Raw genomic sequence first — 144,179 nt, forward strand, 5'->3', positions numbered from 1 at the left:
TTGGTTGAGAGTGCACGCTTAATTTTCATGCATGAATTTGACGCTAGAATATAAGGGAGTTTCACCTAATCGTTATGAACTTATATTCACAAGTAGTGAAGGTTGCTAGTCACAATCACGTTAAGTAAATTCTTGGCATAAGTTTCATGCAAATCATAGTAACGAGTGCCTCGTCAATGCTTATGTTTTTCATAGAACTTAATGATTCTTGCTTGTATCTCTATTATGCAATTCATGTAGGGAACTTGTAGGGAATGTTTTGGGTTGTCGTATGCAATCATCCAATCTAATAACTTGTTGAAAAACTGAGAGTTAATTAGTGCAATTCACGGTAATTTGGGGCGTTGAGTATTCATAACTTATCGAAGAGCAATTGGAAATCATTTTGTATGCAAGCAAGACATGTGTGGAGAAGAACCCCTTAGCTAGCCTTCCATTATCCATTCAACCCAAATTTGTTTAAAATCTATTTAAGTTTTTAGTTTATTCGTTTTTACTTTCAACTTCACCAAACTCAAATCCCCCTTTTACTTTCTTGTTTTAAAATCTTTTGTTTATATTTTTAACTTTGTTTCTTTTTGTTTTTGAGTCAGTTTAGAGGTTTTAGCAAGCCCTCCTAATCCCCGGTTTAGAACGATCCCTACTTACATACTTTGCTACAATTGTCAAAAAGAGGGTTTAATTTGAGTGTGCTTATATTTCTCGCATCAGTGTCAACCTCCGTGCTCCGTGGCAAGGCAGACTGGCAAAAATGCCCAACCTTTACTCACATTCGAGAAAACACTCCCAACAAGATTGCTTGCTCAAAAATCAAAGAGGAACCACTCTCCGAATCTCGAGAGCCAGACTCCTAATAGGATTACTTTCTCAAAAATCGAAGAGACACTACTCTCCGAATCTCAAGAGTCAGACTCCCAACAGGATTGTTTTCTCAAAAATCGAAGAGGCACCGTTATCTGAATCTCGAGAGCTAGATCCCCGATGGGATTGCTTGTTTGAAAACCGAAGAGGCACTGCTCTCCGAACTTCGAGAGCCAGATTTCCTTGGATAAAGCTTGTTTGCAATCTTCACACGCAACATCAGCTTTCCAGATACCACATACCACTTTTTCAAAATGCTTTGACAAAGTTAAAACATTTAAAGCTTGCAGCTCCCACTACATTGCTATGACCAAGAAGGGTAAAGGAATAGCATTATTACTTGCTCAAAATCGAAGAGGCACCGCCCTCCGAATCTCGAGAGCCAGACTCCCAACAGGATTACTTTCTCAAAAATCGAAGAGGCACCACTCTCCGAATCTCAAGAGCCAGACTCCCAATAGGATTACTTTCTCAAAAATCGAAGAGGCATCGCTCTCCGAATCTCGAGAGCTAGATTCCCGACAGGATTGCTTGTTCGAAAACTGAAGAGGCATCGCTCTCCGAACTTCGAGAGCCAGATTTCTTTGGATAAAGCTTGTCTGCAATCTTCACACGCAACATTAGCTTTCCTGATACAACATACCACTTTTTCAAAGTGCTCTGACAAAGTTAAAACACGTGAAACTTGCAGCTCCCACTACATTGCTACGACCAAGAAGGGTAAAGGAATAACATTACTACTTGTTGTTAGGGAGACTCCTATATATGTCGACCTCCATCCTCCAAGGACAGGCAGACCTGCAAAAATGTTCAACCCTTCCTCATATCTGAGAGGGCACTCCCAACGAAGCCTCTCGAAATACTCAGCTTCCCCCCCCCAATAATACCTATGCAAACCAGCCACACCAGAGCAAGAGTATCTCATATCATCAGGGTCAAAAGCAAGAGTATCCCATATCATGCTTTTTCCCTGTCTTTTCCTTTGCCCTTGTTCTTACCTGCAAGACAAGAAGAAAGAGAGCAATCAGTCAGCACTTGGAATCAAGCTTCCAGTCAGGAACTGACTGCCTGGAACCTCTTGCCTGATTACTTACCTGGCATTGCTCTCGAGTACTCATCTTCAACATCTTATGCTTCCAAAAAAGATACCACATCTGCCTGAGGAACAGATAGGGCAAGTGAGAAGGATACAAGGAAGCATGTGAAGACAAGCCCAACAGAACACATGCCGATTCATCTATTACTTCGTCAACAGCAAAAGTATCCCATATCAAGGTCGAATGCACTCTTGATTTGATGGACTTGTTTTGACCCTCAAATTCTTAAGTTGGCCTTATACTTTGGAGGAAACCAGAAAACCCTCCAGCCTAGTTCAAGAATAAGCCTGTGGAAAGTTACTTCTTCAAAAGCAAAAGTATCTCATATCATCTCTTCTCCATTTACTTCTCCTTATCCTTGTTGCTGTTTACGACACAAGGTGAAGGAGAACAATCAACCGGAAGTCGAAGTCGAACCTCTGATCCATGTTGCTTGCTTGGAAGTCTGATTGCTTACCTTATCTGTTACCTCCTTTGGCAAATCTCATAGCTTGGCGACTTGGGAGACTCCTACTATAGGGTTTGACCAAGCTCGAAACTACAAGTAAGCTTCAAGTGAAATTGATACATTACCTTGTGTATCTTCATCGGTTAAAGATACCACCACTGGATGGAGGAAAAGTACTTCCAGAGAAGATGCCACATCTACATATGAGACAGATAAGGCAAGTGAAAATGATACCACACTTCAGTACTTAGAAGTTTCGTGATTACTCAATGGCTTGGATCTTGCAAGTTCCCAACCGAGGAGCTTCCCTCACTCGGGAACTTAGGGGAGCACTGTTTGTACCATACTTGACCAATCCCGAAACTACTGAGCACTGGTCAACGTTATGCCGTCAAGGACCCAGAAGAGTTTCCCTCCAACCAGGAGGCCAATCACAGCGTGACACGTGTCGACATTAGAAGCCAATCATAACGTGACACGTGTCAACATCAGAAGCCAATCACAACACAACACGTGTCAATGTCAGAATGAAACTAGAAACTCTCTTCTATAAATAGAGATCATTCTCTCACAATATTTCCTAATATCATTTGTACTAAATCATTCACTAGTACTCACTAAAGGAGAGCTTGAACCTATGTACTTGTGTAAACCCTTCACAATTATTGAAAACTCTTCTACTCCGTGGATGTAGCAAATCTGGGTGAACCACGTACATCTTGTGTTTGCTTCCCTGTCTCTATCCATTTACATACTTATCCACACTAGTGACCGGAGCAATCTAGCGAAGGTCACAAACTTAACACTTTCTGTTGTACCAAAGTCTTCATTGATTTTGTGCATCAACAAGATTTTTCAATAGTAAGTAGTGGTGTTGTGCCTTTACTTTTTTCAGCAACTGTGGTGTAATTAGAATAGTAAGATTTATGCGTTTTCAACTTCGTCAGAGATCTTTGACAAAGTTGCACGCAATATCCGAAAAAGCTAAGATTGCATCTAAAAAATGCCAACGAACTTTATTCCGGAAAATCTGGCTTTTAAAATTCGAGAGCCGTGCCGCTTCGATCCCTGAATAAGTGGCTTTGTTGCCTATTCTTTTATAGAGACATCAATTGTGTTTAAGAGTATGCTCATAAAGTTGATGTCTTGTAGAAATTTTCCCCTTCTTGCATTTCTGAAATTTTATTTGACCTCGTTTTTTCTTCATCATTTCTGAAAATGGTTTGCCTATCTAACATTTGCTTAGATTTGAGCCTTAGGAGTGATACAGACGAGCAGCGTTAGGATAACATATGACGCATGTCCTTCTTATCTTCTAATGATCATCTTACGGTTGGGGACTCTATGATGAAGAATAACATAACCGCTACTATGGTAGCTAGGAATCTTCTCACTCCAAAGGATAATAGAATCCTTTCAAAATGGTCTGACGAGTTGGCCGTTCAAGACTCATTGGCTCTCAATGTTCAATGTGCAGGCTATGCATCCAATATGAGCCAACGCCTACTTGCTCAAACTCGCCAAGTTGAATCATTGATGGCTGAGGTGGCAAGTCTTAAACAAGAGATCAGAAGGCTTAAGCATGAGAATAAAGTGTTACACGTGCTTGCAAATAATTACTCTACGAGTATGAAAAGAAAGCTCGACCAACTGCAGGAATCCGAAAGTCGAATTCAAAGTGATCACCAGAGATTCGTTGCTAGATTTCAAAAGCAACTGATACCTTCCCGTTCTAGTGTTTTTGCCAAGGACTAGGGTGCCATATGATCAATCTCCAGTACCTTCCCCTTCTGGGGTACTTTTGAGTACTGAGGCTTCACATGAGCAACTTTTATGAAGGCTCCATCCTGTTTATTGGTTTTAACTCATGTGTATTTCACTGTATTACAAATGCCCAATGTAACCTCCTTGGTTCAATATCTTTTTGGCTATTTGTATCATATTCAAATATATATAGGTCATTTTCTCCATGTTCTTACAAAATTGTAATGGAATTGCTTTTTTCCAATTTGGCCAATAATTTTTGTTGACGGAAAAGAACATGACTCAATATCAACACAGCTCATTGATGAATTTAGTAGTAGTAGCTACTTATAAAAACCAAAATTACCATTGGTTATCATCAATCCGTGATCCCATATTCTCATGTGCATGCGCATGCATATGAGCTTTTCATTTCTTTTGGGTATCCATTGCCTCTTTAAGGGCATTACACTATCTCTTCCAAGATAATCATAATTTAGAGCTTGGATTTTAATCTCCACTTCCAGGAGTTGAGTCATTTAGAACCTATACGTTTATCATGTTTCATGCATGAGACATCAACATTTCCATGTTCGCGGATTGTCGTTTTTGGGACATATATCCATGCGGCCACTGTCATGCTTCTGGCATGCAACAGTTATGCTTCGGGAATGCAATAATTTAGGAGTGCCATATTCTTCCTCTTTCGGAAGATTGAATCTTTGAGTCTGAGGGTCTACCACACTTCAGGCGTGCAACAGATAAATCATTTACTGCCTCATTATTTTGTCCAATAAGGACATCAATTCTTGTAGGCACATTTGCAGCAAATATATGTGATTTCATCACTTTCGTTGCAACATTAAATGCATTTGGCATTTGATTGATACATCGTTGCATCATTCAATTATTCTTACTTCATTTTCATATTGATTGCTTCGTGAATCAAAATAAGACAAATTCTCTTCGTTCTTCTGGAACGGTATTTTCTTATCATTATTCTGGAATGATATTTTCTCATCATTCTTTTGGAATGATGTTATTTTCTCCTCTAACAGCAGGAAAATTGTCTTATCAAAATGACAGTCCGCAAACCACGCGGTAAACATATCCCTAGTCAAGGGTTCTAAATATTGAATGATATATAGTGTTCAACATCAATGCCTGATATGCGATAATGCATCATTTTAGTACGTTGTGGCAGTGCAATAGGCACATAAATAACACAACCAAAAACTCGTATATGTATAATGTCTGGCTAGTTCCCAAACACGAGTTGTACTGAGAACTATTGATGGTTGGTAACATATCTCATCCGAATTAATAATGCATCATGCAAAATAGCATATACCCATGTAAAAACTGGCAATTTTGTTTTCATGAGCAGAGCGCGGGTAATCAATTTCATTCGCTTAATAAAGGCTTCTGCTAAACCATTTTGAGTATAGACATAAGGAACTTCTAGTCCTTATTTAATAGTTTGTAGATTGAGACTCTTATGGCCTTTATTACAATTAAGTTGAGGCACTGCGGCATTTCAAACTTATGGTGCTCATCAAGTAATTTAATGTCCTGATCTTCAGGATCAAGGACTTCATGCCTGATCTTTCTGTATGATGAAACTTCGGGTCCAGTCATTTTATATAATGAGGATCAAGAAACTGCAGGTTCTGATCCGTTCAAGGAACTTCAGGTCCTGTATATACTCATCGTAACAAAAGAGAAATACAATAAATAAATTAAAGCAATAGGCGGTAATTCCATCCATGGTAAATAAATTACTTTTAAGTAAATAAAGCTTGTGACAAGGGTTTTGATTCAGTACCATTCACATAAATATCAAAGCTTTAAAGCAAAGGGTAATAATTCTACCCACTGTAAATAAACAAAACTTGTGATAGGGCTTTAAACCAACACCATGCACATAAAAATGCCAAAACAGAAAATGCAATGATTAAGTCCTCATCTTTTGTTTTTTTTTTTTTTTGATCTGCCACTTCTTTTGTTTGATTCCTTTTATTTTTATTTTTATTTTACAGTTCTAATGTTATTTTGGTTACTCAGGAAATAATAGTAACAATAACTTTCAATTGGTGTTCCTTCTCCGTGAGTTTCAAAAGAGTTGAAACGGTTCCCATAAGTTTTGGAGTCAAGAGTGTCTGCAAGTTATGAGAAGATCCAACCGTTAGATTTAGCTCAAATTTTAGTATGATATGGATAAGAGGATACCGAACAACTTTCATGAAGAAACAATTTCGATCTAAGCTACCGAAATGGAGTTTTGGTACTCATAAGTTGCCTGTCCAATTTTCTACGGAAATTGGAAACTGGTTTGGTATTTCAGGCATCTGCGATGATCGCACTGTTGGAATTTCTGAAAATTTGATATGTTGTAGGTACTGGGCGGATGAACAACTTTGAAGAAGAAAATATTTCAATCCGAGTTCTGCAAGTTGGAGTTCCGAGGCTGTTTACATGGCTGTCAGATTCTCTACGAATTTTGAGTCTGTACTCTTTTGCTTCTGCAAATGATGATATACAATCATACAACAACATATATATATATATATATATATATATATATATATATATATATATATATATATATATATATATTTGCTTCAGGAAAATCAGAAGTACAAATATTTTAAGATGAAATGAAAATATTTTCTTATTTGTGAGATTCCAGGCGATGTGTGAACAAGATTTGTGGCGTTGTGCTTTCCACTGACACGAGAGATTCTTGTGCTGATAACGTGTTGTAAAATCAACGATATGTGCAATGGAATAAACAAGACACAAAATTTACGAGGTTCTTCTACAGTCAGTGTGACTAGAGTACATCCTCGGTGCAGCAGTGATGCTTTCATTAGAATCTGAAATAATAAGAGTACAAAGATAACTCTCTTTACTCTCCCCCTCTTCTTCCTCTCTTTTCTCTCTCTTTCTACCATGAGTCTCTCACTCATCTTTCTTCCTTCACATGCTTTCATTTTATAGGAAAAAGTTATTGTGTCAACACTATTCACTTTACAAAATTTTCATAAATGAATACTGAAAATACTGTGCATAAATAGTAACAGACTATTCATGTGGGCCATCCACATATTATTCACAACATTTAAAACATTTTAAGAGACGCATAGTGCTGATGATAAATTAGTAAAGTTTTTTTTTTTAATTAGTACCTTATAATAAGCTAGCAATAATATGATTCAATCAGATGTTGTGAATAGTGATTTTGGTGTCACTAAGTCATTCAAAACATCTTAAGAGGAGTGTAATGCCGGTTATAAAAAAAAATCTTTCACATGCTAATAATAATGTGATTAAATTACATTTAATTAGTTGCTAAATGATTTTTTTTAAACAAACGATATTATGTACACTAAGGGGGAATGGATGGGCTTAGCCTCACAATAGGCTATCAATAATGTGATTCAATTAGTCGTTCATTCAATATTATTTTCTCTATTTTTAAATGCGTTCAAAACATCTTAAGAGGCGTATAATGCCAGTTATAAAAAAAAAGTTTTTCGCAAGCGGATAATAATGTGATTAAATTAGTTGTCAAATGATTGTTTTTTTTTTTAACAAACGATGTTATCTACACTAAGGGGGAGGGGTGGGCTTAGCCTCACAATGTGCTAGCAATAATATGATTCAATCAATTGTTTATTAAATATTATTTTCTCTATTCTTAATGTAAATTATATAGAGGCCGATTTTATTATATGAATTCAGCTGCTTTAATTGGTTTATGAGGGGTATTAAATTAATTGTCAAATGATTTTTTTTTTTTTGTTTTGTTTTTAACAAATGATATATCTACACTAAGGGAGATGGGGTGGTCTTAGCCTCACAATTGACTAGCAATAATGTGATTCAATCAATTGTTTATTAAATATTATTTTCTCTATTATTAATGTAAATTCTATATAAACCAATTATATTATGTGAATTCAGATGTTTTAATTGGTTTATGAGGTGTTTCTTCTAGCATGATCTAAAATTATTCATTTACTTCAAATATTTAACTTTCCTTTTGTCAATTTACGCATATAAATACATTTAAAACGTGTAAGTCGCGCGTAACACGCCATGATTCAAAAAATGTCTTTTGCACACGCGTGAGGACATGCGTGAAGGCTAGTATCTAATAGAGAGAGAGATGACGCTTTTTCCCATAAAAAATGAGTGGAAAACGAAAAAAATGGAATTATCAATATGTATTGAGAAATGCTAAGTAGACTCTCTTAAAGTGACACTTTCCTTAGACTTTCTATCACCTCACAGTTTAACGTTAATTTTGTGTCAAATTATAAAACATTGTGCAAAAAACATGAGGAGGTAAAAAATCCATGAAGAGTCCTACTTTTAAGAATCACCTTAGCATTTCTCATATATGTTTCTTTATTTTCATTAAAACACTCCCAAAACTCGGCTATTACATTCAAAAATGAAAACGTTCATTTTTCTGTTAAGTGAGTTCTCTTTCCTACATAACCACCTTAATCATTCACCCAAAAATATGTGAGCAATTGAATATCAGAGTGCGCAACAAACAAGACTACAAAATAATAGGAATATTATTAAACAAATGAGAATGCTGGAATGGCTACAAAACCCTAAGAGACTACATTGTGAATGACTTGTTTTCATGCTAAACTACAAGCTATATTTATAGAGAGCAAAACCTAAGAAACCCTAACTCAGATGGGTTAGGCCCAATTCCTAAACTAACAAGCAAAACCCAAATACTAAAATAAACATAAATACTAATATTTTCCAACACCCCCGGCGGTAAACGACATGAGTTTGCAAACAATAAGATGTGGACTAGCAGACATGTAAACTTGACTTGACTGGAAAATTGGCAAATTTGACTTGATTCTTGACTTAATTCTTGACTTGACTTGACTGGCAAACTGGTTCTTGATTCTTAATTCTTGCTGGCAAACTGATTCTGGTTTCGACTGGCTAGTGTTCCCGTCTCTAAACAGATGAGATTTTCATATCTTAATTCTAGCAACGAATGAACAAACACAACTATCACTCGAGTGGTCACAGGTCCAAGTACTCGAATGTCACATAACAATCCCAAACAGGCCAACAACTAGTGGGCCTTAAACTTTAAACCAAAAATGACCAAACAACCCATTTTTTCTTATGCCCGTGTGGGCCTCAAAACCTCCAACCTTTTCTCTTTCCTTTTCTTGTTTCTTCCGTTTCTTCTCCTTTTTAATTCATTTTTTTTCCTCTTTTCTCCCTTTTCCTCTTTCTTCTTTCTTGCGTTTGTCTTTTTTTATTTTATTTTATCTCCTTCTTCCTCTTTCTTGGGATGGCAACGCAAAAACAAGTTTTGATGTAGACAGATGCAGGTACAAAGATGCAGATTCAAGGGGTGCAGGTGCAGGGTTTTCAAGGCTTATGCACATGACAACGAGGGACGACGGATTGCTGAAGCGCGTCAAGCTGCAGGTGCAGTGGCGCGGCTATGAGGCTATGGCAAAGCTTCAGCAATTTTTATTTCTATTGTTTTTAACTAATACTAAAAACTAAAATCAACCAAACAACTAATTGATACCAATCAAGACCTGAAGGATCAAACCTGCTCTGATACCCAGTTGAATATCAGAGTGCGCAACGAATGAGACTACAAAATAATAGGAATATTATTAAACAAACGAGAATGCCGGAACGACTACAAAACCCTAAGAGACTATATTGTGAATGACTTGAGAAACCACAAAAAAAATAAATAAATAAATAAAATTCAAGCACATTGAGAAAGACAGAAAACTCACCAGGAAACGCCAGGTTATGCGAGAAAAAAATGGATTCCGATCAAATTCAATAATGGCAGAAATTTGAAGGGCTAGGGGTTTTCAATAAGAATTTCGCAAGAGTGCAGGATATTTTGGGCAAGAAAAACTGGCATTGACAATCGGCGAGAGGGAAAAAAAGTGAGTGCAGGAAATGGCGAGAGAGAGAGAAGCAAAACGAAAGGTAGAGAACGAAAAAGCAGAGAAATGAAATAGGAAAAGCCAGCAATGAAGGACACGTGCCCAGCGAGGGTTAAACCGAGAATTAACTGTACAAAGAAGGCAATAGAAGGGCAAAGCAAGAGAAGTCGAGGGCATTTCCGACATTTTACTGTTCACGAACAAGGAAAAACACTGCCAAAAGAATCGAGTCGTCGAAAAAAAGGAGTACTAGTTATAGGTTGAAAATCACATCAAACTCAAGTTAGGTTGTAGGTTAGTGTTAGGGTTCTTGGGAATTGAAAGTTGGAAGTATTCAAGCCTATCTCTCCTTTGGCAGGTTTATTTCGTGCATTTGCATTTCAAACTTGCCTTGATTAGTGATTTCTGCCGAGTCAAGTCTATGTACGTGCATTCTTAACTATTACATTTACAACTTTAGTTGAAAATTCTAGTCTAATTTCTTTAATCTGTAAATGTTCTATTGAGGAATCTTAAATATGGAGTTGTTAATCACCTTCTAATAATTTGCCTTCTATATGGAGTTGTTAATTTTCTTTTGATCCTTATAATAATTTGCCTTATATAGAGAGAGGGCGATAAACATCTAAGTTTCTACGCGATGTTCAGAAGTATGAGTATCTTAAAAGTACCCCATACCACAACGGCTTTATTTTGAAACATTCATCATCACAGCCGTCGATGCATGGAGATCATGATCTCCACCGTTGATTGGTGGGCCCACAAGGGTGTTTGACATGGCTATGCAGTGTAGCTGAGATGTGTGCTAGAAATATCTCTGGTGTCGTGGATAATGCGCCGTTTGTTTAAAGTTTGAAGCTCGGAAGAGAGAGAGGGTTTCATGGGAAGTAGAGTGACTAAATCATGACACGTGTCCCACCACCTGTGAAGCTGTTAACCAATGATCCACATGCATGTCTGACTGCTTTACACGTATCGCATGCATGTCCAAACACCATTGACATCGGTTGCCGCTTCCATATAGAGCTAAGCCAACCTCCTTGTTCTTATCAGAAACTACAACTACTACTTCATTATCAAAGAGTGAGAGCTAGCTGCTTGCTGCTTGAGTTGTTGCTGCTTTTTCTTTGTGTTTGGGGAGTTTGAGGGAGAGATCGATGGCTCAGACTGTGGGAAGGAACGTGGCAGCTCCATTGCTGTTTCTGAACTTGATCATGTATTTGATCGTTGTCGGTTTTGCTAGTTGGTGTCTCAACAGGTTCATCAATGGCCAGACCAATCACCCTAGTAAGTTTTCTCATCAACTACCTCTCTTTTGATTTGTGGGTTTTCTTGTTTACTGGTGATTTTAACGCCTAGTTAATTGCGAACCCAACTTTGGCCAGTTGGCTATGACAGTCCGAGTCTTGGACTACCCCGTTCTCTATACACTAGAGTGGATTAGTTCTTTATTGCCAAGTTTTGAATATCGTCATTGTAAAAAGTTGAGAACTTGTAGCAATTTAATTTTTAATTTTCGTTTTTTGAAATTAAACTCGGTGTAAAAATTTTGCTCAGGTTTTGGAGGAAATGGTGCAACAATGTTCTTTTTGATATTCTCCATATTGGCTGGAGTGATGGGCATAGCATCAAAGCTGGCCGGAGCAAACCACATCAGAGCTTGGAGGAGTGATAGCCTAGCTGCAGCAGGATCATCAGCCATCGTGGCATGGGCTCTCACAGCACTGGCCCTTGGGTGAATCTCAGAATCTGACTTGATCACATGGCACTTAAGCACACTTAATGTCGTTTATATTGAGATCAATCGGATGATAATCGTGGTGTTTGTCAACAGGCTGGCATGCAAGCAGATAAGCATTGGAGGGTTTAGAGGATGGAGGCTGAGGGTCTTGGAGGCTTTCGTAATAGTCTTGACAGTCACTCAGCTATTGTACCTCTTGCTGCTTCATGCGGGTGTCTTCAGCAGCAAGTATGGCCCGGGCTACCGTGACACCGACTACCCGGCTGCCGGCGATCCGATACACAAGGGCACAACTGGAGGAGTTCCTGCGTCTAGGGTTGTTTAAGGACGTAGGGAGGATATCGTAGCAGTGCGACTCCCGCGTAATTTAATGTGGATTTCGTTTCCCCTTCCCTTTTGGGAAAGGGGGTTTGTGTTTCATAATTTAATGGGGAATTTTAAGTTTTTACTTTGTGGTTTTGTGGGTTGGATAGGTTAGGGGATGTGGTCAGTGACCCAAGTGGGGTGTTGTGTGCATGTTTGTACGACGTCGTGTACATCATGTGTATAATGTATGCATGGTTTTTAATTAATTAACGCATGGTTAACATCCTTTCAACTTAGTTTGTGTTCGTAAACCTCTCTGAGTAGAGAAATTCTGCATCGTCCCATCTGGATCATCATTTGATTGGGATCAAAAGAAGGGGAAAAAAGATAAAAGAGGAACAAAAAGAAAGAGAGAAGAAAGCGCAAAAACAAAAAAGGTAGCTGTCGTTGCGCCTGAAAAGTCACCCAAATATCCATTGCATTAAAAGAGGAAAAAGGATTTGGAAATCCTCAACCCAATCCTTCTCCAATCCGTCAATGAATGAACAGCGTCCTTGGCGGCTGAAAATTCAGCTATTTCTGCTTTCATCCAATTAGATTTGGATTTACAATTTCAATTATTTGGATACGTGTCCAAATCTAATTAGATAATTGGATAAAAGCAGGAGTGGTTGCTGAAAATATTGTTCCAACCGAAATACATTGGGCTCGCAAAATTCTGTTTTCTATTGATGAGAGTTTTCTCAAGGCTTAAAAGTAAGGAAGTAGACTTCCGCATTGTTGAATAGACATTGCATCATATATTTCACAATTTTATAACAATTTAGTCCACGTCAAGCTAATTCAGCTTAGTTACTAAAGCTAGTTCAGTCCCTAAGCCTATATAGTTTCATTATCAACTCCAAAGCTAGAGCATCATTTTGAGTTGTGTATTTTCCTTGAGAAAAGGGGAAAAGAAATTGGGAATTTATCCTTGAATATTCAGATCAATGGACTTGTGTAATAGATTATCGACGTCAATTGAAGCCCCCAAACATGTGGTAAAGTTTCTCTCTCTATACCCTAGTTTTTCTTCCCTCGAAGGATTATGAAGTCATAACGAAATTTATACTAAGCCCAGAAACAGGACAATTATGAGTTATAGCCCAATTTTCTATCATTTTTCACAAGTCCTTCCCCCAAACTATGATCACAGATGACGATGACGAGTTCAATATTAATTTATTCCCTTTCTCCTTAGTATAAATATATTGTTGTATAAGGAAAAATAAAAAACGTGTTTGCATAGAGCATCAGATGGCAAGACTAATTAGCTAAAAATTAGCAACACTGCCATTTTCCTTGGATCGCATTCATCTATGAAAAATCAGCTCTTAAGCAGTAACTAGTTCAAAGTAGAAATGACAAATAGAAGGAAATCAAAACTTGGAGAAGAAAAGGGCTGGCTCCGTTAAGAACAGAACGCCTCAACTTTTGCATGATGCTTAAACTAATTCTTTCCGAAATAGGCACACAACGACGCCATACTATGCTTAACCTTCGGTGATGAAACCTTCCTTGCGACCTTCAAACCCTGGCCGCATGAGCTTTTTCTCTCTTTTTGCGATTTTCCGGTTTATCTTCTCTTGCTTTTTCTGTGATATATTATCTGATCTCTTCTTCTGTTTATCTGCTTTCATCTTCTCTGTGGTTTCAACCCTTCCCTTCCACTTCTCGGCATTCTTCTGATGCCGCTTCTTCTCCTTCTGAATGCTTTGTTTCAACAACTTTGGATCATCGTGAACCTTGATCCCAGCAGCTCTACTTGTTGCAGCTTTCCAAGAATGCTTCTTCGAGATTATCTCACCTTTTTCTGGATCTTTCTTGGCTTCTTGCAACTGTTTTGCCCTCTCAAGCTCCTGCAACTTTGACAACTTTTTCTTCTTATTTGTCTTACCAACCTCATCTTCGTCCCCAAGTTTGACATAACCGAATGTCAGCTCCTTTGCAGCCTCTGCAACATCTTTCTCCACTTTAGCCACTGAATCATCACTAGCAGATTTCTTACCATCAGATACGGCCTCTCTCTTCCGTTTCTTCTGGTCAGTTCCTTTCTTCTCATATCTTTCCTTTCGCTCAATCCTCTTCCTTGCTCTCTCTGAACCTTCGGAATGCCGACCAGCCCGAAACTCATCAAGTTTGCGACGAAGCCGTTGCTGGAGTTCTTCATATGTCACTGAACGTTCATCATCTTCCACTGATCGTTCATCATCTTCCAGACCAGGCACCACAGGCTTAATCTCTATTTCATCACTATCACTCTCATCGTTTGACTTCTTTTCCAAACTTTGCTTTAGCACATCAAGGGTAGTCTTAGAAGACTTCTCTGGATCCAACCGTTCTCTTCGAGCTTTCTTAATGTTTTCCTTTGATTCCTTCTTTGCTGAAGCTTTTGCAGTCTTGCTGAGACCTTGAAACCATGGCTTATCATCATCGTCAACGGGTAGATAGAATCTAGCAGGGATGAGCTCAACTAACTTGTCGAAGAATTGAGAATGCTGATGGATAATAGACTTCAAATCGAGAATTGGATTGGAATCACTGGTATGACTTGCTCTTTTTTTCTTCATCTGCATAGTGATCAAAATTGAGGTAAATAGCGAGCAGCAGATAATGGTTGTGAACGGAAGTAACGCACACGCACTAACTATACAACCCAATCCTAGTTAAGGGCATTTCATTTGCAAATTGATCAGCAGAGCAAAATAAAAAACAGATTATAAAACATGATGAACACCCAGCAACAGTAAGATTTCAAACAAATCAAACAGAAAAAGCAAATATGCAATCTGATGAAAACCCTGCTAGGGTCAACTTTTAAAACAAATCAAACATTAAATTAAAAGAGAAAAATGGATAATAAATCGGATGACAACCCAATCAGAATAATCGGCAGAAGAAATAGATAACAAATTATGTAATCTAATGAAATCCCAGTTACAGTAATCAGCAGAAGAAATCAATTAATATGCGATCTGATGAAGAATACAAACAAAATTACTGAAAAATCAAAATAATTGCTTTCTATGACAAGTAACTAGCAAAGCCGTGAACCATCAACGAAACCAAATTAGACCCATAAATTTAAACCAAAAAACGAGATTAATAAAGTTTGTTTAGGCTAAATCAAAAATCAAGAGAAGTAAGTTGCACAATTATCTGTGAGTAAAAAAGAGAAGAAGATGAAGAGAGAGAGAGAGACCGTGGTGAATGCCGCGGCGTCGATACGGAAATCAGAAGCTGAAGCTTGTTTTTCTGCTTGTGGTCGTAGTGGTTAATTCATAGAAACAAACAAAGCCCTTAAAGGGCACAGATTGCAGCGGTTCCAAGAATACAAGAACCCTAGAGGAATGGGCTTTTGGTGGGCTACGATCATTTTTCATTTTTTATTTTGGAAATGGACTGGGCCGTTTTTAGCGTTTTATTAAAAGTTGGGTTTTGCTGACAGTTCGACTGCTTGATAAGCAGAGGCTTTTTCGGTGGGATGCGAGAAAAGCTATGCACTCTCGTGCGAGTTCGATCATCACCGATCATTTTCCCTCCTAATAATAACCATCTAACATTATAACATTATCCCTCTACAAGAAACCACATTAATATTAGACCATGTCTTATGGGAGGTTAATAGAGCACCCGTGTGGTCAACCTTTGGCGGGTATGATCACGGTATAAATGTGAGAATAAAAAGATTTAAGTAGTTCATTCCGAATATGTTAGCTACGTCCATAGATAATGTATGATGTATATCTTTGTTAATCTTTACAAAATCTCTTAATACAAAGTGGTAAAGCTCTCTCTCTTTCTAGGATCAAACTTCTTCTTGGGTTATTCCTCCTTTTTATATAGACCTTGCATGAGCCCATAAAGTCTTTGGTCCTTTGATTCTCGGACCGCACTTAAGTGAGCCGCATGCACGAATTAGGCTATCTCCACCGTGAGTGGGCGACATGTGGCGTGGAGTTGACGTCCAAGCATGTATACTCCTAGGGTTTCCACATAGAAAAGTCATTTAGGAGTGGCGCTTGTCTGAAGGCGATCAGAAAGTAATCTGGTCGGACGCTTGTCTAAAGACAGTCAGAAAGTAATCTGGTCGTATGCTCCCTGTAGTTGTTTTGTAGGTCCCATCGTGGGCTACCTTCCATGTTGATAATCAACACACGTGGCACAGAGTTGACGTTTTGAGCAGACTTGTTTTTAACATTTCGTGTTGAAAAACTGTTAGGGCCGACACTTGGTTGAAGCAATCTTAAGTACTTTGAGCCGAGTGCTCTCTTCTCTTGTTTAATGGTATTGTTTTGACGATTCAATGACCCAGGCGCTCTAGTTATGACCACTTATGGTGGGGGGGCTCGTTACTAGAAGTTGTTGGGCTGGCTTTGTGGGCATGATAGCTTGGCCTTCTGTTCTTTTGGGTGAAGCCCCATATATATTAAGCTAAAACAATATTAGTGAGGTGCTACCCAATTTATTGGAACATTGAGGCCGTATGCACGAGAATTACTTACATTATATGGGTACACCTTTATGTGGTATTTTGTGTTAGTGAAACAAAGATATGTAGACAAAAACTTACAAAAGTTTTTATTTTATTGGCAGGACGCCATCATGGTTGTATATCAGTGTCATGTAAGTCATTCTCAACATACACACCTTCAAATTTTTTTTTATTTGAAAGCTCAATTTATTCTTAACTTGTAGACACTTGTTTCATAAAGAGGATGAATTATTAGGCCAAAGTCCTACCACATCATCAGTTAATGGTCAAGTTAGTGAAGGTATGAAACTAATAGAATCTGTGTGACTATGAAAGTGAGACAAAAAATACTATGAGTACAAATTATTGGGCCAAAGTCCTACCACGTCATAAGTTAATGGTTATGTTAGTGAAAGTATGAAAGTGATAGAATCAATGTGTGATTACGAAAGTGAGACGAAAAATACTGTGATTACAAAAATCTAACATTTAGGAAACTTGAGAATAGTATAATGTAAATTACCATATATTCATAGTTCAAAAACTTAAAAGCATGCCGTCTCAATTCTATCTAATTATCTTTACACTATGTTTGGATGAAGAAAATAAACTTAGAATTTAGACAAAAGTCAGAATTTATAAATTGACATGCAATTTTTCTTGTTTGGTTTCAAAAACATAGAAATTTAGATTTTTTGTGTGAAAAAAAAAACTTGGAATTTGGGACGTCCAATTCTGAAGTTTAAATTTCATATAAATATTTTTCATTTTTACATTTTCATGAGTGTGAGTTGTTGGAACCAAATTTGTTCACTATCATGAATGGTGATTGTGCACAAACTCGAGCAACCTGTAAAACAATAAAAAACCGTGCAAGCCTATGGTCGGGCCGGTGGGGGGGGTTGTGTGCTGGCAAAAGACTCTCCAATGGTGAAGTTAGTAGATGATTTTAGACTCAAGCAGTGGGCTAGAGAATTGAAGTATTTATACCATATGAGAGAAACCTTTTTAGGATAGAATCCTCATTCTAAGCCGGGAGAATCCTAGAGGATATCTAGAAGTTGATATTGCACATTCTTAGGAGTTATGATTGCTTGTGGCGCATTGCTTGAGTCCTATATTTGCTTACTAACTTAATCGCCGGAGAGCCTTTGGCCAGTACATCTCTCTCTCCACCCCCCCGCCTCACCCCCCCTCCCCGCGCGGGCCCTGTCTCAGGCTTGCTTATGGTTGTTTGTTGTTTTATAGGTAACGTAGATTTGTGCATGTCTTCCACCTGCGGCAATGCGTGAATTTGGTTCCAACAATTGGTGCTTTCATTCAGAGTGAACTCATATTCCTCTCGACCAAATCACTCTACCCCTCTGGAAGCTCCTCTTAAGTGATCACACTGCACCCGACCATCTCCCTACATGACGTCGACCTCAAGAACGATGAAATTTCTACCATAAATCAAATATGGGAAAACCTAAATGCAAATGTGTGTATCTTTAAAAGATCTTCGAGAGAGCCTGCCAACCAAGGAACCAACATGACGTACGCAACCTTAAGATGAGAGTAAAAGACCTTGATGATGTTATCTCCCATTTTAAGGAGCCAACAGTCTAGGCAACGCTTACTCAGATCCTAACAAGAATCGTTAATATAAGCCTAGACACACAGCCCCAAAAGCTTGCTCCCAAAATACAACGCAAAAAGTCCATAAGTGTTCAGATTGCGTTACCATAGATGAATTCTAGATGGGTGTATTTATACCGTGGAAGAAAGACTTTTTAGGATAAAATCCTCGTTCTAAGCCTGGAGAATCCTCGAGGATATCTATAAATAGATATTGCACCTTCTTAGGAATTGTGATCACTTGCGGCACACGCCAACTCCTAGATTGTAGGAACTACAAAACATATAAGGATCTTATTGGGTCCATATCAGGATCAGATCGCATGTCTTGCAGAACAAGTATGGTCATGCAGCGAAGTCGCAATGACTCCGTCTATTACCCTCGGAATAGGGTGATGGTGGCATTGTTACTTCGTTTGATATAGCTCTGCTCAGATTTGGTAAGTCCATGACCAGACTTATAAGGTAACTGGATTCAGATCCACCTCCGACCCTGGAAAATCATGGTTCCATAATTGCCCCTAATTATAATTTGAAAGGCAACCTGTTCCCCTTTATGATGGATTGTTATCCAAAGATCATGCCTTTCAGAGTAAGTTGGAATACGTAATGTTTAGTCTTCATTTTCTTATGCGTTGGTCTGGCTCTTGACATTAAAGTTGGGTAGTTGAGTCGCTTCAATTTCCATCACGTATCCTCTAAAATTGTGCAAAAAATCAAACGTAATGATGGTAAACACCTCCGTTTTCGCGTGCATGCTCGCATTTTATTGATTGGTTTTGATCATCACACGTGTAGATCTCTAGGTGGATGACTCTTCATTTTCAATTGTGAGATCTTTCAGTGATTTATCTTTTAAAAGCTGCTTCTTCTTTGAGATCCTAATAACTGTTTTCATCTCTGCATAATGGAACTTTAGTGCTGTAACCAAAAATTTCTTTCTATACCCCATTTTCTCTCTGATCTTTCAATGTTCAAAATCTTCAAACCAAAAAACTCCTTAGTTTTTGCCAATTTCTGTCAAACGAAGCTAAGTAACACCCAATGTAGCCATAATTTGATCCTAAGACCTCTCACTTCTTGCGATTTGTTCCATAATATTCATCCCCTTGTAGCACTCTTGATGCAGTGTTTGCATATGAGTCCAATCTCATTGAGGTTTCTCTTAGGGGCTTTTCATCACCGTTTTCTTCCTCTTCCTCTACTTGTGGGCGATGACCATGGCGAATGTCTATCAAAATACTCGCCCTCAATGTAGTATGGTGTTTAGAACGTAGAAAGATGGGCATAGTACGCATTCGATCCAGCGACATAAACTCCTTTAGAATTGATGTTCTTGGCCAAGTATGTTGTACATCCTTCAAAATCTTTCTTTTGCCAAGGGTTAGGGCTTGTCTCATCCAAACCGTTGTACTTATTTAGTCTTTCTTACTAGGAATTTGATAATGAACATGTGCTTGTGTGACTACTTTACTTGTCTTCATATTCGTGAAAGATTCTTAATCCGATAATTTTTCGAAATAAATGAACTTCGAGAAATAAATAAGAAACGAAGCAAAATACGAATAAGTTTGTGGGCCCGAGATAGAGCTCAAAGACCCCCTTGGTAACGTTGATTCGGAAAAACATTACCTCCCAAACTTAGCATCCATAAGGAATTCTCATCGCAATAGTTGGAGCATCACCTTGCTCCGAAACCAGGAATTAAACATTAAACATTTGAAGAATCCTCTGCTCCATGCTTACACATTCCAGCTTATACTCGAAATAACCTACAAGGAGTGAATTAATAACAAATTTATACCCTGCCCTAGCTCTTAGGGCAAGGATTTTAAAACTTGCGATGTAGTCTAGAAAGGGGTTCTTCTACCCATACTGGATCGCGTGTCTATTTCCAGTGAAGTTTAAACGAAAGTTGGTTGGGAACTTGGTCGCCTGCATGTGGATTGGAAACACTTTATGAATCATTTTGTCTGATCATATGCATCGGACATAAGGATTTTTTATTGGACCACCTTGGCTGGCTTGGCCAAAGCTTTTTTGCATATTGGAGCTGCATTGAAATAAAATTCCTCTTGAGAAGTGCCTAGTCTGCATGCCCCATTTGGACCTACTAACATACGATGTTGTAGAACATACTTAACTTAGTATGTTGGTCTGAAATATAAGTAGTCGTACTCGGGGTCAGAGTTTAGAGCCACCTTTGGATGATTTTTAGATCGTCATTCCGACTATTCCTTTGAATGGTGTAGAGATCGGGTTTGAATGTTATAACCCACAACTTTACTAGTTGTATAAACTTTTTGGAGACCGGACGATGCATATGACTTCCGGGATAGCGCCATATGCCTTTGCTTGTACCCCTTCAATCGTAATCACGTTTATTATGGCTCGAATCTCCCAAGTTGCTAACCATTCAAGACAGACTGAGCTAAGAGAGACTCCTTTGATAGTGTTGCTTTGAATTTTTAGACTTCCATTCGTGCGAAGTTTTCTAAGTTTATGCGTTTGTGTGAGATGAATAAGGTATTCCTTGCATCACCAAAAAAAAAAAAAAAACAAAGAACAATCGTTGAAGCTAAGACAGATAAAGCATATTTATTCATTCATGACCAAAATAAGATTGATTGATAGGGGGTGTGATCCATGTTTGAAGCTATCCTGGCTAATGCATCAGTGTGGTTATTTTCTTCTCTTAGAATTTGCGTAATTTAGTAGTTTTCGAATCATTTGAGGAATGTTTTGACCTTGTTTAGGTAGAGCCCTATCATAGGATGATTCGTGGCGTTATCCCTCGTGACTTGATTATCTATGAGCATCGAGCCATAATGAATCAACAATTCTCTCACCTGGAGCAATCCGAGGACAGAGGGCTTGGATTTGGGTCTATTGATGGGTTATTCCGTGGTACTGATACTCTCATCAACTTCTTATGTGGATGCGCCGCCTTGTGCGCTTAGATCTAATAGAGAAAAACCTTGGGTGAGAGAATCTAGTGGTTGCACAACCATGGGTGAGTGAATATGGCAATTGCACCAACTTAGCCTATCAGATTTGGCGGTTGCGCCACCTGTGTTTTTCAAGGCAGCTCCGCTGCCTGCATTTCTAAATTAATTGGTAACTTTATGGCCTTCCTTGACTTGTGGATGTTGCAAATTCAACTTGAACATTGCTATTGCAAGTAGCCTTGGCAAGAGTGTCCTAGTTCTCACTGGAATGAATCGACACATGATTCCTTTCTTGGAGTAGTTTAGTTAGTTTCTTTGTCTCACCTAGCGAGTGTTGGGTTGCGCTACAACGTAAGTTGAATGTAGTTTTCTCCTTGAGCGATGAGTTATGTTGTCCTGTCTACCAGTAATGACTTTATGTGGTCTCGCTCCTCCCTAATGACGTTATGTGGCCTCGCTATTTGGCGATGACTTGTTGTAATCGCTGATACAAATCTATTGCGTCTATCATTTTACAACAAATTAGTATGGGTGAGGCCTCACCATTTGGCAATGACTTGTGTAGTCGCTGATACAAATCTATTGCGTCTATCATTTTATGACAGATTAGTAATGGCGGCACCTCGCCATTGGGCGATGACTTGTGTAGTTGCTTATACAAATATGTTGCGTTTATTGTTTTGTGACAGATTAGTGTTGGTGGCGACGCATGTAGTTTTGGTACATGTGGTAGTTGTTTAGGGGTTTATTATAGTTGTCTTGTCGAAGCACATCCACTCTCGATCATTTTCTTGGCCACTAAAACATTGTAGCCAATTGACACTTCTATATCTATTTAGAATTGTTTAATAAAATATTAACCTATCATTTCTTGTCACTAAAAAGAGTGTAGGGATGCCGTGTCATTTTTACTATGAGCTAGCATGAAAAATATAAGAAAATTATTATTTTCTATTGTAATGCATAATGCATGAATGGATTTATGATTAACGGATACATGTAAATATAATTTGAAAGAACTATCGTTAAGAGCACTTGATGCTTTCGTTGATTGTAAATTCAAAAAATGATTTCAACATGTCCAACCCTGATAAAATAATACAATATTGATGACAGCTTGAATACAATTACATATATATACAAGACTTATCCTCTTGGGGAAAACAATAAAAAGAAATACAGAAAAATTAAGAGATATAGATGACGCTTGATGTTGCATTAACAAGTAAATAATGGTGACGCATGATGGCAATGTGTGCCTACCCAAGCGTGCGTGGGGGAAGTGTACATGATTGAATACACTAAAGACAAACCAAAGGGATGATTGACTGACCAAAATTAGAGCATAATTGTTGTTTTGATTCATAGAAGGTCAAAAAGTTTTGGTTAGAAAGGTTGATGGGGTCAAAGTATAGTAGCTAGCTCGAACTTGAACCCAGCATGCAGCACTCAAATTGTTTTAGTGCTTAATAAAAGATTTGGATAAAGAGAATTAATTAATCTAATCTTTTAGGGTTTTGGTGTTACTACTTTTGTTGATATCATCTAGGGTTTGATTCACGGGCGGAGCCACCCACAAGGCTAAGGTGGGTTGTAGTCCAGGGAGGTTTTTTTTGTAAGTGTAGTGCTATCTACACATCTATTTTTATTTTTCACACATCCCTCTCAATTTTGCCTTTCGGATCGAATGAACTGCTAAAGCTCAATGGCAAAAAAATCAATAAGGGTGTATGACTAACACTATACTTTTTTAAACTCATGTTTTAATGGCTTATGTTAATGCATTATGCATGTAGCCTATATACCCCGCTCATCTCCAATATAGGTTATTATTTCATTTACATTTAGTAGAGGATATGTAATAAATAATACTTTTTATGTTGATAATAATAAATTAGTTCTATTTCCCCTCCTCCCCCTCCCCTCTATCATATTCGTTAAAGAAAAAAATCATTTATCCCATGCGGTTTAACCTATGTACTTCTTACTCAAGAAAGGAAAATAAAGAAAAAGAATTTTCCTTTAGTTCACAATTAAATTTGGATCTCCGCAATTCCTTACTTTTTGTTCCGATTTTCCAATAAATGAAAACTTTGGTACGTTCTTAATCTTTTTTATTTAGTAAGTTAATTATTTATATGGTCCTTGAAGTTGTCGGTTAGGGTTATGATTTTGAGAATTGTTTATATTCTATTGTTGTTCTTTTATATTGATTATTATATAATTTTATATAAGACAAAAATAAACATATGATTTTATGGTACTAATTTCAGCGAGCCCACCCAAGAAAAAAATCTTGACTCCGCTTGGGTTTGAAAATAAAGCCCGACAAGTGCTGGATTAGTCGGCAATGAAGTTGATGGTATTTTGATTGATCTACGACAAGAAGTTTGTTAATTAGCCTTTTTCTTCAAAAGCTTTTGATGTCGATGCATTAAAATAAGAGCTGGCTCCGAGACAGAGAGAGAGAGAGAGAGAGAGTGTGTGTGTGTGTATGTGTGTGTGTGTGGAAAACATATGTATTTCGTTTCAGAACTAGTAATTTACTTACCCAAGAAAACACTAAACTTATTTGGGATTTACTATAAGATAAAAGAACACAGTTTGGGATTCAAGTTTCAACAACAGTATAGTATATGAATTATTGTACAATGCCAAGCTTTATGTTATGTTTTCCAGGTAGACATTGTGTGCTTGCGTCGAATTTGAAGCTAAAATCATTAGGGTGAGCCTAGTGATAAGGGTGGGTAGAGTGATAAGTAGAAGTAACCAAGTAGGCTAGGCGAAGGATTCAAACTTGTTTCAAAGTTAAGGCTAGGATAAAGGTAAAATTGAAAAAACGAACCCGCTCAACAACACGGGAGATTCAATTTAAGACATCTTTTGCAGTTTTACTATTGCCACCATTACACCAAGAGCTACGTCAAGTGCGTAATTAGTTGGTATATGTATTGTTCGTTTATGTTCCTTGAATTGACTCCACTATAAGAGCACATCGCTTTCAAAGCTACACTTTAACAGTAAAGTAGAAGTCCCAAACTCTTGCATTGGCTATGATTGACCTATATGTTGTCCACTACGCTATTTATGGTGACCACTTTCCTAATATTAATGGTAAGTTGTTGATCCAAGTTAAATGTTGGATGTTTCATAAGTGGCCCTATGGGTTTGTTGCCTACCTTGTATAAATGTCAAAGGATTACCCTGTGAATTTGAAGAAGAGGAGAGCAAAAATGAAAAGTCACAATAGTGCGTATATATGAAACTCCGATTCTGACTCGATTGAGAATTTATGTTTTGAATCCAAAAGTTCTGAAATCTGATCATTTTCAACCAATAAAAATAAAAAATAAAAAATGGAATTTATCTAGAAGTATAAACTCTGTGTGTGTATTTGATGGTAACTGAATATTTTTGAACAAAACAATTCTATTTTCTCTCATATATTTGGAATGAAATTTTGATTCCAAATTTTTGGTTTTTTTTGGTCAATGAGGAATTTTATAACAAAGTCCAAACAGATATAGTACAAAGATGACAACCTCATAACTAAGGTAAGTACTAATGAGACGCCACTTATGCATTCATCGCATGAGTAAAAGTTCTCAATTATACCTAAAGCATAAAAAAATTACAAAATATGTGGCTCGGCCCAAAAGCCAGAGTCCACCCAAAGAGGCCCAAAAGTGACCCCTTTGAAAAATCTGATAACCCTAAAACGAGAATCAATCGCCGCAGAAAAGATGGAGACGACCGGCGAACAGAAAAACTGAGAGATACCACCACATAGTACAATACAAAAACCCATCAATGCTTCAAAGTTGGCGAAAAGAAGCCCAACCTGCAGATCAGGAAGAACCAAACCCATCCTGAACGCCACAAATCCAGTCCTCAGACAAACACAAACGCAAGCGAATGCCCAGAACCAAGCTGTAACAAAAAAGATCAGGTGGTGTAAACACCATTCTAAAGAGATACCAGACCTTTGTAGGGGTGACAACATATAGTTGTCTCTGACCAGAAGCAGCATACAAGAGATGAGATGAAATCCCCCAAAACTGAAGTAGAAGGCAATGGCGGGTATGTGGAATTGGAGAGTAGATTTGAAGTATTGGAGGTGTTTGAGCGCATAGCCTCGAAATCGTCCCCAAGAACCCCAAATCTGATCCCAAAAACCCCAAATCAAAGGATTAGGACCTTGAAACATGGGCACAAAACTCGCAAACAGAGTTCCGTCCATACCACATGTAGGTGGCAGGTTGCTCCACCGATCCATGAAGGGGATCGGGGAGATCGCAGTTGCGGGGAGGGACAAAACGCCGAGAGATAGATCTCCATCCACATCAGGAATCGAGACCATCGCAGTACGAGGAAGAAAGAGGGAGGAGGATAAAAACGAAAATTGAAAGGGTGGCTGCCACCGGCCCCAAGTAGGAGCTGGAGATCGGTGGCATAACGGTTTAAAGTTTGTTGTTTCTGCTAGGCTTCGTTTTCCGAGAGAGAAGAAAAAATGCTGTTCCTTTCTACAAGAAAGTGTTTGCTGTTTCCGAATTTTTAGTTGGAAATTGTGAACCTTGTTTCAAATCTGACCGTCCGGAATTTACCCCTACTTCAAATCATTTGCACAAGTGAGAAGGCAATTTTCCATGGCTAGTTCACGGGGCTCTCATAATGTGGCAGGGATAGAGATAGAATTCCCCACCCATGTACGGTTTAAGTTTAGAAAAAGAAAAAGAAAAAAAAGGAGCTGTATTGGCAGTCCAAAAAGATTATTTTGCACTCACATGTGTGTATTTTTATTCATTGTGTTTTTACAAAAGAAGAGAATATTTCGCACTCACATGTGTGTATTTTTATTCCTTGTGTTTTTACAAAAGAAGAGTTCGTGGTAACATGTTTGGAATGCCAATAAATCTACTGTAAAATAGTTGGCATCGGCCTCAATTTAAATGGAAAAATAAAACCTCAGAATTTCTGCTTTTCCAACCTTTTTTCCCAGCCTTCATTAACAATTACAAACTGTAAAGAAAAATTTAACAAAATAAATGGTGGTTTTTTTTTTTTTTTTTTTTTTGGGGAAAAGAATTGGTGATTGCTGAATGATTAAACTGCAGTGGGGAATTGACCTAAGCATTAACAGAAGTATCATGTTCGGGAGAACTTGCGAGACGGAGCTTGAACAGAAAATACACGTAGTCAATAGCTTATATATGAACTCAAATATATCTGGTATAGCATTATATATCTTGTAATTCAAAAGCTTTTTCTTTTTTCTTAGGAAGAAAAACAGCTAGGGTTATGTTAGGGTAAAGGTTGAACTCAGAGTAAATTAGGTCTACTGCTATAGTAACTGAATTATTGCATGAAACACTGAAAGCCATGGTTTCGGGTCGAAATGAACAAGCTGGATGGCAAATCGAGAATCAGTTTGATCCATGTTGCAGTTGGCGTATAATATCTAAAACTGATATTTTTTTTGTCAATAATATCTAAAACTCATTATTATTTCTTCAAGTGCAACTAATTATTTTATTCCGGTTTCTTTTTACCGGCCAAGATAGCTACGGTCAACCCCCGGCTCGTAGACTTGAAGTCAAATATGCAAATCCAGATAGGCTAATGTTTCTGTGGTACAACTAAAAACTAAATAAACTCAGGATTATATCATCAAGCACTAACCTTAATCAAGTTTACCTACCTTCATCAATCTATATCTCAAGTTTCAATGCTCAAGTGGCTACTGTCCAAAAATAAAAGAAGAAAAATGGCTCTCTAATGATCAACTGCGCCTGCCATGCATACAATATTTGGTATAATACTAAGAGAAATGTTACCAAGCTTCTCACTTTCCTCCTTATTTCAACTCTCATTTTTCCTCATGCCATGTGTACTTTACGAGCACTCACGACTAAAATTTTAACTATATTAAAATGGGTAATGTTAGGGAGACTAAATTTAGTTTTAAAATTTGGTATCCCTAGCATTATCCTATTAAAATCCCACTACTTTTATTCTTTTGTTAAAAAGGTAATGCTAAGGAGATCAACTTTTTAAACTAGACTTTGTAAATCATATGATGTGGCTGTTGATGATTAAATTATTACTTAAGTATTGATTAACATGCTTATTTCCTATTAGTGACATATCATATGATTAACAAATTTGACTCAAAAAGTTGGTCTCCCTAACATTACATGTGGCATGAGTAGAAGTGAGAATATTGAAATAAAGGGGTAAGTGAGAAGCTAATTGTATTATGAAATTGTTCACCCTAAAAATTACTACATGGCTCGCATGCCAAGTAACTTATAAGCTAACTACTTCATTTTTGTGATGCGGGAGTCCCAACTAGCAACCGAGCTCGGTCGAGCGTGTAGAATAGATGTGATGGTGGTGGTGTCGAATACGCTTCTGACTTCTGCATTTGAGCGATTCCGACTGAGGAAGGAACATTTCTCGACCTAGGGTTTTGCCAACCCGAAGACAAGGTTGCTTTTCACTGTGAAGTTCAATAAACATTCAACTTTCAATGTGCCTAACATAGAGTAAACTGAGTAACACTCCACTTCGTCTAGAAAACTAATGAAGTGACCTCTTTAGGCAAAAAAAATTAGAAACTCTTTGCCAGCTGACAGTTGGATAGATATAGATTGATGAAGGTAGGTAAACTTGATTAAGGTTAGTGCTTGATGATATAATCCTGAGTTTATTTAGTTTTTAGTTGTACCACAGAAACATTAGCCTATCTGGATTTGCATATTTGACTTCAAGTCTACGAGCCGGGGGTTAGGTAGCACCATCCCAAAAATATTATAAGCTGAGTGGCCGGGTATCATTCATTTGTTCTAAAGGTCATTAACCTTGCTTACTTTTAGTGTTTTTTCAACAGCTTATACCAATATTAGGAAAGTTACTTTTATTGATGAGTTCATCCAAATGAGCATCCTTCATGCATAATTACCCTTTGTCATGGTGCACTAATACAACACTTTTGACAGGCCATTAGTGATTTTGATTGTATTTTTGGTTAAAAATCGCAGGCTATTAGTGATTAGATTTTATGGTTTTCAGTGCTTATATATTGATAGGTGAAGAAGCTGTATCGATGCTAAATGTAAAGACTCAGAGATTCATACTTAGCAAGTAAAAAATCATCATTGCATTGCGAAAGGTTACAGTTGCAAATTAAGCCGCCTGAAACGTGATTGCTCTCCAAGAGCAAATGACTTCATACAACCAAACAATATTAAGGCTTCATATCCAGAAGAAGCATGTGTGGAGTTATTTGTTTATTTTTTATTTATGAATAACAGAATAGTTCGTTCGATTTAATAGATGGCATATGTAAAAAAAAAAAAAAAAACATATGTCCAATGTTATATTTTTTTACATATATGTGATCTTTTAAGGAAAACTAACTAAAAGTCCAAAAAAACTTTAGTTTTAATTAAAAAAAGGACAAATAAAGGTGTCGTAAATAATATCAAGAAAAGGTAAAAATGTGGTTTTTCGTTAAAAATGAACAATACCGAGAGTGTTTCGTTAAAACTTCCTATATTTTATTGATTGTTTTGCGACTTCAGCGTTTGTTATGTGGTAGGTGAAAGCATTATTTATTTATAGACATAACTGAGCAACTATCGAAATCAATAAAACCATTAAACCACGCTAGTAAAAACGTCTAATCAGAGTAAACCCTTATTAATAGGAGTTCGTACTTGTAGAAGAACTCATCATGAATAAGTTCGTGCTTCAATCTTCTCTTATTTTCTCAATTCCTTGTAGTTCTTGCTCTCAATAGGACGAGCGTATATTGAACAACATTAACTTGAGAAGAGAAACCGAAGACGTTTGCATATATAAGATGGTAACTGCTCCTCCCGTTATGGAGTCAGTTACTATCAGTTTCCTAGAGGTTTTAACCACCTCTTAATTCAAAACGAGTTCAATTAAGTTGTCTCCATAACGTTTAATTGTAGTTAAATATATAAACTCTAATCCTAATATCTTTCCAACTACTTACATATCAAAACACATATACACCAAATACAGTTTGATCTCACTCACATTAGGAATAAAACTCTTACAGTAAGAACAACTCAACACACGTTTTTCTTCATGTACACTCATCTAAAATGTTAATTTCATAGAATTCTATAAATGGTTGTCAATATATGCAACAATAATTTAAGATCAAAGTAGGTTGGCAATGTTTTCAACAAAACCAATCGTAGTTCAACTCCTTATTAGTTTTAATAAGATTCTTAATTTTCTAATATCTAAAATAAGTTTTTGCTTCTTCACATGCCGAGCTCTCCACATATGAGGAAAAATTTCAAGCACATGGATAATTTAACTTAGCAATATGAAGCATCTTTAAAAAGAAAACTAATAAAAAGGGTTTCAAAATTTTGAGTTTTAACCAAAAGTCATCCTCAAAAAAAAAAACCCCCAAGTAAAGCGCATGCAATACTTCATCATCGCCTCATTGTTCTTCATCTCCTTCTCCTCCAATTCTGGCGAAATTCTCTGTCAAAATCATTGATTATAAGTATCAGGAAGTCCATCTATACGACTCAGATAATTGCTTGCTGGTAAAAGTTTCAGAGATCCTCAACATTTCAATCTCTCCTTTCCACTTCTCAAAAGAGTTTCAGGAGAATCTTACCTTATTCAAATGTTCTTTAGATCTTGAAAGACGACAGTACGTTTACGTTTTAAATGGCCCTCCCTTACCAGCCCCGGCCATCATGTTTATGCCGTTTATCCCGACTACGAAATTGATAACCTGCAGTCTTGTACAAAGATACGTAATGTTTTATCAGTTCCATCTTTAGGTGTTCTGAAATGGTCTAAACCAAACTGCCCAAAATGTGAAGCAGGGGGAAATGGATGTATACTGAATAACAACGGGAACAAAAGCGACATTCAATGTGTTTAATTGCCAAAAGCAAGTAAGATTAACATTACTTAGTTTGCTTGACGTATATTCTGCTAAAAGCAAAAGCATTTTTAAAATAATAATTAATATTCTCTGCTGGGGAACAGGATGAACTGAACCACTTGTTGAACAACAAAAATATACAACATTAAAAAAAATAGTCCATACAAATTGGGTCAGACTACAAGGCAAAACAAAGATGTAAACCAGCCCAAAAATTTAAGAATGGGCCTTACATACAAAGCAAGATCCAGAAATAAACAAATAAAAAAATAATAATGAATTTCTTCCTACAAAAGGGGGAAGAAAAACGTGCAACACAGAAACCTCTTATCTCTCTGCAAAACGTGAAAAAAAAAAACTGCACAAGTCGTGGGAGAGGTTAAGTAAAAGTGGCAGGAGTTCATGGCCTCCAAATTCCCCCACGTAACAAATCCTAGAGCTTTCCTAGGATGCCTATAAATAGGCATCACCTGCAGCAAGTAGGGAGACACAGAAAAAAGAGGGGAAACTCTGCCGAAAATAAGAACTTTTAGAGAAAATACTAAGAGCAACGAGGTGCTGCCAGGAAAGAGAGCAAGCTATTCAACCATTTCGTGCTTTCAAGTCAAGATTTAAAGAAGAACATTCATCACCAGGTATGAAACAAGTTCTATTTAAATTATTGTTTTTTTCTCTTGTTATGTTGCAGAAAGAACAAAATGAGAGCAGAGACCACAGCAAATAAAAAGGCATTATAGCAGCAAACACAAAACTGAAAAGCAGTATAGAAACAAAAAAATGAGGAAAGGGAAACAAGCAAAGGCATATAAGACCTTTGCCTTTTTGTTTGGCGTTCTTCATCAATTAAATGGAGTTGGAGACTCTAAATATCCTCCCCAGCTGCAGCAGAGATAATCTCCAAGAATCCCATGAATTTCTTCGGGGTGGCCTAGACCACCCCGTGAAATTTTAAACCAAAATTTAAACAGTCTACTCCTTCGCCAGATTGTCAAGTGCAATTTCAAAGCTCTAAGTTTAAGTCCCGAGAAATAGGACAGCAAGGAAATAACATATACAAAGATGCAACACAAGAAAGAGAGAAGAAATTATTCTGTTTTATGTTCTTGCTACCTAAGGGTACAAAACATGGAGGATGCCTTTTGTTAAAAAAAAAAAAACTATTTGGATAAGAGTCCAAAGAAAATGAAGAATTCAAAATCCAAGGGGAGAGACATCTCAAAATCATTCACGTGAAGAAGATGAGGAAGAAAAGTTTGTTTCTTTAAAAAGCCATACACATAGCTATCATATTGGATAAAAGAGACAAGGGAACAAGGAAAAGGTGCATATGTTGACAAAAATGAGTGATTAAAGGAAGAAAAGTTCCTGTAAAAATTAAAAGAAGGTTCAAAGCCTTCTTTGCCACGTGAAGATGGAACAGATTTTCAGTGTCAAAAACTTTGACCAAAGGCATTAAAACAAGATTTACAGCTGTTACAAGACAAAAGAAGAGAAATAAGATTTGCCAACTTCTAAATATATAGCTAAAGGACCGAAGGACCTAAGGGTGACTATCAGTTTGATCAAACATTGGGTCAAAAAAATATTGACCAAGCATTGATATAAAACTTACAACTGCTACAAGACAAAAGAAGAGAAAGAAAATTTTGAATGCAGAATCTCACCTTTGGAGCCATGGGTCAACAATTGTTTTCAATGCAGAATCCAACAACCAAGTCTGCGATGCCTGCACGAAAGAATTAATAAAATTCTCATTGCAGCTACATTTTCATTTCACTCCAAATACATAAACGAACCCAGAACATAAAGAACAAAAATGGGTAACCTGCTCGATTTCTTCCCCCTCTTTGTTTTGAGTTTTCGATCTGCAGAGGAAGCACACAAGCAAAAGAATAGGGCAGCAGGAAGATGAGAACTCTTGTGTCCTGCGTAAAGTGGGACTTTGCTGTTTAAAGAGAAAATAATGGAAAAACGAAGTAATTGGAACAAAAAAATTTAAACTCCAACAAACCTTACCCATTCTCACTCTGAAATCCACGGATACTCAATCCAAATAGAAGTCTGAAATATAGCGAAATCCACGGGATCCCAAATATATCGGAATAGTTTCCTGCATCTGGAGGAAAACCACCAGGTTTTAGAGCTAAGAGAATGAGGAATCGCCAAAGACATCTTGCGAGGAGGCGTGAATACTAATGAAATTTGCACCTCACGTGGGAGTTTTCTCACATGGAGAGGAAGAGAGTTTGTTGAAACCGAGTCCTATTTGGACTTAGAAGTCTTAAGTTACATAAAGAAAATAATAATACAACTTGTTGTCAGATTGGAAGGACATTTGGGTTAAATGGTTCAAAGCCCCATGATAAATAGAAGAATAGGAACTGCAACAAGAGAACAAGGCGTCATCAAGTTCCAATAAAAGAAAATAAAAGGATGGATATGATGTGGTCTTCTTTCTTTGATAACAGGAAAGCCACTCACGTGGAGTACAAAGGAAAGTCATGGTTCCCATCTAAATTATGGGCTTTATGAAAAGCATGGAGACAAACTAATAGGATTCCCAAGACAAAGGAAAGACAAATCAAAACAAGTCTTTGTCACAATAAAAAAAGGATCCAGCTTTCATGCTTTCAAAATCCTATTTCAAATAGGATTGAATTCATAAGAAACCTATTAGAGAAAGAAAGGGCAAACGAAAAGGAAATATAGAGTAAGAAATGGTACCAAGCCAGAGAGAAAAAAAAACAAAATATTAGTGGGTTTATCAAAAATAAACCCGTTAATTTTTCTCTACGCTTAAGTGGCACAAAAACCACTTTAAATGGCACAAAGTCAAAGGAAAAATCAAATATCAAATGACATGAAACCGCAACAAAATCTCAAGTGGCATGAAGCTATGTTAACTGGCCCGAAGCCGTATCAAATCTCAAAGTGGTACAAAGCCTCGTCAAAACTCGAAGGCATAAAGTCGCTTCAAAAGTCAATCAAGATTACGAACTACGCTGGTTTGATTCCGTTAAAGGATACGTAGGCAGTTTGATATCAATTTTCAGACACAACCATGAAATCAAGATTATGAACTACGCTGGTTTGATTCCGTTAAGGATACGTAGGCAGTCTGATATCAATTTTCAGACACAACCATGATATCAAGTTTTAACGAACTACGCCGGTTTGATTCCGTTAAGGATACGTAGGCAGTCTAATATCAAATTTTAGACGCAACCGTGAAACCGAAACGAATCCCTGGTTTATATAAACTAAATTCACTCCTGCTATCGAATACCAAATGGCACGAAGCCGAAGAAAAGTTTTCAAAGGGGCACGAAGCCGTATCAAAGTCTCAAATGACACAAAGCCGAAGAAAAGTCTCAAATGGCATGAAGCCATATCAAATTTTCAAATGCTCCTTGCCCGCATGAGCTAAAACTGCATAAGGCACTATGCTCCTCGCCCGCATGAGCTAAAACTGCACAAGGCATCAAATCCAAATAAATACCAAATCCATGAACTACGAGTGACTTGATCCCTCAAGAGGGTACGTAGGCAATCTAGGGTTCAACCTATGTGCAGTCACAAAATCAAACAAACATCAAATTCCTCAAGTTACATTTTTTTATTCGAATTGGAATCAAAGGGTATTTCTTTCCCAAAAGAAAGATTGTAATTAATAGGCGTGTAGCCTAGAATGGGTCGAACTCGAATTAATAAAACCCTCTTCGGAAAACTGAATGAGGGTGAAATTGTGTCGAGTGAATTATTTGTTTACATATTATGTACAATTTTTGCTCAACACCACTACTATTAAATAGGATTTGAATCCCATCCGGATTCAAATTATGGGGATTCTAGTAATTCTCACATTTTAACCATTTATCATGCATCGTGCGATCAGAAATCATTTGATTTTTTTATTTAAAATTAAACATAAATAGTACTTGACGAAAACTGACAGTACGATGTACGATAAACTAAAAGTGAATCCGGAGAGAATTCTCTTCCTTAAAAATGTACCATTTTTTTTCACAACTTCATATGAGCGTGTGGAATGTCTAAGTCTCAGAAAATATTTTAAGGATGCTGTTCGGGCAATATGCCATGACTAACAATATAATTTTTCAAATTATCTTGACAACGCCTCTCCTCTTTCTGTCTAACAATTTTATATTTTCCAATATTTTCTTCGTATCTATATTAGACTACTGCGTGTGCACGAATTTAGTCAAATTCGTCCCTTGTAGATTATATACACAAAAGTAAGATTATGAATTTTTTATTGTTTTTATACATATATATTATTATATAACTACATTTATAATTAATCTTCATTTATCATTAAGTTTCATACATAGTTTAGTACCATTAAGTTTCATAAACAGTGTAGTACCGTTAAGTTTCATAAATAGTGTAGTACTGTTGAGTTTCATAAATAGTGTAGTACCGTTAAGTTTTATAAACAGTGTAGTACCGTTAAGTTTTATAAACAGTGTAGTACTATTAAGTTTCATAAACAATGTAGTATTATTAAGTTTCATAAACAGTGTAGCATCATTAAGTTTCATAAACAGTGTAGCATCATTAAGTTTCATAAATAGTGTAATAAGTTTCATAAACAGTGTAGTACCATTAATTTTTATAAACAGTGTAGTAAGTTTCATAAACAGTTTGTGTGAGAACGTGCAGACAGTTTTTTTTAGGAAACTTTCATAAAAAGGGTTTGGGCTAAGTTTATTTTAACCAAAAACCATACTATAATTTTATTTAATGAAAAGGAATTAAATTTAATGAAAAACCCTTAAATTTTAATAAAAATACAAAAAAAAAAAAACTGAAATTTTAATGAAAATGACACAATTAAAAAAAAAATTTAATGCGCGGGACCTGTACACTGTTTATGAAACAGAACACTATTTATGAAACTGAACAGTACTATACTATTAATTTGTCCAATTTTATAAATAGTATCTAGTTTTTTGTCCACTTGCATAAATAGTATCTAGTTCTTGGTCATGTTTCATAAATAGTGCCTAGTTATTGGGTCCAGTTTCAAAAATAATGTATAGCAATTGGTATAGTTTCATAAATAGTGTCTGTTTTTTGGTCCGGTTTCATAATTAGTGTCTAGTTATTGGTCCACTTTGATAAATAGTGCCTAGTTCTTGATCATGTTTCACAAATATTATCTAGTTCTTACTCTAGTATCATAAATAGTTCCAGTTTCATAAATAATTTTCACCTATTGGTTTAGTTTTTGAAATAATGCCTAATTCTTGTTTTCGTTTTATAAATAGTGTCTACTTATTGGTTTAGTTTCATAAATAGTGTCTATTTATTAGTCTAATTTCATGAATAGTGTGTACTTATTGGTGAAATTATATAAATAATGTTTAATTCTTGGTTCAGTTTCATAAGGTTTGAAACTTAGACCTTTTTTGGTCTTGTAAAAGCACCCATTGCGCCGAAAACGATGAACCCAGAAGTGACTCTTTATGTCACATCCCAGTCTCGACTCCGCCGTAGCATGATATTGTCCGCTTTGGGCTTACCATTCCCTCATGGATTTCTTTTTGGGTTTCGGCACGAGAACTTCTCAATAAGTCACCCATCCTAGGATTGCTCTCGCCCGAACTGGCTTAATTTCAAAGTTCTGATGGAATCTAAAGCCAGTGAGTTGCCAAAAGGCCTCATGCTATAGGAAGGAGAGCATATACATATAAGGCACATCACCCACTCTCTGTTGGTCGATGTGGGATCTTACAATCCACCCCACTTAAGGGGAACCCGGCGTCCTCACCGACACATCTGATAACACAATATTTATACATTTATATTGCCCATATTTCCTAAGTTTTACACTATGTTTTCTTGTGAAATTGGTTGTTTGATGTGTTTAGTGCATATTTTGTAGATAATGGGTCGTAGAGAAGACTTTGGAGTTGGAAGGTGCTGCGCAGAACTGTCATTTTTGTTGGGACGTCAAAATTTCATCAGGATGAATTGGGTGTTGTGTCACATATCCATGGAAAGCTCCGATGTCTAGTTTCGGTAGAATTTTACAGATCATGATTTGGATGCTTCTAGAAGAGTTATACCTATTTTAGTATGAGAAGGTCAGTTCAGGAATTCTACGCGGAAGTGGAGTCCAGTTTGGGTCAGGAAACCGAAGTATAATGATGTTGGGATTCCTGTTTGGGCTGGGATTCAACAATTTCGGCAAAGCAAGCCTAACAAAACCTATCTATATATTCCTTAGATGTTTATTTAAGAAGAGGAACGTGAAAAAGAGCAGAGAGGAAAAAGGGGAGTCGCACTTCATCATAGAGGATTGACCTAAGGAAGACACCAACGCCGAGGGGGTTCTCCATTGTTTTCTTTTACATCCTTTCTGACTTGGTGATCATGATTGTGATAATGATGTCTTATTATAATTTGATGGTCGTGATGAACGAATTCTTTGTTAGGGATCTGATGTAGCCTTCATGATAATTCTATGTCTTAGTTAACTTCATTCTTTTATCAATTCACGGTTTCTAGTTTCATTCATTGTGCTTATATCATTCTTTATGTTCATGTTATTGATTAGCTACCTTTAATATGAATTTTTAGATGTATGAGACAAGGTTATAGTAGACGTCATATGCTTAGCCTTGAGATAGCTCTCTTGGATGAATGAATTGTTGTTGATGCAAACGACATGCTAAGAAACTTTTTGGTTTTCTTTGTTCTTCTTACACTTAATGGATTTTTTATTATTGACTTATACTAGACGCCATGGTTAAGTTGATGATTAAGAATACTTGGTTACACCCGAACGCCTAACGAATAATCATAATAAAGAGAGAACAAACCCTAGAACCTGAATTGAATTGTTTTTACTAAGTTATCTAATGACATAGAATTTGATTGATATGATGAAGTCAGATACCTAGTGTTTCAACCATTGTTTTCAGAAATTATTTACATAAATTCTCTTTATTTTACTGCATTTAAGATTACTTGATCAACTTCTCTTTGGTTAATTATTTGAATTTTGTAGTTTAGTTGTTTTCGTTATTTTAATTCTAGTGGGTACTACAAAATTGGATTTAGTTAGGTGACTTTGCAAATCCATGTGGGTACGACATTCGTATTTGCTTGCTATACTATTGTAGACATCGAAATTTCGGTAAATAAATGTTGACCGATAAATCAAAGTGTCAACGCTCATGTATTACATAAATTTTACACGTAGCGTGTGACTCAACGAAAATTGAAATGAATTGGAAAAGTCATCAAATAGGACACGTGTCAACATCTGGCAGAAACGACTTATTTCATCTGGGATATTATATTCAAAATTAGGCCTTGGAAAATTCTATAAATACAAGCTCATTTCATTCATTTAAAAAAAACCAAAATCATTAGGCAAAAACTCTTGAAGCTCTGAAGCTCTGAAACTCCGAAGCTCTCAAGCATCCAGATTTCCCGAAGAATCAAGAAAGCCCTCTTCGTTCTTCGTTCATCGTTCTTCCAAGATCAAGCCCCGACGGCCCTTGGATCAACAATCATCCACCTTCAAGATCAAGCCCCGACGGCCCTTGAAGAAAGCGTTCATCGTTCATCAACTGTTCATCCTCAAGGATCAAGCCCCAACGGCCCCTTTGGATCAACAACATCAATCAATCCACACGTCCAACTGTTCTTCGAAATCAAGCCCAAAAGCCCTCGAAGATCCGTTCATCACTGTTCTTCGAGATCAAGCCCAAAAGCCCTCGAAGATCCGTTCAAGCCCAAAAGCTCTCGAAGATCCGTTCGTCACTGTTCTTCGAGTTCAAGCCCAAAAAGCCCTTGGAGATTCGTTCATCACTGTTCTTCAAAGATCAAGCCCAAAAGCCCCTTTGAAGATCCGCTCAAATCCACCTTCAAGATCAAGTCCACGGCCCTTGAAGAACTGTTCATCCAAGATCAAGCCTCGACGGCCCTTTGGATCAATCACACATCCACAAATCAACACCTTACGGAGATCGAATCAGAGGATCAAAATAGAGAGAGATTGTAACCCAAAACCATCAAACACTTAATATTTGTTTGTGCACGTTGTTCTTGTCTCTTTCGTTTCAGGAATTTTCCGTGTTCACAACTATCATATCGATTCGTGCACTTGCGAGAAATATAATTTGTTCATCAACATCTATACCGAATGGCAGAGTGGCTCTGATACCAAATTGTTACATTTCAGTCTCGACTCCGTCGTAACACGATATTGTCCACTTTGGGCTTACCATTCCCTCACGGATTTATTTTTGGGTTTCGACACGATAACTTCTCAGTGGGTCACCCATCCTAAGATTGCTCTCGCCTAAACTGGCTTAACTTCGGAGTTCTGATGGAATCTGAAGCCAGTGAGTTCCCAAAAGGCCTCATGTTATAGAGAGGGGAGCATGTACATATAATGCACATCACCCCATCTCTGTTGGTTGATGTGGGATCTTACAATCCTTCAATCCTTCATATTGGAATGGGTGAAGAGTCAAATGGTTTGACAACTTCTCGCTGAAAGGGGGATGAATCAAGATAATTTTGAATCAGAGCCCTAGATTTTTGCTCATCCCTCACAATTGTCACATCCTAGACTCGACTCCACCGTAGCGTGATATTGTTCGCTTTGGGCTTACCATTCCCTCACGGATTTGTTTCTGGGAACTGAGACGAGAACTTCCCAGTGCGTCACCCGTCCTAGGATTGCTCTCACCTGAACTCGCTTAACTTCGGAGTTCTGATGGAATCCAAAGCTAGTGAGTTCCCAAAAAGCCTTGTGCTATAGAGAATGGAACATGTACATATAAGGCACATCACCCCCTCTTCGTTGGTTGATATGGGATCTTACAATCCACCCCACTTAAAGGGAACTCCGCATCCTTGTCGGTACATTCGTACCGAACGATAGAGTGGCTCTGATACCAAATTGTGAGATCGCACATCGCCTAGGGAAAATGATCATCTATGCCTTATATGTACATGCTCACCCCCAATTGCAAGATGCGTTTTGGGAACTTGTTAGCTCCAGATCCTATAAGAATTCTGAAGTTAAGCGAGTTGGGCGCGAGAACAGTCCTAGGATGGATGACCCACTGGGAAGTTCTCGTGCCGAAACCCAAGAACAAATATGTGAGGGTGTGGCCTAAAGTGGACAATATCTTGCTATGCGGACTGGGATGTGACAATTTGGTATCAAAACCACTCTGTCGTTCGATGCGGATGTGTCGGCGAGGACGCCAGGTTCCTTTAAGGGGGTGGATTGTGAGATCCCACATCGCCCAGGGAAGAGGATCCTCTATGCCTTATATGTACATGCTCACCTCCCATTTGCAAGATGCGTTTTGGGAACTCATTGGCTCCAGATCCCATAAGAACTTTGAAGTTAAGCGAGTTTGGGTAAGAGCAGCCCTAGGATGGATGATCCACATGCGAAACCCAAGAACAAATCCGTGAGGTCGTGACCCAAAGCGAACAATATCTTGCTATGCGGACTGGGTTATGACACTTTAGATCAAAACCTTGAGAAGATTATGTTCTCAGTAATTATATTTAAAAAGCTGTTTTCAATTACCAAATTAAAATTTCGTTACATTTTTTACAAACCTACAATAATAAATGTATCTCTCCATCCAATTTCTTGAGATTGGGTGTCATCTTGGAGAAATTTTTCCTTGTGCCCGTAATACAAATAGTATACCACGTGTTATTACGTAAGTGGTGGAAAATTTTATTTTTTATGTTATTAGTTTTTTAACATAGAATCTCACAACTTGTATGAAGTGTATCATCCCATGTTTCGGGCACATTGAAAAGTTTCTCGTCATTATGACTACCATTGGGAAACAACACCACAAAAATAAAAATGGAAAATGTAATTCAATTTGAAGTATTTTTCTTATTCTAAGCAAAAAAAAAGGAAAAAAAGAAAAAAAAAGAAATCTATTAATGTAGCTGACAATGGGAGAAAAAGGTGGGAGAAAAAAGTAAAGTGTGGAAGGGAAGGTGAGTACGCACCCAAGCCAAGTTGGGTTTTTTAGGAGGTTTTATTTATTTATTTTAATTTTAATTTTATTATTTTGTTATTATCATTAAATAAAGTTAGTGGGTGATTTTTTATTTATTAAAATGTAAATATTTGAAACCATTTTCATTATTTTTTTTAATATTAAAATTATGTGTTTTTCATTAAAATTTAAATTCTTTTGTTTTTTTTATTAAAATTTAAGAGTTTTTCATTAAAATAGTGGAGTCATGTTCTTTTGGTCACTCATGATGATCAATAACTTTTGGTCACCTTCGTTAAAATTGACATCAAAAGTCGAAATCAACATATTAAAAATATATTTATATATCCTACATAAAAAATGACTATATATTTAATCAGGGTGACCAAGAGAACATTTTTGTGAGTACTCTACGTACTAATGAAGCTATGGACTGCGCATGTACAAAATATGTCACTAAATATGCATCGGTCATATACCGATCGCTACAGCTTCTTGATCACTTCAACATATTCTTACAATGCACTGACAAGAAAATTAGATTAACTTATCTTATGTCTTCATGGATTCCACATCTATGAATATTGCTTTATTGCTGTTGAGCAATTCTTGTATACGCAGATGCTTACATATCTTATAACCTAGGATCTTAATGAAGATTTGTGTAACCATACTAATTTTGGCATAATTTCTTGTTTCCCCAATTGGAAAATTAAAAGTAAATCTCATGAGTAATATAGTGCTTGTTTGAATGTATTTTTAAAATGACTGAAAACGCTTTTGAATGAAATATTTTTTGTTCCAAAAGCACTTGAAGTGCTTTCTACAAGAAGCACCAGTTATGTGCTTCTTCCAGGAAGCGCTTTAAGTGTTTTTCCAGAATTTGCTTGCATTTTTACAAAGCATTGTTTAAAAAAATATTTTCACCAAAAACATTTTCAATCATTTTAAAAACACATCCAAATAGGCTCATAATTGACTTAACCTTTTCTAGTGAAATTCCAACTCAACAAAAATATCAAGGACCAAAATTAATTTTATAATAAGCAAGGGCAAATAGACTCTATCAAGAACTCATTAATCTTGGAAATGTGATTAGATAGTAAATAATGTTTCTAGAAACTAGTGCATGCCATTCCCTTCCAACAAAGAAAAAGACAAAGCACAATTTGTTAAATAATTAGGCAGTGAAACCCCACGTCATGCCCTAAATTTTATCCTAATCTGCTTAGAATTGACACCCGGCCTTAAATAAAAGTAAAAGACAAAGCAAAGGTTAGTAGAATAATTAAGGAACCCACATGATCAGATCTTTCTAGCTTTTAGCACGTACATTCTTAGCTGTTAAACAAGTGCAAGATGTTTCACATACTTTCTTTGATTATCCGTACTAAACACGGATTAATGTTGTCTAGAAATGATTAATCATAGAAATCTGATGCGATATAGTGACGAAGAAACATATGAATATTTCGTGCATTTAAGGTTGGTGGCTGTGTTATGAATAGTAACAAATAAAAGCAAAGGAGATTCTGTGGTGCCATATTTGATGAATGACATAGATTAGCCTCTTTTGATTGATGTTTGTCTTTGTTTCTAGGAATTAAAAGTCAAGCATGGACTGTTCAAAGCCACTCCAATTTCCAAACATTAAGTGGCAAAAGGGTTTGTAGTGTTTGTATGGTGCTCAAGGTCATGTTGTTCTCACTCTTTTTATCAAAGGGGAGGGGAGATTCGAAACAAATTGCATTGTGTCAAATCATGTTTACTTCTTCTCTTTTTATAAAAAATAAAAATAAAAATAGAGGGAGATTGAATTTGAGAACGTTTCCAACATTAGAGAAGGATGCCAATTAAAGACTAAGAGCTAGTTATGGTTAAGGAAACAACCCTGTTGAGGATGCAATCAAAACAAGTTGCAATTGGTCAATTTGCCTATAAGGCTCGTGATCGGGAACGCATATAAGCAAAATTTATACTTTCCTTCGAATAAGAGAATTATATATTTATGAATAAAAATACATAAACAGATAACTTATGCAGGGTACAATCTATTTTAGAATGTTTTTATAAGCATTATAAACATAGATAATAGAGTACTTTAAATGCTTTCGGAACAACTCGTATTATATATTTCTTTATGAAGTAGTTTTTAGTGTTGTTTTTTGAGAAAGTGCATCATGCAAAAGTACTCAAGGGAAGGTTTCAAAGATTTCTTATCTTATATTATATTTTTTAATGTCCACTAAGATTTTAAAGAAACTAACAGGTTTCAAAGATTTTTGTTTCTTTTCATTTTTTTTGGTTTTCTATAGAGTTTCAACGATTTTAACCTTATATTTTCAACGAAACTAACAAGTAGCGAGTAAAGTTGTAAAGAAATTAACAAGTAACAAATCATTGTGACTCTTGGTGTTCCAGTTATATAAAACATTTACCTAGACTTTGTATTCATCGAATATGAGTTAGAGTTATAATTTGAGCATTACTAATCCAAATGGTGAACCAAGCTTACCAACGTCTAGTAGCCTATGAGTTACAATTTGATACTAGATTAATACTATCACATTATATAATAGTACATATGAGTGAATTTAGAACACCATTATTATGGTCAACACGAAACATTTCTGCGCGCATGCGCGTTGGTAAAGAATTTATTTTACCTACTAAATTTTTGCGAAATACGAAAGAACTTGTAGTTTAGTTGGCTTAAATCATTCACTTTTATGCCGGTAGTTTCGGTTTCAATTCTTCCCTCCCACTATCACTTCAGATTGAAGAATAAACAAATAATAATTAAAACTTCCCCAAAATAGTGTTTATTTGTCTCATAATCCATCATCTTTCTTGTGTAAAGATCACCTATTTTCACAACATCAGCCTCACCCACAAGGCAATGTTACAAGTTTACAACATAAGAACTCCATGCTGCGTATGGTCTATAAAGCACGAGAAATTTTTGATTGTGACCAGAACACGAGTAGTACTTCATGTGTTTTTATATAAGTGGTGAAATATTTTATTTTTTAAGTTATTAACTTTTTAATACACATATCTCACAATTTGTATAGTGACAGGTAGTGTACCATTTCGTGTTCTTGTCACATTGAAAAATCTTCCCATAAAACACTATCATTCCAAAAAAAATATTAGAAAATAATAAAAAGTACCACGTGTCCCCTGATGACGTTCCAAAGTCATCAATACCTTGAGACTTATAATACCCACAATACCCAAAATGGCATCATCAAATTAATATTTAATTCCTGCTTTAGAGTGATTACTTGGAACAAGCTATAAAATATCGAGGATATCGGAAATATCGATAGTCCAAAAACAAAAAAATTTCGATGGAAATATCAGGATATTATCGATATCAATAAAAATTGAATAAAAACCACGGAAATTGTAAGAAAAACTTAGAAATTTTTATTGAAACTTTGCATGATGTTTATTTAGTCAATTATCTATTAGTTTATCACAAAAAATTAGAAGGAAATGCATTGCATGATAGATATAACTGATTTAAGTTGATTATATAGTGAGCTGGCAAACATTATGAGTGTAGACAATATGTAGTAATTAATGAAAAAAGTTTAAACACACTATAATCATTTATATATAATGAATTAGTACAATATTTTACACTTTATACATTGCATGGTAAGATACATGGTGACTTAGCAAGGTCTAAAATATCGATGATATCGGAAATATCAGTAGTCCAAAAAAATATCGGTAGTCCAAAAAAATATCGGTAGTCCAAAAACACGGAAATTTCAATAGAAATATCAGGATATTATGGATATTTTAAACCATGCTTGGAACATTCTCCTTAAGAAGGAAGCAATTCCAACACCTGGTCAAACCACATTGGTCCTCTAGTAATTTTCAAGTTTAAAAATTCCACCACCCACTTAATTGTGATTTAATATTTATCAGGCATGCTTTAGTATGCTAATGAGCTACTAGTTCTTCTTGTACAAATGCATAATCTCTGTGTACGTGGCCTCAATCCATGGAATTCCTATTTCTCTTTTGTCGCACTTTAGCATCCAATGATTTATTAAACTTATCGTTTTAGATCCTTGCTAGAATATGTCACCCAATGCAATAGCATATGGATATTGTTATTCACATTTATTTTTACTTCTTACATATTTTTGTTATATTTGATTATTGATCTTCTCCAGATCAAAAGATCTCGATGACTAAAAATTAAGAAAGTATTTAAAAAGTAAAATTGAGTATGGATAATAACACTACTCTAACATAATTCTGACTTTCTAAAATGTCCTTGTATGGGCTAAATAATTTTGACCTTCTTGATTGAAGCATTTCAACCACTTGATTGGTATATATTTGGGGTTGATCATGATGTTAAATCATACATCAATGGTGAAGACACTTAAATGTAATCCATCCCTCCTCCCTATACTAATTTTCCTATGTATTTTATAAAGTATTAGATGTCTAAAGTTCAAATCTCTTTTTAAGTATCTAAGAAAAATAAATGAATAATAAATATGATATTTCTGCGAGATCAGATGACTCGTACCTCAAATAGTGGAAAGCATAGGGAAGATTTCGAAAACGACAGCAAATTGACTGATGGAATTACAAAGTGAGGGCTTATGTTGCAGATATATAAATATGCAAACAAGCACTACAAAAAAATACCACAGCATTTGGAAGACAAAGTCTTTAGATAAAAGCATACCTATTACCTAAGCATAACACAAAAGTTGTGCTAATTAAGCTATCACACATGTATTTGGGGATGATGGCAGGTCAACATATGGGTTGGGGTTTAATAGAAGAGGAGGGTTGGAGAAAGGGTCCTTGGACTGCTGAGGAAGATAGGTTGCTTATTGAGTATGTGAGGGTTCATGGTGAAGGCAGATGGAACTCTGTGGCCAGACTTGCAGGTATGTGACTCCACTCTAGTTACCGTTAGTGTTTGAGCGCTCATGTGTTTATGTACATATATCCATTGAATAACTGAGAATAATAATAATAATGTATATTTTTGGGTTGTATAATTATATAGGACTGAAGAGGAATGGAAAGAGCTGCAGACTGAGGTGGGTAAATTATTTGAGGCCAGACCTTAAGAGGGGGCAAATTACTCCACATGAAGAGAGAATAATAGTAGACCTACATGCAAGATGGGGGAATAGGTAAATATTTGTTGTACTTTGTTTGCTTTGTTTTTAATATTTTAGCTAGTTTTTTTTCTTGTGCTACATATATGAAGGCTTAATTTGTTTTTTGAAAAAACTCAGATGGTCAACCATTGCAAGGAGTTTGCCTGGAAGGACTGATAATGAGATCAAGAACTATTGGAGGACCCATTTTAAGAAAAAAGCAGCCAAAGCGGCTTCTGATGCCTCCGAGAAGGTGAAAACTCGCCTTTTAAGGAGGCAACAGTTTTACCAGCAGCAGCAGCATCAGCAACTCAATCAAGCAGATCTGAAGAAAATCATGGCCTTACTGGATGAAAATGACAACAATAAAATACCATCCTGCTGGCCTCAAGTGAAGCCGGATTCGGAGACTTCTACTACTACTGTATGCCCTCACACAGCTGATCAGGAGCAAGGATTCTTCAGCTCCATGCTACATGGCAATGTGTATGTGCCTGAACCTGCCTCCACTAATGAGGAAAATTTTCTGTGGGATGGTTTGTGGAACTTGGATGATATCCATGGTAATTTTAACCCAACTTCAGCTTGTGCAACAGGAAAAACTAGTTTGCACAGCAACCTGGTGGTTCCCTTCTGTTGAATTTGAGCAGACTTTGATTTTTCAGAAGTGTAACAAGCGGTGTGAATTTTGGGTTGTAAAAAATCATGCAATCCAAGGCTACCTACTTATTTACCATGCTTTTTGCTTTTATTTTAAAATAATGGCCCACCATTTTAACTATAGGAGAATTGTAATTATTTTGGTTGTTGCTTAACTTGTATTGGTACTTGCTAGACAAGCTCTTGGAAATAAAAAACATTAGCTTCTAGTATGAAGTTGCGTAATTTTCATAGAGGTTCCCTTTGTCTCTTCCTCTTCTTTTATGTTTTCATCAGATAAAAGCTTCATCTTGTTTTGATCTTATATTCACAATAAGAGTTCGACTACTTCCATCATACTTTCGTCATCCATTCCAAAATTCAAACCCCCTTTAGGACAAACAACTAACATTTGTATTTTTTAAATATGTGTTGGTAGGATTTAAATTTAAGATCTCTTTCAACGAAATAAAGAGAAATATCTTTAGACTAACAGTTGGTTGGTATGATTCGTAAGTACTTTGAGAAACATGAAAGTCCACACATGATTGCTTGAAATGCTTCTTTACATTAGTATTTTCTTTATTAAACTTTACGGTAGTACTTAGCTTACTCATACCAAGCTAAGCTTTTAGTGACATCTTTGTCCTCACAGTCTTTATGCTAGTTTAAATAAAGGATCATGGAATCAAATTTGCCCACCAATGTGTGTGGAGGAGATGCACAAACTTACCTACCTATAAAACAACGAATAATTGTAAGGCAATCTTGGGATTGGTGGGGTGACGGTTAAAGGCTCTTTGACGGTCAAGTTAGTAAGCAGTTTAAAACTGAAGCAGTGGGCAAGAGAAAAAAAGTATGCATGATTGTGTTATCAGAGATGAACTTAGAAGGGTGTACTTATATACCAATCACAAGAGAAACCTTTTATGATATAGAATTCATACTAAACCGGAAGAATCCCAGATGATATCTAGGAGTAGATATTGCATCCTTTTAGGAGTGTAATTACCTAACGCATGCCAAATCCCTAGATTGTAAGAATCTCCAAGAATATAAGAAACCCAGCTGCTTCCATACTCGATTAGGTTTCCGTATCTTCCGGAATAAGAATGGTCAATCTCAGCGAAGTTGAATGAATGACTTCGCCCACTACTTATCCGTTAAATGATGATGGTGGCATCACTGATCTGTCTGTGAAGTTCAATGAGTCTATAGATCTTGAGTTCGTGATTGGATTTCAGAGGTATTCGTATTTCAATATGTCTTACTCCAACCCTAGAAAATCATGGTCCCAACAATTGCTTGTAATTATGTATCTAAAATGGCTGTTCTGATTGAAGATGGATAATTATCCAAAGACCATGACTTATTCATCTACTTAGTGGTTTGTATGGCAGTGATGAACCCTACCATTATACAAGAAGAGCTGGGGGCTCGACCACCTATATTCTACATTTTAAAAGTTTTTCCCAATGCTGAAACTAGATACTCGAAAATCAAAAAGTTGATTTTGGTGCTAGTTGTTACGGCTCGAAAACCCAAGCTATACTTTCGGGCGCACACAGTTATCGTCATGACGCAGTATCCGACATAATCCAAAACGCGTGGCGGTAAAGACGCAAACACTGGTAGATGCAAAGTTTAATCCCATTTCAAAGAACGTAGCAACACATCCAGAAGGAGCGCCTAGGGAAAATGAGCACCAGAAAGACGTACCAGCCTAACTTGCAAGAGAGTTCTTCCAACCACTAATGATCGGGAATGGGTCTTGTCCTCAACACCCATAATGGTTCAACACTAGTGCAACAAATTGCCAATAGTCAAGTACTGTGGACCTAGTGGCCCAATTCCTCCTGTTGTGCACAAACTGGCCCAAATTGGTTCTAGCTTCGCAACTCATGGTTGCGCCTACCTACTCCATGTCTTTCGACCACGCCAATCTTGCACCACAACTCCTAGCCATGCCCGTGCCTGCTCCCCAGATTCTAGTCGCACCTATCTTGCACCACGGCTCCCAACCGTGCCTATCTTGCACCATAAATCCCAGTCGTGCCGATCTTACACAACGATAATCTAGGCTTCAAAGCAGCTTCCTGACTTATACCCCGCAACTCCCAGCAACACCGATCAGGCCTGCAATATTCTAAGCTTCAAAGCATTTAACAACGAAACAAAACACGAGGCTTTAACCAACATCTCCCTGGTTAGTAAAAGACTCAGCGGTGAAAAAGCTTGCAATCTATTTAGATTTCCAACTGACCACCAACCAAGCCGCATGGAGTACATAGGGAAACATCAAAGGATGGAGGAACACTTGGATACTATCCGGGAGTAGCTCACTGCATACAACCCGACCCAAATAACATAAGTTATGATGCCATGATGTGATGACTGACACTAAATTGACCATATAACCCCATCCTGAGATGATGTCACAAGCCAACTTAATGACAAACCCATAGTAAGATATTTATGATGTGCAAGAATTTGAACCAAAACGTTCATTATTAATAAATCCAAAGCAAATTTCAAAGTTCACTTATCAACCTCCCCACTTGGGGACACAAATTATCTAGGGAATTTAATCCCATTATTACCACATCACATCAGAGCATCTAGAAGTTTCGCACAACAATAAACACATAAAAGTGTAGTGTTGTGCATAATTAAAAATGCGATCATGCAATTATTACAATAAAGATAAAACCACAGTAAATTAACCATCACCCTAAATCCAAATAATGAAAGCCTCACTGCCAAGCCCACTCGTCACTCTGGTATTCTCCTTATTCTTGCTATGTCCTGAAAGGGTTGACAAAACAAAATATGAGTAGACTAGTTTTATCACGTCAAAATCATTTGAATATAATAACCCCATTTTGAAATCGTATATATATAGTGAAAACTAATACATAATGTAATGTATAGCAAACAGGTGAATTGGCATCTACCTGATCAACATCTAGTGTCTACTAGCACATTTTAGCCTCTACTAGACAAAAAAATGTACCTGTAATAAATCCTATAGCCGTAGCTAGCTATACAATATGTCTGATAACCATGTAGTGAAAATAAATCACCAATGATCTCAAGATATCATCTAAAGTTAAGATAAGTATAAGCCTCGTCAAAGACTAACATGAGTAATATGCATCATCATAGGCATTATAAATATTTATATAGTAAACAAATTGAAGTTTTCGAAGGGATCCACTCACAGGTAAGCAGAGCATCCCTCGTCAATAGGCTCTTTGCCTAAACTCTTTTTATCCTCTAATAAACCTGTTTTAATAATATAAAGTTAAATTAAGCTTTAATCTACACTCTATGGGAAATCATCCAAAACTACCATTTAGGTAATGAATTTGCACAAACAAAGGGCGCCACGTGATTCAGAACAGCGAAAAACACAAAGATAGGTCACAGGTCCTGCACGCGCTGCCATGCTTCGGCCACTCGCCGTCGCAGTGAGAATTATAGAGTTTAATAGAATATACCTCTTCTGTTACGGAACTCCGTTAGGTTTAAAGGAATAGTGGTCGTCGCCGTCAAATTTAACAGTGACAGCAGCAGTCCGTCGGTGACCGTTGGCGGCAAAGTCGCCGAAAACGGCAGAAGAACATTAAAAAACGATCAAGGGCTTCCCGAGCACGAATTCAATAAAAAAAAACCATGTCAAATTCATAGAATTTAGTCTCACAAGGTTTAGAGACTTGCCCAAAACCAAATTAGAAGGAGGAGAGGTCAAATCCACCTCGGATTCAACGAGTTTAGCTCGGAGTACCTCGCCGGATTCTCAAAACTAGGTGCACAGAACCACAGAGGTTAAACCTTCAAATTTCAACACAAAATTCACTTGCAAAAAAAAAGAAAATAGTACCTGGGATCGGTTCAGGTCGGTCCGTACACCACAGTCTCAAACTCACCGGAGTTTTACCGGAGAAAAACGTCAAAAACTGCATGAAATACAAAGAGAGTATGCAGGGGTTAAAACCCTTGGTTCAAACTGAAAAACAACTACTAGCTCAATCGCAGTGAGGTAGAAACAACTGCATTTAAGGAATTTCCCATAAATCTCACCTGGGTTAGAGTTTGGAGCTTCGAAGCTCTCGGATTCAATGGTGGGGTGCACCCTGGTGCACTGTCGCTACATGCAAGACCATATTCAGGTTCATTGAGTCTTAGGGATTCCAAATCTGTGGTTATGGGGTTTGATTTGTGGAGGAATCAAAGTGAGAGTAAGGGTGAAACTCTCAGAGCTTAGAGATAGAGTTCGTTAGTTAGAGAGGGACGAAGTGGGTATAATTCCACTTAAAAATGATTTTAAGTATAATTACATATTTGCCCCTCTATTAATTGTAAATTACAAATAAGCGCTCGAGGCTTCGATTCGTGTCACGCTTTCGACATTAAACTAATTAACGCACGAAAAAAAAATGAAACGTTAGAAAGTATAAGCGTTTTAATCTCGAGTCGAGGCTTGATAATTAATTAAGACACCCATTTAAGGGCAAAATAGACATTTCACATGTTTTGAGAATAAAATACAATATTTTTAGGAGCGGATTGTAGTACGAAGTCTCAAGCAGATCGCTGAACAAAACCTCACAAGCTTCAGATTATTTTAGTTGTTAAATAGTCTAGTTTTCCTTAGTTGCACTTACAATAGCGACTTCTATGCTTTCCTTTGGGAGAGTATAAACTAAGTCTCCGACACCCATCTGGGTATGCTCTCCAATGTGAGAGGGTCAACTAATTCCCAGACACCTATCTGGGTATGCTCTCCAGCACGAGAGGGTAAACTAATTCCCCGACACCTATTTGGGTATGCTTTCTTGCGCGAGATGGTAAACTAATTCTCCGACATTCATCTAGGTTTACTTTGCAGAGGGTAAACTATTTTCCCAACACCCATCTAGGTGTGCTCTCCAGAACTAGAAGGTAAAACAAATTCGCTGGCACCCAGCTACCGACATATTACACAGCTTATGAGAGCAGTTACATAAAGTGCAATGTATTCCTTGAATCTTGCCCACGAATTTCCAATTGACTACACACACTTTTTATGTGATTAGTTAGCGATTTTTCTATCCTAGAGACCTTTATCATGTTGTGATGTAGGCCATGTAGCTCAAAGGATCGAAGATTCAAAAACTGGCTAAGCGACACATGGTCAGGAGGTAGCAACTCACGATAGGCTCAGCAGCTTGATGCCCTAAGAAGCCAAGACTCACGACCATAATGGTTACGCAGACTCATTTGCTTCTCTAAAAGCAGCATATCTGACCGTTGGTCTTAAAAGTTTTGAAAAGTCCTCAGTTGGAGCTCACGACCATAGTGGCTACGAAAACTCGTATGCTTCTCTAAAAGAAGCATTCCCTGTTGCCGGTCCTATGGCTAAAATTTTCACAAGACGAAGCCAACATTAGTAGAAAAAATATTCGAGCAACAAAATTTTGCACGACAAAGGAAATCTTATTGCGCAATCTACACTAGCACGACAATTCAGTAAACGGTTGCACAAAAATAACTTCCCAAAAGAAAAAGTAAAAAAACTTGTGTGACGAAGAGTCGTGTCGCGCAAGACACCTTTGCACGACGAAGACATACATTCGTAGCACAAAGAGTAAGGAAAAAGGCGGGGAAGATGAGTTTTTGGTGCCAAAAACTTGTGCGATGAAGATTTTCCTACTACAATCTTGTGTAACAACATCTTGTCGCGAATAGTGCTCTGAAATGACAAATTGAATGTTTCAGCCAATGTGATTAGTGTGGCCTTAGCGCATTGGTCCACGATGTTGGGCACATAGTTCAAACATTTTCCCCTATGCGGTGGAAATCTTGGTGAGTCATGCCAACGCGTTAAAAGGTGGAGGTTCGAGATTGTTTATCAGTAAGTATTATTAGTTTTCATATTCCATATACACACACACACACTAATTAATTTATGTAATATTTAATATTATGTTTATGTTTATTAAATTGTAAACAAACTACAATTTCGACAACATGAACAAGTCAATGGCCGCCTACTTGAACCGGCTCTTCGCTGACCGCTACAAGCAATGAAAGAGCGACCTCCACAAACAATTTGAGTTGTTTGGTGGTCAGGAGGTTGCTCTCCAGGAGGGTGTCCCGTTGGAGTTGGAGGAGTCTTCAAAGGACTAGGCGTGACTTTGCGGCCATTTTCAAGATGAGACCTATATGGTATGTCTGTTAATAAGTTCATTTTGTGTTATATTTTCGTTAAATATTACAACTAATACGTTCATTTTGTGTATTATTGAAGAAGGCAAAGGCCAACAAGATTAACCGGGAAAAAAAGACTCTTCACCACTATTTGGGTTCGAAGCCTTTCTCATATAGGATGGAGGCGCGATGGCAGTTACTAAATCGTCTCATATTCCAATTTTAAAATGTGACAAATATTAATTTTTTTTTTGCGCACAAACATTTTTCTTATCTTTTTCTTTTCATGAGGGTTCAAAATTCGCCAAGATTGACGTCTTCAAGGACGTTTATGTTCGACCCGGGAATGAGTTAGCCAAGCAGCTATGTGTAAGTATAGCTGAATTCTTATTACTCTCTTACGCTTCCAATTATTTTAAAAATTAATTCAATATTAATTATTATTATTATTTTCTTTCTTTTTGTCACATGCGACGGTGGTGGAGAATAGCCAGTATGTTCTTCAGAAGACTACCTCCCAGCCTTCCTAAGACACCACGATCGAGGTTGTGGATCCGCTCTAGGATGCGGGGTTTCTTATCCTAATAGAGAACTTGGATCAAACCCTTGGTCGGAGGCCTGGGGAGTATTGCCGAAGGATGGGGAATGCCCGACAGCGAGACACTAGGGCCTCTTCATCCAAGCAGTCAAAGGGCGAGGTCACAACATTAATGCAGAAAATGGTTGACCTGAGGAGTAAGCTCGCGTCCACACAGAGTTAAATGTTGTTGATCGTATAGGCCCTCATCTTGTCCGTCTCATCCGTCTCCCACCAAGTGTTGACAATGAAATAATGTTAAAATTACTCCAATTTTGTTGCATGAATGTTTACTAGACGAAACATTTCATTGCGTGATGTCTTGACTAACGCAACTTTTTCATCCCCATAAGTACAATGTAACGATCGGCTTTTGTGTCCTGGTATTTCGCGAGACAAAGCGCTTCGTTCCAATAAGTTTAATGCGACGAACCTTTATTTCATCACATGGTCTTTTGTTGTGCAATGAATTTCATAATTTCGTCGCGTAATGTCTTTTTTCATTGCACGACAAAGTGTCCCTCATCATGAAAACTGTTAAATGTAGGTGTGCATTTGTAATTGAATGGCTTAACTGATTCGATCTTGGTTATAAAGTCCTACATATTTACATCCATATCTTTGAGTCTTGCGTCATTGATATTGAGCAAATCTTGTACACCTATTAGATACAATCGTACAACTTCATATCTGAATTAAGATTTGTGCAATCATACTAATCATGGTTTCATTTCCTCTTTCACCCAAATAAAAACTCAAAGTAATTAGGCTCACTAATACTAATTAGCTTTCTTCCTAGTGAAATTTCAATCCAACAAACAATATCAGGACCCACATGAGCTTTATAAACAGTTGTAATATCGACTCTATTTATAAATAAGTACATAAATGGAGGACAACTAGATACAGATCATGACCAACTCACTAAGTTTTCAAAGGACAACACAATTATATTGTTTCTAGAAACTCTCTTAGGTGAAAAATTAGAGCTTTAGTAACCCCACGTCATGCCCTAAACTCTATCCCAATCTGCTTTGGATGACACGCTAACAAGAAAAGGGTTAGTGGTCTAGTAGAATAATTAAGAGACGCACATCACATTATTCTAGCTTAAGCTGTTTCACTTTTCTTGATTATCCGTACCAAACACGGATTAGCCGTGTCTAGAAATGTTAATTAATCAAAGAATCTGAGATTTTGATTCGGTAGGGTTCACCTGCAACAACGTGATACCTCAGATTGCTTAGTGTTTGCTGAGTTTCGCATCGATGTAAACCAAATTAAGAGCACTTCCACTTATAATTGTCTAGACAATTGGGTAATAGTGAATTATTGCCTTAGTGAACCATGGCAAGTGGTCTAGTAGAAAAGTGCGAACAACAGCGCCTTAAAGAAGAAAAGGGAGGTCCTGGGTTAGATACTTTGTAAGCTGTGGACCTGCTTGATCATGGCTGCAGGTATGGTGAAATTGTCAACTAGCCTCCTCCAGGCTCGGAAGATTTCAAAAAATAATAATTATTATTATTGTCTTAGTGAACAGTAATTGCTAGAGTGCATTTTCACTGCATAAATGAATTGTTTGGGCAATTGGCATTAAAAATTTATTTTTTGAAAGAACTAATAAAAAGATAATATTATGTTTAATTTCAGATTGAATTTTTAACCAATATTGTCGTGCCACATGTCATTATCCGAAATTACAATATTGTGGAAGAGTATGGTTTAGGGGTGGACAAACGGGTTCTGGAACCGCGGGTCGGGGCGGATCCTTGCGGTTTGGGGTGGGGACGGGGTGGGTCCAAAAATTATAAATACAAAATAGGGTGGGGTGGGCGGGTTCTTGGTAAATAACGGGGCGGGCTAGTTCTAAAAATTGGAGAAAACTGGCCCCCGACCCGGACCGTTCTCTACCCTCTAATCTCTATCTTTTTTTTGGTCATAAATACCCTCTAATCTCTATCACCCTCTCTCTCTTATTCTCAGACCCACCCAATTGGGCCAATTCACTTAACTCTCCCCTCACCTCACCTTTTCTCTCTATCCCGACTCCAACTTTGACTCTGACTCTCCTCCCTTGATCTCTCCTCCTTGAATCTCCTTTCTGCTCTCGTCTTAGACCTTAATCTCAAGCCCAGGCTCCCATCTTAGACCTCAATTTCGAGCCTAGACTCCCAAATCATGGCATGCGCGGAAGCCGTCCAGCAGAACAATGTCTCCAACATGCTGCAGATGCACTTCTACGAGACCTGTGGCAGTTAACTCGATCTTCGAGTTGTACTAGCTGCTGGCCCGACTTGACCCCTGGAGGGGTCGGCAAACAGCCATGATAAGATGATGTTGGAGGTTTATTTAGGGAAGCAACGTTGCAACGTGGTGGCGTGTGAAGGTTAGACTGGGTAGAGAAGCACCTTTTCCTAACTCTCCATCGTGGCATCCCTAGGTAATTTATGAATTAGGGTTTCTAATTTAGGAAATTAGGGTTTCTAATTTAGGAATTTAGGGTTTTTGATTTATGTGGGTTTCTGATTTAGGAATTTTGTGGGTTTCTGATTTTGTTTTGATTCATCAACTGATGTAATTTGTAATGGCAAGGGTGGAAGTCTTGGATCCATGAGGACGACGACGTCTCTAGTTCGATTTGCTGATTTGAACAATTTGGTTATTTGTGAGATTGATTTGATGTAGTTTTGTGTGTAAGTGTAATGGTTTCTGTTATATGCTATGGATATGGGATTTCATGGTTTGCTTATTTCGGGACATGCACAGAAGAATCCTTAACATGTGTGGAGTATATACATTGATTTGGTTGTGTTTAAACACATGTAGTGCATAAATGTTTGTAGGATTTGTTTTTCTGTGTTCTGAGTAGTGCAAATCAGTGTCTAAAATGGTTGGTTTTGCTTCTGCTTCCGCTCAGCAGATTGGCACTGTTCCAAAACCGAAAAAAAAGAAAAGAAAAAGTAATTGGACATGTAGACCCATCCCGAACGACCCAGTTTCGAACGGGTCATGTTAGGTCTGGTTCCCAAACTCAAAATCCTTTTACCCGGCCCATTACATTTTAAAACTGGTAAGGCCAGGTTCTTCCAAATTTAGGCCCGGCCCAGCCCATGCCCAGCCTTAGTATGGTTGGGTATTTATAGGAAATATTTAAAAAAAAATCCATTTTATGTATTTTGTTTTTAATTTTTAACATTTTTGACCAAATTAATATGGACCGTTGGATTATTTCAATTAAGTGTACTTGATTGTGCCACGTGGGCACAATGATCACTTTCTTCTTCTTTAAAAAAAAAAAGAATTAACCAAAAAAAGGCCGAATTAATAAGTACCCATTGGATTATATGACCCTTGGAAATCCAACAACTCAGATTCTGCCACATGTTTGACAACCTGCAATGCATATGATATACCACAACGCTTTTTTGTCTTCTGGCGCACCACAATGCAAGTGTGTATCAAACGCGCCTGACGCAAAAAAAATCTTGCACATAACCGACATCACACTGACGTTCGATCACACTCGAGCACTGTGTTAGGCACAAATTGTCTAACTGCTTTGTCCAGCAGGCTTGGGCCCACGTTTTCTCTAATTTTTTTCAATGGATTGGAGCTGTTTTTTTAAGAGTTTGGGGGAAAATTGTCCAATTGCCTGAAAAAAGGGTAGGGTGCAACTGTGGCCAATTCTTAAGCACAACTTTTAGTTCAGGGATATTTTTGTTATCAAGATTTGAATATATTTTGGCTTCCATTGAGTTTTGTTCTATGAACTATGTCTCAATTTCCATGAGCTGGTCTGAGATCCAGACCTTCATGGCCCTCTCCTGCTCCAATGCAACTTTTCGTCGCCCGTCCTCAACCACGGGCCTCTGCTACTCGGCCCGTGTGCTTCTTCTCGGGTGTTGGGTGGCTATCAAAGTGTTTTTAGCACTAGCTGGTAGGATTATGAGAGCGCTCATGTGCGGGTGGCTTGCTTACCCCCATTTTTCGTTGATCCATTTGTTTCATTGGTTTGTTCTCTCGGTGGTGGTGGTGGCCTTGCGATGGAGGCACATCTGGTGGCTGCTGGTTCCGTTCCAATCTTAGGGTTTTTTGTTGTTGTTGTTTAACTTGCCACTTTTGGGCCTATCTACTGTAGTTTCTTTTTTACGGTTGCGCTTGTATTTAGGTGGTGGGCTGCCTTCGGGCTCCCTTTTTCTTTGTACTTGCTTTTTTTAATGAAAGTAAATTAGTTTGATAAAAAAAAAGAAAAAGCACGTCAGTCATTCTTGCTAGCACAATATTTTAGTGTATTATTGGTGTTAAGCTAAATCACAAAAGTGAGGATAGATAAGAATATTAAGTAACAAAAGAAATCAAGGAACAATCTTTACAAATCACAAGTGGAAAAGCCTGAGAGAGTGTTTTTGTCATGGGGAGGTTTGAAAATGACAGTGATCAATTGACTGATGGAACAAAGTAGGGGCTAATGCCGCAGTTCTATAAATATACAACGAGCACCAAGCATAAATAAAATACCATAGGAATTTGAAGACAACACAAACTTTATAGGTTAAAGCATTAAGTTGTGATTTCTTCACATATGTATTTGGGGATGATGGCAGGAGGGCAACATAGGGGTTGGGGAATGATAAACGATGAGGGTTGGAGAAAGGGACCTTGGACTGCTGAGGAAGATGGATTTCTCATTGAGCATGTGAGGTTTCATGGTGAAGGCAGATGGAACTCTGTGGCTAGGCTTGCAGGTCTGCAACTTCTCTCTCTGATAGATACATATATCTATATATATCTGTCTCCCTAAACCCTATACATACATACATACATATATATATATATATATATATATCTGTCTCCCTGAACCCTAAACCCTAATAAAAATGTTTGTTTGCTCTGTAAATAGGGTTGAAAAGGAATGGAAAGAGCTGCAGATTGAGGTGGGTGAACTATTTGAGGCCAGAACATAAGAGGGGGCAGATAACTCCTCATGAAGAGAGCCTCATTCTAGATCTACATGCTAGATGGGGAAACAGGTCAGTGTTTTTATCCTTCTTATTTTAAATTAATGAGCTTATTATGTGGTAAAATGCTTAATTTCTGTGTTAAAAAAATTCAGGTGGTCGATGATTGCACGAAGTTTGCCTGGAAGGACTGACAAGACAATCAAGAACTACTGAAGGACTCATTTCAAGAAAGAGGCGAAAATGCCTTCTGATGCCTCCGAAAGGGCGAAAAATCACATCTTAAGGAGACAAAAATTCCATAATCAGCAGCAACAACAAAAAAATTTGCAAGTAGATGAAGAAGAAGTGAAAAGAATCATGTCCTTGTTGGACGAAAATGAGACTAAAATGCCATTATATTGGCCTCACGCAGCTAATCTTCGTTAGGAGCAAGGCTTCTTCTATTCCATGCTCGACGGCAATATTGTCAATGTGTCTGTGCCTGAAGCTGCCTCCAGCAATGAGGACAATTTTCTATGGGATGGTCTGTGGAACTTAAATGATGTCCGTACAAACTTTATTAACACCACCAGACAAAGCTAGTTTTCACAACTAGGGTTTTTGCACTTCTGTCAAATCAGGGTTAAGTTGGTTCACTGCATGCTGCATAAGAATTTTTATTATTTGGAAGTTGTTTAATTTTAACTGGGTTTAGCTTTAAGTATGGAGATGTAATTATCCGTAGACCCAGTTCTGTCCTCTCAAAGCATAATCAACTTGCAAAAAAGTCTATGACAACTAGTTTTTTTTATGTAATAGTAGTTGTTCTATTTGTTTGAAAGAAGTTTAAGGTGATTCTCATAAATACAATAACAATTTATATTACGATGAGTATGATAATTATTTGTGGGGTTAACTGTATTACGGTTACATTACTTTGTAGTGTTTGTCCTACTCCATTATAAAAAATTAAAAAAAAAAAAAATCTGTACAAAAAAATCAAAAAGAGCAAAGTATTAAACAGAATTAAGTCATTTGCTCAATAGAAAACCCATTTGTACCTTGAGAAGCATAAGTACACATGCCATCCTCAATACTTTTGTGCATTAGTACTAGCTTAGTCATATCAACTTTTCATGACATTTTTGTCCTTATACTTTTATTGATGTAGACAAATGATCAAGTGGATTGAAGACAAAATGGATCGATGAAAGACAAAAGGACCCCGTGAGAATTTACAAATTTGGCGTCTGAGCTCCGTTATAGGAGCATAATACCTTCTCGAAACCAACGCGACATCCCATTCAAACTCACTATTATTTTGTGATATGTGGTAGATTTTAGTCATCCAAGGTTGTTTAGGCATCCAAAATAGCATTTTAAAGTTTGTAATAAAATCCGGACTCTTGGTTTTTGGTCCGACATGACATTTCAATTTTCCTAAAACTTCTTCAGGGCTGAGTTTAAGTCTAGGATTCCAGAACATTGTTCTTCTAAAGCTTATGTTTGTATCCCTTTTTAGCTTGTGTTGAGTTTGTATCCTTTCTTCCCAATCCCAATGCCTGATTCTTCCATATTCTCTTTGACAGTTCACCCAATCCCCATCCATAATTCTCTGATTCCTCAAACCTTAAATTCTCAATCCCAATCCCATATTTCAATTTTACCCTAATCTTATACTTCAATTCGTTTCAAAATTCCCACACTACCATAATTTGTTTCAAAATTCAAGTAAGTTCTTTAGTATTCTAATCCCAATTAGGCCTTGATTGCTTGTTTGATTGTTGATTGATTTGTTTCACAAAGTATTATATTATATAAATAATTTATATACAATATGTGTTTAAAAATTTAGGTCTTATAAAACTTTGCATCGTGCCTCAAAGCTTTCATCTAAATGGGTTATCCATAAAACGTCTTGTCACCTTTTAAAACATTGATCCTTACAATAGCCATGAGTGGTGCTCTCCTAAGGTCATCTCCAACCGAAGGGTCTAGAGGGCCGAAAATAGTCTCCAACCGAGGGCCATGCCAAAGGGCTCGTGGACCCCATTGGACAAAAAAGGGCCAAAGGGCCAATCGGCCAGCCCAAAGCAGCTAGCCAGTCGACCTCGGGTCGGGCCACATTTTGAATCCCAACGGCTAGCTGACGTTAGTTATCGTTGGATTTGAATTTTTTATTTTTTATTTTTTGGCCAAATTTTTTTTAAATTTTTTAAAAAAATTCTCATTTTTTCCTATAAATACTTAAGCCTTCCTAAACCATTTCTCACATAATTTTCACCATTCCTACATCATTTCAATTCTTATATTTTCCTCTTCCAATAATCTTTCCTTCAAAAATTTCAAATGGCCTTATTTGCAATGAAAGGTAGGGCTTGGACTTGAGACGAAGATGAAGCTCTTTGTAAGGCTTATAGATGGGTCTTGGAAGATAGTGTGAGGGAGAGTTCTCAAACAAGTGAAGGTGCTTGGACTCGTGTGTCCAAAAAATACTATGAGTTCTACGAAGGCACCACTCCACCGAATACTAGAAACCATGAGAGTTGTTCTTCAAGATGGAAGAAATATCTTCATCCAAGTTTGAATAAATGGCATCAAGCACTATTAGCAGTCGCAAGTAGACATGAAAACGGCACCAATTACTACAACGAAATAAGTGTTTTCACAATTTATTTTTAATATTTAATTATATTACATTTAATTTCATAAATTAATTTCCTTTACTTTTTGTAATTATATTTAATTATATTACATTTAATTTCATAAAGTAATTTCCTTTCATTTTTGTAATTATATTTTCTATGTACTCCAAGAAGATTAATTGTATATGGAGCGCAGCTCGAAACCCTTTTAGTTTCACAGTTGTTGGGAAATTTGTAAGGGCTGGTTTGGTATTGCTGTGCTTTGAAAAAAAGCTGCTGTGAGAATAAGCGGCTGTGCTGTGAGAATAAGCGGCTGTGAAATAAAGCAGCAGAGAAATAAAGCAGCAGAGTGTTTGGTAAACTTTTTTGTAAAAGTGCTTTTGGAAAAAAAAGCAGTCTGATAGTGGGTCTTTTTATTAAAGGAGCACTGTAGCTCCGTGTGATTTGAAAAAAAGCCAGTTTTCCAAAGCTGCAAATAGCAGCTTCAGTTTTTTCATTTGATTTCAGCTTATTTTCACAGCAGCTTCTAAAATAAGCTCTTTTTTTTTTTTCAGTTTACCAAACACCTAAAACCCTCACAGCTTTTTTTCATGGGTGCTTTTTTTTTAAGCACCTCACTCCCAAACCACTCCTAAAAGGTGGGTGTTATTTGAAGATCCATCTCAACATAGAGTAGGTCCTATGCCAGTGTTCAGAACTCAATACTCAGCTGTAGATGAGGATGAAGATGGATCTCCTACCATTCAACAAACAAGGGTAGAAAATCCGTCTTCATGTGAAGGTTCCATACCTAGGGCTATGGGACGAAACAAGGCCCGAAGGTTTAAGGAAAAGGGCAAGGCAAATGATGATTACGCCGTTCAACAGGAAGTGGTAGCTTCATTGCGATTAATGGCGGAGCAAAATGCCTTTGCCGCAGAAGAAATGAACTGTAGGTATGAAGAACGGGCCAAACAAATACAAGAAGAGATGAATGATAGGAATATGCAAAGGAACACTTCGGATTACAGGCCAATGAGTAAGGCCTATTTTGATAAAAAAAAAAGTGGGAAATTATGGCCTGGTGGCTGTTGTTTACCTCCAACTATACTCCTACAATGTCGGATGATGAAGATGATGTTGATTATGAACTTTAAATTTAAGTTGTATTTTTTAAATTTAAGTTAGTTTTTATGTCACATCCCAGCTCGGGCCCCCACCATATCCCAGACTCAACTCCACCGCAACATGATATTGTCCACTTTGGGCCCCTACCATGCCCTCACAATTTTGTTTCTAGGAACTCACACGAGATCTTCCTAGTGGGTCACCCATCCTGGGAATGCTCTCGCGCGAACTCGTTTAACTTCAGAGTTTTGATGGAGCCCGAAGCTAGTGAGCTCCCAAAAGGCCTCATGCTAGGTAGAGATGAGAATATACATATAAGGCTTACATGATCCACTCCCCTAGGCGATGTGGGATGTTACAATCCACCCCTTTAGAGGCCCGATGTCCTTGTCGGCACACTTCCGGCCAGGGATTGGCTCTGATACCAAATTGTCACATCCCGACCCAGGCCTCCACCACATCCCGTGCTCAACTCCACGGTAGCATGATATTGTCTGCTTTGGGCCCTGACCACGCCCTCACAGTTTTGTTTCTGGGAACTCACATGAGAACTTCCAGTGGGTCACCTATCATGTGATTTCTCTAACGCGAACTCACTTAACTTCGAAGTTCCAATAGAACCCGAAGCTAGTGAGCTCCTAAAAGGTCTCTTGTGAGTTCCCAGAAACAAAACCGTGAGGGCGTGGTTAGGGCCCAAAATGAACAATATTGTGCTATAGCGGAGTCGAGCCAAGGATGTGGTGGGGGCCGGCCTAGATGTGACAATTTGGTATTAAAGCATAAGTAGCCTAAGTGCAGTCCAGCAAGACGAATATTAATTATACAATACTAAAGGCGATCCTACATTGGTGATAATTTGTCAGAACTACTGACGATTCCTCGTAAGCCACCAATAAGCATTCTTAACTAGAACCTGGAGGGGCGCAAAACAGAAAATGTGAGTGGGCAAAAACAAAGCTTTTTAAAACCAATTCACTTATCAAAAGTAGTAACCCCTTGAGCGTTGAGTTGTGTGTGTGTAGATGGGATATGGATTTGGACCAATCCATTTTCTTCCTAAGTATTTGGACCCAATTATAACTTAGTTTCATGTATGTTATTTTCTAGGAATTATACAGGTTAATTGTGAGATCCCACATAGCCTAGGGGTGAGGATCCTGTAAGCCTTATATGTATATTCCCATCTCTACCTAGCACGAAGCCTTTTGGGAGCTCACTGGCTTCGAGTTCTGTAGGAACTCCAAAGTTAAGTGAGTTCGTGTGAGAGCAATCCCAAGATGGGTGACCCACTAGGAAATTCTCGTGTGAGTTTTCAGAAACAAAACCGTGAGGACGTGGTCAGGGCCCAAAGCGGACAATATCGTGCTACAATAGAGTCGAGCCTGAGATGTGGTAGGGGCCCAGGCGGGGATGTGACAATTGTCAACAAAAGGCCTCATGCTAGGTAAAGATGAGAATATACATATAAGGCTTACAGGATCCACTCCCTTGGGTGATGTGGGATGTTACAATCCACCCCCTTAAAGGGCCCGACGTCCTCATCGGCGCACTTCTCTGATACCAAATTGTCACATCCCAGCTCGGGCCTCCACCACACCCTGGGCTCAACTTCACCGTAGCATGATATTGTCCGCTTTGGCCCCCGACCACGCCCTCACGGTTTTGTTTCTGGGATCTCACACGAGAACTTCCCAGTGGGTCACCCATCCTGGGAATGCTCTTGTGTGAACTCACTTAACTTCAAAGTTTCGATGGAACCCGAAGCCAGTGAGCTCCCAAAAGGCCTCATGCTAGGTAGAGATGAGAATATACATATAAGGCTTACAGGATCCATTCCCCTGGGCGATGTGGGATGTTACATTTTAAATATAAGTTGTAGTTTTCTTTTTCTTGTTTTTTTTTTTTTTTAAATTTTTGTTGTAGTTTTTAGATATAAGTTGTAGTTTTTAAATTTAAATAACAAATTATGTTTGCCCTCGGTTGAAGATGGTTTTCTTTTGACAGGGCTAAAAGGAGCCATTTGGCCCTCGGTTGAAGATGGTAAGAAATATGACCCTGCACTGTTCATTAAATATTAATTTGTTAGAGGTCCAGACCCTAAACCAAAAGACCTCCAACAAATTAATATTTTAATGAATAATGCCGGGACATATTTCTTACCATTTGCAACAGAGGGCCAAATGGCCATAGGGCTTGTTTTAGTCTTGTCACAAAAAACCATCTCCAACCGAGGGCCAAAGGGTCATAGGGTCAAACATAATTTATTATTTAAATTTAAAAACTACAACAACTTAAATTAAATTAAATATAATTAAATATTTAAAAGAAATTATGAAAACAATTACTTCGTCATAGTAATTGGCGCCGTTTTCATGTTTACTTGCGAGGGTTAACAATTGTAGGTTAAAATAATTTTTTAATTGAAATGTCCAATTACTAGTAAAACTTAGTTTGAGATAGTTACATGTATAAATGCACATTTACCATCTCTAATAGGAAGCTTATATTTGGGGCACCCATTATATTTGTCCCACATCGGGAGAGAATTGATGACACACCCCGACCCTGGATGTCCATTAAGACTTTGAATTGAGCTGTGTTGGCTGACACTTGGAAGGTGACGAAGCCATAAAGTGTAGTGATATGAAAGATGTGAAAAAATTTAAACCTAAAAGTGCCTAAGTACACGTGTGCGCTGTGAGCGGGAATGAACCCATTTCACATGTGACTACAGAGCATAAGTAAAGTACAGTAAGGTAAGATAAGGATTATACCATCATAGGTAACTACCTATACTGGAATATGCCAAGAATCCTCATCGATACGGAAGCTCAGCTACTAAAACTTGGAGGGGCGAAAAAACAGAAGGGTGAGTGGGCAAAAACAAAACTTTAGAAAACTCATTTCTCTTTTCTGAAAGTAATAACCCCTTATTGTAAAACCCGTATAGTTTCTAGAAAATAATACTACATAGGTATGAAACCCAATGCACAAGAGTAGCGAAAACTAAAGTATGCCATGTCATAATATCTCAGCAAGAATAAATGTAAGCCATGTGTGAAATCAGTCTAAACCAGCATGCCAGTCGGAGTCACCTAACGTGACCTGTACGACTGGTCCTATAGCTCATCAATCTAGGCTAATACATGAGTCGGAGTCACCTGGTATGATCTGTATGATAAGCTAGGTATAAATGTGTATGCTCAAGTGCTACGATCACGTGAAAGCTGTGCGATAAATCATGGGTCACCTATGAGTCAAAACCACCTATTGTGGTCTGTACGATAGGCTGGCACCAGACTTGGATCCAAGGTGAGCGTGCAGTGCGGGAGGTGAACGTTCAAGTGCAGGCTGGCCCTAGCCTTGGGTAGGAGCACTAATACTGAGGTGCAGCCTTGATGAGCTCTAAATAAACATATGTATACCAATGCAATACAATCCATTCAATCACATCATACTCATCTGAAGCTTACATGAGTCTTCGCAGCATCACACAATATCATTCACTAGTATAACAGTGCAATACTTAAAATGCAACTCATTTATGACATGGCATTCAAGGCATAAATCATCTACGAAAAATATTCTGAAAACTGTAACACACACATATAAATATATATATATAGAAAGCAAATGCCCACTCACTTGGAGTCCGCGCTACAAGTCCTTAGCACAATATTGAGGTGTCACTAGCGAACGTCGCCTAGAACAAATATCAAATCAAAACTCAGGATTCTTATCGATAGAACACGTAACTTACGTAAAACAAATCCCCAAGGAAGTTCTAGAATAATTTAAAATCCATTGACTAAGAGTCAATTGTCAGTCAAAGGTCGACGGTGGGGTCCATAACCCTACGTAACTCGATTCGGAAGTTCCACTCCTCGGATTTCCGATCTGTAACTTCCAAAGATCCACATTATGCTACTAGAACAACATCATAAAGTTTTGGAATGATCCAACGGTCGAATCTCCGTCAATTGCTAAAATTAAGTGGTGGTCAACGTTTTATTTTACGAACGTACAAATCATATTCGGGAAGATCTGTACATCAGATTCCCTATTCCTCAATTCCTATAATATTTAAATATTACGTAATATATGGTACTAAGGTTTGGTGACAATCCAACGGTCAGATCGTCAATTCATATAAGGATCCCGTGGTGGCTAACTAGGTGGTCAACTACGAAACTATATTAAAAATTGTAATTTCACTAAACGAATGTCAATTATTGAATCCAGGCTTCAAAATTAGCCTAAGATGGTCAGGTGGAGTCTCGGCCCACGCACCACCGCCACGCGGTGGCCGGCCGTCTCGATTTGTCGAAAAATTCCATAAAATCCGAAATTCACCAAATTATACCAAAATGAAGATCATGAGACGAGGATCAATTTATATACCTGGGAAGACGTCCAATTTTCCTGGGAAGTGGGTTGAAAAATCCTTGAACCGTCGGAAACCTCGAAGGGGTTGAACTCCGATCTGCCAACTCCAATAATCCGCCACCCTCAAGCTGGTTTGGGTGGTAATCGAAGGTGGCTGCTTTAGAAATGGTGAATTGAAGGCTAGGGTTTCACGGCACCCGTACGGGTGTTCTTCATGAAATCACGTCAAAACTCGTTGATTTTAGGTCAATTTGGATGTTGGGATGTCATGAAGGTGTTTGGGGGTGATGAGAGGTTGAAGAAAGCCGAAGAATTCAACATAAAACCCATCGGAACTGTCATCAGGAGTCGAGTTAGGGTCGCGAGTCTAAGGGATCCGGCCGATCCTCTTTTTCTCTGATTTCTCCTTTCCCTTCTTTTCCTCTCTAATCCTCCGTTTTCCTTCCTCCTTTCTCTCCCTTAACTTCCATCTCCACTGCCCATGTTTTCTTTCCTGTAATCTGGGCCACACACATGGCTTTCCATATTTGCTCCAAAAATCTAAAGGATTCCAGAAAATAATAAATTTACAATTTTACCCTCGACTTCATTAATTAATAACTCGTTCGTTATAACTCCAAATTACATTCCGTTTGCGCCCACGCGTTCGTAGCGACAAGTACTATAATATGTGACTCGACAAGGCTGTCAACAAAAGTTAATGCATTTTCCTCGAAGGGCATTTTTGAAATTTCACATTTTAAAATTATAAAAAACCGTAATTTTTGGGGACGGAATCTACCCCTATAAGAAAATTTCATCCCCAAAATTTAATATAACTTGTTAAATGTAAAATACTCAAAAATGGGGAGAAAATATAAATACATATACAAGGAAGAAGTTGAGTTAGAGCAATTGCATAAAAGGGAATGCCATTCCATCGCAATCAGATTGCAATTATTCCTCTTTCATGCCTCCAAACTCATACCTTCATCCTTCCTCGATAATATAGTAGTATGATACCTGTATAAAATATAAAGTCAAAAATATGTAATACTACGTAACAACATAAGGTAAAAAATATATGCATATATTAAGATAACAACAAGAAATAGATATATAGAAATGTACGATTCAAATACTTGTATTGAGTTTAAAACCGAAAATGAAAATAACTCACCCAAAAATTTGTAATAGTAAAATACCTAAATAATTAAAACTAATGTAATAGGAAAATAATTTGCATTGAAAATAAAAAAACTGAAATGAAAATGGACGTTGCCAAACATTTGTCGTGTCATGAATTTTGAGAATGAGTGTGTGTCATGAGTCGAGTCGAAACCATCATTAACTAATAACTGCTGCCGTATATGAGCTGACTTGCTCACCTGCTTAGCGAAACCAACAATTAAGCCACCGATATTACAGTCTGCAGCCTATAATACTGGTAACTAATTGTTGTCTCAATAAGCTAGTGAGAAGTTCCCAAGGATGCCAAAATATCGTTTTGCTCCTTATGTGCAAATATGCCTAGATCGTCCAATTCATGACTCGATCGTGATGTTGTACTATCCCAGAGCGCACTAATCCAACTACTAGAAGTGTTTCGACGTCCATGTAAGCCCGAACCATCATGTCCTGAAGTAAGTAGTGAAAATGCACCTGAACAAACACTTGTCATAAAACATTTCTTTCGAGACTAACCTCGATGATTGCTTTCCAAATTGATAGTATAAGATCTGAAAACTTGAATTAGAGAAACTATATCTCTGGCCACATTCTTCAAATGACAGTTGCAGTATCGAGTCACTCATAGAAACTAACGCCATAATCTCCAAGCTCAAAACCTACATTCATACCTTCACCAATACCATGTTGAAAGGCTGTTCAATCCTCAAGACCATATGAAACTCTTCTTGATATATATGGTAGACTCATGAGAAGATTATGCTCCAACTATTCCTGTTAGCATTGATATGAAACTGGGCACACGCATCCGCCGAGTCAATATATCGTGAATTCCTTACTGATTGAGTGAGAAACCATGTCGAGAAGGCTAAAAGCACACTCAAGAATTTGAGGATCAAAATAAGTCCATCAAATCTAGAGTTCAAGATATCTAGGTTGATTGAGTGATCTCACACTACAAAGGTAGTTTACAAAATATTGAATCATCAGCGGTAAAGGTTCACTCAGCAGAGTAATTGTTGGGTGATCGAAGAACTAATGTCACAACTAAATTTCAATGTCCGAGTGATTCTTCTAGACGGTCTGTTTACCTCAATAATAAAATAAAAATAGTGGAGTAGACACGTACTCATGGTTGACTGAAATGTTTTTTAGCACAAGAAGATGAATACGGAATCACAATCAGAATAAGCGCCGATCGAAACTCCAGAAAATATGAAGAATTCAAGAATGAGAAATTCTCTCAAGTGATCAACAATGTAGCCCATCTGGACCAATGGAAAGTTGGTTGACTTATCAAGTCAGTCTATAATCATCAAACGTCATCATAATCTCCGCATGCATGATATACCTCGTACTAGGAGCTTATGGTGATATTTCCCCATCTCCATTCGAATATAGGAAGTGATTACAACCATTCAAATGATTCTTGATGCTTTTTTTTTTTGCATAACTGGGACGATACACGATAGTGTAATCATAGATGTTGATTTAGTTTTTCCACTACCGCTATAAAAAATTTAGCTCTTCCAAAAGAAAGTGTATTTGAGGAGTTTGTGAAAATTTAGCTCTTCCACAGAGAAGTGTCGTCTAGTTTTCTAAATGAAAATGGCAACAATTGACTCTAGGTCAGGAATAAAATGGTTCATTTCGAACGATTATAAGTGATACTTCATCATGCTGCCTCAACACAATTGAAACGTCCAAAGAATACATCATCATAGATTTCCAAAATGATCATCATCCTCGATAGGTGTAAATAAAGGTGAAATGAGACAACAATTCAGTTGTCAGAAGCTTTATTCATAATCAACACCACAACTAAACAACTTTCCTCGGTCATAAGTAAGGGAAAACACTAGGGGTGGCCATCAAATATTTTTCTCGAATGGCGATAAGTCATCTAAGTCACTCAAAACTTAGAAAATGTTAACACATTTTTCATGCTCGACGAGGTGGCAAGATTCGAGAATTAGGCTCAAGAACCAAGAATACTTACATCACGCGTGTGATGAATGCAATACTGCCCAAACTTATGCTCTAATACCAAATTGACACACCCCGACCCGAGATGTCCACTAGGACTCCGAATCGAGCTGTGTTGGCTGACACCTGGAAGGTGACAAAACCATAAAGTGTAGTGATATGGAATATGTGAATAAATTTAAATCTAAAAGTGCCTAAGTAGACGAGTGTGTTGTGAGCGGGAATGAACCCATTTCACACGTGACTACAGAGTATAAGTAAAGTACAGTAAGGTAAGATAAAGATTATATCATCATAGGTAGCCACCTAAACTAGAATATGCCAAGAATCCTCGTCGATATGGAAGCCTACTAAAATCTGGAAGTGCGAAAAACAAAAGGGTGAGTGGGCAAAAAAAAAAAAAACTTTAGAAAACACATTTACCTTTTCTGAAAGTAATAACCTTCATTGTAAAACCCGTATAGTTTCCAGAAAATAAGGTACAAAAACCAATGCACAAGAGCAGTGAAAACTGAAGTATGCCATGTCATAATATCTCAGCAATAATAAATGTAAGCCAAGTGTGAAATCAATCTAAGCCAGCATGTCAGTCGAAGTCACCTAACGTGACCTGTACGACTGGTCCTGTAGCTCATCAATATAGGTTAACACACGAGTCAGAGTCACCTGGTGTGACCTGTACGCCATGTTAGGTATAAATGTGTACACTCAAGTGCTACGATCATGTGAAAGCTGTGCAATAAATCACGGGTCACCTACAAGTCGGAACCACCTATTGTGGTCTGTACGACAGGCTGGCACTAGACTTGGATCCAAGGTGAGCGTGCGGTGCGTGAGGTGAACGATCAAGTGAAGGCTGGCCCTAGCCCCGGGCAGGAGCACTAATACCGAGGTGTAGGCTTAATGAGCTCTAAATAAACATATGCATACCAATGCAATACAATCCATTCAATCACACTATACTCACTTGAAGCTTATCTGAGTCTCCACAGCATCACACAATATCATTCACAAGTATAACAATTTAATACTCAAAATGCAACTCATTTATGACATGGCATTCAAGACATAAATCATCTACGAAAAACGTTCTGGAAACTGTAACACACACATATAAATATATATATATAGAAAGCAAATGCCCACTCATTGGAGTCCACGCTACAAGTCCTTAGCACAATATCAAGGAGTCATGAACGAACGCCACCTAGAAGAAATATCAAATCACAACTTAGGATTCTTATATATAGAACAAATAACTTATGTAAAACACATCCCCAAGGAAGTTCTAGAATAATTTAAAATCCATTGGCCAAGAGTCAACCGTTGGTCAAAGGTTGACAGTAGGGTCTACAACCCTACGTAACTCGATTCAGAAGAATCACTCATCGGATTTCTGATCCGTAACTTCAAAAGATACAAATTATTCTTCTAGAATAACGTCCTAAAGTTTTGGAATGATCCAACAGTCAGATCTCCGCCAATTTCTAAAATTAAGTGGCGGTCGATGTTTTATTTTACGAACTTACAAATCCAATTCGGGAAGATCCGTACATCAGATTCCTGATCGGTCAGTTCCTATAATCTTCAAATCTTACATACTATATGGTATTAAGGTTTAGTGACGATCCAACGGTCATATCGGTAATTCACATCAGGATCCAGTGGTGGCCAACTAGGTGGTTAATTATGAAACTATATTAAAACATTGTAATTTCACTAACAAATGTCAATTATTGAATCAAGGCTTCAAAATTAGCCTAAGATGGTCAGGTGAGGTCTCGGCCCACGCGCCGCCGCCACGTGGTGCCTGCCACCCTGATTCACCAGAAAATTCCAAAATTCACCAAATCATACCAAAATGAAGATCATGAGACGAGGATCAATTTCCTACGAAGACACCCAATTTTCCTGGAAAGTGGCCTGAAAAATCCTTAAACTGTCTGAAACCCCGAAAGGGGTGAACTCCGATATGCCAACTCCAATAATCCGCCGCCCCCAAACTGGTTTGGCGTTTGTTCCTGGGCTCAAGAGACATCGATTGGTGGTGGTAATCGAAGGTAATTGCTTCAGAAATGGTGAATTGAAGGCTAGGGTTTCACGGTACCCGTACGGGTGTTCTCAGTGAAATCACATCGAAACTCGTCGATTTTGGATCAATTTGGTTGCTAGGATGTTGTGAAGGTGTTTGGCGGTGATGGGAGGTTAAAGAAAGCCAGAGTATTTGATGGAAAACCCGTCGGAACCGTCATCAGGAGTTGAGTCAAGGTTGCGGGTCTAAAAGATCCGATTGATCCTCTCCTTCTCTCCTTTCCCTTCTTTTCCTCTCTTTTCATTGGTCAAACTCTCCTCCCTCTTCTTCTAATTCATTCCTCAAGTCCCTCTCTCATTTTTCCGATTGGACAGCTCTGCCCAATCCTTTTCTCCTCCGTTTTCCTTCCTCCTTTCTCTCCTTTAAGTTTCATCTCCACCGCCCATCTTTTCTTTCCTTTAATCTGGGCCACATACATGGCTTTCTAAATTTGCTCCAAAAATCTGGAGCATTCCAGAAAATAATAAATTTACAATTTTGCCCTCGACTTAATTTGTTAATAACTCTTTCTTTACAATGTACTACATATAAAAAAAGTGTGAACATAGTTCATAGTGTTGCCTTAGGGGAACCGTCATGCGCTGGTACTTACATTTGTGTTTGCACGGGTTCGACTCCCAATAGAACCATTTTGGGACTTTTTTGAACTACATTAATTTTTTCTTTTCTCTTTAATATTTGTAGTTTAATTTCTATCATTATAAAAGAGAACTTTTGATGATAAATCTATGATTAGGAATATCATAATTAATTAAAATCCTTAAAAGTTTAAAGATATAATCTTTAAAACCCCCTTTTCATATATGACATCATTTAATCGAATACATGTTGTTCGTTTATTCTTTTGGTTAGCTTTTAAGGATCATCTAATTTTCATCATATTTGAAGACCATTTAGTCATTAATATATAATACAACTTTGTTCACAACAATAAAGTGGAGGTGAGCAGGTGGTGCTCATCCCCTATTGATTACCATTAAATTAATTTGGTTTAATTGATTTAAGACACAAATCTCGAATTCTAACTAATCTAACAACAATCAACCGAGCGGGGGTTAGAATCATCCTCACTTTAGGGAGTGAGAAAAAATGCAATAAAAAAAACTAACAGTTCATCATAAGATGCTACAAATATCATAACCAATGATTTGTTTAACTAGTTCATAATAAAGAGCATGAGTTGTTCTGATTATGATATATGTACGGTGAATGATATGTACATAGCCACCACACCATGCTTTTTGTATTTAAATAGTAAGGAGTTTCGAACCAAAAAACATAAAGAAAGTAGATACATAGCCACCAAACCATGCTTTTTATTTATTTTCTTTTGCATTTATATCAATTTATACACAAGAAAAAAAATATAAAATATAAAAGAAAATATAGCAACCAAAATTTAGACCTTGTAAGGGCCTTCATTTGAATCTCGCACAAGGCCTCCAAAATCTCAGGACCGGCCCTAGTTATAACTCCAAATTACGTTCTGTTTGCGCACACGCGTTCGTAGCGACGAATACTATGAGAATACGCCAAGAAAATGGATGTTACATGACTCAACAAGGTGGTTAACAAAAGTCAATGCATTTGCCTCGAAGGGCATTTTCGAAATTTCACATTTTAAAATTATAAAAACCGTAGTTTTTGGGGATGGGTCGTTACAATTGAGCAAGGAAAAGCTTGCATGTGTGGCACCCATTATATTTGTCCCACATTGGCTGTGGGAGAGGTTTGAGCAATCAAACATGCTTATAAAAGCAACATCCCCATATAGAATCAATCATCTTTCTAGGCCTTAATTAAATATTCTTTTTAAATATTTGACCAAAAAAAACTGTAAAAAGAAATAATAATAAAAAATTCAAAAATAATGGCTAGCTGATATCAGCTAGCCGTTGAGATTCAAATTTTTTAGCCCAACCTTATGCTGGCTGGCTGGCTTATTTGGACAAGTCGGTTCGCCCTTTGGCCATTTTTTGTCTAGTGGGGCCTATGAGCCCTTTTGCCTGGCCCTCGGTTGGAGACGGTTTTAGGGTTATTTTCAGCCCTTTGGCCTTTTAGACACTTCAGTTGGAGATGGCCTAAGGTCCTCATTTTAAGGACCCGTGAGGTCCAAATGCATATTATCCACAAGTTTATATTAATTTAGATCCAAAGACTTGAAATATTCACTTAATAAAGCAAAATAAGAAAATGAGTCTTATAATGTTTCATGAATTTTAAGTTGGTATTGTTTTATTAAGTTGGCAAATATTTTAAGTTTTTGGATCTAAACTAATATAATCTTGTAGTTAATATGCATTTAGATCTCACAAGTCCTTAAAATCAGGACTAAGCAGAGCAGAACTTCAATAGCCATACATAGAAGCTTAGGCGCTCTTAGGCGGCTTGGGCGGTCTAGGCGGCGGTCTAGGCGGAGTGAAATGGTTTCCCGAGAAGAAATTCGCTTCAACTCCCTCTTTGTGCACCACGACTTTCTTAGCTGTGTCACGACTCCGTCTCTTTGAAATCCATCGAACAAGAGAAACTAACAGCTCAAAACAGAAGAAGAGGAAACGGAAAACGAAAAAAAGAAGAAGAAGAGGAAACGGAAAGAAAGCCCATCGATTATTAGAGAAAGAAAGTCGAGATTTGTGACCAGGAAGTGAGATGCGGCGAGACCTCCTCGAAGGAGCCAAAGAAGAATCCAGAGAGAGAGAGAGAAGGAAATGAGAAAAATTGGGAAAAAAGTAAAGTGAGAGAGAGGTTTGGTTGGATTGGGAAAGGGATAAAGAGGTCAGAGGAAAGGCGGCAGGATTAAGAGAAAGAGAGAGAAAGGAGAAGAGAGAGGAATGGAGAAGAGGGAGTGAGGCGTGAAGATTGAGGAGAGGAAGTGTAAAGGGATATGAAAATCTATTTTTTATTTAAATATCTTAAACTAGAGGGCACGGAAATATTAATAGTGTCTTTGTAAATTAATAAAAAAAAATATATATTTGACATTGATGGACACATGCAAATTGGATGGACACCAAAGGCACAAAAGTCACGTTTTTCAAGGTGTAGCTCAACTTTCAAATCAATTGTATAGGTTTTTGACCAGTTTTGGTGCTCCAAAATTCTAAGTGGGACACCAACCCAAATAAAATCATAAATAAAAGAGAGGATTTTTGGAATGATACCAATGTGCGTGGTTTGGTTAAGGGATGTCTGGCATGGCTTCCTAGTAGTTTTATTATGAACCACCCAACCCACTACATATAATTTTTACTTTTATTTAAAAAAAAATTAGACATAATGATTTAAAATGTCTTAAGTTATATGGCATATATGCTTAATGTATTTTTAAATTTTGGACTTGTTTGATACTCTTTTTGTATTTTATCATTCTTTTATTATCTTATTCATAGATTTCATACAAGTATAATTTTATTTTTTATGTGTCAATATGCACTTATTTATAAGATATACAAGAAATTTACCTAAATCTGCCTAGGTGCCCACCTAGATCCCGCCTAGCCGCCTAGGCGCTAGGCGCTAGCCTGCCGCCTGACTAACGCCTAGCGTTTTTTAGAACTTGCATAGAAGTAAACATGCCCTGACAAAAATTCTAGGATTTTTCTTTTTCTTTCTGTTTTGTGATGAATGGCTTCCCACAAAATGGATCCAGAGAGCATCATTTTTCGGGTGGGAATTGGATCCCATCTTAGGATCCTTACATTTTAGTTATTCATCGTGTATCTTACGGTAAAAAATCATATGATTTTTTTATTTAAAATTAAACACAAATAGTATCCGATGAAAATTAACTGTACAGTATACGATAATGAATGAGTAATACGTGGGGATATTAGAATTTATGCGGAGAGCATCCCTTTCCTTGTGAATACGCAACTGCGCGAATCAATGAAAAATGAAATATCAAAGGCGAGGGCCTCTACCCTTTTCCTCTCTTCCCGCCCCGAGTCCCACTGTCCCAGAATCCCCTCATCTCCTCCATCGGAACCCCTAATTTTCAACCCTTCCCCGACCAACAGCAGTCGCTCACCCAATCCTCTTTTTCCTTCTGTTCTGTGCAAACTAGTTTTTGAATTCAAATTCACAGAGGCTGGAGCCACATAGTTTGTTTGATGGTAAGCAGCTCTCTCCAATCTCCATGCTCCTTCTGTTCGTCGCAGGAATCTCCTGGCGGACGAGCACACAGCTCCCCTGGGAGAATGGCGTCGGTTGAGGGTATCTGTCGTACTTCTGCTTTCTTCTCGGGCTCGCTCGGGCAAGCCTTTGTCGGGCAGATCTTGGTCGGGCAAGACACACTTCGGGCAAGGCTCGTCGGGCAGTTCTGAAAGAGAAGGACAGAGTTAATTTGAAAGGGTGCCTTCGTGGGGCCTTAGATGTAGGCCTTAAGGCTCACAATCAAGATTAACTTTGTCGTGCTCAGGCGTGCCACTGCCATCTTCAGTATGGCAGATGTTGAATGGGTGTTAAGCTTTGATTGAATATGTATACGCCCGAGAAACCAAGTTAGATATAACAGGTGCCTTTGTGCAGCCTTAGGTATAGGCCTTGAGGCTTCCTGTCAAACTAAACCAGCGCTTGGATGTATCATATTTGGTCTTTTATGGTTGCCCGAGTCTTATCACTATTATACTTTTGATTATCTGAATCCAAGAGGTAGGACGAACCCAAATGAGTGCCTTTGTAGGGCCTTAGGTATAGGCATTGAGGCTTCCCATCAGAGTTAATCCTTATACTCGGACCAACTAGACCACAACATGAAATGAAGCTAAATAGATGCCTTCGTGGGGCCTTAGGTGTAGGCCTTGAGGCTTTCTATCAGAATTCACTCCCTGCTTAAGCCTTTTCTATGAATCAAAATATAATAGCAACAAAACGGAGAAATAGATTGATTACTTGCGCCCCAAGTAACTTCGGACTTCTCGCTTATCAAGGATTGTCGTGGATGGGTTGAGTCTACATAGAGTTCTTTTTTATGCCTTGAGGCCAAGGACTTTTAAACTGATCTTTAAATTACATGCCCGCCGGGCTTGAGACTTAGATCTGATTTGAACTCTGACACGATTCAGATCGGATCCAAGTGCTGAAGACTCATTTTCATTATGACTTTGCTAGAAATAACTTGTATATAACTGGGAATATATAACATGTTATTGTGCTTTTAAAAGAAAGAAAAGACAAAGACAGAGCAAAGATAGTCGGGTAAGTTTGAACCTTATCGGCCAAGGCTGAACTTCTTACAAAATCTATCTTTGTGGCTCTGTCAGAGGTCTGAAAGCTTTTAGAGGGGTTGACGGGGGAGAAGAGGATACAAAATGAATCGATACCACCATGAACAAGGTAGCAGAGCTATTACAGGGGTTTGGGAAGGTTTATCCCGAATGGGATGAAGGCTTGTGCTGACTACAGCTTCGTTGAAGGCAAATCTGGCTTGAGTAGAGTTTTGGCTTTTGTTTGTTTGTTTGAGTGTCCTTAATTCTGTCTTCTTTTCCTCCTTTTATAGACGACTTCAGCTTGGGTTCCTGTAGCAATAGAGGTTGCCCGAATGCGGTTTGGTGATGACTCACTAGCTTTTTTACATGAATGCCACCAATAAAGTACTTTATTGGGCTGTGCAGTGACTGAATAACCTACCCCCTGTGGTCTTTGAACAGGTAAGCAGGTGGCCTTTGTAACTTGTGCCCAGCCGAAAGCCTCTTTCCTGCCTCCTAAGTTTTCCTCTGGGCCTTGGGTTTGGGCCGGCCTTCTCTCTGGCCCAAAGTTCAGATTTTATCCCAAACAGTGCCCCCTTCAATTGATGTTAAGGTTGGGATCCCAAGCGCCAACATTAATTGAAAGAGACCCATGTTCTAAACCCTTTAGAATTCTTAAAACCCTTGTGAGTGAACTTCTCCGTTCTTTGTGTTTCGTAAAAAGAAAACCTTCTCTGATACAACAAAACTTCCCCAATTCTTCCATCATTTCTTTCTCGTTGTCCGACGAGGTTGCATCTTTACCGTTCTCCTTGTTTTTCTTCCCCATGGCCTTCATTAAATGGCCTCAGGATCCGGCCAAACCCTACCATCCTACGAGTCTGGTGAAGGAATTGCCACTCTACGCCGTCTGCTCAACGGGCTGCATCGTCCGCGGGCAGGTCTGCATTCTGAACTCTTCTTTGAGATGCATGGGGTTCAATCTTTGGGTCCTGCCTGGATTTCTCGGGTTCCCTCAGTAGTAGAAAGTAATATGCCTAGGGGAAACTGGTTTACCCCAAATCCTTATTTGGCCGACTCGGGCATTTCTTCTTCTAAGTGGTCTTTTCATCGTCGAGGCTTTCCCTTGATGAATGATCTTGCCTGGGCCCAGTGGATTGACGAATTGGAACCTTCCTTCAAGCAGAAATGGATGAGTAACGGCATCTACGAACTGATTATGCTTTCGAAGATTTCAATTACCCCTAAGCCCGAATTGCTTGCTTCTGCCCTCCTCTTTTGGAATACGGGCACAAACACCTTCGATTTCCGTATGGGTCCCATGTCTCCCACCATTCTTGATATGGCCCAAGTCTTCGGGTTGAGGCCATCGGGCAGGGTGATAGATGTTACTCAAGATTGGATTCCATCCTCTACCACCGGGGGCTCAAGTTCTTCCACCTACTTCCTTCATCTCAGCTATAACTCAGTTACTTTCAAAAGTTATGGGACCTCCTTTAAAGGATTCATCCCTTTTGTCAAGAAGAACTTCGGGGCAGGCTCTCCTCAAGCCGACAAAGATCAAGAGCATATGTACTTTCTTCTTTACTGGCTTAACAAGCACGTCTTCCCCAACAAATCCAAGGGGGTACGGGTAGAATGGATCCCCTTGGTAGAGGTTCTTCACAATTTTGATGACGTTGCCACAGGTCCATTCCTTCTCTCCTATCTCTATCACCTTCTTTTTGACATGACCCGGGATGAGCCCTTTGTGACCAATTTGAACGGCCCCATCTGGATGATACAGATTTGGCTACAATGGTATTTTCCAGAATTTCGGGCTATTAATCTAGAGTTTCCAGAGGGTGTGGCTCCTGCCCGAATCCTGGCTGAAGCTCCTCCTGTAGATCATTCCACCTTTGCATGCTTCTACTTTTTCCGAGTCTGCAGGACTCGATCAGACTTGGAATGGGGTGCATCGGTCTTGAGGAGATATCCTTGGTTTTCTGACCAAGCCTTCCAAGATGCCCCTGGTGAGGATGCTGCTCCCTTCTGCAGGGAAAAGTTTATCAGCTGTATTCAGCCAAGAGATTTGGCCTGGGGGGTCCGGGGAAATCGGTATGATCGAGGCTTGGAGGTGTATCATCCTAACTTCTGCAGCAGGCAATTAGGATTTAGGCAATCCATACCTGTCCCATTCTTCGACTCCATCCATTGTGGCACTTCATTTCGGTTACAGACTCCTTCTGAAGCAATATTTCGAGCTGCCCGCCGTAGTTTGGACGTGATGAGCCAAGCAGCCCGACATTCCGTTGTTCTTAATTTCGAATGTACCTCGCTGTTTTCCTCTTGGTGGGAGGAAAGGTGGACTAGAAAATACGGAGGAGATTTGAAAGTGAACCACGATCGCATTTTTAGCCAGCTTTCTCTTAAATCATATCCTAGCTCGGGCGAGCTTGCAAATTGGAAAGATATGATCCAAGAGAAAAACCGATTACTCCTAATAGGTGACTTTCTTCCCATCCGATTTTGCTTTCCTTGTTGTTTACTTTCCTCACTCTTACCTGTTTCTGCAGCCTCAGTTGATACTGAATCCGAAGCCATCGAATCAGAGAATGATTCTGCTGATGCCGCAGTTCTTCATGGTGCTGCAGCAGAAGCTGAAAGGCGGGAAGCCGGGGAAGGGACAGACGTCTCAGAATCTCTTGGGGATTCAGGAGCCGAAGAAACAATTAAAGAAATAGCCAAGGATACGATCAAAGCATCAAAACGAAAGAGGGTGGCCATAACTAAAACCACAATCTCTGATCCGGCACTTCCTTCAGCAACCACACGACCAATTCTCACCCGAAAGAGTAAGCGGGCAAGAGTCACCGTGCCTCCTAAACCAACAGCCCCATCTGCTCCTGTTTCTGAAGCGGGTAAAGAGACAGAACAATCTTCCAGTGAGTCTCTCCTCTTCTGGATCAAATGGCTACCTTTCTCCCTTATTTGATTATCCCTTTATCACTCAACAGGACAAAAGGTCAACCCTTGCTTCTAAGAAGGAATCACGAAGGGCTGCTACGCCTAAAGAGGTATGACTTCTATCTTTATACTTTCTTATTTTCAAACCTTCCTGAATTTTGAATAATTTGGCTTAGGCTACAAGGAAAGAAAGTCTTTCTCCACAACCTACCCTAGATGCAACCCTTTCTTCTCAATTTGATCCTTCCACAGGAATCATGTTGCATTTTGTGGATGAGGATGATACTTTGGTGAGTTACTCTTTCTTTTCATTTCAACTTTGCACATTGCTACCCAAGTAACTCCTATCCATGTTTTTTTTTTTTTTTTTTTTTTGCAGCCATCTTCGGGATATGAACCCCTTCCCCCGTCAGTGGCCTTGGATAAAGAACCCATAGTTCCTGAGATCCCTGTAGCTTTAGACACAACTATTTCGCAAGCGCTTACTCGCCAGCTGGTCGATGAACCTCCTTCTTCTCCTCAAGATCAACCTCAGGTGCTGGAATATTTTCTTCTTGTTTCTTCCTCTGGTGACCTTTTGCTGATCATCACTACTTTTTTCGGATACAACCAGGATGTAGGCACAGGTTCAGGCACAACTTTCCCATCTATCGCTGGTGGTGAAAAATCTTTACCTCGACAAAGAGTTAGTGCATTCTCTGGTGAAACCCCGGGGTTAAGTCAGGTAACTTTCTTCTCTCCAAAGCCTCTTTTGCTTTGACTTGTGCATAGTTCACCTTGTCCTGATCCTGAAGTTTTGTAGCGAGCTTCCCCAAAAGAAACTTCCCCTCCTCCAATGGCCCGTAACCCAAGGTGCTTTCAACCTCCCTCTTCCTCTAGAGATGTTGACACCTCCCTGTCTAGAAATGAACCGATTGAACAAACAAAAATTGCCCCTTCCATAGGCATTATCTCACCAGAAGAAACTGTTATGCCGGACCCTTCTCCTTCCTCCTCTGATCCTGCCAAGTTGCCCAAACTCTTCGAAGCACTCGGGCGACTTGAGACGCGGTTGAAGTCTTCAAAGCAGGCTTCAACAAAATCTATGTCTTCGGAGCAGCAACAAATCTTTCAAACATGGGCAAAGAAAGAATTCACTGCATCATTTAGCCTCAAGGCTCTCTGTGACCTCGAGAGAGCCATTACTGAGTTCTTTAAAAACGATCGCTTATCCAAGCCTCAGTATGATTCTTTCCTTTCTTTCTTTGAAAACTTGAGGGCCCTCAGGGAGCAACATCAGAGAGCAGACCGGCTGGCTAATCGGGCAAAATGCTTCATAGAGAGAGAATCGAGCTCCTCTACCCAAGTTAGTCGGCTGATGGAAGAGAGTATGCAGACCAAAGAACGGATTGAAGTTGTTTCTTCTGAAATTCAGAAGTTGGAGAGACAACTGATGATCCTTAAGGCGGAGCAAACAACTCTTCTGGATAACCTTGAGCAACAGATCGAAGGGGTGGAAAAAGCGACTTCAGAGTTAGAGCAAACCAAGTCTGAACTTGTAAACAGCCATACCGTTTTGGCTGAACCAAATAGGATTTTTACCATCATGCGAACATACCATTCTAGAATAATCACCTTATGTGAAGATGTAAAGTTTTTGGAATAGAATTACTTTGTAATCTCTTTTTGTTTTAGAATGGATATGTAACATTCCTCCTGTTCTGCTCCCTTTGGATAGGCCTCAGGCAAATCTATGCCCTCTTGCCTGCCTGCTTTTCTCCTCCATCTTTATTGTTGGCAATCTTAGCCCCTGCCCCCGGGTCCTTTCAATGGTATTTTACTCTGTTGATAACCCCGACTCCTTGAAAACGAGGTCGATCATGCTAATAGGAGCTTCGGGGAAAGGGTCAGTATCCACCATCATACTAGCCTGAGGTGAATCGAGTAGTAACTTCCCCTTCACTTTCAGATCCTGTACCCAGTCCCTAAACTGGACACAATTGACTATAGAGTGGTTGAAGGTATAATGCAACTTACAATACTTCTTCCCTCTGAGTTCCTCGGGCTTGGGCATCTTTTTGGTGTTGTCGGGCAAAATGACTCTTGCCCGCACAAGCTCTTCATAGATTTTTGGCGCCTTGGTTAGATCGAAAGAATAACTTTGATACTTTGGGGGTTTCATGGGTACGAACCCACCATCATTCATCTCACGATCTTCTGGTCCTTGATTGGTTGGACTAACCCTTTGATCGTCAATGGCTTGAAGGGTGTGGTCATCTCAGCAGCACACACATCTATACTCTTCTCCTCGTGATCATCTTTGCATTCGGGTCCGGCTTCCCCTACCTCTACATGGTGAATAGTAGCTTTATTTTTGTAGAACGGAGGAGTTTTGGAAGTATGTTTTACCTGCTGTTCCTCCTGTAACAGCCTCTCATGCTTAGTAGCAGCAATCACCAACTCTTGTAGCTCATTAAACTGTGCATCATAGAACCTTTTTCTCAAAGGTAATTTTAAAGCCCTTTGAGCAATGGATATGAGCTGTGCTTGGTTGACAGGGAACTGACATCTCATCCTTGTCCTTCTGAACCTCATCATAAAATCTTCGGTGGACTCATGATCATATTGTTTCACTTCTACCAGATCATTAATGGTGAGCTCTGGCTCTATCCTGTAGAACTGTTCATGGAAAGCCATCTCCATTTGCCCCCAGTTAGCAATGGAATTGGGGGGTAATAGAGAATACCATTGAGATGCCAATCCTGCTAGTGAATTTCCAAACAACCTCAATTTGTAGTTTGGATTGTCCTCATACGCCACACAGTGATTAGAAAATTTGAAAATATGATCTCTAGAGGACACACTGCTATCTTCCCCTGTGAAAATCGGGAATGCGGGCATCTTGAAATTAAGAGGGAATGGATTTAACTCATCGATATATTCAGGATATGGCTTCTGGTAGGTAACCCTGAATACTGGACGAACTCGAGGCTGGACGTTTTGAATCACCGTTCTTCTTAACTCAGCCAATTCTTCTCTTAGTTGCTGAGTAGCTAAATTATCATTCTGGCCATGGATAGCTGACTCAATCTTCGGACTCCGGTCATTGCCCGCGTTTGCTTCCCTCCTGGTTTCAGATTTTCTCCAGTTAGATCCTCCACCTTTGTTGACCATCGGGGGTGGCCTATAAGGTAGAGGTTTATCTGACGTAGTAGTGGTTGTTTCTTTCCCGCTAGTTTCTCCAGCCGTGGTTGGCAGTCCAAACTTCATTCTTTCTTGTTCGCTCTGACTCCTATTATTAAATGATAATAATGGGAAGCTGGGAAACTCCTTTTCTGAAGCTGACTCCATCACTGCTTGACTTCCTTCAGGTATCACCTTCTTCTTTCCCCTATCCTTTTCTTCTTCTAGTAGTGGAAACAAAGGAATGATTGGCTCACTTCTTATAACAACTGGACTCATTCCATTTCCTTGAGCACCCTTTGGAGTAGAGAACTCCAAATCCAGCCTCCTTTGTAGATTTCCTGTAAGCATACAGAGTCTGCTTACTTCTCCCTTAGTCTCCAAGGAAATTCTTTCCATGCTTTTCAACACTTGGATCATTATAGCTTGCAGTTCTTCATTAATCCCTTTCCCCTGTGATTTCTCAGATGTAGTCGAACTACCTGAGACCACCTGTCCGGATGGGGATAAAGGATTTTCTGATTGTTCTGTCATCTGGAAAAGATTCTTCTTGGCTTCTTTTTTGGCAAGTTTATAGCTTCTCCTTTTGGACATGTAAGATCTTAGAAGTGCAGCTGTTTCTTATCCCACCGGGCGTGCCAAAACTATGTTCGTCGCAGGAATCTCCTGGCGGACGAGCACACAGCTCCCCTGGGAGAATGGCGTCGGTTGAGGGTATCTGTCGTACTTCTGCTTTCTTCTCGGGCTCGCTCGGGCAAGCCTTTGTCGGGCAGATCTTGGTCGGGCAAGACACACTTCGGGCAAGGCTCGTCGGGCAGTTCTGAAAGAGAAGGACATAGTTAATTTGAAAGGGTGCCTTCGTGGGGCCTTAGATGTAGGCCTTAAGGCTCACAATCAAGATTAACTTTGTCGTGCTCAGGCGTGCCACTGCCATCTTCAGTATGGCAGATGTTGAATGGGTGTTAAGCTTTGATTGAATATGTATACGCCCGAGAAACCAAGTTAGATATAACAGGTGCCTTTGTGCGGCCTTAGGTATAGGCCTTGAGGCTTCCTGTCAAACTAAACCAGCGCTTGGATGTATCATATTTGGTCTTTTATGGTTGCCCGAGTCTTATCACTATTATACTTTTGATTATCTGAATCCAAGAGGTAGGACGAACCCAAATGAGTGCCTTTGTAGGGCCTTAGGTATAGGCCTTGAGGCTTCCCATCAGAGTTAATCCTTATACTCGGACCAACTAGACCACAACATGAAATGAAGCTAAATAGATGCATTCGTGGGGCCTTAGGTGTAGGCCTTGAGGCTTTCTATCAGAATTCACTCCCTGCTTAAGCCTTTTCTATGAATCAAAATATAATAGCAACAAAACGGAGAAATAGATTGATTACTTGCGCCCCAAGTAACTTCGGACTTCTCGCTTATCAAGGATTGTCGTGGATGGGTTGAGTCCACATAGAGTTCTTTTTTATGCCTTGAGGCCAAGGACTTTTAAATTGATCTTTAAATTACATGCCCGCCGGGCTTGAGACTTAGATCTGATTTGAACTCTGACACGATTCAGATCGGATCCAAGTGCTGAAGACTCATTTTCATTATGACTTTGCTAGAAATAACTTGTATATAACTGGGAATATATAACATGTTATTGTGCTTTTAAAAGAAAGAAAAGACAAAGACAGAGCAAAGATAGTCGGGTAAGTTTGAACCTTATCGGCCAAGGCTGAACTTCTTACAAAATCTATCTTTGTGGCTCTGTCAGAGGTCTGAAAGCTTTTAGAGGGGTTGACGGGGGAGAAGAGGATACAAAATGAATCGATACCACCATGAACAAGGTAGCAGAGCTATTACAGGGGTTTGGGAAGGTTTATCCCGAATGGGATGAAGGCTTGTGCTGACTACAGCTTCGTTGAAGGCAAATCTGGCTTGAGCAGAGTTTTGGCTTTTGTTTGTTTGTTTGAGTGTCCTTAATTCTGTCTTCTTTTCCTCCTTTTATAGACGACTTCAGCTTGGGTTCCTGTAGCAATAGAGGTTGCCCGAATGCGGTTTGGTGATGACTCACTAGCTTTTTACATGAATGCCACCAATAAAGTACTTTATTGGGCTGTGCAGTGACTGAATAACCTACCCCCTGTGGTCTTTGAACAGGTAAGCAGGTGGCCTTTGTAACTTGTGCCCAGCCGAAAGCCTCTTTCCTGCCTCCTAAGTTTTCTCTGGGCCTTGGGTTTGGGCCGGCCTTCTCTCTGGCCCAAAGTTCAGATTTTATCCCAAACACCTTCCCTTCTTCCTTTACATTTGGAATTTCTTTAATTTAATTGTTTAGCAGTTTGTGTGTTTAACATGGGTTTTTGTTTTGGGTGGAAAATTGATTAGATTAGAGAAAGACTATATTTTTCAGTAGTTCCAAGGCTTGAAAGTAGATAAAGTTTGTTACTTTTCGACGAAATTGAGGAGAAGAGTATTAAATGTGTGATACATTATGAGTTTGTTATGACTTGTTTTTGTTAGCTGAAATGGAAAGGAACTCGGCAGCATGTGTGATGCAATGGAGCATCGAGCTAGAGAAAGCCCTGCGCTCCAAGAAACCAGGTCTCTCTCTCGAAACCATTTCGGAAGTCGGTGCAAGGCTCCAACAGTTAAGCACGGAGCCAGATGCTTCTCCTGCTGTCCACCACCTGTTCGACCTAATTCCTGGTGAGGAAAAGCTCTTCTCCAACACCATCATTCTTCGCCTTGCCAATGCCTTCCATTGTGGAGACAAGAATATAAGGCTCTCTATTGTCAGGGCCTTTCTGTTTTAGTACCGGAAGAGGAACAAGCGGAAAGAGTATAATGGAGTTTTGTCCAAAACTCGGGTTCATGTGAACGCAGAACTGCTGAGGATAGTTAAGCTTGTGTTTGACAGTGGGGATGTTGAGGATAGGGCATTGGCTTTGGGTCTGTTTGGTTGTTGGGCACATTTTGCTAAAGAGAGTTCGAGCATACGCTACTTGGTGCTTTCTAGTTTGGTTTCTTCTCACGTTATGGAGGTAAAAGCATCGCTGTTTGCAGCAGGATGTTTTGCCGAGTTATCAAAGGACTTTGCATGTGTTGTCTTGGAGATGCTGCCTCATATGATGACTTCACCAGAAACGTCACCTGCTATAAGGTTGGCTGGAGCACGAGTATTTGCCAAACTTCGGTGCTCACATCCCCTTGCGAATAATGCTTACAAGGTTCTTTTGCTATGTTATTTTTGGCCTGAATTTAATTGGAAATTGTTCTTTTAGAGTTTTAGGTATTTGCTTATGAAAAAGATTCGCCTAACACTGCTTTATTCCAGACATGCCTAAAGCTTCTGTTAGAGTCCGCGGATGAGGGTTGCCAGGTTGCAATGCTGGTTTCTCTCTCCAAACTGGCTTCCAGGTCAACCATTCTTATATCTCAGCAGGTAATTGTTTTTGGTAGCATATGGTTTCAGATTTCTTGATCCGTAATACTTATTGGCATCTGAATGCAGATGGATTTGCTTCTCTTGTTTCTTAGCCAAGAAAAACCTCTTCAGCTGCGTGCAACGGCAGTAAGAAGCCTGCATTATATATACAGTCAAGGAATGTGTCATTTTCCTGTAAATGCATATCTTGTGAGAGCACTATTTAACATACTAGATAAACCTCAAGTTCCGTCACTCATACTATGTGATGCACTGCAGACATTACGTAAGGTTGTTTCTCAGTCCTACAGATTAACTTTTTATTAATGTTTTTGCAATTTATATTGACTCACGTACGCATTCTGCAGATTATTTCATGTAAGCTAGCAGGTCTACCCTTCGATGTATTTGAATCTTCTAAGCTGTTAACCGTTGCTGAGAATGCAACTTCATCTCCAATCACGTCTGAGGGCCTGTTAGCTATTTCTGTTTTGGTAGATGTGCCAACGAAACTAAAAGGAAGTACAGAGATGGGGTCTCTTGCACCTTGTTCCTGTCTTCTGCCATCTCGTGTGATCTCGCTTATCATTGATCGAATCACCTTGATGGTTAAGCCAGTTTTGGATCTTTGTCGGACTGAGTCTCCAGTGTTTCAACAAATTAATTGCCTGCTCAATCTTCTTTTCTGTCTAATTCGAGAATATCCGGATATGCATGTCTTAGTGCTGGATCAAATATATGTTTTGGTCAAGTCTCTCTCATATATGCATGACAATCTAGTCGTTACATCAGAAGCAGATGCATCTATTCGTGATAATGTAGACTTGAAAGGAGAAAAAAAAGCAGAACTATCAGATCAAAGCTTTTATTTATTGTGTACAGATTTTTGGTGGCCTTTCTTGAAAATCTCATTGAAGCTGGCGCCATCTCCACTGAAGTATTTGACAAAGTGAAGCTTCTGGTCGAACTTGTAAGTCAGAGCAACTTGTTTGGATGTTATACATACACGCTCTACTCTTTGTTGTTACATTGTCGCATCATTTGGGTTAACTTGGCGCATGGGAGTGAGGGAAGTTGCAATCTTGATAAGAACTCGGGTGTATCTCACTTAATGGAGCATGAAATTCGTACAATTGAATGTGCGAACAGGATGCTGACAGAAAACAACAAGTGGCCTGCTTACAGAGTCGGGATTTATGCAGCATGTCAGGGAGCCTGGCTCACTGCCACTTTCACATTCGAGCAGTTAGTACCAAAGGTTCATTCTATTTCCTGCTGCTGCTGGATGAGATCATTAGTTCAATTTTCTGATTCTGAGAGGAAACTCAAGTCTCTGCTGTTGGCAAAACAAGGTTTAGAGACGCATAAATTCGATCTTATACATTTTAGTAATGATTCAGGTGAAATCAGCCAAGATTCAGCTAGTAATATCAGGGAGCATATTAACAGTAGGGAGCTAAAAGCGGCTTACGATGGTCTTTGTTCTTCTTTGGTAACATTAAAAGGTGATTTCAAAATGGACCAAACTTTTTATTTCCAAAGGTGGTTTTTGTCTTTAAGAGCAAAGGTGCTAGGAGCTGTGGTGGATATAGTTAAAGTTCTTGAAAACATTCAATTTGACCAGCACAGCTTTACCAATAATGAACAGGTTGGATACCCTGTATCCTTGAAGAAGTGTACTCAAATATCTGTGCAGTTGAAGAGGCTATCACAAGAATTTGATCTAGTAACAAAATCTTTCATTGACATGGACAGAAAAAGTTCAGGAATCATTTCGGAACTCGCACTATCTTGTTCACTGTTGGCCTTTTGTACTGGTTTTTCTCTTTACATTCCAAGCCTAATCGAATCTGTTTCTATTTTCGGTCTGGGAACAACAGAGAACAACTTAGACTCAACGTTGATACAAAATCTAATTGGGCGTTTGGGGGCCAGTAACCATGAAACCAGTGCAAATCTTTGTCTGCTTTTGAATCCGGGTGGCAAGCCCATTGATTGTTTTCACTTGCAGTCCAGAATCCAAGCTTGTAAGGTTGGTTCTGTAGTGAAAGATATTCTCAGTGTTTGTAGTTCTGTGGTTTTGGGGATTTTTGGCTTGAAAAGTAAGGCAAACGGAGTGCACAACGTGGAAGGTCTCTCCCAAGCAACCAAGGATGGCTTACAACTTCTGTATAGCATCCTAATGAAATGGATGCAAATTCCCTTCCAGACTCCCAAGTACTTTAAATTTAGGTATGATATACATCTAACTCAAACAATCTTTCTGTTTTGTTGATTTCTCCATTTTGTTCTAAGAATAGATGCATCGAGAAAATCTTACTTTTACTCAATCCTTTAAAGCTTCCATATCGTATATTGACATGGTTGATTATTTAGGATTAAATTCACCATTTAGAGCTTTTTACTTTAGGGTTTTAGTCTTGGATTGGTTAATTGCTTTGATATGATGTTTTAAGTCTAAGATGTTGAGCAAGCCCCAACATCATATTGTTAGTTATATAAAAGTTTTGCTTTTCTGTTTTCACCACCATTCTAATTTTTTCCATTGACATAAATTTCAGGCCTTGCCTGGGGTCAGAACTCTTCGCTGTCAGTGAAACGAGAAACCCAGATGGAATATATGTATCCTCAGGCTTCAACTTATCATTAAATTTGTTCCTTCAGTTGAGAAATATGCCCCCAGACATCCGAGTCCGGTTGAAAAATTTGTACTGCATGGTCTACAGTGGAGCATCCTTTCAGGAGCCAAGAGAAAGTGGAGAAAACAAGGAGCAGTTACAGTATGTAAAAGGGTAATAAGCGTCAAAGGGGTAAAAATGATGGCGAGTTTGTGAGTTCGTTCGCACGTTTTGAACTGAACGAAAGAGGGCAAGGGTTTTCAAGTTGCTTGCTTGATGTTTCTGCTTTTCCAGTGGGTACTTATAGGGTTAAATGGTATAGCTGCTGTATTGATAGTCAGGGTAATTGTTGGAATTTACCCTCTTTGAATGCTGGTCCTGTATTCACTGTACAGACGTTAATTATAACAATGATCTCTGAATTATAACTCGATTTCTTTTGTTCATTGAATTTAATTATTAAATTGCGATGTCAGCAAATTTTGTTGTGCGTAGTCCACATTTGATAATCTGATTATAAATAAATATAAATATAAAGTCAGGCTGCTCCAATCCGAATATGATTCATTACTAATTGCGGGTGACGGAGGAGTCCCTAAGCAAGCATAGTGGAGAAAGAAAACCCACAACAATGCTCTTTTGCTTCAACTAAAATGACAGATATAGCCTCTTGCTTCAACTAGTAGACCTCCAGCTGTTTGGGCAAATATTTCTCTGGAGAAGGATCCTTGGACCTTGGCACAGCTCCCCAAGGGATTGACAATTTAGATGTATAGTTGGGCTCTTGCATGTTGATGTGCTACAAGAAGAAGACAAAGTTAGTTCTGAAAGGTGCCTTCGGGGGGCCTTAGGTGTAGGCCTTGAGACTCGCAATCAAAACTAACTGAGTGCTAGGCGTGCCATTGCTATCTCAGTATAGTAGATGTAGAAACAAGAGTGTTTTAATCGATTACTTGCGCCCCAAGTTACTCGGACTTCTTGTTATCAAGGGATTGTCTCAAATGGGTTAAGTTTACATTAAGTTCTTTTTCTTGCCTTGTAAACAAGGACTTTTAGTTCATAGTCTTGTATGTTCAAATGAAGGGAGTCCAGATCCCTTTAAGTCATTTGTTTGGTCCTAGATTGCTTTTAATGATAACATATCCATTAAACTAGCCGGATTCGGATACAAATGAGACTCTTAAAGTAGGAAAATAGGTGGAAATAACTTAAATACATACTGGAGAATGCATTAAGAAATAGATCTACAAATTTAGAAAACAAACAAAGAGCATCGGGCAAGATTTCACCTTGTCTGTCAATGTTGAACCTCTTACAATCACTTCTCTTTGAATTAATAGGGGTTTATATGCTAAAAAGGGATGGATGGTAAACAAGTTTACACAAAGGAATTGATACTACGCCACTGAGGGAGATAGCAGAGCTTTAAACTGGAAAAGAGATAGCTTGTCGCTAAAAAGGAATGAATCTGGGTTGATTTCAGCTTTTGGATGCAAATCTGGTTTGAGAGCAAAGTTTGTATGTTTGTTTGTTTGATTGGTTGAGTATCCTTGTCTCTGGGGTCTCTTCCTCATTTATAAGCAAATTAGCCCGATTGCTGTATCTTTGTTCTTGCCCGAAAACACTTGGAGGGTAGTGAGTCATCAGCTTTTTACTTGGAATACCACTAGAAAGTGTTCTTTAGCTGGTAGTAGGTTAGTCTTCATCACTTGTCACTTCAATGGTAAACACGTGGCTTGCATTTTGGCTGAGAAGGATTCAATTTGCCTTTGGGCTTGATACTAGGCTTCAGGCAAGTCCCGTTTAATTTGGCACGCTTGGGCTTTCCTTCATCTAGGTCAAATGTTCAAATATTAACCCAAACAATGCCCTCTTTAATGATTATTGAGTCTGTAACCCAAGACACTAATAGTGATTAAATAGCCGTCACACGCCTATACTCGGGACTTGCACCATTTAAAACATCCATTGAGAACTAAACCTTTGCACTAACCCACGAATTCCATCGTTAATTAACTGCTTACTATATAATTCTCACTTAGACCCTTTGGCTAAATACCTTAGCAACTTCAAACCTTCGAATTCCCAGAACTTCCCAGAATTCTCAGAACCTTCACATTTTCCAAAAACTTCCCTCGTTCTTCAGTTCTTGCCCCCTAATTCCAATTTTCTTCCCATTTTTTTTTCAAAATCATCCAATGGCACCCAAAGTTGCTCAAACTCAATCTCCCTGCGAGACTGGTGAGGGAATCACTACCATGTGTCGCTTACTCAACGACCTTTATCGCCCTCGGGCAGGTCTGCATACTGAACTTTTCAACCTTCCCCTCACTATAGCTATTCTCTTTTGGAACTCGGGTACCAACATTTTTGGCTTCAGGATAGACCCCATGTCCCTAACCATCCTGGACATGGCGCAGGTCTTCGGGCTAAGGCCCTCGGGCAGGGTCGTAGATGTTACCCATGATTAGTCATTGGCTTCTACAATATCTTCAGAAAGGCGCATCGCGTCCAGCTTCTGTTTCAGGACTTCTATAGCATTGAGGAGTAGCTGAACAGCTTTAATCGCATCGGTAAATTCCACATGTAAAGATAAAGCTATCTTCCCTTGCATTGATATTCATAAGCCCAGACTTCCTTATAGCTTCTATTTTCTTGATCACTTCATCATCATAGGTGTATGCTTCAGGATCAATGATGTGAAAAATAAGTTAACACACAAAATTAAACCCTCTTTTTATCAATTGTAGTAAAGTATGTAAGTAGGGATTGTTCTAGGCCGGGGATTAGGAGGGATTGCTAAACACTTGAAAACTGACTTAAAAACATAAAAACAAAATTTAAAACACTAAACTAGACTCAAAGAATGCAAAACTATACTTTAAAATACTTAAACAAACATAAAACTCAAAACAGCAACCTAATGACTCAAACTGCCTAAAAACCACTTTCTGGGCAGTTTTGAGAACCTAACAAGAACTTGGACGAAGTTGGATGAAAACTTGAATCAAAACACTTAGAAACACAAATCAAAACACTTTCTAACTAATCTAAGACTTCAAAATAAAGGGGGATTTGTTTTGGACGAAAATTGAAAACAAAACAGAAACTTTAAAACAAAACAGATTGTAAAACGTTTTTGGATGAAAAGGATGGATAAAAGGCTAGTTAGGAGGTTCTTCTCCACACATGACACACTTGCAAACAAAATGATTTTCAGTTGTTCTTTCAATAAATTATGAAACTCAACACCCCAAGTTAATTAGATACGCTTAAATTAACCTTCAAGTTCTCCTTAAGTTAATGAATTGGATGGAAAAGCGCATACAACAATTCAAAGCATTCCTCAAAGGTTCCTTACGTGATGAGCACAATAAAGATACAATCAAGAATCATGAAGCACAATGAGAACTATAAGTGTTGACGAGGCATTCGTTACTATGATGAGCATGAAACTAGTGCCAAGAATTCATTCAACGCGATCGTTTTCAAGCGACCTTCACTACTTGTGATTATAAGATTGTAACTATTAGGTGAAACTCCCTCATAATCTAGCATCATATTCATGCATGAAAACTAAGCGTGCACTCTCAATCAACATACACAAATAAGTTATCAATCAAGTAGATGAACGAATTGAATCCGCAACTTATGAAATAACAACTGAATGTAATCAAATCATATTGCAAGCATGTACATGGTTTCGAATCACCCCCCAACTAAGGGGGTTTAGTTCCTCATTCTTGCAATACAAAGATACATAAAATTAGACATTAAAATCAAAGGAAAGAAAACACCTAAAATGCTCCAACTTGGAAAGCAAGTGCATCAATGGATCTCCTTTCCTCCTTGTTGCGGCATGAAGCTTGTGGACAGATTTTTGGGTGGATTTATGGTGTAGAATGGATGGGGAATGATATGGAGGGGTTTAGGGTGAGTGTGGAAGAGTGTTTGATGGTTGGAAGGTGGTGGAGAACTAGGCAAAGAGGGTGGAAGAAGGTGGAGTGGTTGTTATGTTTTCTAGGCACTAGAATGGTGTTTTTGGGGTGTTTTGCTTCCTAGGGTGTGTATGGACGAATTTCTGTGATAAAATGATGAATATGGGGGATTGTCCTTTGGCCAAGGGGTGTAAACATGTATTTATAGGCCCCAAAAACCTTAGAAAATCAGGTTAGGTTAAGGATGAAATGCATGGCAATTTGTGTGTGTGGTGTGCAATGGTCCAAGGGTGAAAATGAAGTAATGATGCAAAGTGTGAAGGGTAAAATGGAGTGGTGTTGTAGCTAGGGAGCATGAATGATTATGTACATTGCATAGAGATGGAAAGGGAGGTGAAATGTGTCAACAAATGGGTCAAAGGTGCAACAACATGTGTTGCACATGGCATTGGATTCCAAATGTGAGTGATGGAGCATCAATTGGTGCATGTAATGGATGTAAATGTTGTCTAAAATGTAATGAGTGAAGGGAACAAGAGGTATCAAGCAATTGAGTGTAATAATTAAATGAATTGAAGCATGAAATTAGAAATTATGTAGGGGACAAGAGTGATCAAGCATGGCATGGAATCCAAAGGGAATTCTATGTGGTTTGCATGGCAAGGAATGCAAGTTGGGGTGACAGATTTTTGGGCTGTTTTCTTCATCTTTTGGACCATAATTCTTCATATTCTTGGCCTCTTTAGTTCTCAAATTCGTCCATCCACTTGGCCCATGCATTTGCTATCCATTCCAAGCCCGAAACATGCTCCAAAGGCCTCCAAAATGCATCTTCTTGCATACTTTGTCCATAAAATCTGAAAACACACGAAAATGACTTTAAACATTAAAATAACTAAGGAAACACGACATAAATGCACAAGAACAAGCCAACTAAATCGCATAAATGTGCTCCTATCAAATTCCCCCACACTTAGCTTTTGCTAGTCCTCGAGCAAAACAAAGAGATAAAACGAAACAAAGTAAATAAAACACAACCTAAACCTTCCAACATTTGCCTCAGGGATTTCCAATGCACATGACATGTTAAAAATCATTATCCCCACAGATTTGAGTCATCTTCACACTTAAGCACGTACTTAATCATAGTCACTACTTACTTGTTCACAATTAATCGATTAAAACAATGTTTTTGATGTAGTAACATGCCTTAGAGAATTTACTCAATTCCTTTCAAAGTATGCACTCAATTTTCACTCAGATTTTCTAACTACACACCCTATACTAGTTATATGTGAGAAGATTGATGTAGATATGAAAACGAACGCTCACATGTATGTATCACAAAGAAAGCAATTTCTGGAGTTAATAAGCAAGTTTAGATATGATCTCATGAATGGAATGCTACTACTTAGATGCGAGAACCAGTGACACCATATGCTCATACCAAATTCAAACTCCACATATTGAAACACATGACACTCAAGATGAAGTTAAGGGTTGTAATGGGGCTTGGGGTGATGGCTAACAAATGAAGGATAAGGATAACAGTCGTTCTTAAAGCAATAGCAAGTAAAGTAATGAAATTGAAACTTAGAATTCACTTAGATTGCAGAAATAAGCTTTTAGACACGAAGGGAAAATTCAAGCAATAATTAGGGCCGAATTCTATGTTTTGGACCCTTTCTTCAACAAGCAGCACTTTAAAACTCTTTTTCGCATATTTTTCAACTCTTTTTTTTTTTTTTTTTTTTTTCAACTCTTCTTTTCTTTTCAACAAGCATAATAACTCAGACTTCCCCCACACTTGTTTTCTGCCATACATTAATCAAAAGAAATTCAATTTGAATCATGTTTTACTATGCTTCAAGAACAAGGGTATGGATGGTCCTAAACTAGGCTAGGTAAGGATAATGTGGTTTAACAAAGAATGTAGGCTATCAAGGCTCAATGGGGTTAACTTAAACATATAACGATATGGGATACATGGCAGTTTGGCTTTGGTGGTGGTAACTACACAACTTCATCTTGAATATGTTTTATGCAATCAATAGCATGCTTTGAATGAAATAGGCATGAGTTCTAGCATTTGGAACTAAATGATGAAACGCCTTCTAAGTAGTAACCAAGCAAAGAAAAATGAGATCATGCAACGACTTTAGAAAACAATAATGCACAGATTATCAACTCTCCAAATAACGTTTAGGCTCAAGTCTCACAAGGTTGTAGCGTTAGTTTGAGTTCCTTCCTTCAAGCATGTTACAAAAACTAATTTTTTCTTTTATGATTACATGTGATTTCATAAGTTATAACCACAACCATGCATAAATAAAGAGTAAATCAAACTTTCATCCATGTTTATAACTCTCTTTAACAGTCATGCAATTACAAACCGAATCCTTATCATTGTGTTGGAAGGTACCCTAAGACACATGTAAGCACACAAAAACAACTCTTTTTGGGATTTTCAAAAACAATTTTTCAAATTTTTATGAATTTTCGGATTTTTATGTCAAAACACACTGAAACACTCCAAAACAGCTTAAAAAATACTTAAAACAACAAGGAACAACACTAGAAGTAATGGGTGACAAATTTCTACGAATTTCATGCAAAACAATGGTTACCCCCCCACACTTAAATCAAACATTGTCCTCAATGTTTCAAGCATATACTCACACCAAAAACAAGCAATTAATAAACGACAAATAAACATGACAAATATGGCAAAGTAAAAACCAGACAGAGTAGAGTTTAAGAACGCAAATCTGGTTTTGGAGATAGTTGATCTTGTTGACTTTCCACAGCTTTGATCTTGAACTGGATTGGAATTGTATGGCGAAGCTTTTCTCTTTGGCGATGTTGCAATTCCTTATTTGTTCTCCAAGCAGATGTGGCAGCTTCTCTAGTTTTTCATCTCAGACTCCTCCCGCTGGGATGAATGTGCAAGCTGCATTCTTCTCTGCTTGTTTCTTCTGCACGACGGGCAGGCACGAGGTAAAGGTGTTGGTCTGTTTCTTTCTTCAATCTTTCCAAGTGCCCACCTCTTGCTTTCTTTCTCCTTGTCCTTAGTTGAGGATGAATCAGCACGTTGTCTCCACATGCTTCGAGGTATCATCTTCACTTCCCTTATACGTGAGAGACGAAACGGAAACACAAGATGATGAGTACTCGAGAGCAGGTGCTGGCTGGAGAAAGGACAGGGAGAAAGCATGATATGAGATACTCGTGCTCTCAACCTTTATGATATGAAATACTTGTGCTCTGGATGGGTTGTTTGCAGGGGTATCCCAGGGGATGAGAAATACAGAGTGACTCGAGAGGGTTTGTTGGAAAGCCATTTCAGAGAGATGAAGAAGTGATGAGAGGGTGTGCCTTTGCTATGGAAGGCGAAGGTAGATACTTATAGGGCTTTTCTTCACAACCGGAACTATTCTCTCACTCATTGTCGGCAGCCGGTGGATGGATGAATAGTACAAATTACGCGCTTTCTGACAAAGCTGCCCGTAATTTCTGCAAAGCTGCAAGTTGCATGTTACGAGTGACGACACGTCTGGACAAATTGATCTTTTGAAATCCGGGGTTCGGCTCGTGGTTTCTGAGCAAGCCTATTTTTTGAGAAATGAAACGCCTCTTTTGAGAAAAGAATCCGGCTTTTGAGAAAGGAGCCTCGACTCTTCGATTTGCGAGAGGGCGCTTCTTCGATTTCTGAGGAGCGCCTCTTTGATTTCTTCTTTTTATAGAGGCATTAATTTTGTTCCACAACCCACTTGAGCTCCCTCCTATAAACACTCCCTTCTTGCACTTCCGAAATCTTAATCTGTCCGATCTCTTCTTTCTCCAAAACCTCTGAAAAATGTCTGGCCCTTCTGATCGTCGTTTTGATTTGAACCTTGGTGAAGGTGCAGCCCCGCCTTCTCCAGACAACATATGGCGCCCGTCCTTCATATCCCCTACTGGTCCTCTCACCGTTGGAGATTCGGTGATGAAAAATGACATGACTGCTGCAGTGGTGGCCCGGAACCTTGTCACCCCCAGAGATAACAGACTGCTCGCTAGACGGTCTGATGAATTGGCGGTTAAGGAGTCTCTGGCTCTTAGCGTGCAGTGTGCGGGTTCTGTGTCCAACATGGCCCAACGCCTATTTGCTCGAACCCGTCACGTTGAATCGTTGGTGGCTGAAATACAGAGTCTCAAAGAGGAGATTAGAGGACTCAAGCATGAAAATAAACAATTGCACAAGCTTGCACACAGTTATGCCACAAACATGAAGAGGAAAATTGACCAGCTGCAGGAAACTGATGGTCAGATTTTACTTGATCACCGGAGGTTTGTGGGTTTGTTCCAACAGCATCTGCCTTCGTCTTCTGGGGCGGCACCGCGTAGTGAAGCTCCAACTGATCAACCTTCGATACCTCCTCCTTCCGTGGCCCCACCGACTGCTGAGACTCCGCTGACTACTGCAACTCCGCCGACTACTACGACCTCTCCCAAGCAGCCTTTGTGAAGGCTCCCTCTTGTATTATGCTATGTTTCTTTATTTCCCAGTTTGCTGTTCATTTCCACGAAGTTTAATGTTAAAATCCTTTGCATATTTGTTAATGTTTCAAAATAGAAAGTCACAACCAAAAATAATTAAACAAGTAATAAAATTGACAATCAAGCAGAATAAATGGGTTGCCTCCCTTAAAGCGCTTGCTTTAACGTTTTCCAGCCGGACGATGAACACAATTACTCCCCACTGGAGCCCACGGCATGCAAGGGAATGTCCTCCACAACATGCTCAACAAAGTTCTCATAGATTACATCCTTGAACGGAAATGGATAGTGATGTTTGTTGATGGGTGCGTTGTGTTGCCTAAGGTTCATGTTCATACACCCATCATTGGGGATTTGCTTGGGTACCTGCACCAAAGAAGGGAACCACCTATCAACTTTAATGGAAATTGGATTTGGATTAGGTGGCTTACCTATGTGTTGTGATGAAGTGGCAGCAATGTGAACATTCTTCCCCATGGTGCGTTCGGCCAATTTGAGCATTTTGAGAACAGTGGCCGTATGGTCCTTGTGCGCCACTCCAATTCCCTCGTCTTGCATGGTTCTTGATGCATCCTTTGTGCCTGGTGCTAAACGGTCCAGTCCTATCTTTTCAATTTTATCAATGGCACAACAAGAATGAACAACATTAGGAGTCTCAATGGATTCAGAAATTTTGAAACTAATCATGTCACCACCAAATGCCATAGTGACTAATCCTTTGGCCACATCAATCTTCGTTTGAGCCGTTTTCATGAATGGCCTTCCAAGGAGGATGGGTAATGAAGGGGCATGGTCCGATTCATCCATTTCGAGGACATAGAAATCTGTCGGGAAGATTAAATGATCAACCTGCACTAAAACGTCTTCCAAAACTCCCTTTGGATAAGCGTTAGATCTATCGGCCAATTGTATGATTACACCATCATTTTTCAATGCTCCTAAGTTCATAGATGCATAAATGGAATATGGCATAACATTTATAGAAGCACCTAAATCAAGCATGGCAGATTTGAAACGGGTATTACCAATGACACACGGAATTGTAAAACTCCCCGGATCTTTGCATTTGGGGGGTAGTTTATGTTGCAAGATGGCGGAGACATTCTCACTTACATGTACCACCTCTTTCTCCCGGACACGTTTCTTTGTTGTACAAAGCTTCTTTAAACACTTGGCATACTTCGGGATTTGCTTTATGGCATCAAGGAGGGGAATGTTGACATGCACCTTTCTAAATGTCTCTAGAACATCTTTTTCCTCCTCTTCGTTCTTTGATTGCAAAAATCTGCTAGGAAAGGGGACATTGGGCAGATTAGTGTTCGAAATCATAACATTTGGAACATTCTTACCTGAGGTGGACGGATGGGATGTCTTAGATGGCTGCGGCATGGGTGATGGTACCCTTGCCGTGGGGTAGGTGTTCTCATCTTCTTCGAGTTGTATCTTCTCATCTTCCTTGTTTCTCACCTCTTTTCCACTTCGTAATGTGATAGCCTTTGCAGATTCGAAGCCACCCTTTGGATTGACCACCGTAGTGCTTGGTAACTTACCATTTTCACGGAATTGCCTCAAAAATTCGGCCATTTGGCCCATTTGCTTCTTCAGCTCATTAACCTCCTTTGCTTGGTTCTGCATTCCCTGCGCCATGGTGGTTAGTAACTGATATGTTTTATCATCATTCATAGACGTACCTGGGTTAGTTTGGGAAGATTGTGCCTGAGGAGGTGGTTGTGGTTCCATTGGCCTTGGAAAGAAACCCGGGGGTTGTCGGAATCCACTTTGTTGGCCATATTATGGTGCATCTCTCCATCTGAAATTGGGGTGGTCACGCCATCCCGGGTTGTATGTATTGGAGAAAGGATCATTCCTTGGTTGGTTTTGATTCCCATAACCCACAGCATTGGCCGATTCCCATCCTCTATTCTCAATTAATTGAGGGCATTGATCAGATTGGTGTCTTTGAATGGAGCATACACCACAGATTGTAGTTCCTTGCGTTTTGGGGCCTTCAACCAACTGCGATAACATAGACGTAAGGTTAGCCATTTGGGATTGTAACTCAGAAATAGAACTTACCTCATTGACATGATGTGGCCGTAGGGTGTCTCTTTGCCCAACACCTTCATATTGTTGTGCATTGAGTGCTCGATTCGCAATGAGAGTTTTGGCATCCCTAGGTGTCTTATCCACTAGAGCTCCTCCCGCGGAAGCATCCAACATTTGCCGTTCAAGTGGTAAAAGACCTTCGTAAAAGTATTGAAGAAGTAACTCCTCCTTCATCTGATGCTGTGGACAAGAAGCAACAAGTGATTTAAATCTTTCATAATAAGATGGAAAAGATTCACCTTGGCTTTGCTGAATTCCACTTATTTTTTTACGAGGAAGAATGATGCGAGAAGTTGGGAAAAACTTCTCCAGAAACGCCCTTTTCATACTCTCCCAAGATGTAACTGTACCGGGAGCCAACTCGTATAACCAATCCTTGGCTTTGTCCATTAAAGAGAATGGAAAAGCCTTCATCTTTAAAATACTTCCGTCAACGGTAACCGGAGTCATACTTGAGCACACCACTTCAAATTCCTTCAAATGTTTGTTCGGATCCTCCATGGAAAGCCCATGGAACTTTGGAATGTGGTGGAGCAAACTTGACTTTAACTCGAACTCTTCGGTTTTACCTTGAGCAGCCATGGGATATTGGATACACAATGGTGCGGCATTATCCAAACCCGAGGCGGCAAGCTCCTTGAGTGTACGGTTGTCCATGGCTATACCTTGCTCTTCTCCACCCACTTGTGCCGTGGCCTTCTCTTCAACCTCAACTTCTTGCTCTTCTAATTCAGGCTCGGGACTAGGAGGATTAGACTCTTGCAATTTCTTTTTCCTTCTCAAAGTCCTCTCAAAATCACCGTCAAAGTCGGAGATATGCTCACGAACAGGTTGTGAGCTACGGGTCATAAACTAGTACCTAAAAACAAAGAAAACAAAACAAATCAGCAACTTAAACAGAAACTTAAACAAAATACAATAATTCGAAAGAAAACAATCCAAGAGATTAGCAAAGTTGCTAATCCCCGGCAACGGCGCCAAAATTTGATGTGAAAAATAAGTTAACACACAAAATTAAACCCTCTTTTTATCAATTGTAGTAAAGTATGTAAGTAGGGATCGTTCTAGGCCGGGGATTAGGAGGGATTGCTAAACACTTGAAAACTGACTTAAAAACATAAAAACAAAATCTAAAACACTAAACTAGACTCAAAGAATGCAAAACTATACTTTAAAATACTTAAACAAACATAAAACTCAAAACAGCAACCTAATGACTCAAAACTGCCTAAAAACCACTTTCTGGGCAGTTTTGAGAACCTAACAAGAACTTGGACGAAGTTGGATGAAAACTTGAATCAAAACACTTAGAAACACAAATCAAAACACTTTCTAACTAATCTAAGACTTCAAAATAAAGGGGGATTTGTTTTGGACGAAAATTGAAAACAAAACAGAAACTTTAAAACAAAACAGATTGTAAAACGTTTTTGGATGAAAAGGATGGATAAAAGGCTAGTTAGGAGGTTCTTCTCCACACATGACACACTTGCAAACAAAATGATTTTCAGTTGTTCTTTCAATAAATTATGAAACTCAACACCCCAAGTTAATTAGATACGCTTAAATTAACCTTCAAGTTCTCCTTAAGTTAATGAATTGGATGGAAAAGCGCTTACAACAATTCAAAGCATTCCTCAAAGGTTCCTTACGTGATGAGCACAATAAAGATACAATCAAGAATCATGAAGCACAATGAGAACTATAAGTGTTGACGAGGCATTCGTTACTATGATGAGCATGAAACTAGTGCCAAGAATTCATTCAACGCGATTGTTTTCAAGCGACCTTCACTACTTGTGATTATAAGATTGTAACTATTAGGTGAAACTCCCTCATAATCTAGCATCATATTCATGCATGAAAACTAAGCGTGCACTCGCAATCAACATACACAAATAAGTTATCAATCAAGTAGATGAACGAATTGAATCCGCAACTTATGAAATAACAACTGAATGTAATCAAATCATATTGCAAGCATGTACATGGTTTCGAATCACCCCCCAACTAAGGGGGTTTAGTTCCTCATTCTTGCAATACAAAGATACATAAAATTAGACATTAAAATCAAAGGAAAGAAAACACCTAAAATGCTCCAACTTGGAAAGCAAGTGCATCAATGGATCTCCTTTCCTCCTTGTTGCGACATGAAGCTTGTGGACAGATTTTTGGGTGGATTTATGGTGTAGAATGGATGGGGAATGATATGGAGGGGTTTAGGGTGAGTGTGGAAGAGTGTTTGATGGTTGGAAGGTGGTGGAGAACTAGGCAAAGAGGGTGGAAGAAAGTGGAGTGGCTGTTATGTTTTCTAGGCACTAGAAAGGTGTTTTTGGGGTGTTTTGCTTCCTAGGGTGTGTATGGACGAATTTCTGTGATAAAATGATGAATATGGGGGATTGTCCTTTGGCCAAGGGGTGTAAACATGTATTTATAGGCCCCAAAAACCTTAGAAAATCAGGTTAGGTTAAGGATGAAATGCATGGCAATTTGTGTGTGTGGTGTGCAATGGTCCAAGGGTGAAAATGAAGTAATGATGCAAAGTGTGAAGGGTAAAATGGAGTGGTGTTGTAGCTAGGGAGCATGAATGATTATGTACATTGCATAGAGATGGAAAGGGAGGTGAAATGTGTCAACAAATGGGTCAAAGGTGCAACAACATGTGTTGCACATGGCATTGGATTCCAAATGTGAGTGATGGAGCATCAATTGGTGCATGTAATGGATGTAAATGTTGTCTAAAATGTAATGAGTGAAGGGAACAAGAGGTATCAAGCAATTGAGTGTAATAATTAAATGAATTGAAGCATGAAATTAGAAATTATGTAGGGGACAAGAGTGATCAAGCATGGCATGGAATCCAAAGGGAATTCTATGTGGTTTGCATGGCAAGGAATGCAAGTTGGGGTGACAGATTTTTGGGCTGTTTTCTTCATCTTTTGGACCATAATTCTTCATATTCTTGGCCTCTTTAGTTCTCAAATTCGTCCATCCACTTGGCCCATGCATTTGCTATCCATTCCAAGCCCGAAACATGCTCCAAAGGCCTCCAAAATGCATCTTCTAGCATACTTTGTCCATAAAATCTGAAAACACACGAAAATGACTTTAAACATTAAAATAACTAAGGAAACACGACATAAATGCACAAGAACAAGCCAACTAAATCGCATAAATGTGCTCCTATCAAAATTTGATGTGAAAAATAAGTTAACACACAAAATTAAACCCTCTTTTTATCAATTGTAGTAAAGTATGTAAGTAGGGATCGTTCTAGGCCGGGGATTAGGAGGGATTGCTAAATTACTTGGAAACTGACTTGAAAACGTAAAAACAAAGTTTAAAACACTAACTAGACTCAAAGAATGCAAAACTATACTTTAAAACACTAAAACAAACCAAAAGACTCAAAACAGCCCCTAAACACTCAAAACTACCTTAAACACACAATCTGGGCAGTTTTGGGACTCTAACACAAACTTGGACGAATTTTGGTTTTCTAATGAACTAAAACACTTAAAAACATAATCTAAGACAAGTTCTAATTAATATGACTCAAAGAAATAAGATGGGGTTGATTTTGGACGAAAATAATTAAATTAAGACAAGAACAAAGTAAACAAATTCTTAGACAAATTTAAGTGAATCAAAATAGATTGTAAAATGAATTTGAATGAAACTTATGGATGGAAGGCTAGCTAGGAGGTTCTTCTCCACACATGTCACACTTGCATACAAAACGATTTCCAGTTGCTTTTCGATAAACTATGAATACTCAATGCCCCAAATTAACCGTGAATTGCACTAATTAAGCCTCAGTTTTTCCACAAGTTATTAGGTTGGATGATCGCATATGACAACCCAAAACATTCCCTACAAGTTCCCTACATGAATTGCATAATAGAGATACAAGCAAGAATCATTAAGTTCTATGAAAAACATAAGCATTGACGAGGCACTCGTTACTATGATTTGCATGAAACTTATGCCAAGAATTTACTTAACGTGATTGTGACTAGCAACCTTCACTACTTGTGAATATAAGTTCATAACGATTAGGTGAAACTCCCTTATATTCTAGCGTCAAATTCATGCATGAAAATTAAGCGTGCACTCTCAACCAACATACACAAATCAGTTTTTATACGAACGGATAAGTAAATTGAATTCACAACTTATGAATCACAACTGGATGTAATCAAATCATAGTGCAAGCATGAACATAGTTTCGAATCACCCCTTAACTAAGAGGGGTTTAGTTCCTCATACTTACAAAGCAAAGATGCATAAATTTAGACATTAAAAACAAAGATAGAAAACACCTAGAAACGCTCCAACACTCCCAAGGCTTGGGCATAGGCACGGCACAAGATGTTCCTTCTCTTTCATTCCTTGAAAGCAGCGGCACTAGAGGTTTTGGACGATTTTGGGTGGTTTTTATGGTGTAAAATGGATGGGGAATGGTATGGAAAGGTTTAGGGTAAGTGTGGAAGAGTGTTTGAGGGTTGGAGGGTGGTGGAGAACCTCGGCAAAGAGGGTGGAAGAAGGTGGAGTGGCTGTTATGTTTTCTAGGCACTAGAATGGTGTTTTTGGGGTGTTTTGCTTCCTAGGGTGTGTATGGACGAATTTTTGTGATAAAATGATGAATATGGGGGAATTGTCCTTTGGCCAAGGGGTGTAAACATGTATTTATAGGCCCCAAAAACCTTAGAAAATCAGGTTAGGTTAAGGATGAAATGCATGGCAATTTGTGTGTGTGGTGTGCAATGGTCCAAGGGTGAAAATGAAGTAATGATGCAAAGTGTGAAGGGTAAAATGGAGTGGTGTTGTAGCTAGGGAGCATGAATGATTGTGTACATTGCATAGAGATGGAAAGGGAGGTGAAATGTGTCAACAAATGGGTCAAAGGTGCAACAACATGTGTTGCACATGGCATTGGATTCCAAATGTGAATGATGGAGCATCAATTGGTGCATGTAATGGATGTAAATGTTGTCTAAAATCTAATGAGTGAAGGGAACAAGAGGTATCAAGCAATTGAGTGTAATAATTAAATGAATTGAAGCATGAAATAAGAAATTATGTAGGGGACAAGAGTGATCAAGCATGGCATGGGAATCCAAAGGGAATTCTATGTGGTTTGCATGGCAAGGAATGCAAGTTGGGGTGACAGATTTTTGGGCTGTTTCCTTCATCTTTTGGACCATAATTCTTCATATTCTTGGCCTCTTTAGTTCTCAAATTCGTCCATCCACTTTGGCCCATGCATTTGCTATCCATTCCAAGCCCCATTTTGCTCCAAAATGCTCCAAAATGCATCTTCTTGCCTACTTTGTCCATAAAATCTGAAAACACACGAAAATGACTTTAAACATTAAAATAACTAAGGAAACACGACATAAATGCACAAGAACAAGCCAACTAAGTCGCATAAATATGCTCCTATCAATCAACTACCACGACCTTGTTGGTTTTAGGATCAATGTCAAAGACTTTGGTAGGACTTATGGAAGAAGGCTCTGCTATGGAGGCAAGGATTACAGAGGTGTCTTTTGAAATTGAGAGGTTGGAGGAGCAACTGTTTGTACTTAAGGCTGAACAAGCAACCATAACCCACCAGCCTCACCAGAAGATTGAAGAGGTCAAGAAAGTAAATGTTGAAGTTGAATATGCTGAAGCATAGTTAGCTAATAGTAACATTGCTTTAGAGGAGCCAGGCAGAATCGTCACTATCATGCAGACATACCACTATAGGATAGCTGCCATCACCAAGGATGTAAAACTATTGAGCTGATTCTTATGTAATTTCAACATTCAATGAAATGAAAATGACTTCTTTAATCCACTTTAGCTTGCATTTCCTCCTTGAAATTTAACTATGACGAGCATATAAGCTGACTTTTGGATCTCTTATAATGTCTAAACTTCTTCAATGTAACAATCCCTAACATCCCACAAGGTTAGGTGATATTTCTTAAAAAACTTAGCATTAATTGGATGCCTCTATAAGGTTCCTTCCACATCTGCCAAGTAATATCCTCCCTTGTCTAGTACTTGGTTGATAGTGAAAGGACCCTCCTAAGTCAGACTCCACTTCCCAAAGCCTCTGATTTGAGCTCCCAAAGGTAGCACTGCTTTCCATACTAATTCCCCATCCTTAAAGGTTTTTGAGCTCCTAAAGGTACCATAGCTCTCTTCCCCTCTTGAATTTTATCTAGAGCTTCAATTCGGGCTACATCTAGATCTACAACTCGTTGACACATAACCTGGATATATTATTCACTGTGCAACCCAAATTGGTTTTGAATCCTAACAAAACTCATATTTATCTCCATGAGGAGCACAACGTCTTGCCCGAAGGTTATAGCATAATGAGTAGTTCTAGTTGCTGTCCTCTTGGAGGTTCTGTAAGCCCACAAAGTATCTTATATCTTCTCATGCCACTTCTCTGGATTATCTGTCACCATTATTTTAATAATGTTCACCAAGATCTTGTTGTTGGCTTCTATTTGACCATTTGACTGGGTGTGGTAAAGACTAGATTGGATTATCTTTATCTTGAACTTACTTGCAAATTCTTCTACTTCATTCGAAATAAAAGATGGCCCACAATCTGTAACAATTGTCTCGGGCATCCTAAATCTGTGTAGGATCTTGGTTTCAATGAACTGCTTGACTGCATTTGAGGGGATAGTTTTTACCACTGAAGCTTCTACCCATTTGGTGAAGTAATATGTTGCCATGATTATGAATGTATGTCCTTTGCTAGAAGCTAGATAAATTTGCCGGATAAAGTCCATTGCCCACCCTCTAAAAGGCCAAGGCTTGACCATGGGGTTCAAGGGTATTAAGGGCACATGTTGGAAAGGTCCATATCTTTGGCATTCTTCACACCCTTGGGCATAAGCTTTGCAGTCTTTCTCCATCTCGGGCCAGAAATAGCCATATCTTCTAAGCAACCATCTCATCTTAGTTCCAGCTTGATGTGCCCCATAGATTCCTTCATGTACTTTGGCCATTACCCTAATCGATTCTTCCTAGCCCAAACACTTCAGCATAAGTCCATTTGGAGTCTTTCTTAACATATCGTTAACCACATGACATATTTAGTTGCTTGTCATCTATTTTTGTTACTTGTGGGGAAAGATGGATTTTTCAAATATTGAACAATAGGCATTCTCCAATCCTTTATCTCCATTTCTTTAGTCATCACATCTAGTCTGAATCCCCTTTCAAAGATAGAAGGGAGATTTCTTTTATGAACTTCTATATCCCCATTAAACTTCCTTTCTTGGATCTGTGCTCCAGAAACCAATTGTGCCATCTTATTGGCAATTGCGTTTGACTATCTAAGGATATGGCTGATTGATATTCCAGTGCCCCATTAGCTCAATAGTTGTGTAGATGCCAAGTAGTAATCTGCCATGGTGATGTGTCTGCATTTGTATTCTCCATTTAACTGATTGATCACCAATTCTGAATCATTAAACACCTCAACTTCAGTTGCCCCCAACTCTATTAAGATTTCCAGGCCAATTATCAATGCCTCATACTCTGCTCAATTGTTGGTAGTCTCTTGATAATCTAGGAGGAATGAATAACAATGGTAAGTACCTCTGGGATCATTGACGACAATCCCATCTCCAGCAGTATTTTGAGTGCAAGAACCATCAAAATACAGTCTCCTAGGAGTGATATAGAGGCTAGTTATTCTTTTTATCTCTTTTTGGATCCATTCTTCTCTGCTCGAGAAGGCTTTGCTTGGTGAGATCCACACATTGGCCACTTCTAGAGTTCCTAGGATGTTGTTAATCTCCTCTTGAGACTCTTGGTGCTCAGCCAAGAAGTCTACAATTGCTTGTCCCTTGATCGCTCTTTGAGACACATATTGAAAGCTGAACTCTGATAGTGCTAGAATCTACTTTCCAATTCTCATAGTTAGCATTGGTTTTAACAACATGTACTTGATCACATCAGTCTTGGCAATAATGTGGATGTGGCAAGGCAACATGTAATGCCTTAGCTTGCAGGCAGTGAAGTATAGAGCTAAACATAACCTCTCTATTGGTGTGTATCTTGACTCTACCTCAATAAGGACTTTACTGAGGTAGTAAATTGCTTGTTCCTTCCCACCTTCATTGTTTTGGGCCAGCAAGCTTCCCATTGACTTTCCAAAGGTAGAAATATAGTTAAAGGCTTCCCTCTTTGAGGTGGCATGAGTACTAGTGGAGAGGTCAAGTAAGCCTTTATGCTGTCAAAAGCTTCTTGGTGTGATGGGCCCCACTCAAATTCTTCCTTGTCTTTTGATCTCAACAAAGGAGTTAGTTGCGAAGTCTTGCCCGCCAAGTTAGCAATGAATCTCCTTAAGAAGTTGATCTTCCCCAGCAGCCTTTGCAGTTGCACTTTATTGGTGGGAGGAGGTGATTCCATTATTGCCCAAGCTTTATTTTTGTTGACTTCCACCCCTCTTTGATGAACAAGGAATCCCAAAAAGTTGCTCGACCTTACCCTAAAAAAACATTTCTTAGGGTTCATTTTCAGCTTATGGATCCTCATTCTTGTTAAGGCTTGTTTGAGGTCTACCAAGTGATGTTCTTCAGTTTTAGACTTCACCATGATGTCATCAATGTATACTTCCATGCTATGGCTGATCAAGTCATGAAAAATGGCATTCATCCACTACTACAAAATGGGATATTACTGTCATATTCAAAACGATAGGAAAAACCCCTTACTATCGGAATATTGGACAAAATCTGACATTAAATCGTGCAATGTCGGATACAGAAACCAACACCAATGCTACTGTCACAAAAAGGGTATTGACGTCGCTTAGGCACCTTAATCTGACACCATGAAGCAAAGTAATATAAAATAAAAAGGAACAAAGGCGTCGCTTAAAAGCGACATTACCACTGATGTTGCTTAAAAGCGACATAGATAAGGGCCATGATGTCGGTTAAAACCGACATTAAGTAGTAAATAAATAATTAAAATATCACACTTGGTATCGCTTCCAACCAACATCAATTCAGTTAAAATAATAAAATACGCAAGTTACGTCACTTACAAACGACACTACACATATTAAAAATAAAAATTTTCACAAATCCTCACGTCAGATTGTAATTGTTATATTTGATATATTTTTTCAACTCTTCACGTCATTTTTTAATTAATAACAATTACAAAAAATTATATGAAAATAATTCCAACCAATATATCATTTATAGGCCAAGTCTTAGTCAACCATTAACAAAAACTCATAACAAATATTTTATATTTCAAATAACATAGAAAAACTCATCCGTCATAACAAACACCAAATCCGACATTACAAATACAACATACAAAAAACAGAAATAGAAACTATAAATGCTAGCACAAGTGTCATACATAGCCGACAAGAAAACGAACCACACTACTCAGCAGAACCAGAGCCCGAATGTGAACCCGTTCCTTCTCGAGATGCTTCTCGAGTTCCTTCTTGAGATGCTTGTTGAGATCCTCCTTGTGATCCAATAAACCTCGTCATGTTCACATCTAATGGACCACCTGCAAGCATTTCAGAAAAACTTCCAATTGGAACATCCGGGAAAATCCCATCATGAGTAGCCATCTCGAGTCGATATACAGGCATTTGATATGGCAGCTGCTACATGTATGACATAGGTGGCTGCTGCTGCATGTATGGCATGGGTGGCTGCTGCTGCATGTATGCCATGGGTTGTGTCGGATACATTGGATATGGAGGTTGATGATTATAGCTTGTATACGGATATACAGGTGCACTAGGAGGCTGATTTTGGGGTGACTGTTGGGTTCCTTGTGGGTATGGATATGGAGAAGGAGGCTGACCCTGACTTGATTATTGGGTCCCTGGACTATATACGGTGGTATCGGCTGAATTTTTTGCAGTATCAACTTAAACAGCTGATTCTGTTTCTGCTGCTGGCTGCATGTTTCTGCAAGCATAAATTCTAGATCTGTCATCCATTTAGAATGAGCTTCTTCCTTCCTTTTTAATTCATTGTTCTCGATCAACAACACTGCCATTGAACTCTGGGATGATCTTCTGAAGGAATTAAAAGAAGTTGAGGAAGATGCATACGACACCATATCCGGAGTCACCTCATATCCATACCCTCGTACTCTATTATGACGCTCAGGACCCATCGTCTCCACATAAACCTGGGTCCTAAGCTCATCACCATCTTCATGCCCAGACTCAATCATAGTTTGAATATTCCCCTCCATAGTTGCCATGCAATAAATTTTTTATAAATAAGAATTCAACTATAGATAATAAAATTTAATAACAATAATATACTACATAGAAAAAATTTAATAACAATGATATTGTAGACATCGAAATTTCGGTAAATAAATGTTGACCGATAAATCAAAGTTTCAACGCTCATGTATTACATAAATTTTACACGTAGCGTGTGTCTAAACAAAAAATCGAAATAAGTTGGAAAAGTCATCAAACATGACACGTGTCAACACCTGGCAGAAATGACTTATTTCATCTGGAATATTATATTCAAATTTAGGCCTTGGAAATTTCTATAAATAGAAGGCTAATTCATTCATTTAAAGGAACCAATTCATATTACACCTTGAAGCTCTGAAACTCTGAAACTCCGAAGCTCTCAAGCATCCAGGTTCCCGAAGAATTAAGAAAGCCTTCTTCGTTCTTCGTTCATCGTTCTTCCAAGATCAAGCCCCGACGGCCCTTGAAGAAAGTGTTATTCGTTCTTCGTTCATCGTTCTTCCAAGATCAAGCCCCAATGGCCCTTTGGATCAACAATCATCCACCAATTCAAGATCAAGCCCCGACGGCCCTTGAAGAAAGTGTTCTTCGTTCTTCGTTCATCGTTCATCCAAGATCAAGCCCCAACGGCCCTTTGAATCAACAACGCCGACAAATCCACACATCCAACCGTTCTTCAAGATCAAGCCCAAAAGCCCTTGAAGATCCGTTCATCACTGTTCTTCAAGATCAAGCCCAAAAGCCCTTGGAGATCCGTTCATCATTGTTCTTCAAAGATCAAGCCCAAAAGCCCATTTGAAGATGTAAACACGGAATTTCCTACGATGAACGAGACAAGAAACACGTGTACAAAATAATATTTGTATTGATGATTTAGGGGTTACAATCTCTTCTACAAATTTAGCCTCTGATTCTATCTTTGCAATGGGTGGATTTGATGTTGTTGGTCCAAAGGGCCGTCGGGGCTTGATCTTGGGATAAACAGTTGTGTAGATTTGTTGACGTCGTGGATCCAAAGGGCCGTCGGGGCTTGATCTATGGATGAACGAATGATGAACGATGGACACTTTCTTCAAGGGCCGTCGAGGCTTAGTCTTGAATCAGTGGAAGTTCTTCAAAGGCCGTTGGGGCTTGATGTTGAATGAGGATTTGACGAAGAACGAAGAGAGCTCTCTTGATCCTTCGGGATTTGCTTGGGAGCTTTTGAGTTTCAAAGCTTCAAGTTTGTGGTATGAGGTGAATTGGTTATCAATTGGTGTCCAAAATGAATGCCTTGGCCTCCTATTTATAGAATTCCAAAACTTGATTTTTTGGATTTAAATAATTAGATGAAATAAATCATTTCTGCCAGGTGTTGACACGTGTCATGTTTGATGACTTTTCCGATTTATTTTGATTTTTCGTTTAGTCACATGTTATGTGTAAAATTTATGTGACACATAAACATTGAAATTTTAATTATTGATCAACATTTATTTTACCGAAATTTCGATGTCTACAGAAGATCCGCTCAAATCCACCTTCAAGATCAAGTCCACGCCCCTTGAAGAACGTTTATCCTTAGATCAAGCCCAACGGCCCTTTGGATCAATCACACATCCACAAATACACACCTTACGGAGATCGAATCAGAGGATCAAAATAGAGAGAGATTGTAACCCAAAATCATCAAATACAAATATTTGTTTGTGCACGTTGTTCTTGTCTATTTCGTTTCAGGAAATTTCCGTGTTCACAAATTGGCACGCCCCAGTGGGACCATCTCTACCTCTCATCTCTTTCTCCGTTCAAGAAATTCAAGCACACTTCCAAAATTAATGGCATCAAGGAAGGCTCAAACTGTTCCTGCAACTGGCGCAAAGAACAAGAGCGTCCTCGTCGCAAGTGGTGTCACTTTAGGCATCACGACTCGAAGCAAGACAAGAGCTACTTCTGCCGCCTTTTTCACCTCTGCATCAACTCTGCCAAGGGAACAAGAGCACCCAAGGCACGAGCCTTTGATCACCTTAGCCTCACCAAGGGCACCAAGGGGTGAAAGTCCAAGGAAATACTCCGAATCCATGCTCTCTGATGCCGATTCGAGTGGCGGTTCAGCCATGCAAGTCATGACCATTGGAGCAACTTCAATCGAAGAGCAGCTGGCTCAAATGAATGAAGCAATCGCAAGGCTAACCCGAACTGTGGAAGAAAAAGACTTGCAAATCGCTGCACTCGTCAGCCGACTGGAGCCACAGGACGGCGATAACCCTAACCCAGAAGAGGAGCCTCCGGTGGAGAATATCGATGTGAAGTCGGAGCCAGACCAAGCAGCGGCACTCATGGGATCTCTTTCTATCTAGCAACTGCAGGAGATGATCGCCAGCACCGTCAAGGCACAATACGAAGGGAGCTCAAATACCTCCGGGTTGTACTCGAAGGTGTATTCAAAGAAAATTGATGCCTTAAGGATGCTGATGGGTTATCAACCGCCAAAGTTCACGCAATTCGATGGAAAGGGAAACTTGAAACAGCACGTTGCCCACTTTGTTGAAACTTGAAACAACGCAGGGACCGAAGGGGATTACCTCGCCAAGCAGTTTGTGTGCTCGCTGAAAGGAAACGCCTTTGAGTGGTACACAGACCTAGAGCCTGAGTCCATCAACAGCTGGGAGCAATTAGAGCAGGAATTCCTCAACCGTTTCTACAGCACCCGTCGCACTGTGAGCATGCTAGAGCTAACGAGCACAAAGCAGTGGAAGGACGAGCCAGTCATTGACTACATCAACAGATGGCGCACTCTAAGCCTCGATTGTAAAGACAGGCTCTCGGAAACCTCTTCAATCGAGATGTGCATCCAAGGCATGCAATGGGGTTTGCAATACATCATTCAAGGCATTAAACCACGAACTTTCGAGGAATTGGCCACTCGCGCCCATGACATGGAGTTGAGCATCGCCCATCATGGGAAGAAAGAACCGATCGCCGACTATAAGAACGACAAAGTTCTTGGGCCAAGGTTAGAGAAGACTGCGTGGAAACCCACCAAGGAAGCAATGACGATCAACACAGCTCCCGTCAAAATCCCTACACGAGGCAAGGCGATTCAAGCTGAAGCTTTTCGTGATCAAGAGATGCGTAGACGCACTTTGAAGGAGCTTGAGGAGAAAACTTATCCATTCCCCGACTCTGATGTGGTTGCCATGTTAGAAGACTTGCTGGAAAAGAAGGTGATCGGCTTGCCTGAGTGCAGACGACCAGAAGAGATGAATCGCACCGACAGTCCAAGGTACTGTAAATTCCACCGCTTCATCAGTCATCCGACAGAAAAGTGCTTCGTGCTAAAAGATCTCATCATGAAGCTGGCTTAGAAAGGAATCATCGAGCTAGATCTTGACGATGTGGTGAAGTCAAATTATACCACCATCACTTATGGCTCTGTCAACTCAAAAACTTCACCTCAATCGCTGGGGGCATGCTCTAAAACCATGCCAGTCAAGCAAAGCAAAGTTGAAGAATGGACTCAAGTCACTCCTAAGAAATTGCACAAGAAGCATACGTCTCCTCCACAAGTCCGCCAATTGGAAAGGGGGAAAAACAGCTCTTGTCAACCTTCAAAGCAACGTGAACGTGTTGAAGATGATGAAACTTTGACACGAAGATCGTCTGTTGCCATCACGATGCGCGACTTCTTGCCCGAAGACTTCTTCAATCACTCGGTCAAGGCTCCTTGCTATGAAGATTGTGAGGAACGCCTCTCCAAAATTGCTTGACAAATCTACCAATTCTCCTTGCCCGCATGAGTCTAAACTGCATGGCACAAAGCTCCTTGTCCGCACGACCCTAAACTGTAGGACACAAGGCTCCTTGCCTGCACGAGCCTAAACTGCATGGCACTAAGCTCCTGGTCTGCACGAGCATAAAAGGCAACACCAACGCTCATTGCCTGCACGAGCCTAAATTGCATGGCACTAAGCTCCTGGTCTGCACGAGCATAAAAGGCAACACCAATGCTCCTTGCCTGCACGAGCTGAAACTGCAACACGGCACAATGCTCCTGGTCTGCACGAGCATAAAAGGCAACACCAACGCTCCTTGCCTGCATGAGCTGAAACTGCAAACGGCACAAAAAAGAAAAAAAAATAACAAAAAAAATATGTATGTATTTGAACTACGTTATGACTTAATCTCTTCTTTGGAAGAGTACGTAGGCAACTTGAAACTTCAAAAATTTCGAGTACAGTCACATCAAAATAAAAAATTAGGATTTTTATTAAAGGTTTGACTAATAATGTCAATTTTATTACAAAGGTAACAATAAATAGTTCTTTATAATTTCAGAAAAAAAAATAAAAAATAAAAAAAAATGTATATATATATGTGTGTGTGTATGTTCTCCCAAAATCACCAAAAAAAATATATATATAAAAAAAAAAAAAATCAAGGCTAGTAGGTGGAGCTCAAGGCCCGAGACATAAACTTTTGTACATTGGGGCTTTGGCGATGGCATCCATTCCACCACTTCAATCCTCAAAGTCCCAGAAAAGCAGAAACCCAATCCAGGCCCAGGCCTAGCTCTCAAAGCCCAATCCGGGTTTTCTCCTCCACGTCCTCGCCGAACATTAGCAGAAACGACGGAAGAGAACCCAGCATTCAAATCCTGATACCAAGTTGGATTTCGTCTACGTCGAGTTTGACACACTCATGGACTTCGAGTTAAAAAAAAAACATCAACGGGAACCACGTCGGATTGGATCTAAACTTCATGGTGTCGGCGCATGTCAGCTATCTGGGCTCCGTCAACATCAATCTCAAGAGCGACGATCTGGTGAGCTCGTGGATCGGGTACATGGGTCTAGTGGGGTCATCAACGTCTCGATTTCGTACTCTAATCTGAAACCCAAAGACCTTGTTCTATCATCATATCTCGATCTGGGCCAGCATGTAAGCAGTTTGTGGATGAAAAGGTTCAGTGGCTGCACATGGTGCGCACACCCGGAGCAAGTTGGCTTCCACCACCAACCCAGCCACCTATCGCTCCCTCATCTCAGGTCTTCATTCGTAAGCTCAAAGTCCCCAAAGCTGCACCAGGCTCGACTTCTTCTTTGTTGACACCGACAAGACCCTCAATGATCAAGCGTACAAAATCATCCACTACTCCAGCTCCAAAACTTGGTGGTAGCATCACTCTGATTTCCGAGGCTAGATCAAGAAGCAGATTAAGCTGTCTGAGGTTGCTGGCAAGTACTCGACTTCACTCAGATTTTTTCAAACTAGCCATGGAGGCTGAATGAAGCTGGAGAAGCAAGCTAAAGTTGCAAGTAGCGACGACGGACTCAAACCAACACCCCGTCGTGCCCTCATCCACTTCAAGTTCAAAACTTCTTGCATGCACCACGACTTCCACCCTTGCATCCCTCGGTGGCAAGTACCGAGTCTCCACAGTGCATTCCATATATGTTTTGGCCTAGTCCGACCCATTGTCTGCTGGTCTATTCAACCTGGGATTCCAGGTCGTCCTCAAAGGACGTCTTGCCCAATAGAGAGCACTGGAATTTGAGGACCCAATACCCAGAGATACGCTGATCGACAGCGAGGAGTACACGGTGCCAATGGCGATGACGGAAGGATGTTTGGTGGCCAGCACCAATAGGGGCTGCAAGGCCATCCACATGTCAGGCGGGGTCGGCAGCGTGGTTCTCAAGGACGGGATGACCCGAGCTCCCGTTGTCCGGTTCAGCTCAGCCGCCAGAGCTGCCGAACTCAAGTTCTTCGTCGAGGACCCGCTCAACTTCGATTCCCTCGCTATCGTGTTCAACAGATCTAGTAGATTTGCAAAGCTTCAGAGGATTCAATGCTCGATGGCAGAAAAAAAATTTTACATGAGGTTTACTTGCAGCACTCGGGAGAAACAGATGGAGCTCGACCGTACACCCATCGGGGCCCATTGCGACTAAAGATTTGAATAATGGCTTTAAACATGAGGATTTCTTTCTCTGCAAAGTGGGAGTTGGAGTGCTCTTATACAATCTACAGCATCATTGGATGGGCATCTTGCAATGTTGATTCAAGAGGTGTCTGAAGGGAGGAACTTCCCGATAGGGTAGCACCACATCGCCTCTTTCTTCAACTGCAACAGTGTGGACTTTGTTGCTTGCCTTACACGATGACGCTTCATCAAGACCCTGCCATGCTTGCCGTGCACACTCTCCTCCTTCTCTCGGACTCAACTTGGGTTTCCACCCACGAAAACAAGTGTTGCAGAGCACTATAAAAAGAAAAAAAAAAGGGTAAAAGCTTATGGAATGGTGCACGGGCACCAACTAAAGAAAAAATAATAATATAAAAAAAAATGGGCAGCTGAAAGTGGACAAACAGGGAAGTACCATCTGAGGAAAGGAATTAAAAAAATGGGTAGTAATGATGGTGCCAGCACCACGAAAGTGAAGAAAAGGATGATGGTGGACAAACACCATGTGAAATATACATACATACATATATATAATTATAAAGTCCTTTGGTGCTCCTCGCACCATGTTGAAAGAAAATTAAAAAATTAAAAAAATAAAAAAGAATTGTCTTTTGGTGAAGGGAAGAGACGGGAAAAAGAAAAAGAGAAATGAGTGATGTTTTGAGAGAAGTAAAATCCATTTTATTTATTTCTCTAGAAAGATTACATCAATGTACATGAGAAAAAAAAAAAAGAGCAAATAGGAGGGAGCCTTCACGAAGGTTGCTCGTGTGAAGCCACACCACTCGGCGGAATACCAGGAGGAGGAGGCACCGAAGGTTGATCATTAGAGGCTTCATTACGCGGTACAGCCCCAGAAGACGAAGGCAAATGCTGCTGGAACAAACCCACAAACCTCTGATGATCAAGTAAAATCTGACCATCAGATTCCTGCATCTGGTCAATCTTCCTCTTCATGTTTGTCGCATAGCTATGTGCGAGCTTATGCAATTGTTTATTCTCCTGCTTGAGCCCTCTAATCTCTTGTTTGAGACTCGTCACTTTAGCCGCCAATGATTCAACTTGACGGGTTCGAGCAAATAAGCGTTGGGCCATATTAGACACAGAACCTGCACACTACACACTGAGAGCCAGAGAATCCTTAACAGCCAACTCATCGGACCGTTTGGAAAGTAGTCTGTTATCTCTGGGAGTGACAAGGTTCCGGGCCACCATCGCAGCGGTCATATCATTCTTCACCACTGAATCCCCCACGGTAAGAGGACCAGTAGGGGATATGAAGGATGGGCGCCATATGTTGTATGGAGAAGAAGGGATTGCCTCTTCACCAAGGTTCAAGTCAAAACGACGATCGGAGGGGCCAGACATTTTCAAAGTGTTGAAGAAAGAAGAGATCGGACAAATCAAGATCTTAGAAGTGCAAGAAGGGAGTTTTCACAAGCGAAAATTCAAGTGAGCTTTGAAATGAACTGCGTGCCTCTATAAAAAATCAACACTCGACGGGATTTCAGAGATCAAAGAGGCGAGCTCAGAATTCGAAGAGGCCAATTCAAAAATTGAAGAGGCAAGCTCAGAAATCGGAGAAGCATCTTGCTTTTTCAGCCTCGTCAGCACTCGTTACGCGCAAACTCAGCTTTGCGGAAATCACGGGCAATTTGTCGAAGCGCCGATCCCAGATATCGAAGAGGCGCCAGTCTTTTTCAGCCTCGTCAACACCTGTCACATGCACACTCAGCTTGACGAAAATTACGGACAATTTGTCGAAGATTTCTGATAAAGAAAAAAGCACGTGAAGCCATACTGATCAATCACGCATTGGTTGCCGACACGAGTAAAAGAATAGTACCTCTACAGGTACTAAAGAATTTCCTATAACTGTCCACCTTCACCCTCCATAGCAAGGCAGACATACATAACCTTTCTTCGTCTCCCAAAGCCTTTCTTCGTCTCAAAAAAATGCTTTCCCAACGAAGCCTCTCGAGTCATTCAGTGTTCCTTATTCCTTAGGGTACCTCTGCAAGCCAATGACTCCAAAGCAAAAGTATCTCATATCACCTGGGTAGAAAGCAAGAGTATCTCATATCATGCGTTCTCCCTGTCATTTCCTTTGTCCTTGTTCCTACCTACAAAGACAAGGATAAAGAAAACAATATGCCAGAACTTCCACTCAAACTCGGGTAAGGAACCGACTGCTGGGAACCCTTCCCTGATTGCCTACCTAGCATTGCTCTCGAGTACTCGTCTCCCACTGCTGCTGTACTTTCAAAGAAGCTGCCACATCTGCCTGAAGAACAGATAAAGGCAAGTGAAAATGATACCTTGCAGCATGTGGAGACAACGTGCAGAAGAAACAAGCAGAGAAGAATGCGGTCTGCACAATCAACTCAGCAGAAGGAGTCCGGACTGAGAAACTCGAGAAGCTGCCACATCTGCCTGAAGAAACAAGCAGAGAAGAATGCAACATGCACAGTCAACTCAGCAGAAGGAGTCTGAGATGAAGAACTCGAGAAAATGCCGCATCTGCTTGAGGAACAGTTAAAGGAAATGAAAATGATACCTTGAAGCATGTGGAGACAAGTGCAACAAAGCACGTGCTGAGTCATCCGTTACTTCTTCAAAATCAAAAGTATGTCATATCATCAGGGTTGCAATCACTCTGGATGGTGAGCTCGTTTTGACCCTCAAATTCTTGGGTCGACTTACTAGGCGTTGTGGGCTGCACATGCCGATTCACCGCCCTTGAATCAAATCCTTAAAGATCAAGTCACCAACTGGAAGAAGAGCCCGTCATTCTTGAAGATCATACCGTTGACCAAACTGCTCAGGTGTGAATTAGAAAGATTGAACAAAGCAACAAGTCATCACCTCCACCTCGTGCCTGTTTGCCATGTGTTCGAGTCAACCTTCAAGAATCAAGCCTTAAACGGCCCTTGAAGAAGCTTCCAGCCAAATTCAAGATCAAGCCTTGACGGCCCTTGAGGAAATCACAAGTCCGATTCAAGATCAAGTGTCTACCACCCTTGAATCAAAACCTAGTTCAAGAATAAGCTGTGGAAAATCAACAATTGGAGGAATCCAGAAAATCCTCCAACCCAGTTCAAGATCAAAGATGTGGAAAGTCAACAAGCGCAACAAAATACGTGCCGATTCATCCACTACCAAAGCCAAAGATCATCTACCACATGAAGCTCCTTGTGGTCCAATTTCAACCTTCAAGATCAAGCCTCGATGGCCCTTGAAGAAATCTCCAACCCAATTCAAGATCAAGCCTCAACGGCCCTCGAAGAAATCTCCAGTCCAATTCAAGATCAAGCCTCAACGGCCCTTGAAGAAATTTCCATCCCAATTCAAGATCAAGCCCCAACGGACCTTGGATCGACATCTACAATAAGGGACTTCAAAACACATCTCCTACACATGACAAGCACATGTATACGACGCGCCTTGAAGTGGGGGCATTTGTAGACATCGAAATTTCGGTAAATAAATGTTGACCGATAAATCAAAGTTTCAACGCTCATGTATTACATAAATTTTACACGTAGCGTGTGTCTAAACAAAAAATCGAAATAAGTTGGAAAAGTCATCAAACATGACACGTGTCAACACCTGGCAGAAATGACTTATTTCATTTGGAATATTATATTCAAATTTAGGCCTTGGAAATTTCTATAAATAGAAGGCTAATTCATTCATTTAAAGGAACAATTCATATTACACCTTGAAGCTCTGAAGTTCTGAAACTCCGAAGCTCTCAAGCATCCAGGTTCTCGAAGAATCAAGAAAGCCTTCTTCGTTCTTCGTTCATCGTTCTTCCAAGATAAAGCCCCGACGGCCCTTGAAGAAAGTGTTATTCGTTCTTCGTTCATCGTTCTTCCAAGATCAAGCCCCAACGGCCCTTTGGATCAACAATCATCCACCAATTCAAGATCAAGCCCCAACGGCCCTTGAAGAAAGTGTTCTTCATTCTTCGTTCATCGTTCATCCAAGATCAAGCCCCAACGGCCCTTTGAATCAACAACGCCGACAAATCCACACATCCAACCGTTCTTCAAGATCAAGCCCAAAAGCCCTTGAAGATCCGTTCATCACTGTTCTTCAAGATCAAGCCCAAAAGCCCTTGGAGATCCGTTCATCACTGTTCTTCAAAGATCAAGCCCAAAAGCCCCTTTGAAGATCCGCTCAAATCCACCTTCAAGATCAAGTCCACGACCCTTGAAGAACGTTCATCCTTAGATCAAGCCCAACAACCCTTTGGATCAATCACACATCCACAAATACACACCTTACGGAGATCGAATCAGAGGATCAAAATAGAGAGAGATTGTAACCCAAAATCATCAAATACAAATATTTGTTTGTGCACGTTGTTCTTGTCTCTTTCGTTTCAGGAAATTTCCGTGTTCACAGATATACTACATAGAAAAAATCAATTACCCCAGGGTGCTCCGATGTTTCATCAATCCAAGTGCGATCCTTTCGAGCATGACAGTGACGAAAAAATAAAACAGGATCCGCCTCCTTCCCATGCTTTTTCCGCTATCATTATAAGTCAAACAAAAAAAGAACAATTTTCACCAACCATCAAATTATAAATAAATTTCTACCAATAATATATTAAATTTAAAAATATCTACAATACTTGAAAATGAACAACCCTTACAAGTTCTACCCTAACTCTTGCAAAAGACTTTGCACCAGTTGTGTGGTTCATCGTTTTCAACCGCCGATTATACTTATTTTTTGCAGCAATCTCCTAGAAAAAAATAATTTATTAAACACATTACAAACTTTAATAAAATAAATAATAAAAAATTTACCTTTGTCTTTTCTTGGTTCCAGTAGGAGACCAATTCAGCCCAATGTTTGAGGATCCACATTAGGAGGAGTTTTCCGGTACTCCTCAACTGGTTTATCAGTATAATGTTTTTTTTTTCAATTTATTTCTATACTCCTTACGTGCATGCTCCGTAATATGAAGTGTCATGTGCCAGATCATTGGCATTTTCGCCATATCCTCTTCTTGAAAAATAATAGTTTCCTGTACGCATAAAAAAAAATCAAGCAAACTAATTATTACTACAAACATTGACTAATTATACTCTCTTCTAGTAACAAAAAAATAATTCTACCTTTATTATTATCCAAAAAGCTTCTCTGCGATCTTGCTTGATTTGACGGCAATCACTCACCGACGACATATGTCTAGAATCTCTTACCTCTGCCGCTACATGTTTTGAAAATGCACTGGAATTTTCACTTATGCATTTTCCTGATGCATCAAAACAACAAACTTGTTCCTTCCAGTTGGGAATCGAGGGTCCCTGTCCCCGTTGAGTTGTTCGTTATAAACAAAGAAAAAACAATTAAAAACCATGGACCAAAACAAAAAAACTGTAACTACAAACCATAACAAATTAAAAATGAACAACCTTCAACTTCTTCCTCGAAATGGGGATCGTCAGCATTTTCATCTTCAAAATGTTCCATAACAAAACAATTTGCAAGTGAAAAACCAAAAAAGTGAAATGAGAGAAGAAGTGGAAAAAATGGAGGAAATTGGGAGGGAGATGGACAGACTAAATTTTGTGCAAAAACGAAAGCGCGGGCGAAATGAGTAGGGAAGAATGGGATTAAATATGGATGCTAACTTGGCGTTGGTTAAAACCGACATTAACCCACTGACGTCGCTTTAAAACCTGTTGGCGTCGAAATAACTGACTCATAGTGTCGGTTTAAACCGACAATACCACTGATACATATATTGATAAAATTAAACCCACTTACTTTCTGACAAAATTTAATGAACCAAACGTTGAGTCGGTTTAGCTACACTTGGTGTCGATTTAAACCGACACCATCACTTACACATTTATTGCTACAATTAATTCCAGACTTGTGACAAAATTTAATGAACCAGTGACAGCGTCGCTTTTGCTTAACTTGGTGTCGGTTTAAACCGACACCATTACTGACACATTTACTTCCTCCACACACTTCTGACAAAACTTATTACACCAGCGTCGCTTTAACTAAACTTAGTGTCGGTTTAAACCGACACCATTGCAGACACATTTACTGCTGCATCTAATCAGACAATAACTTTCTGACATAGTTTTTTGAAATTTGCATGGCGTCGGTTTAGTTAATCTGGTGTCGCTTAAAACCGACACTATTGTTTGACAAGCTTTAATGATGTGGCCGTTGTGTCGGTTTAGTTATATTTAGTGTCGGTTTTAACCGACACTACCTCTGACACACTTTACTGCCGCATTAAATCATACAACTACTTTCTAACCCACTTGACTTACGAAGTGACTAATTGGAAGTGGTCTTCCCAAGTCCACTTCACGTCGGTTTTAGCCGACACTACCTCACCCATGCCGTCGCCTAAAAGCGACAGAAAAATAGTTTAAAAAAATAAATGCTTAACCCATAAAAAATAAATATCGATTTTTTTTTTTTTGGTTATCTCATAAAACATTTTAAGATTTTAATGAATAAAATTGAACTTAAACCATATACGTAATAGAAAACAAAAATATTGTCTAATTAATACTTAAAACACATAAAACAGTTACTATATTTATTCCATGTCATCATCTGTCGTGTCTTCGTCAGCATTGGCATTGCTAGCGAACTGGGTAGGCAACGGTAATGATTCATGAAAAGGAGTCTCTTCCACGCCAACCCTTGTATGGAAATTTTCATGGTCAAGTATCTGATCATCCAAATTTGGTACTGCATAATCTTCAATTGCATCACCATCCTCTAATACGTCAAACAAATCCCTTGGTTGCGTTCGAACAACTACGTGCCAATCTTTTTCAATTGTGTCCTCAACGTAAAATGCTTGTAATGCTTGTGATGCTAATATGAAAGGATCCTCTTTAAATCCTAATCGATTGAAGTTCACCATAGTAAATCCATATTGATCAGTCTTCATTCCTCGTGGACTTTCACTGTTAACCCATTCGCACTTAAATAACATCACAGCTCGACCCCTATCTCCTGGCTCAGCATGACCACAATATTTAACCTCGAACATAACTACAACTCTGCCATAACAATTCTCTTGCCCAATTGCACCAGGAACATTTGCAGGTACAAAGACACCACAATTTTGATTCTTATGCTTGTCATCCACAGATTTTATACGAAATTTGAACCCATGAATAATGTGACTTTTATATCTACTCACAACCCTGCTAGGATAATTAGCTAGCCAACGCAAGTCTTGAGATATCAACGTGTCATTAGGATGACATGTTGAATTCATCTGTAATAAAAATGATGACAAAAGTTGACATGATAACTATAATCATGTTATAATTAAAATGTAAAAATATAAATAAATAATGTGATTGTTGTATCAACTCACATGTTGCTTGAACCATTCTAGAGATTTTTTCTTGCTTAGCTCCTGAATTTGTCGCATAGTTAACCTTTCTCGACAATGTTTCATTTTCAAGAATTCCTCATGCTGCTTGGGCATTTATGTCCAAATTTAGATAATTAATTTTTCAAAGTTAAGAAAATCAATAAAACATTAAGACATAAGATTAAACGTTCTTACCTTTTAAATGGGTGACCTTCATCACAATTATTTAGAATGTATCTATGGCACTAATCAATAACATTTAGATCGAGCTCCACATTTTCTCCTCAACCCATATAACATCGTTTGGAGTAAAAAATTGATAACCCACCAGACACTCCACATCCAATACCATCTTCATTTTGGCCTTCACGGGTGCGACGACACTTGACATCTCTAAGATACATGGAACAGAAGGACAAGCACTTATCCACCAAATATGCTTTAGCAATAAAACCTTCAGGATGACCCTTATTACGAACATAGCGCTTCAACGTTTGCAAATACCTACAATTATAAACGAGAACATAGCGCTTCAACGTTTGCAAATACCTACAATTATAAACGAAACACAAATTATTATAATTATAAATTAAAGCTATGACTATAATTGTAAAAAATTTATAAAAATTGATTAATTACCATTCAATTGGATACATCTATCTATATTGAACAGGCTCTGCAAGAGCTGCTTCATCTGCCAAGTGAATTGGAAGGTGCACCATTATATCAAAAAATGCAGGTGGGAATATTTTTTCAAGTTGACATAATGTCAAGGAAATTCTTGAATTCAGTTGCGTGAATCCTTCCTCAGACTCCTTCTTACAACACAACTATCTGAAAATTGCACTTAACTTTAATAATACCATAGTAACAGCTTTAGGCAAAACCGAGCGTATTGCAAGCGGGAGTAATTGCTGCTTCAAAACATGGCAATCGTGACTTTTCAACCCATGTATTTTTTGTTCATTCACGTGCACAGATCTCAATAAATTTGAAGAATATCCATCGGTGACCCGAATGGTAGACAACACTTTGCAAAACACAGTTTTTTCTTCTCTTTTCAACGTGAACAATGTTGGAGGTAGAAATGTTCTATTTCCTTCTCTACGTGGGTGTTGACTACGTCTTATGTTCAAGACTTCAAGATCTGCACGTGCAGCCAATCCATCTTTAGACTCTTCTATATCTAGCAATGTTCCCACCACATTGTCACATATATTCTTCTCGATATGCATAACATCGAGATTGTGTCTAATCAACAGATGCCTCCAATAAGGAAGTTCATAAAAAATAGATTTCTTCTTCCAGTGACTGTTACTACTTGTACTGCCCGAAGTTTTTTTTTTGCACTGCCCAACATAAGCATCTTTCTTTGGTTTTCCAAAAGTAAATCTCAATGTAGAAAGTTCTTCGAGACACTGTAAACCAGTCCACTGCCTTAGTGCACTACGATGCTCTCGACGACCATTAAAATTTATGGTTTGCCTTTGAAACCTATGATTATCTTTAAGAAAACATCGATGCCCCATATAACAAATCTTACGACTCGCCGGCAAGTAAATAGATTCTTTATCATGCATGCAATGTGGACAGGCTTTATAGCCATGTGTACTCCATTCCTACAACATTCCATAAGCTGGAAAATCACTTATAGTCTATAAGACGGCAACCTTCACTGTAAAACTTTGGTTGGAATATGCATCATAAGTGGGAGTTCCCACCTCCTACAACTCATTCAACTTGTCAATCAGTGGACGCATGTATACATCAATCTCATTACCAAGACTGCGTGGCCCTGGTATTAATAGAGACAACAACAAATTTGGTTGCTTCATGCACATTTAGGGTGGCAAATTGTAACAGTAAGCACCGCAGGCCATGTGCTATGGTCATGCCTCATTTTCCCAAAATGATTAAATCCATCACTGGCTAACCCTAATCTGACATTTCGAATTTCTGACGTAAAATCCGAATATAAATTATCCAAATGCTTCCTTGCTGGAAAATCTGAAGGATGCCTCATAAACTCATCCTTAGGACATTCAGTTGCGTGCCACCTCATATGTTCAGCAGTATGATTCGACATAAAAAATCGTTGCAATCGTGGTTTTAAAGGAAAATACCACATAACCTTAGTTGCGATCTTTTTTCTTAAGCTATTGATGCGAAAATTTTCTTAACACACAAATTTAACCCTCTTTTGACAATTGTAGTACATGTATAAGTAGGGATCGTTCTGGACCGGGAATTAGGAGGGCTTGCTAATAACCTCTAAACTGACTCAAAAACATAAAACTAAACTTAAAAACACTTAACAAGACTCACAAGACTCAAAGCCAACTTAAAATACTCAAAACAGCTTAAAACAACCAAATAAACTTAAACTAGACACTAGGAATGACTTTGGACGAAAATTGACTTTTACTTGAATCAAAACACTTAAAAACACAAACTAAAACATATTTGAAACACTTTGCAAGAAGAAACTAAAGGGGGGTTTTGATTTGGATGAAGTTGAAACAAATAAACAAGTATGAAAAACTAGACGGATTGTAAAACGAATGTGAGAAATAAGATGATGGATGGGATAACTAGAGGTTTTTTCTCCACACATGACATGTATGCAAATAACTCGATTTCAAGTTACTACTTCATTGAATTATGAACGACAATGCTCCAAATTAACCGTGACATCACTAGTTAACGCTTAGATTTTCCTTGTTTTATTGGATTGGATGACATCATTCGACAACCCAAAACATTCTTCTAAAGTTCACTACATGACATCATAATAGAGATACAATCAAAGATCATTACGTTTAATGAAAATCACAAGCATTGACAAAGAACATGCAACTATGACTTCATGTTACTTATGCTAGGAATTGAACTTAACGCGATCGTTTATAAGCGACCTTCACTACATGTGAATATAAGTTTGTAATGATTATGTGAAACTTCCTTATATTCTAGCAACAGATTTATGCATGCCAATTAAGTGTCGACCCTTAATTAACAAATACAAATAAGTTATCAATCAAATAGTTAAGCCAATTGTATTCACGATTCAAGAGTTCATAACTGGAATTTATCAAATTATATTGCACACATAATCATGGCTTTTAAATCACCCCTAGCCAAGAGGGGTTTAGCCACTCATATTTACAACAAAACGAAAGGAAATGAATTTAAACATTAGAAACAAAAGAAAGAAAACACCTAAACGCTTCAACGATCCAAGTTGGACAGCAAGCACGTCCAAGCACTTTCCTTCCTTTCCTTTGCTATGGCACATGGTGTTGGTGAGTTTTTGAAGGTTTGTTTGTATGGAGGAATGGATGTGTTTGGATTAAGGTTGTGTTGAAATGGGAGTGAATGATCTAACCAAGTATATGGAGTTGTGAGATGTGAATGTAGTGTCTTTGGATGGATTTTTTCTCCCGTTGTTATGGTGAAGGGTGGATGTATTTATAGGCTTGGGAGAGGATCACCATCTAATTAAGGTGGTAGTGGTGTATGTTGTGGTAATGAGTGGATGTAATGGGTGTAGTGGGTGAGTGTTGTGATAATGAGTGGATGTAATGGGTATAGTGGATGAGTGTTTGGTAATGAGTGGATGTAATGGGTGTAGTGGGTGAGTGTTTGGTAATGAGTGGATGTAATGGGTGTAGTGGATGGATGTTTGGCAATGAGTGGATGTAATGGGTGTAGTGGATGAATGTTTGATAATGAGTGGATGTAATGGGTATGTAATGGGTATGTAATGGGTGTAGTGGATGAGTGTTTGGTAATGAGTGGATGTAATGGGTGTAGTGGATGGATGTTTGTAGTTGTAGGTCAACACACTTGCACACACACATGCTGATTTCTAGCCTTCTAATCTTCAAAAATGTCCATCCTCATGTCTCCATGCTTGCACTATCCAATCTTTGCCCAAAAATGCTCTAAAATGCTCCAAGCCAACTTTGTTATTTGAACCTACAAACACACGAAAATAGCTTAAAGTACTAAAATAACTAGAATTAAACTAAGTAAATGCCAAGAAACAAGCTAACTAAGTTGCATAAATATGCTTCTATCAAATTCCCCCACACTTAGCTTTTGCTAGTCCTCGAGCAAAACAAAAGAAACAAAACGAAACAAAACAAACAAAACACAACGTAACCTTCCAACATTTGCCTCAGGGGATTTCCAATGCACATGACATGTTAAAAATCATCATTCCCACAGATTTTGGTTATCTTCACACTTGAGAACAAACTTAATCACAGTCACTACTTACTAGTTCACAATTAACCAATTAAAACAATGTTTTGAATGTTGTAACATGCCTTAGAGAATTTGCTCAATTCCTTACAAGATACTCTCTATTTTCACTCACATATGTTATAACAAAGGAAGCAATTTTCTGGAGTTATTAAGCATGTTTAGATATGATCTCATGAATGGAATGCTACTACTTAGATGCGAGAACCAGTGACACCATATGCTCATACCAATTTCGAACTCCACAAATTGAAACGCACAACACTTAAGATTGAAGTCAAGGGTTGTAACAGGGCTTGGGGGTAATGGCTAACAAAGAAAGGTTAGGAATAATAAACGTTCTTAAAGCGATAGCAAGCAAAGCAATGAAATAGACACTTGGAGTTCACTTTAGAATGCAGAATCAACTTTTAAATACAAAGGGAAGATTCATGCAACACTTAGGGCCGAATTCAATGTTTTGGACCCTTTTTTAACAAACAACACTTTAGAGCTCTTTTTCATACTTTTTTTTTCTTTTCTCTACCCGTGCCTTATTAAGGACTTTGGTACACACACACACAAGAATTACTTCCCCCACACTTGCTTTCTGCAATACATTGATAAAAAAGGAGTTCATTTTAAGTCATTCTTTACTATGCTTCAAGAACAAGGGTATGGATGATCCTAAAACTAGGCTAGGTAAGGATAGTGTGGGTTAACAAAGAACATAGGCTTAACAAGGCTCAACGGGGTTAAACTTAAACACATAATGAAATAGGGGAACGGCAATTTGGCTTTGGTGGTCACTACACATCTTCATCTTGAATATGTGTTATGCAAATCAATAGCATGCTTTGAATGAAATAGGCATGAGTTCTAGCATTTGGAACTAAATGATGAAACGCCTTTTAAGTAGCAACCAAGCAAAGAATAATGAGATCATGCAACGACTTTAGAAAACAATGATGCACATATTATTAACTCTCCAAATAAACGTTTAGGCTTAAGTCTCACAAGGTTGTAGCGTTCATTTGAGTTCCTTCCTTCAAGCATGTTACAAAAACTGATTTTTCCTTTATGATTGCATGTGAATTCATAAATTATAACCACAACCAAGCATACACCAAAGAGTAAATCAATTTTCATCCATGTTTATAACTCTCTTTAACAGTCATGTAATTAAAAACCAAATCCTCATCATTGTGTTGGAAGGTACCCTAAGACACAAATAAACACACAAAAACAACTCTTTTTGGGTTTTTCAAAACAATTTTTTTTTTCAAATTTTTATAAGATTTTTGGATTTTTATGTCAAAACACACTAAAACACTCCAAAACAGCTTCAAAAAAAAAAAACACTTAAAAACAGCAAGGTACAACACTAGAAGTAATGGGTGATAAACTCCTACGAATTTCATGCAAAACAACTTGGTTACCCCCCCCCTCCACACTTAAATCAAACATTGTCCCCAATGTTTCAAGCATAAACTCACACAAAAACAAGAAAACAAACAAACAACGAATAAACATGACAAGTATGGTAAAGTAAAAACCAGACAGAGTAGAGTTTAAGAACGCAAATCTGGTTTTGGAGATAAATGATCTTGGCGACTTTCCACAGCTTTGATCTCGAACTGGTTTGGAATTCTGAGCGAGGAATATCAGAGTTCCTTGGTTTCAAATCAGACTCTTTCTGCTGGGTTGATTTGATTGTGCAGTCTGCATTCTTCTCTGCTTGTTTCTTTTGCACGGTAGGCAGGCACGAAGTAGAGGCGATGGTCTGTTTCTTTCTTCAATCTTTCCAAGTGCCCACCATTTTCTTTCTTTCTCCTTGTCCCTACCTGAGGATGAATTAGCACATTGTCTCCACATGTTTCGAGGTATCATTTTCACTTCCTTTATCTATTCCCAGGCAGATGTGGTAGACGAAGAGGAAGCATAAGATGTTGAAGATGAGTACTCGAGAGCAAGGCTAGGTAAGCAATCAGGAAGGGGTTTCAGGCAGTCGGTTCCAAATCGGAAGATTGATACCAAGTGCTGGCTGATTGCTCTTTTTCTCCTTATCCCGCAAATGAAAACAACGACAAGGAGAAGGACATGGAGAAAGCATGATATGAGATACTCTTGCTTTCAACCTTCATGATATGAAATACTTTTTCTTTCTATGAATTGTTTGCAGAGGTACCCCAAGGAATAAGGAACACTGAGTGATTCGAGAGGCTTCCTTGGGAATGCATTCTCAGAGATGAAGAAAGGTTATGTATGTCTGCCTTGCAATGAAGGGTGAAGGTCAACATTTATAGGAATTAATAACCGGTACTATTCTTTCACTCTTGTCGGCAACCATTGGATGATTTAACAGTAAACTTCACATGCGTTCTACTTCACAAGAAATCTTCGACATATTGCCTGTAATTTCCGCAAAGCTGAGTGTGCATGTGACATGCGTTGACACGTCTGGAAAAGCAAGTGCCTCTTCGATATCTGGAATCGGTGCTTCGACAAACTGCCCGTGATTTCTGCAAAGTTGAGTGTGCATGTGACAGATGCTGACACGTCTGGAAAAGCAGATGCCTCTCCGATTTTTGAGCTTGCCTCTTCGAGTTTTAAGCTTGCCTCTTCGAGTTCTGCACTTCGTCGAGTGCAGAGGTTGCATGTGACAAGTGCAGATAAATCTGGAAAAGAAGATTGGCCCGTGGTTTCTGAGCAAGCCTAGTTTTTGAGAAAGCTAACGCCTCTTCGATTTTTGAATTAGCCTCTTTGATTTCTGAGCCCCTCTTCGATCTCTGAAATCCTGTCGAGTGCTGGTTTTTATAGAAGGGCGCAGTACGTTTCAGAGCACACTTGAATTTTTGCCTGTAGAAACTCCATTCTTGCACTTCTACGATCTTGACTTGTCTGATCTCTTCTTTCTTCAACACCTTTGAAAATGTTTGGCCCCTCTGACCGTCGTTTTGACCTGAACCTTGGTGAAAAGACAGCCATGCCTTTTCTAGACAACATATGGCGCCCATCCTTCATATCCCCTACTGGTCATCTTACCGTTGGGGATTCAATGATGAAGAATGATATGACCGCTGCGATGGTGGCCCGAAACCTTGTCATTCCCAAAGATAACAGACTACTTTCCAAATGGTCTGATGAGTTGGCTGTTAAGGATTCTCTGGCTCTCAGTGTGCAGTGTGCAGGTTCTGTGTCTAATATGGCCCAACGCCTATTTGCTCGAACCCGTCAAGTTGAATCGTTGTCGGATGAAGTGATGGGTCTTAAACAGGAGATTAGAGGGCTCAAGCATGAGAATAAACAGTTGCATAAGCTCGCACATAACTATGCTACAAACATGAAGAGGAAGATTGACCAGATGCAGGAATTTGATGGTAAGATTTTACTTGATCATCAGAGGTTTGTGGGTTTGTTCCAATAGAATTTTCTTTCGTCTTCTGGGGCTGTATCACGTAATGAAGCTCCAAATGATCAACCTCCGATGCCTCATCCTTCTGGGGCTCCGTCGACTGTTGAAGCTCCGCCAACTACTAAGACTTCTCCTAAGCAGCCTTTGTAAAGGCTTCCTCTTGTATTTTCTGCTTAATGTTCCTCGTTTTTTTTCTTCATGAAAATGAATGTAAAAATACCTTGCATATCTGTCAATGTTTAAAAATAAACCCACACCAAAAAAAATTAAACAAGAAACAAATAAAAATGACAATCATAGCAAAATAAAACTGCAGAAAAGGGAAGGTTTTTAGAAACGCAAAACTAATTGTGGAGCGATTCAAAAATCTTCCTCATTTGAATACATGGGTTGCCTCCCAAGAAGCGCTTGCTTTAATGTCTTCCAGCCGGACGAAACTTCCTTCTAAACTTGGATAGGGCCCATAGCATGGAATTGATCCTTGAATGAAAGGTTATACTTGATGTGATCCGGCAATGGTTTAAATTCTAGTGTAGGTGCCTGAATCATCGAAATTAGCAAGTTAGTATATAATAAAATCGAAGTTGGAAAAGATGGCTTACTTGCTTGCTCCAACACAAACTCAATTACGAACACCACATCTTTGAAGGTTGCAGGGATATGGGACTTGGCCAGATTTGGTGTTTTGAGAGTTATGACTTTTCCCGTGTCATAAAATCCAACTTCTTTGGGAATTTTCGTCTCAAATGTATCTTCTTTGATGAATTCTAGACATTCTTCATCCACTTCTTGCTCTTGATTATTTGGAAAGGTTTCGAAGATGCCTTTCTCACCCTCTTCTTCCTTGGATTGCATGATCCTGCAAGGAATAAGGACATTTGGTGAAACGGGGTCAAGACGATTTGAATTTAGGCTTACCTTGGTTGTAGTGGACGGCATAGAGGGCATATGGGGCTGCGGTAAGAGTGGTTCTTCCCTTACCGTGGCCTTGTTATTCTCCTTTTCTTCGAGCATCAGCTGTTCATCCATGTTTTGGCTTGGTTTGGATGTCTTGGGTTCACCTCCAACCTCCATAGCACTTCCCAAAGTGATAGCATCATGAATTTCAAAATCTTCCTTCAAATTTTCAATAGTTGAGTTGGAGAGTTCACTTTGCTCTTGAATTTGTGTCGTGAACTCCATAATCTCTCCAAGTTGATTTTTCAATTCGCTCATCTACTTAGCTTGATTTAGCATTGTTTCATTTTGATTTTGCTGCCCTTGCACCAAAGAGTTTAGTAATTGAAAATTTTGATCACTATCCGTGGACATACTTGAATTTGATTGGAATTGTTAGAGGGGAAGCTGTGGTGGCTGCATAGGTGTTAAATAAAACTCCTCAGATTGATGCCAATATCCATCTTGTTAAGCCTCATTGGCTTGATTTTGTAAGCCCTGCACCAAAGAATTTATTACATCAAAAATTCGATCATAATCTATTGACGAACCTGAGTTTGATTGAGCATATTGTATATGAGGTTGTGATGGCTGCATAGGTCTTGAATGGAACTCTTCTTCTTGCTGCCAATATCCATCTTGTTAGAATTGTTGAGGTTCTATGTAATCTGAATAATCTCTCCAATCCGAATTGTAAGCGTTGGAAAACATGTTGTCCCATGATTGGCTATGGCCTTGATACCCCCAAGCATCTTCATTCGCAGCGAATTGAGAATATTGCTGAGTTGGATATCCTTGCTCATAGGACACATCACATGTAGGGACACTTTGCATTGTGGTCCTTTCGGCATATTGTGACATTTGAGAAGTAAGTTCGGCCAATTGAGCTTGAATGGTAGCAAAATCCATGTCTTACTTCTCTAGTACCTGCAATCAAGGAAACAAAACTAAATCAAATATCAAAAGTAAAAAAAAAAAAAAAAAAAAACAAAACACAAACAGAAACAAAGTCAGTAACTAAAAAAAAAGACACGAAAATAAACAAAAAGAAATAACCCCAGCAACGGCGCCAAAAACTTAATGCGAAAATTTTCTTAACACACAAATTTAACCCTCTTTTGACAATTGTAGTACAAGTATAAGTAGGGATCGTTCTGGACCGGGGATTAGGAGGGCTTGCTAATAACCTCTAAACTGACTCAAAAACATAAAACTAAACTTAAAAACACTTAACAAGACTCACAAGACTCAAAGCCAACTTAAAATACTCAAAACAGCTTAAAACAACCAAATAAACTTAAACTAGACACTAGGAATGACTTTGGACGAAAATTGACTTTTACTTGAATCAAAACACTTAAAAACACAAACTAAAACAGATTTGAAACACTTTGCAACAAGAGACTAAAGGGGGGTTTTGATTTGGATGAAGTTGAAACAAACAAACAAGTATGAAAAACTAGACGGATTGTAAAACAAATGTGAGAACTAAGATAATGGATGGGATAACTAGAGGTTTTTTCTCCACACATGACATGTATGCAAATAACTCGATTTCCAGTTACTACTTCATTGAATTATGAACGACAATACTCCAAATTAACCGTGACATCACTAGTTAACTCTTAGATTTTCCTTGTTTTATTGGATTGGATGACATCATTCGACAACCCAAAACATTCTTCTAAAGTTCACTACATGACATCATAATAGAGATACAATCAAAGATCATTACATTTAATGAAAATCATAAGCATTGACAAAGCACTTGCAACTATGACATCATGTCACTTATGCTAGGAATTGAACTTAACGCGATCGTTTATAAGTGACCTTCACTACATGTGAATATAAGTTTGTAACGATTATGTGAAACTTCCTTATATTCTTGCAACGGATTTATGCATGCCAATTAAGTGTCGACCCTTAATTAACAAATACAAATAAGTTATCAATCAAATAGTTAAGCCAATTGCATTCACGATTCAAGAGTTCATAACTGGAATTTATCAAATTATATTGCACACATAATCATGGCTTTTAAATCACCCCTAGCCAAGAGGGGTTTAGCCACTCATATTTACAACAAAACGAAAGGAAATGAAGTTAAACATTAGAAACAAAAGAAAGAAAACACCTAAACACTCCAACGATCCAAGTTGGACAGCAAGCACGTCCAAGCACTTTCCTTCCCTTCCTTTGCTACGGCACATGGTGTTGGTGAGTTTTTGAAGGTTTGTTTGTATGGAGGAATGGATGTGTTTGGATTAAGGTTGTGTTGAAATGGGAGTGAATGATCTAACCAAGTATATGGAGTTATGAGATGTGAATGTAGTGTCTTTGGATGGATTTTTTCTCCTGTTGTTATGGTGAAGGTGATGTGAAAAATAAGTTAACACACAAAATTAAACCCTCTTTTTATCAAATGTAGTAAAGTATGTAAGTAGGGATCGTTCTAGGCCGGGGATTAGGAGGGATTGCTAAACACTTGAAAACTGACTTAAAAACATAAAAACAAAATTTAAAACACTAAACTAGACTCAAAGAATGCAAAACTATACTTTAAAATACTTAAACAAACATAAAACTCAAAACAGCAACCTAATGACTCAAAACTGCCTAAAAACCACTTTCTGGGCAGTTTTGAGAACCTAACAAGAACTTGGACGAAGTTGGATGAAAACTTGAATCAAAACACTTAGAAACACAAATCAAAACACTTTCTAACTAATCTAAGACTTCAAAATAAAGGGGGATTTGTTTTGGACGAAAATTGAAAACAAAACAGAAACTTTAAAACAAAACAGATTGTAAAACGTTTTTGGATGAAAAGGATGGATAAAAGGCTAGTTAGGAGGTTCTTCTCCACACATGACACACTTGCAAACAAAATGATTTTCAGTTGTTCTTTCAATAAATTATGAAACTCAACACCCCAAGTTAATTAGATACGCTTAAATTAACCTTCAAGTTCTCCTTAAGTTAATGAATTGGATGGAAAAGCGCATACAACAATTCAAAGCATTCCTCAAAGGTTCCTTACGTGATGAGCACAATAAAGATACAATCAAGAATCATGAAGCACAATGAGAACTATAAGTGTTGACGAGGCATTCGTTACTATGATGAGCATGAAACTAGTGCCAAGAATTCATTCAACGCGATCGTTTTCAAGCGACCTTCACTACTTGTGATTATAAGATTGTAACTATTAGGTGAAACTCCCTCATAATCTAGCATCATATTCATGCATGAAAACTAAGCGTGCACTCTCAATCAACATACACAAATAAGTTATCAATCAAGTAGATGAACGAATTGAATCCGCAACTTATGAAATAACAACTGAATGTAATCAAATCATATTGCAAGCATGTACATGGTTTCGAATCACCCCCCAACTAAGGGGGTTTAATTCCTCATTCTTGCAGTACAAAGATACATAAAATTAGACATTAAAATCAAAGGAAAGAAAACACCTAAAATGCTCCAACTTGGAAAGCAAGTGCATCAATGGATCTCCCTTCCTCCTTGTTGCGGCATGAAGCTTGTGGACAGATTTTTGGGTGGATTTATGGTGTAGAATGGATGGGGAATGATATGGAGGGGTTTAGGGTGAGTGTGGAAGAGTGTTTGATGGTTGGAAGGTGGTGGAGAACTAGGCAAAGAGGGTGGAAGAAGGTGGAGTGGCTGTTATGTTTTCTAGGCACTAGAATGGTGTTTTTGGGGTGTTTTGCTTCCTAGGGTGTGTATGGACGAATTTCTGTGATAAAATGATGAATATGGGGGATTGTTCTTTGGCCAAGGGGTGTAAACATGTATTTATAGGCCCCAAAAACCTTAGAAAATCAGGTTAGGCTAGGGATGAAATGCATGGCAAGTTGGTGTGTGTGGTGTGCAATGGTCCAAGGGTGAAAATGAAGTGATGATGCAAAGTGTGAAGGGTAAAATGGAGTGGTGTTGGAGCTAGGGAGCATGAATGATTGTGTACATTGCATAGAGATGGAAAGGGAGGTGAAATGTGTCAACAAATAGGTCAAAGGTGCAACAACATGTGTGACACATGCCATTGGATTCCAAATGTGAATGATGGAGCATCAATTGGTGCATGTAATGGATGTAAAGATTGTCTAAAATCTAATGGGTGAAGGGAACAAGAGGTATCAAGCAATTGAGTGAAATAATTAAATGAATTAAAGCATGCAATCAGAAATTATGTAGGGGACAAGAGTGATCAAGCATGGCATGGGAATCCAAAGGGAATTCTATGTGTTTTGCATGGCAAGGAGTGTGCAACTTGGAGTGACATTTTTGGGCTGAATTCTTTATCTTTTGGACACTAATTCTTCACATTCTTGGCCTCTTTAGTTCTCAAATTCGTCCATCCACTTTGGCCCATGCATTTGCTATCCATTCCAAGCCCGAAACATGCTCCAAAGGCCTCCAAAATGCATCTTCTTGCATACTTTGTACTTAGAGTCTTTCACTTTGCATGTGGGCTTCTTTGCATGTGTATGAGTTGTCATTGTTTATCCTTGCAATTACACACACACACTTGCACACACATATGCCCAAAACGTCCATCCTCATGCATGCAATCCATTTGAGCCCAATATTGATCCAACATGCACCAAAATGCACTTTTCTTGCCAAGGTTGTTATTAAGACCTACAAACAAATGAAAATGGCTTTAAACACTAAAATAACTAAAGAAACACAACGTAAACGCACAAGAACAAGCCAATTAAGTCGCATAAATATACTCCTATCAGAAGGGTGGATGTATTTATAGGCTTGGGAGATGACCACCATCTAATTAAGGTGGTAGTGGTGTATGTTGTGGTAATGAGTGGATGTAATGGGTGTAGTGGGTGAGTGTTGTGATAATGAGTGGATGTAATGGGTGTAGTGGGTGGATGTTTGGTAATGAGTGGATGTAATGGGTGTAGTGGATGAGTGTTTGGTAATAAGTGGATGTAATGGGTGTAGTGGGTGAGTGTTTGGTAATGAGTGGATGTAATGGGTGTAGTGGATGGATGTTTGGCAATGAGTGGATGAGTGTTTGATAATGAATGGATGTAATGGGTGTAGTGGATGAGTGTTTGGTAATGAGTGGATGTAATGAGTGTAGTGGGTGAGTGTTTGGCAATGAGTGGATGTAATGGGTGTAGTGGATGGATGTTTGTAGTTGTAGGTCAACACACTTGCACACACACATGCTGATTTCTAGCCTTCTAATCTTCAAAAACGTCCATCCTTATGTCTCCATGCTTGCATTATCCAATCTTGGTCCAAAAATGCTCCAAAATGCTCCAAATAGCACTTTGTTGCCAACTTTGTTATTTGAACCTACAAACACACGAAAATAGCTTAAAGTACTAAAATAACTAGAATTAAACTAAGTAAATGCCAAGAAACAAGCTAACTAAGGGCTGGTTTGGTATTGCTGTGCTTTGAAAAAAAGCTGCTGTGAGAATAAGCGGCTGTGAAATAAAGCCAGTAGAGTGTTTGGTAAACTTTTTTGTGAAAGTGCTTTTGGAAAAAAAAGCAGGATGATAGTGTGTCTTTTCATTAAAGGAGTACTGTAGCTCCGTGTGCTTTGAAAAAACTGGCTTTTTTTCAAAGCAGCAAATAGTAGCTTCAGCTTTTCCTTTGATTTTCAGCTTATTCTCACAGCAGCTTCCAAAATAAGCCATTTTTTTTCAGTTTACCAAACACAAAAATGACCCTCAGCTTTTTTTCACAGTGGCTTTTTTTAAAATCACCTCAATCCCAAACGGGGCCTAAGTTGCATAAATATGCTCCTATCAGCTATCCTCTGCGTTGGTGATTTTATATCTTGATTCACCATAAACCGAGCACACGGTCAACTCCGAAGTATCTTTCCAATAGATCATGCAATCATTGGGACATGCATCAATTTTCACATACGTCAGACCTAAGTCATTTATAAGTTTTTTTGCCTTATAATAGGAATTAGGCAAACAATCCCCTTCAAGCAACATTCTTTTAATTAACTCCAGTAAAGTGGTAAAGATCTCGTCTGGCATTCCCGCTAAACACTTGATCTGATACAGTCTTGCAACTGCTTCCAATTTCTTAAACTCTTTACATCCTGGCCATAAATCTTAATCTACCTCTTCAAGTAACCTAAAAAAAGTCTCCACATTTTCTGGACACCTTTCCCCAATAGGGGGTTCAGTAGGCGGCCCAACACCTTCTTCTGTTAATGGTTGGACAAATACATCATTAAGAAAATCATGCATACCAGCCACCACATCTCCTGTTTCTTCTTCTCCGATTGCCACATTTTGCTCTCCAATGTTTTTCTCACCATGATGTCGCCACCAAGCGTTTTTATAATCTTTATCCATATCATACAATATGAGATGTTCAACAACAGTGTTCCTAACAAAAGTATATCGATTACAACATCTTTTGCAAGGACATCTAAACTTATCAGGGCCAACACCATTTGCAGCTGCTTGGTCCAAAAACAAATTAATTCCAGTTGTATAAGCTTCCAAATTTCAAGCTATCGTCAACCAACTCCTGTCCATGTTTTACTGCTTTACGGGGGCAAAATATTACGTTGACACTAAAATGCCTACAATCTTTCAATCCCTATCATGTAGGCATAACTATTAGAATTTTCAATTTCAATCTTTCAACCCTCGAACTCTATCACGATTGCAATCTTTTAATTTTCAACACCTATTATAGTAAAAACAAATTAAAATAACAACAAAAAGTTATCAAAACTATGCTCATCTAATCCATTCTAGTAAATAACAACCAAAAGTTATCAAAGTTATCAAAATAACAACAAAAACAAATCAAAATAACAATTAGAGTGCAAAACAAATTAATTTAACATAATATATTCTTATATTATTAAATATTATAAGTGTATGTTATATTTAATATGTCAATTTCACACAAATGCTTATAAATATTATTCATTTCTTTTTTCTCATAACAATTCAAGTGACAAAGTTAATTAATTCGACTAAATATTTATTAATTTAACAAAAATAGTATAAATTTATCTAAGTACTTAAATTAGAACTTTTAAATAAATAAACTTGTGTATTATACAATATAAAGATTAAAGAATTTAGTGAAAGAAACCTGAATTATGGAAGAATTCCGTCGTTGATCAAATCTTTATGTACTTAACCAGCTCAAATAAATTCCCTACAAAAATAAATTGTAAATAAAAATTAAACATAAGTGGAGAAAATAAAAATATTAGAAGCAAGAAAAACTTACTTGTGAAGAAGGAACAAATGAAGTTGGAAGAACAAATAACAAAGGTGCAAGAGAGAACACGGGAGGGTTTGAAGTTGGAAGAACAAATAAGAAAGTAGCAAGAGAGAACATAGGAGGGTTTGAAATTGGAAGAACGAATAAGAAAAATGCAAGAGAGGAAGAAGAAGACAACATGGGGGAAAGTCTATAAAAACAATTATTCTGTCGCTTACAACAGACACCAGATTTTGAAATATTTGAAAAAACTAAAATCTATGTCGCTAAGAACCGACGCAGGCTTTAAAATATTTTAAAAAATAAGGACAAGTTTGTGTGGCGTCGAAATAAGGCCATGTTTGCGTCGGTTTAAACAGACGTGAGCCTCATGTGGCGTCGAAATAAGGAAGCTTTTGCAACAATGATTGAAAAGCTTTCCTACTTTATGTCGCTTAAAAGCCACCAGTATTTAAAAATATTAAAATGTATGTTTACGTCGGTTGAAAAGCGACACTAGTATTAAAAAATGTTAAAAAAAATGTATGTTTACGTCGGATTAAAAGCAACACCATTATTTAAAAGTATTAAAATGTATATTTATGTCGGTTTAAAAGCGATACTAGTACTTTATGACGCTTATAAGCGACAGTAAATCCGACGTCATGTTCAGTTAGTGTCGCAACTGTCTTATCCGCTACTATATTAAATTAAACCGACACCACCTACTGACACTATAAGACCATTTTGTAGTAGTGATCGCTCTTTGATAGGTTGCCCCAACATTTTTTAGCCCGAATGGCATTACCAAGTATTCATATGCTCCAACATGACCTGGGCACCTAAAAGCTGTTTTGTGAATATCTTCTTTAGCCATTTTTATTTGATTATAACCGACATTCCCATCCATGAAAGATAGGACTTTGTGTTTGGCAATTGCATCTGTGGATAAGTCAGCCAAGGGCATGGGATATTCATCTTTAGGCGTAGCTCCATTAATGTTTCTATAGTCAACACAACACTGAACTGCATTAGTTATAGCCTTTAATATAGTTAAAATGTTGGCCAATCACTCAATATATTTGGTGGGCTTAATAAATCCAGCCTTTTTACCAGCCTCTCAATCTCTTCTTTGACTTTTTCTTTGATTTCTTTTGACATCCTCCTTAGTGCTTGCTTCACAGGTTTATATCCATCCTTAATAGGCATTCTGTGTTCTATTAAGGTTGAATCTAAACCTGGCATCTCAATGTAATGCCAAGCAAAAAAGTCTTTAAACTCATGCAAAAGACTGACTATCTTTGCTCGAACTTCAACTTCCAACAGGCCACTGATCTGTATAGGCCTTGGATCTTTCTCAGTCCCCAAATCAATGGTTTCTAAAAGGTCTTGTACCTCTGGTGGTGGCTTGTCAAGCTCTGTACACAAAAATTTGACTAACTCTGGACTCTCGGGCAAGTCTTATGGCCCATCCAAGTCGTATATACATTTAGCCATTTGGATAACTGCTTCTAACTCATTTCCAAAAAACTTTTTTTCACTTTTGTTTTGGTTTCTTGAAGCTTCTTCCTCTTGTTCTTCTGCCAAGTTTTCCTTTTCCTACTTTCTCTCTCTTCCATACACTAATAGTCTTTTGATTAAGGACTTGACTGCAACTACTTGGTCATTTCTTCTTTGTTCTGACATCACTGGTGTTGGGGATTTAGGATAATATAGGGTCTATCCTATTTCTTCCTTGGTGAGGAATAACCCTTGTTTCAAAAGCTTTTGGGCCATCACCTTAGTTAGGTGGCCGTTCTTATCAGCTCATAAGCACTGGAGAATCCCAACACTAGGATTATAAAAGCAAGTTTGTGCCATATTGGCAATGGGGAGGAATGGCCATGACTCGGCCTCCACCATCTCTTAAAATCTTGGTCTCATGGCTCATTCCTCATGGTAAACTGCTACTTGTTGATGCAGGGTGGAAGGCACAGAGAGACTCTGATGCATCCAATCTTGGCCTAGTAAAGCTCCATACGTGGAAGTGTTGTCCACCACGAAGAAGGCTAGCATGATTTGCTTGGAGCCCAAGTCAACCTTTAAGGGCAATATCCTATGAGTTCTAGTGATGGCTCCAAAGAAAATGAAAACTGTTACATCTGTGGGGATAAGATCCTCCTCACTTCTACACACCATTTTCATTTGCTTATATGGTAACACATTGACCACAACTTATTCATCAATTAAAACCCTTTTGAAGGGCACTCTCTCTAGATGAGCAGTTACATAAATAGGCTTAAGATGGTTGGCTAGGGTCAAACTCGGGCGGTTGAAGACTATGATGTCTGAGTACACTTTCTCGGGCTCTTTGTGTGTGAGCTCGAGAAAACCTATTATGCCCGACTCCTCTTTTCCTACTTCTTCAACATTAACATGTGCCATCATAGGTTCTGTTGGCAAGTAATCACCCTCCATTGTGGTAGGTTGATCATGCTTCAGACAAAATATGGCAGATAAAGCAAATGTCATGTTTACATGGAGGTTGCTAGGTTCCGGTAAGTCTTCCTTCTTGCCCCCAATGTGGTTCATGAATTCATCTAACTAGGCCTGTGCTTCTTTTGGCAACATCAACTCAGGCAATCTTTCCTCCCAAGTTATACCAAAGTTTGGCATTTGTTCTGGAACTTCGCAAAGAGTATCAACCAACAAAGGTGAGGGCGTTCTTCTTTCGAGCTAGATAGTTCCAAAACATATTAGTTCCGGGGCTCCATCGTGGTGTTGGTATCATTACCATGTCTTCCTGAGCTCTCCTAAAGATTATGTACTTTCCTGGATGAGAATTTTACGGCACATGATCTCTTTCCCCCTCAATCTTGCTATTTGCCTTTTCTACCTCCTTTTTGCTTCTCCAATGAAGTTGATTTGTTCCCCCATGAAGTACTTTATCAAACTTCACATTTTCAGAGGTTTCCAAGGTAGTGGGGACTTTTAATGAGTTCATGTGGGCTTTGTGTAGCCTTTGAACTCTTTTGATCATAGAGGCTCCCATTTCTTTGACAGACCTCCCATCTTTTCCTACTACGTACCATTTCCTCCCGAGTCGGGCATAATCATTCTTGTTGAATGAGGATATGTTATTTGTTCTTCCTTTCATTCTGACATCATTATAACTTGGTTGGGGAGGCCTTACATCCACCCATTTTGGTTTTTTGGTTTCTCTGTCTTCCACCTCTTCAGAGGCCTCATAATCTCTTAACGCTTTTAACACTCCCTTCGGTTAAGTGTCCCTTCCCAACCTTTAGAAAACATTTCTGGAGGTCTATTTCTCAACTGCCTACATGATACTTCTATGGGCTTCTTGTTCCTTTTTCTCTCATCTTCTGATCAATTCTTGATCAATAATAGCTCCTGATGTTGTATTTCTAACTCACATTTGCCTTGACACTTACCACACAACACCAGTCCTTTAACTATAGCTGTTTTGGGTTTCTCGAGCAGCTTGATAGTTCCATTTGTTGGTTTGTCAACTTGCCTCCTTTCTGCTTTCACTTCCCAGGTGGCTTTTCCTTTCCCTTTCTCAGCCCACGTCAAGTTGATCATGTTCATTGGGGCTTCTGGGAAGGGATCAGTGTTAATCATTATATTGGCTTGTGGTTTTTCCAACATCAGTTTTCCCTTCAATATGAGGTCTTGTATTCAATCCCTAAACTGGACACAGTTGGTTATGGAGTGATTGAAGGTATAATGCAGCTCGCAATACTTCTTTCCCCTTAACTCTTTTGGCTTAAGCATCTTTTTGGTGCTGTCGGGCACAATCACTCTTGCCCGCATCGACTCTTCATAGATCTTCGAGACCTTGGTTAAATCAAAAGAATAACTCTGGTATTTAGGGGGTTTCATAGGGACTAATCCACGATCATTCTGAAGGAATTATTTTGAAAAACATGTTCATTTGAATAACATCTATAGCATGCAATTAACAAATTAAAGGCGGAATCATGCTTGTATGCATTCAAAAACAAAACATTACCCATGAAATTCAAAGTCTAGTAGATTGGTGAACCAATAATCAACTCAAAAACAAAGTGAGTTGAAATTAATACCTTTGTAGATTCCTCTTTGCATAAGCAAAGGCTAATCACCCAAAGAGATAGGGCCTTCATTCCTTACTTCTTAGATCCATGGATTTGGATGGAAGAATAGGTTCTCCTAGTTCCCAAAATTGAGAACCTCTAAGTCTCTTCACTAAGGTTTGATTGTAGAAGAAATGAGTGACCTTGGAGTAGTAGGATTGCTAGATGTACCCTCCAAGGTGTTAGCTTCTTTAGAGAGAAAATGGAGAGACAATTCTCACCAATTTTCCCCCAAAATAAACCCTTAATCACTTAATGAATATTTGTCTATAAAGTCCTTTATATAGTCCCTTCAAATAAGTGACCTAAAGAACCAAAACCCTAATTCATCATACATGGCCGGCCTACCTTGGGATTTTTGGGCTTTTGGGCCTTTGTGAATCTTTATTCATTAAGTTGTCATACAACTTAAGTCAATGGGCTTGACGTTCGAAGCCCATTGGGCCTTAAGGTCAAAAACTATCCCGAGGTCTTTAACGAACTTATTCGTTTGATTAATTAACATATTAATTAATCCTTGCCATAAATAAATGATTAAACCATTTAATCATTCTTACTCATTTCAGTTTAATCTTCAATCTCCACCTTTTATGGTGTGCGATCCATTAGGTTCCTTTTAGCGAGGTAGTGGGCGATTAAAACCATTTTACATCGATTGTGAATTGAAACTATTTTCAATTCTCCCTTTAGTGATTACACACGTTTAGGGCTTCCACAAACCATGAGTGACACCTAGCAGCATATCATGGTTACCCAAGCTAATCAGAAGAGGATAGAGAACCTATTCAGTTTGGGATTACAAATGCAATACGGTCCTTCTCTAATCTAATACTCTTGACCACATTGTTTGGTATGATAGTTTATTTATTCATGTCTACTATCCAATGTGATTCGTGTGCTTATATGATTTCCTTGAATGTGATTTGGAACACATTCCCTAATCTCATTCATACTCTGGCCAGAGATTCCAAATCATATCATAGAGTATTCTCCCTCAACTGTTTGAAGGTTAGAGATCCCTTGTTGCGCATTCACTTGTCTCCATAGCTAAGTGGCTTAACCCCAACGATGCCGTGGACACCCCGAGGGGGTGACTTTGACATAATCAAAGATCAAGGACTTAACCACAAGACAACTGTGATGCCTCAGGTCAAAGGACTACTTTGCATTATCCCAACCATGAGTTCTCATGTGACATGGAATATAAGAACTCTTCGTTGATCACGTTCAGTGAACTCATTCTCTATTGAGCACCTACGTACTTGTCTTGATGTCACACACACCAATGACTCGAGACTAGTCACTCTCCCTGAGAGAAGACATAGTACGTACTGATCTTAACGGACTGTCAACGCCCAATTGGCAATCCTATGATCAGGAACATTTAGGATGTGTCTACGAAAGAATGGTCTCATGAATCTAACTTCATTAGATTACATTCTCCCAATCACATATTCCTTGGACTTTATCGTTTAAGCATATAACATTTATATGAGACGGCTCAAACAATAATTTATGCCCTTTATATGTAAAACTAGATTAGTTTAACATGTGAAATGTCCGTAAAGTATCATCACATGATTGGCTTTAGGGCACATTTCCAACAATCTCCCACTTGCACTAG

At 38.8% G+C, this 144,179-nt stretch overlaps 6 protein-coding genes and 2 long non-coding RNA genes across 13 annotated transcripts; 4 read left to right on the plus strand and 4 right to left on the minus strand.

The window, feature by feature from the left end:
* Positions 1-11,152: 11,152 nt before the first annotated feature.
* On the plus strand, positions 11,153-12,454 carry LOC103403609 (membrane protein PM19L). Its single transcript, XM_008342459.4, has 3 exons — positions 11,153-11,402; positions 11,673-11,850; positions 11,950-12,454. The coding sequence occupies exons 1-3, from the start codon at positions 11,273-11,275 to the stop codon at positions 12,179-12,181; spliced, it is 540 nt and encodes a 179-aa protein (XP_008340681.1). The 5' UTR covers positions 11,153-11,272; the 3' UTR covers positions 12,182-12,454.
* A 1,017-nt stretch (positions 12,455-13,471) lies between these two features.
* LOC103403610 (ribosomal RNA-processing protein 14-C) lies at positions 13,472-15,539 on the minus strand. Its single transcript, XM_008342460.3, has 2 exons — positions 15,404-15,539; positions 13,472-14,771 (listed from the first exon to the last, which is right to left on the minus strand). Exon 2 carries the CDS (start codon positions 14,769-14,771, stop codon positions 13,695-13,697), a length of 1,077 nt encoding a protein of 358 aa, XP_008340682.3. The 5' UTR covers positions 15,404-15,539; the 3' UTR covers positions 13,472-13,694.
* A 13,888-nt stretch (positions 15,540-29,427) lies between these two features.
* LOC108174410 (uncharacterized) lies at positions 29,428-32,592 on the minus strand. Of its 3 annotated transcripts, none has more exons than XR_011576865.1 (5): positions 32,201-32,592; positions 32,010-32,109; positions 31,849-31,910; positions 29,909-30,035; positions 29,428-29,769 (listed from the first exon to the last, which is right to left on the minus strand). It is a non-coding gene; the product is annotated as an uncharacterized lncRNA (long non-coding RNA). The 3 variants fall into 3 exon arrangements; XR_011576864.1 differs by having other exon boundaries at positions 29,430-29,769; positions 29,909-30,028; positions 32,201-32,590; XR_011576863.1 differs by having other exon boundaries at positions 29,440-29,769; positions 29,909-30,028; positions 30,997-31,910; positions 32,201-32,591.
* Positions 32,593-44,905: 12,313 nt separating this feature from the next.
* Positions 44,906-46,231, plus strand: LOC114822081 (MYB-like transcription factor EOBI). The gene is made up of 3 exons (XM_029096096.2): positions 44,906-45,137; positions 45,260-45,389; positions 45,495-46,231. Exons 1-3 carry the CDS (start codon positions 44,978-44,980, stop codon positions 45,994-45,996), a joined length of 792 nt encoding a protein of 263 aa, XP_028951929.1. The 5' UTR covers positions 44,906-44,977; the 3' UTR covers positions 45,997-46,231.
* A 2,253-nt stretch (positions 46,232-48,484) lies between these two features.
* LOC114822338 (uncharacterized) lies at positions 48,485-50,276 on the minus strand. Its single transcript, XR_003770414.2, has 5 exons — positions 50,079-50,276; positions 49,879-49,954; positions 49,496-49,800; positions 49,217-49,280; positions 48,485-48,800 (listed from the first exon to the last, which is right to left on the minus strand). It is a non-coding gene; the product is annotated as an uncharacterized lncRNA (long non-coding RNA).
* A 6,854-nt stretch (positions 50,277-57,130) lies between these two features.
* Positions 57,131-58,589, plus strand: LOC114822086 (myb-related protein 305-like). The gene is made up of 3 exons (XM_029096114.2): positions 57,131-57,509; positions 57,665-57,794; positions 57,878-58,589. The coding sequence occupies exons 1-3, from the start codon at positions 57,347-57,349 to the stop codon at positions 57,936-57,938; spliced, it is 354 nt and encodes a 117-aa protein (XP_028951947.2). The 5' UTR covers positions 57,131-57,346; the 3' UTR covers positions 57,939-58,589.
* A 16,358-nt stretch (positions 58,590-74,947) lies between these two features.
* On the plus strand, positions 74,948-88,845 carry LOC114819278 (uncharacterized). Of its 4 annotated transcripts, none has more exons than XM_029096136.2 (6): positions 74,948-75,199; positions 84,891-85,597; positions 85,705-85,812; positions 85,882-86,085; positions 86,163-88,026; positions 88,356-88,845. In XM_029096136.2, exons 2-5 carry the CDS (start codon positions 85,406-85,408, stop codon positions 86,745-86,747), a joined length of 1,089 nt encoding a protein of 362 aa, XP_028951969.2. In that variant the 5' UTR covers positions 74,948-75,199; positions 84,891-85,405; the 3' UTR covers positions 86,748-88,026; positions 88,356-88,845. The 4 variants fall into 4 exon arrangements, with proteins under 4 accessions (XP_028951969.2, XP_070671717.1, XP_070671718.1 ...); XM_070815616.1 differs by having other exon boundaries at positions 74,949-75,199; XM_070815617.1 differs by having other exon boundaries at positions 74,949-75,199; positions 85,908-86,085.
* Positions 88,846-106,379: 17,534 nt separating this feature from the next.
* On the minus strand, positions 106,380-107,159 carry LOC139193062 (uncharacterized). Its single transcript, XM_070816019.1, has 3 exons — positions 106,960-107,159; positions 106,610-106,869; positions 106,380-106,510 (listed from the first exon to the last, which is right to left on the minus strand). The coding sequence occupies exons 1-3, from the start codon at positions 107,157-107,159 to the stop codon at positions 106,380-106,382; spliced, it is 591 nt and encodes a 196-aa protein (XP_070672120.1).
* Positions 107,160-144,179: the final 37,020 nt, after the last annotated feature.

The sequence above is a fragment of the Malus domestica genome, chromosome 16 (genome assembly GCF_042453785.1).
Source record: "Malus domestica chromosome 16, GDT2T_hap1".
NCBI lineage: Eukaryota > Viridiplantae > Streptophyta > Magnoliopsida > Rosales > Rosaceae > Malus > Malus domestica.

Excerpts from the sequence above, each read along its gene's own strand:
- LOC103403609 (XM_008342459.4), top strand. The coding sequence starts at position 11,273 with ATGGCTCAGACTGTGGGAAGGAACGTGGCAGCTCCATTGCTGTTTCTG. Across the intron at positions 11,403-11,672 it reads TGGCCAGACCAATCACCCTA|GTTTTGGAGGAAATGGTGCA; the intron begins GTAAGTTTTCTC and ends AATTTTGCTCAG. Across the intron at positions 11,851-11,949 it reads CTCACAGCACTGGCCCTTGG|GCTGGCATGCAAGCAGATAA; the intron begins GTGAATCTCAGA and ends GTTTGTCAACAG.
- LOC103403610 (XM_008342460.3), bottom strand. The coding sequence starts at position 14,771 with ATGAAGAAAAAAAGAGCAAGTCATACCAGTGATTCCAATCCAATTCTC.
- LOC114822081 (XM_029096096.2), top strand. The coding sequence starts at position 44,978 with ATGTATTTGGGGATGATGGCAGGTCAACATATGGGTTGGGGTTTAATA. Across the intron at positions 45,138-45,259 it reads CTCTGTGGCCAGACTTGCAG|GACTGAAGAGGAATGGAAAG; the intron begins GTATGTGACTCC and ends ATAATTATATAG. Across the intron at positions 45,390-45,494 it reads CATGCAAGATGGGGGAATAG|ATGGTCAACCATTGCAAGGA; the intron begins GTAAATATTTGT and ends GAAAAAACTCAG.
- LOC114822086 (XM_029096114.2), top strand. The coding sequence starts at position 57,347 with ATGTATTTGGGGATGATGGCAGGAGGGCAACATAGGGGTTGGGGAATG. Across the intron at positions 57,510-57,664 it reads CTCTGTGGCTAGGCTTGCAG|GGTTGAAAAGGAATGGAAAG; the intron begins GTCTGCAACTTC and ends CTCTGTAAATAG. Across the intron at positions 57,795-57,877 it reads CATGCTAGATGGGGAAACAG|GTGGTCGATGATTGCACGAA; the intron begins GTCAGTGTTTTT and ends AAAAAAATTCAG.
- LOC114819278 (XM_070815616.1), top strand. The coding sequence starts at position 86,906 with ATGGAGCATGAAATTCGTACAATTGAATGTGCGAACAGGATGCTGACA. Across the intron at positions 88,027-88,355 it reads CCCAAGTACTTTAAATTTAG|GCCTTGCCTGGGGTCAGAAC; the intron begins GTATGATATACA and ends CATAAATTTCAG.
- LOC139193062 (XM_070816019.1), bottom strand. The coding sequence starts at position 107,159 with ATGGGAAGCTTGCTGGCCCAAAACAATGAAGGTGGGAAGGAACAAGCA. Across the intron at positions 106,870-106,959 it reads GCCAAGACTGATGTGATCAA|AGCGATCAAGGGACAAGCAA; the intron begins GTACATGTTGTT and ends TGTGTCTCAAAG. Across the intron at positions 106,511-106,609 it reads TGTCGTCAATGATCCCAGAG|AGTTGGGGGCAACTGAAGTT; the intron begins GTACTTACCATT and ends AAATCTTAATAG.